The sequence below is a fragment of the Onychostoma macrolepis genome, chromosome 14 (assembly GCF_012432095.1).
Source record: "Onychostoma macrolepis isolate SWU-2019 chromosome 14, ASM1243209v1, whole genome shotgun sequence".
NCBI classification, from domain to species: domain Eukaryota; kingdom Metazoa; phylum Chordata; class Actinopteri; order Cypriniformes; family Cyprinidae; genus Onychostoma; species Onychostoma macrolepis.
The window spans coordinates 31,677,710-31,821,888 of record NC_081168.1 but is presented as its reverse complement, the minus strand read 5'-3'; the positions used below and the strand labels follow the sequence as shown (position 1 = coordinate 31,821,888).

At 38.9% G+C, this 144,179-nt stretch overlaps 6 protein-coding genes and 1 long non-coding RNA gene across 28 annotated transcripts in view; 4 read left to right on the top strand and 3 right to left on the bottom strand.

The window, feature by feature from the left end:
- The window catches only part of si:zfos-2326c3.2 (misshapen-like kinase 1), a 57,603-nt gene extending 43,998 nt beyond the window's left edge, over nucleotides 1-13,605 (top strand). For all 4 annotated transcript variants that reach the window (XM_058797385.1, XM_058797383.1, XM_058797381.1 and 1 more), the window contains 5 exons: nucleotides 438-538; nucleotides 1,951-2,100; nucleotides 7,436-7,595; nucleotides 11,047-11,186; nucleotides 11,563-13,605. In XM_058797385.1, coding sequence (XP_058653368.1) covers nucleotides 438-538; nucleotides 1,951-2,100; nucleotides 7,436-7,595; nucleotides 11,047-11,186; nucleotides 11,563-11,646 — 635 coding nt within the window. In that variant the 3' untranslated portion in view covers nucleotides 11,647-13,605. The remainder of the gene's footprint in view (nucleotides 1-437; nucleotides 539-1,950; nucleotides 2,101-7,435; nucleotides 7,596-11,046; nucleotides 11,187-11,562) is intronic.
- A 467-nt stretch (nucleotides 13,606-14,072) lies between these two features.
- tmem129 (transmembrane protein 129, E3 ubiquitin protein ligase) lies at nucleotides 14,073-21,533 on the bottom strand. Of its 2 annotated transcripts, none has more exons than XM_058797386.1 (4): nucleotides 21,195-21,533; nucleotides 19,024-19,498; nucleotides 17,368-17,527; nucleotides 14,073-15,156 (listed from the first exon to the last, which is right to left on the bottom strand). In XM_058797386.1, exons 1-4 carry the CDS (start codon nucleotides 21,394-21,396, stop codon nucleotides 14,890-14,892), a joined length of 1,104 nt encoding a protein of 367 aa, XP_058653369.1. In that variant the 5' UTR covers nucleotides 21,397-21,533; the 3' UTR covers nucleotides 14,073-14,889. The 2 variants fall into 2 exon arrangements, with proteins under 2 accessions (XP_058653369.1, XP_058653370.1); XM_058797387.1 differs by having other exon boundaries at nucleotides 14,073-15,138; nucleotides 21,195-21,531.
- A 1,561-nt stretch (nucleotides 21,534-23,094) lies between these two features.
- LOC131552855 (uncharacterized) lies at nucleotides 23,095-30,106 on the top strand. The gene is made up of 3 exons (XM_058796989.1): nucleotides 23,095-24,189; nucleotides 25,070-25,237; nucleotides 28,337-30,106. Exons 1-3 carry the CDS (start codon nucleotides 23,784-23,786, stop codon nucleotides 28,606-28,608), a joined length of 846 nt encoding a protein of 281 aa, XP_058652972.1. The 5' UTR covers nucleotides 23,095-23,783; the 3' UTR covers nucleotides 28,609-30,106.
- A 14,603-nt stretch (nucleotides 30,107-44,709) lies between these two features.
- Nucleotides 44,710-51,726, top strand: atoh8 (atonal bHLH transcription factor 8). Its single transcript, XM_058796991.1, is given in 4 exon segments — nucleotides 44,710-46,402; nucleotides 46,405-46,580; nucleotides 49,133-49,324; nucleotides 51,142-51,726. Coding segments are annotated over 4 exon segments (645 nt in total). The 5' UTR covers nucleotides 44,710-46,131; the 3' UTR covers nucleotides 51,148-51,726.
- Nucleotides 51,727-55,619: 3,893 nt separating this feature from the next.
- st3gal5 (ST3 beta-galactoside alpha-2,3-sialyltransferase 5) lies at nucleotides 55,620-97,599 on the bottom strand. 13 transcript variants are annotated; one of them, XM_058798084.1, is made up of 10 exons: nucleotides 76,771-77,215; nucleotides 76,420-76,508; nucleotides 76,251-76,328; nucleotides 73,066-73,128; nucleotides 66,254-66,371; nucleotides 66,001-66,121; nucleotides 58,456-58,793; nucleotides 58,161-58,347; nucleotides 57,916-58,074; nucleotides 55,620-56,390 (listed from the first exon to the last, which is right to left on the bottom strand). In XM_058798084.1, exons 5-10 carry the CDS (start codon nucleotides 66,355-66,357, stop codon nucleotides 56,133-56,135), a joined length of 1,167 nt encoding a protein of 388 aa, XP_058654067.1. In that variant the 5' UTR covers nucleotides 66,358-66,371; nucleotides 73,066-73,128; nucleotides 76,251-76,328; nucleotides 76,420-76,508; nucleotides 76,771-77,215; the 3' UTR covers nucleotides 55,620-56,132. The 13 variants fall into 13 exon arrangements, with proteins under 13 accessions (XP_058654067.1, XP_058654070.1, XP_058654065.1 ...); XM_058798087.1 differs by lacking the exon at nucleotides 73,066-73,128 and having other exon boundaries at nucleotides 76,771-77,217; XM_058798082.1 differs by having other exon boundaries at nucleotides 76,251-76,508.
- LOC131553420 (uncharacterized) lies at nucleotides 77,507-85,013 on the top strand. Its single transcript, XR_009274183.1, has 3 exons — nucleotides 77,507-77,634; nucleotides 80,417-80,511; nucleotides 83,921-85,013. It is a non-coding gene; the product is annotated as an uncharacterized LOC131553420 (long non-coding RNA).
- A 16,597-nt stretch (nucleotides 97,600-114,196) lies between the features above and the next one.
- rell2 (RELT like 2) lies at nucleotides 114,197-123,552 on the bottom strand. Of its 6 annotated transcripts, none has more exons than XM_058798938.1 (6): nucleotides 123,364-123,552; nucleotides 119,581-119,799; nucleotides 118,881-118,943; nucleotides 118,718-118,781; nucleotides 117,853-118,032; nucleotides 114,197-115,717 (listed from the first exon to the last, which is right to left on the bottom strand). In XM_058798938.1, the coding sequence occupies exons 2-6, from the start codon at nucleotides 119,771-119,773 to the stop codon at nucleotides 115,048-115,050; spliced, it is 1,170 nt and encodes a 389-aa protein (XP_058654921.1). In that variant the 5' UTR covers nucleotides 119,774-119,799; nucleotides 123,364-123,552; the 3' UTR covers nucleotides 114,197-115,047. The 6 variants fall into 6 exon arrangements, with proteins under 6 accessions (XP_058654921.1, XP_058654918.1, XP_058654917.1 ...); XM_058798935.1 differs by lacking the exon at nucleotides 123,364-123,552 and adding an exon at nucleotides 122,760-123,097 and having other exon boundaries at nucleotides 119,581-119,900; XM_058798934.1 differs by lacking the exon at nucleotides 123,364-123,552 and adding an exon at nucleotides 122,760-123,097.
- Between the last annotated feature and the right edge of the window lie 20,627 nt (nucleotides 123,553-144,179).

The following is a 144,179-nucleotide window of genomic DNA, read 5'->3' as shown; positions in this document are numbered from 1 at the left end:
ATCTTTGCTGTGTCATCTTTAAACAATTTAATTTATAAAAAGATAGCATTTTATTTCTGCATTGTGTCATATTTTTATAAGTAGTGTTAAAAATTGCTCTGTGCATAAAGAGCTGGTGGGTTTATGGCGTGGTGGGCCGCTCTGTGCCAGAAAGTCCAGGGCCATTTTTTTTAGCCCCAGTCTGCCACTGAGTAATATGCATTAATATGCATCAAATAGTTGTATCTCAGCCAAATATTGTCCTATACAAACCATACATGAATGGAAAGATTATTTATTCAGCTTTCAGATGATGTATACATCTCAATTTCAAAAATTGACCCTTATGACTGGTTTTGTGCTCCAGGGTCACATATGTCTTCCTTCAGCATCATCACAGTAAGTCAGTGTTTTTGATGATGTTGTGCAACATACTCACATCATGCTGATGATTTCAGTTCGCTATGAAAAAATCAAGTTCCTGGTCATCGCCTTGAGGAGCGCTGTGGAGGTCTACGCCTGGGCTCCCAAACCATATCACAAGTTCATGGCTTTCAAAGTAAGTCTTGTATATTAGTAGCAATTAATAATGTATCACGTTTACAAAAACAATGTAGCACCTGCACTACATCCTAATCCAATAAACGATAACCAATATTGTTAATAAATGCAAATGTGAGGAAAAAAGCATGTGCCGAAGCAATCGTGCCAGTTTTAGCTTGCTTCGATGAGGTTTTGAGCTCTTTCATCACGGCCTGTGTTTGACGGGACTCGAGCGCTTCACATCACTACTGCAGTGCTGTACCGGGTGCGCCACCGAGCATGTTTACTACGCCAGAAAAGCCTCACATATGGAGCTGGTTATGTGATGCAAACATCGAACTGTATTAGTTTACAAATCATGCGCTGGTAAAAGTGTTTAGAGCTCATAACAGTGTTGTGCGAGAAACCAAACAAGAATAAGTCTTCATTAATCACTGCCACTATGATCATAATTTGTGTAAAAAGGAACAAAAGCTGTTGGTGTTAACTGCCACTGGTGTTTATTTCAGCTGTGAGATGCATGTACTGGTGTGTTTCTGCAGTTTAGCAGTAATGTAGGCAGAGTCATGTATTTCTATTGAGTCCAGTGGATTGAAACATAAAGCTAATACTGCGCTTTCTGAGCTTCACTGAACCAGCTGCTTTGGATCATGGCTGAGGAGTCTGTTACAGTCACAACTAGCACACTTTCTAATGTGATATTTCTAATTGCCTGCATTCGTGTTTATATATTCCTCCATTGTAAGAAATGGGATGGTGTAATGATAGGTAATGTAAGTGGGGTGTTTTTGGAAATGGGTCATTTTTGAGTACGTGTCCTACTTCACTGCGGTCCTGAGAGACTTACTCTACTTCTGACATCAGCTTCTGCCGTTTAGACTTATAGCATTTACTCAGATCGTTGTCCTGCATATTCTTATGGAAATACAAACATTGCCAGATTGGTCAAAGCACTCAAAGGCGTTGTGTTTGATCATTATGTGAAGACTCGAGCCCTGTTTACGATCACAGGCCACTTACCCTACTGATGGGTATAAACCATGCTGAAAATGAACACTGTGTATTGATTGTATGCAGAAAGATGCATGCGTAATTATGACCTGTCATTGTTTTCTTGAAAGAGTTACTTCCAGAACTCATAACGTCTTGTGCAGTGCAGTCCATTCATTGAATCTGAACTGCAGAAGCCTCAAGTCTGTTCTCACAGCGTCAGCCGTAGTTAGTGGTTTTATTCACACATCACAAACGAACCGCACACTTCTAGAGCACGTATGGGTGTGAGCTGGGTTAAGAACGTGGCTGACAGAAAACCACCTGTCAGTGACTTTACACACCACAGAGAAAACAACTGAATAACGAATGTTTAAAAAACGCTGGTATTGATGTATTTCCCAGTAGACTAAGCGTGTTGTTGTGCATGTGTGACAGTCGTTCGGCTCGCTGCCTCAGAAGCCGCTCTCGGTTGACCTGACGGTGGAGAACGGACAGAGGTTAAAGGTCATCTACGGCTCTCACTTTGGGTTTCATGCAATCGATGTGGACTCGGGGACACCCTTCGATCTCTACCTGCCCAGTCATGTGAGTATTCTTTACATTCCCGACACATTTCACACCAATAATAAATCACGTTTAATAAGTGAAGTACAGCTGTCGTCATCGGTGTGCACATTCACATTAGCTTTCACTCTCTGCATGGGAACATTTTGGGACATGCTATTTCTAGCAGGGGGTGTGCGATAATGACATAAAATGAAATCTCCATATTTTCCGTTATTTTGTCGCTAGCGATAATTAGAGAGTATTTTGCTGAGCGTGTGATATTGTGCTGGTATTTTGGCAGGTTTAGGACTGCCGTGGACAGCTGACTCCCAAAGCTTTTGATTTTCTTCATATTCTGTCAGGTGGTTAGTTTGCAGGAGTAACAGAAATTAACTTTTCCAATAAGTTTAAATTGATTTGTTACCTTTATAAGGCCATTTTTATTAACCTAATTAAATGTATGCATCTTCTTTTATAAATTAATGTAAGTTCAATTTCATCAATAAATTCAAATAGTAAGACGCTGTTAGGGCTGTTACTAATCATATATAATCAGTATCCACAAAATTTGTGTTTGCAATGCAGAGGTGGCACAGAATCTGCATCTGAAGACTGTTTAATGCAGGACACGAATGCAGTTAACCTGCCGTTACAAATGCATACATAATGTTTTGATGTTTAAAAAAAAAAGAAAAGTTGAATACTAATATTTGAAATGATTTTGGGGGAAAAAAGGGAAAATATACTTTAAATATAAACCTTAAATCACTGCATGAGTGAGTCATTGAGTCATTCACTCAACTGATTCGGTTAGTCGGTTGACTCGTTCAGTAATGAAACACCGTCATGTGTTACTCAGATTTGTTTGGAACTATTTTTGTTGTTGAAATGCAGCAAAAACAAGAACTGTTTTGTCTAAGATGTAAGTCACTTAATATTAACTTCTAGTTTATTTTATGAAATCAATATCGCATTTGCAGTTGTGTTGATATTTGGAGAACCACGTCACTCTTCGTGTGATATTTACTATAATAGACTAAATCACACAATTATAATATTATCGTAGACTGTATGTCACATGCTAGAGTGCTGGGCAGCTGAGGAGATGCAGCAATAAGGCTGTCCAGCGTTCACATTGTGCTTTCATATCACTCAGAAACCTCAAACTTGCTGAACCGTTTGATCAAAGAACTCATTTATCATCATGAAATACCTCTGAAACATGATCTAAACACTAAATGCAGCAGTTGTTTCAGTTGATAGTCAGAGACAATAGTGTCATTGTCCAGCTAAATTCAGTTCAAGTTTGAAAAGGAGAAAAAACCTCGGGAGAAACCAGGCAACATCACAAAACCAGCACGTAGAGATATTTCACACCTTCTCTTTTCTCACAAGGAACACATTTTGATTGTGGGGTTAAAGATCAACCCTTAAACGAAAGCAGGCATCTGAAAATGCAGTGAGCAGAAAAAAACTGCACTCGTTTCTTTTCTGCCGAACACTACAATTCAGAGCTCGTGTAAATATGCACAACATGCAGAAGATAATGTTGTGATGATCTAGAGCTGCTGACGTCCCCAGACTCCCACACAGAGATCCTTCAGAGAGAGGAAGAGCGATGAGTGTGGTGTTCACCCACGGCTCCGCACCGGCCCACATACTCACGGACTAGTTCTGTGTGTGCGCTAGTTTCTCCGAACTGATCTCGAGTCCAAAAATAACTCTGCAGCCTTCACCACGTTCCCAGAGCATGAGCCCATTGAAATGACCTGTTATTTGACAGGTTTTTTCTAATAGCAGGCAGTAGATAAATTTAGAGTGAACTAGCGGTGTGAAGCAGAACTGGAGGCTGGGCGGCACTAGATCATGTAGCTTTCCATACCAACATTTTCTCATCCATTCCCTCCCATTCTCTCGTTCATTCGTTGTGTCTCTGTCACATTCTCTCACACACACGCAGTTGTTGTCTTCACTTGCACGCAGTCATTAGTAAAGTGTTTCTGCGCTGGGGTAGATCTGCCTCTCCCGCTCTCTGTCTGTGGCGGCGAGTTTGCGCTCATGAGAATCCCGCGGCAGAGGATAAAGATCGCTCTGCGGCTCTGGATGCCCGTGTTGATGCTCAGGATTGTGGTGGCTCTACAGAGGGACAGCAGCACAGTGTGTGTCAATTTATTTCTGAGTCAGGCAAGTACAGTGGGAGGTGTGCGATCGTGTTCATGAGAGAATATCTATTCTAATGCTTTATCGTCAGGAGCTTGGAGACGTGCATGTAAAAGTGGTTAAGAAAATGTTTTATATTAACTTGGTGAAAAGTTCCACATACTGTGACTTTTGACACTATTAAAATGCGTTTAAGCTCGCTCTTGTAAACACACTTGCATGGTCAGTGCTTTTACTTAATTAGCAGTGTGTGAGGAGAACTTTAATTTTATTAACACTAAAATAATAACGTATTTGACCAAACCCTTAACACTAATTATTACATTTGTCATGAATGATATGTCAAATCATGTGGCTTGTTTAAGAGAGGTATGTGAATGTTGTTCGGACTCATGATCGTCACCTGGCTGATAACACGGATGAGAAAAATCTCGTAGATTTACCTTGTTTAGAGGCCAGAAGAGATATCATATGCCTGGGGGTGGACAGTAATCACAACACAACAATGCACTAAACACCTCTTAAAACACTGAAGCAACCACCAAGTACAATATTTCTTAACTCCTGTCCTCTGCACAGTTTTGTATGTCTTGCTTATCTGATCTAGAACACTATAGCAACTGCGCAGCATTGCATTAATACCTGTCTAGAGTAACCTGTTAGGGGCCGAGGGAGATGATAAATATCTACGCACAGGTGTAGAGAAGAATAATCCTTTATAATAAGTGCTTTTATTGCTCAGAAATGCAAGGGTAGGGGTTTGAAAATAGGTGAGGAGCAGAAAAGAATAAATATATTATAAATATATATGCACACATACACACAACTCACGGACACCCTCCTCTGTCCAACATAAGATAATCCTTCATACAGTTTGAAAAGGTTGAAGCGAATTACAAGGGTGTTCATAGTGGGCTGTGTTTACATTAAAGGGGTGGTTGACTGGTTTTGTTCTAGGCTTGATTGTGTTTATGGGATGCAGTCAAACATGTGTTCATGCTTCGTTTTTTTAAAAACGCATTGTTTTTCACATAATTTACCTTTATTCCACACCGCTCTGTCCCTTCTCTGATAAACGGCCCGATTATTTCCTGCTTTTATGAAGCCCCTCCCTCAGAAATACGTGATGGGCTCTGATTGGTTAGCTGGCCCAGTGTGTTGTGATTGGCTAAACTGCCAGTGCGCGTCTGAACGTCCCGCCCCTCAGCTCAGCGGCATGTGCTCCGGTTATACTGTAAACAATGGCGTCGTCTATATTGCTTATCAATTTAAGCCCGAATGAGACGCAGAGGATATTAGTGAAGAGGATCGCGCAGAACCTGTGCAAGCACGGCTCTCAATGATATGTGTTTTTTGTTTGTTGTTGGTTCATACTTTTAGATACGCTGTTATTTGTAAATGTTAGCTTTTAATATACGGTTTTATCCTGATTAAAGCCTTAATACAGCATGGCAAGCTATGTGAAAAAATAAGTGTATAATTGGAACAGTTTGTTGGAGCTGATCTGACGATCTGAATGAGAGAGAGACATGCAGAGCATGTGCGGAGCAGGCGACGCGAGGAACATATCGGACCCGGGAAGGAACTCGTTGTAGTCCCTTACCAGTCGTTTTTGTAGGCAGAATTTTAAAAGACGATATCTCCGTTTGCATTGAACTTTCAGCGTCGTAACTTTGCAGATATTGTTTATGTTCAAACAGCAACATTACACACTAACTAACGTTAAAAAAGTGAAATTCGCAATAAACCACCCCTTTAATCTCACATCATAAAAGCATAAATGCCGAGGTGCAAATACATTAAATACAACCACTTACATGACTCAGCCGAACGCACAAGGGCTCTTCTTCATGAGCATTTGAGTGTGTGGTTAAAAACTAGCTGTAACAAGGTTCAAATTAGATGAAGGACGAGGAATGCAGGGGTGGCGAGTAACCAGTTTATTGTTCCACAAAACCATCAACAAAAAAACAAAACAAAGTGCTGTCGGGCTCTCTGCCTCAACGGTTCGTTCCGGACACAACACACACAGAGCTCCCTCGCTCTGGACAACATTCAGTCTCTCTCCCAATCACTGGAATTAAATACAGGTGTTAGTCATTATTCACTTGACCTCCTTATTACCGCTCGTCTCCGCACCCGCTCTCCCGTTGCTTTCCCACGCCCCCCTCGCCACACTAGCCTAGAGCGCCATCTGCTGTTAAAATCTAAGCTTAGAATCAATTTCAGAGAGAATCGTGATGCTTTCCGAAAATCTCAGAATCAGTCCCCGAATCGCGACGCATCTATTTACTGTCCCAGCCGTACTGATTATGTGACCCCGGGTATGCTGCCCTCTAGAGAAACACACCGCACAAACCATATTTTGCCCTACGAATGAAATTTAGAATGTGTGTAAGTACAAAAAATCTGTATTTATCAAACGTGCACACGCGGTTCTTACGCACACCAGTAAGTAGTCATTGTTGATAAATCCCACATGTTCTTAAGCACCATGCTTGTTCACGTTCATGTTCATTTGCATTCAGAAACGCCTCCAATGAACCATACATGGTGACAACCCCTCCCTTTATCACGTGAACGTACATGTCCTCACCGAAGTCATGACAACGAAAGCGCTACCGACGGAGAAGCCATTCTGAGCTCTCATTAAACAGATCAGCGTGATCTTTGAAAACGCATTCTCTGCGCAGCGCATGGTTTGCCAAATCTTCCAGCAAAGCGAGATCTGCCATGACTATACAGCTACATTTCAAATCATCTTCCCAACTGTCCTCTATAGCTTTTCACACTAATTATGAAATTATTAATTGAGTATTTGCAATTAAAGGTCACAGGACACATGCGGCGGCACTTTCTTTTTGTAGTATCTCCATTCTACCACTAGATTCTCTGCGTAAGCATGCTCAGAGTTGTGCTTTCATTTACACACGTTCCTATGGATAAGTACAAGTCGGTAGATCGCACACTGTGCGTGAAACCGTTCTTACGCACTCATTACGCACACATGTTGATAAATGAGGGCTCCGGTGACCTGCTGTGTTACGTGCTGGTACTTGAGAGGAACTATGGGTGATGTGACTCCATAGCATAAGCAGTACAGTAGAATGTTATATCTGTGAATTCTATTTGCTGACACTAACAGCAACTGCCTTGATAAATGCAGATTAACCTACAGTCAATCTCTTTATAACAGAATGCCTGTGTGTTTCAGATCCAAGGTGTGATTCGGCCGCATGCCATCATCATCCTCCCCAGCAGCAGTGGGATGGAGCTGTTGCTGTGTTACGAGGACGAGGGCGTCTATATTGACACCTATGGCCGCATCACCAGGGAGACGGTGCTGCAGTGGGGGGAGATGCCCGCCTCTGTGGGTGAGCTCCAGCACGCCACACACACACAGAGATGTACATGATGCACATAACATACAGTGATTATCTGTTCAGGGTGCAGTATGGATTTGATTGACTTGTGTATCTGAGGTTGAGAGCTATGTTACTGTAGAGCTGCAGTCATATTAAGGAAGTTTTGTAATGACTGATGTGCATGAGACTCTAAATGTGAAAAAGCAAAACAAGTCATTTGGATGGATGAGTCACCTCACTTCCTACACAGCAGCAGATGGAGTGGAGAAAAGCTGCCGCCGTTCTTCAGCTCAAAATCCACACCACAACTGGAACAATATCTTTGGCATTGCTTTCGGAGCTGAAGTCAGGATCTTTATTTTTATTTTTTGTAGTTTATATTTTAATTCACTTGTGAAAACTGTCAAAAAAGCGAAAAACTCTGGGAAAAAAACTGATCAGAGGTGCATAAGCTCAGATCAATGAGGCCTACAATCAGACCGATCTAAAACACACACAAAACCTAGGATAATACAGCATAATGAGCAAACCAGTTTAAAAGGCAGGTCGTTTCTGGAAAAGGATTTTCAGAACAGCACAAGTATTAATGGTGAAGATTTGTTTTTAAACTACATGGCTCTAATCACTGTTCCTATAGTTTATATGAATATGTAGATGTTCTGTTAAAGGGGTCATGAACTGCCTCTGCTTTTTATTTTGTACTGTTCTCTGAGGTCCACTTACAATGTTGAGATTGTTACATCAAAAAACATCATAATTTACATTTAGTCATTTAACAGATGCTTTTTTAATTTTAATTTAAATGATTTTTAAATTTAGCAGTAACGGGCTATTTTCTGTCCGTTTATTGACCCCCTCATCAGAAGGCTCTGTTTGAATAGATGTGGAGGATTGTAGACGCGGAAGTAAACGCCCACTGCTGTGATTGGCAGTCTACATTCTTCACAGATGGTGTGATTTAGGTTAAAATATCAAACGATCTGTAAGAAGAGACAAAGCAATAGTGATCACATAATGAAAACAGTTACTCACACTTGTGTTGTGACATTACTGTCGGATCCAATATAGTCACACATCATCGTCTTTTAGTTTCAATCTTTCTGAAAATCCAGTGTTGAATTGTGCCTTGTTTGTAAACGAATCCGCGGGAAAATAAAGTGACGCGGTCTGGATCGTCATTTAAAATAAAGTTCATCCACTTTTTCCTAACTTTGGGATTAGAAGGAAGGCGATGCAAACACTGTTTTTCCACAACTTGGCACTGAACAGCGTCTTGTTGTCTTCAGAGCATCTTTATCGTATGGTTTCTGCGTAAACCTGCGCCTTCACCTCTATCGTAAAACAGGCTAAACAGACTGATGTAGAATCGGTGGGCGGGGCTAAATAGGCAGTGATGTAGAATCGGTGGGTGGGGCTAAACAGGCAGCAACGTAGAATCGTTGGGCGGGGCTAAACAGACAGTGATGTAGAATCGTTGGTGACGTAGAATCGTTGGGCGGGGCTAAATAGACTGATGTAGAATCGATGGGCGGGGCTAAATAGGCAGTGATGTAGAATCGGTGGGTGGGGCTAAACAGGCAGCGACGAGAATCGTTGGGCTAAACAGACAGTGATGTAGAATCACAGACGAGAATCGCTATGGGCTAAACAGACTGATGTAGAATCGGTGGGCGGGCTAAATAGGCAGTGATGTAGAATCGGTGGGTGGGGCTAAACATACAGTGATGTAGAATCGTTGGGCGGGGCTAAACAGGCAGCGATGTAGAATCGTTGGGCGGGGCTAAACAGGCAGCGACGTAGAATCGTTGGGCGGGGCTAAACAGACTGATGTAGAATCGGTGGGCGGGGCTAAACAGGCAGCGACGTAGAATCGTTGGGCGGGGCTAAACAGACTGATGTAGAATCGGTGGGCGGGGCTAAATAGGCAGTGATGTAGAATCGGTGGGCGGGGCTAAACAGACAGTGATGTAGAATCGTTGGGCGGGGCTAAACAGGCAGCGATGTAGAATCAGTGCTTATCCACACTATTACACCATAGTATAGACCCTTTTTGCGCCGACGTCACGGTTACGTCACAGCGCTAGCTGGAGGCAAAACAAAGGGAAAACTGGAGGCGGCCCATTCAAACCAGCGCAGATTCGGCTACATAAGGAGCTTAAAATATCATCAATTTGAAGTTTTAACGCATACCTGCTGCCACTCCCAGACAAAAAACTGACGACAGCTGTGGTTAAACGAGATAAAACGAGTGGACTGGACAGAAACTATCGTCAGAAATGCTTGCGTTTGCAGCGCACACTTCTTATCAGAAAAGGTTAAATAAAGTATTGCCTTTTGTTGTTATGGATTATGGTTTGTGTTACATGTCTAAAGATTTCTTAGGCATCTCTCAACTATGAAATAATGTCTTGTGTGCATGTATATAAAACAACAAACTGACGATGTATATGCATAATCATCTGTAATATACATTGTTGTGATAGTGGCTGAACTTTCTAAGAACTTAGTAAGAAATAATAATCAGAATACAGAAAGTTCAAAATTAATTTCTGGAATTTTTATTTCTAGAAACTATTCACATCTTCCTTTAAATGTACTGTATGTAAAGTATTGTAAACTTAACTTACATAATTTACAGGATGTATATACTTTAAAATAACTATTTGGCCATGATACATACATCTTCAAATAATATATCATTACATTGAATGTTGAACTTTTTGTATTTTGGCCCAGTTCACTCTCACGTAACGTTAGCTGTAAAAATAGCCTGCTGACGTTGAAATATATGTACATCTTCATGACTAGATAGACACAGGTGAGTTTCTCTTCACTACTCGTTAGGTTTCTCTAACGTTATATGCGACTCGAGTCACTCAGTCGGAGGTAATCCTGTCAGATCATCCATCCTTGAGCAGAGGGTCGGCCAATCTGATTTTGTCCGTTAAAGTTAACTTATTTAAATAACAATCATGGTCCTGCACAGTGAGTGACCTACATATGCAGGTAAAATCGGATTTTCTCCAGCCATTGTTAAAAAAACAAGGTAAACAGACTTCATAGCTAGCGTTAGTGAAGCGGTCAGGGGATCTTTCTGCCGCCAGCTAAGCCCCGCCCACAGAAAAACCTCACATTGTTTACTAACAGAAAAAGGGTCTATAGAACGTTCCACAAGCTGTCCTTTTGGCAGACTGCATGCAATATAAGCTGTTTTTAGACTAACGAGAAAGTTTTGAATTCTGAAACTTACACAAACTTGTTTTTAAAGTACAGTGCCCTCTTATATGTCAAAAGATCAAGCGAGTGTTAGTTTCTCAGTTCATGACCCCTATAAACGACTCATTCTTGTTCAGATGTTGAACAGCAATGAAGGAAAAGCCTGTTTGCTCCAGAACATCTGAGCTTTACTGAACCGAATCAGCTGGAGCTGTTTATTCGTGACTCTGTTGTTGATCTGCAGCTTATCTTCAGTCGAATCAAGTCATGGGATGGGGAGAGAAAGCCATCGAGCTGAGGTCCGCCAAGACGGCCAGTCTAGAGGGAGTCTTCATGCACAAGAAGGCTCAGAAGCTCAAGTTCCTGTGTGAGAGAAACGATAAAGTAAGAAAACATCTCTATACGCAAAATCTCTACAGATTATTCTCACAGAACAAAGAATTATTACAGGTGTCATAAGATAATGGAAAGCATCTGTGTGTGCGTGTGTGTGTGTGTGTGTCTGTGTGTGTGTGTCTGTGTGTGTGTGTGTGTGTGTGTGTGCGTGTGTGTGCGCGTGTGCGTGTGCGTGTGTGTGTGTGTGCGTGTGTGTGCGTGTGTGTGTGCGTCTGTGTGTGTGTGTGTGTGTGTGTGTGTGTGTGTGTGTGTGTGCGTGTGCGTGTGTGTGCGCGTGTGTGTCTGTGTGTGCGTGTGTGTGCGTGTGTGTGCGTCTGTGTGTGTGTGTGTGTGTGTGTGTGTGTGTGTGTCTGTGTGTGTGCAGGTGTTTTTCGCGTCGGTGCAGTCGGGGGGAAGCAGTCAGATCTACTTCATGACGTTAGGACAGAACACTCTCTTCAGCTGGTGATGGTCTTCACTCAGGCTGCTGCTGGTAAAAACAGACTCCGTATCACAGACCGACCGTCAAGATTCAAACTGTCCACTTTCTGTATTCACATGTAAACGTTTTAATTGAAGTGATATAAATACATGTATTGTATGATTTAATAGATGTGAAATAGGTGATACATTGCATTGTGTCTGACAGTGTCAGCATTTGTCTCGGTCTGTGCTTAAAACATAAACCTTGTTTTGCATTTTAATTTGAACTTTTTATTACCATGTCATGTTGATATTTTGTCCCCAATACCTGATTATTTTACTGTATAATAATAACCATGGCTGGTACACGGTGAGCCCGATACGAACAGCTAATAGAGTGACTGTCAAACATTGAAGCATCTTTTGAGGGAAATACTGAAGAACAGAAGTGACTGAACCGTCCGATAACTGCAGACATTCAGCTTCATTTGACAGGCTTTCCCAGCAAGCACATTTAATTATAACAAATGGCAGTTATCTTAATATTTGTGTTTATTATAGCTCTCACTGTACTAAAACACAAACATAACTGGACAAATGATCATGATAAAAGTGATCTAATAAAAGTAGGGATGTCCCGAGCCGATCTCAAGTGTTTTTTAGCTGATCGGTGGATATTCGGATCGGATCGGATCGGATCGGGGGCACAGTAAACCTGATCGGGACATCCCTAAATGAAATGGTTATACGCAGGTGTTGTGCATGCAGATTAAATGATTGATCTTCGTCATCACTATTCATTCGCTTTGTTTTTCTTCTGTACATTTGAGAATTCATCTTTGATTGCCATCAGTCTTAGTTTGCGGCCTAACCCCGACCAATCAGTTTCCCAGAAGACCGAGCTTGTTTTAGCCGCTGGTTCTGTCTAATCAGTCTTCACTATCGACTCTTTCGGTACACTGACAGTTCGACAGAGCCATGCGTCTGAGCTCAAGTATAAACACAAACACATCCTTCACATCCGCTGACGCTCAGCACACTTCTGTCGTGATAGTGTTAGTTCAGTGTCAGGGGACAGTTCTGAAACATGTTCATTAGTTTTGTAAAAATAATAGTGAAGCCTGGCTGCGTGTGGAGGTCAGCGTAGCACGTGCGGCGTGTCTGTGGAGGACTGATTTGTGACGCAGGTGACTCGTTTCTCAGCTTTAAATGAGGAAAATGAATGAAGCAAAGAAAAGCAGCAGGAAGATGATCGCATGAAAGAGAGTTAAAGAAAGTCGAAATGTAGGAAGTCAGAGCTGTGGAGTTTGGGATCAACATTGAGATGTTATATTTGCACTCAAAACACCTGAGCTGGTGAAGATGCAATACTCGTGAACCACGTGCACTTTACATCGCTTGCACACAGACTAACTCGCTTCATAGTTTCACACATGATTGATTTCACTCTTTTATGAACAGTAAAACTGAAAACGGCACGCATAGGGTCGATGACACATTAGTGTTGTGATGATCAGCAGCGCAGTAGCTACGTGATGAAGACGAGCGCTGTTCTGGGTCCATCCGCTGGGAGTCTGGCGCTCAGATCGGCTCTGCAGCAAAGTCTTGTTTTCCTTTAAATCCAGTGTTTTCTCAAGCGTGCCTTAATGTGCTCTGAATGGCTTGTTGTGTGTGAGACATCATGAATGTAAAAATCTTCATTGGGTTTTGCTCCAACATTAAAATGTCTGACATAGTCACTTTCTGTACTTTCACTTTCAGTGCTGTACATTAACAAGAGAATTTTTATTTAATTCAAAGCTTTTTTTTTCTTTGTAATAGTGTAATTTGACTGTATATTTCCTGTATTGTACATATTCCTAAATACAGTTAATTATCAAGCGCTATAGGAAGCACCATATACTCAAAAGCTCCTCGTTTGGGTTTCGATTGTAACAGCATATTGCATATACAGTGTAATTTGTGTCACATGAAGGAATCGAGCCAAATAAATGCTTTAATAGACCGCTCAGTGTGTCTCTGTTCAGCTGTGCCACATTAGCACAAACCATCATCATGCACATGATTTGCAGAAATAAAAGGTCACGGTTATAAATCATGAAAGATAAACTCTTATCATATACACTGTTCATAAACTCTATGATCAGCTCAATACAACAGATCTGCTGTGCATTTATTGAGGACGAGATTCAACAAAGTTCAGAGCTCATGATGTGTACAAAACATTATAAGAAACAATCTTTTGAATGAAAATACATAAATACACAAAGAAACTGTTGTCTTGGTGTGCTTCAGATATGCTGGATTTGATTGGAAGAAAAGTGCCAATAATCAGTGCTGATGCTGTCCACACTAACACACTTTCGTTTTCCAATACATTTGCAAAGGTGTTCGGTGAATTTGTGAATATGGCTCCTGATTTTTAGGTGCTCAACCAGACCAAATGTTTAGACCAAATAGCCAGGAAAAAAATTGTTTTTGTTTTAATAGAACAGTTTATTGAACCTTCACATCCTTAAAAAAGACAGTTTGCATATGTGTTTTTGTTGAGTATCATATTTGATAATCAGACTTTTATGGTTCATGTGGTGTGATACAGTGAGAATATGGAGGAAAAAACAGCTCAATTTTATTCAGAGACTCAAATAGAGCAAAAAAATGAATTTGCTGCAGATGCTGATATTAATATGATGAAATTCTGATGCTTGTGATGTAAATCAATGAGATCTTTATAACAGACATTAAATGATCTAAACATCAGCGGTCGCTCTATATCTCCAGTAATATGTCTCAGTAAGATGAGACTGAAGTGATTCAAACATATAATGCAGTGCTGACTGAGAGATGAAGAAATAAACGCTCCTCAGAAGATCATTCCTCCGCTGAGGAACAGTGAAAGTAAAGCTCCTCAGAAGATCCTGATGATCAGATTTGAGATGCACTGATTCTTCTAGAAAATGATTGATGGAGAATCAAGTAAAGCTGAGCTGCTTCAGTCCAGCAAGTGTTCATCTGGAGACATGACTGCAGTTATTCTGACGCTTACTTGATCAGAATCAGTCGAGATGAATGATGATGATGTGTGAAACAGCAGAGTTTTAGCATTTAGGGCTTTAGAAATTCAAATCAAATATGATACAGTGGCTTCATGAAGGCAAGCAAAATATAATTTATTGTTTCTGCTGAGTTTGTGGTGAAACGTGAGCTGGACGGGCTTGATTCTCCGTCATGTTTGTAGTTTGAGAGGCACAGAGGTTTTGAAAGCACACAGAAGTTCAGAGCGATCTCCTCATTCAACGGAGCAGACGTCTAGAATGCAGAACTTGGCCCTGCAGGTGGGACACGGGACCCTGCTGCTCAGCCACGTCTCCGGCTGCTGCTGGTCCTGGCGACTGGCGAACCACTTCCCCATACAGGTGAGACACCACATGGGCCGGCAGAAGCACTCCTGACACTCTCCGTCGCCGTCAGCCTGACACAGACGCAGCAGCTTCACGCCGGCGCTGGCCTGCATACAGCCGATGCACGGCTCCAGCTCCTGCAGAGGCACAGCACACTTCAGACCGAGAGATCCAGCATCAGAGAAGATGCTGTTACTCCCCTCAAGCATCGTGAATAACACCCCGATCATTCTGTGCAGAAGCACCACTGCTGATTAGATGTCACTGGAACAGGCTCAAATGAGTTAATGCATCAGCTATCAACAATGTCTTAACAGATTAATCTTCATTTATATTTATGCATATACCATTCTTCCATCAGTTAACGTCTTGTGAAGCTGAAAGCTGTGTATGTAAGAATTAATCCGTTTTTAACTCAAATATGAGTCCATAATAATGCTTCCTCCAGTGAAGAAGTGTTCTGGTGTGAATCAGGAGAGAAATCTGCAGATCAGCGTTTAAAACAGTCCAAAACAGCTCTAAACTAATATGTGTCTGGATGTTGATGTGCACTGTTTCACTGGAGGAAGCATTATTATGGATTATGGACTATTTAATTCTGGATTAGTTTCAGCTTTTGTCTTCTCCAGATGTTAACTGATGGACTGGAGTGCTGTGGATTATTGTGATGTTTTCATCAGCTGTTTAGACTCTCATTCTGACGGCACCCATTCACTGCAGAGCATCCATTTTTTATTCCATTAAAATGTTTATGTGGAACATTAAGCAGATGAATAAATGTAAAATATAGCCTTCATTTTGGATGAAAATAGTGTTCAGGAGAAATATCAGTCAGGTTTCATAATACTGAAGCAGCCTTATTAAAGGTAGTAAATGATCCGAGATTAAATACAGACAAAGGTAACGCATCAGTTTGAATCCTCTTAGATCTAAGTGCAGCATTTGACACGGCTGATCATTGTATTCTGATTAACAGATTGGGAAAATGTATAGGTCTCTCTCTGGTAATGTTTTAAATTGATTCGAAACTGTATATTACAGAAAGGAACTTTTTGGTGAATATAGGTGATTGTACATCAAAGAACTATGACATATTATATGGTGTTCCACAAGGATCAATTCTTGGCCCAGTTTTATTTTCATTATATATGCTTTCCTCTAGGCAGCATCATTCAGAAATTCAACATGAATTATCATCTTTAATAATATTATCATCTGCTGATGACATTCAATTATATATGTCGGCTGAGCCAAGGTTGTTAAACTGTCTGTCTAGTATTGTAAAATGGATGAAAGCAAATGTTCTACAACTGAATGCAGATAAAACTGAAATTCTTATTGTGAGTAAGAAACATGAGAGTAGAAGCTGGTCTGGGTTCCTTAGCATTACAATCTAAGAAAGAGGTAAAAACCTGCGTGTCATTTTCACATTAATCAAGGGACAAAAACTTGTTTCTATCACCTGAGAAATACTGCCAAGATTCTTCCTTTTTTATCTTTTAATGATGCTAAGAACTAATCCATGCATGTATCTACTCTCGACCTGATTACTGTAACGCTGTGTATACTGGCGTACCAAAAGTTTCTATAGTTAAGCTGCACTTGATACAAAATGCAGCAGCCAGAGTATTAATGAATTTAAAGAAGCGAGAACATATTACACCGGTTTTAATTGAATTTAATTGGTTACCAGTTCATCAAAGGATTGATTTTAAGAATCTTTTATTAGACTATAAAACATTGCATAATCTGGCACCATCTTACATTTCTGACGGTTTGTCTAAATATACTCCAGACAGAATGCTACGATCCTCTAGCGCTGGTCTTCTGGCACACTACAGTCAATCTTAAGCGATCTGGTGGTACCTCTGTTAGCCGTTATGCTTCACAAATCTGGAAAAGTCTAACAAAAGAACTGAGAGAGTCCACTAGTGCTCATATTGTTAAAAGGTGGGTTAAGGCATATCTTTTTAAAGTCGCTTATGAGTATAACAGTGTGTGTGTAATTTTGCATTGTTTTATTTGATCTTTTGTGCCTTATTTTCTTTTTTTTCTACATTTGTTTATATTTGTTGAATCATTTTGTGCTTTGATTATTTCATATTGATATTGTATTTTTAATGTATTTTTTGCTTGTCAAGCACTTAAGAGTTTAATGTTATGTATGAAGAGTGCTATATATGTTATGTTCATTGATAGTCCATGATGCGTATTAATTCATCTAACCTGAAGTGTTACATCATTCACAATGCTTCGTGCCAAACAAATGAGTGGAGTCGATGTCTATGTTGCCCTGAATGTGTCTCTTTTGGCTGAAGTTTGGTGTTTGGTGTGTGGTGCTGTTTCCCGAGGGTTTCAGCGCTCACCTGTCCACTCGGACACTTGTAAACCGCGTTCATCTTCACATACGTCTTGAAGGTCTCCAGGAAGAGCTCGCTCATGGTCAGATGGATGACCACATTGGCAGCGTTTCTGATGGGCGCGTGCAGTTTCTCCTGCAGCTCCAGGTACTCCGTGGACTTCAGCCTGCAGGAGAAGCACAGCAGCACTGGCTCATCACAGAGATCGTTACAGCAGCACATGTTTCTCATGTATTACGGACAGCTCTGGGGTTGCCATGTTGAGAGTGATCAGGAGTAAGAACATGATCTTACTGTAGTTCTAGACTAAATATCAACATCTCACCTGCACAAAAACACATTCAGTGTTCCTCACAATCAATAAAAACAGTCAAACGCAAACTAAGAATATTATACAAACCTGCAATAATTAAATATATTAAATAAGAAAAATATAATTTATGTATTTAATCCCATTTTATTAACCGATGTCTTTGCTACTGCCCTTCGATGATCCAATTCACCCATACTAAGCAAAAATGACATATTTGTGTTTGATTTTAGTTATTGCTGAATAGTGTTGAACTTTCTTCTCCTGCGTCATATTCTTCATGTGATTAGTCCTCTACTGTACAGACGTGAATCTCCACCTCCTTCAGCCTGAGGCTCATTCACTTCACTTTTGCTGTGAAAGTGCTTTTACATTTGTAAAAGAAAAACTTTTTTATATTAAAAACCAAACAAGCAAGCCCTGCCCATATTTAAAAAAGTAACTCAAAAGTAACGTAATGCATTACTTTCCATAAGAAGTAACTAAGTAACGTAATTAATTTGTTTTTAGGGAGTAACGCAATACTGTAATGCATTACTTTTAAGAGTATCTTTCCCCAACACTGGTAACGCATTACTTTCCATAAAAAGTAACAAAGTAACATAATTAGTTACTTTTAGGGAGTAACGCATTATTGTAATGCATTATTTTTTTTAAGTATCTTTCCCCAACACTGGTAACGCATTACTTTCCGTAAAAAGTAACTAAGTAACATAATAAGTTACTTTTAGGGAGTAACGCATTATTGTAATGCATTATTTTTTTTAAGTATCTTTCCCCAACACTGGTAACGCATTACTTTCCGTAAAAAGTAACAAAGTAACATAATTAGTTACTTTTAGGGAGTAACGCATTATTGTAATGCATTATTTTTTAAAGTATCTTTCCCCAACACTGGTAACACATTACTTTCCGTAAAAAGTAACAAAGTAACATAATTAGTTACTTTTAGGGAGTAACGCAATATTGTAATGCATTATTTTTTTTAAAGTATCTTTCCCCAACACTGGTAACGCATTACTTTCCGTAAAAAGTAACTAAGTAACATAATAAGTTACTTTTAGGGAGTAACACAATACTGTAATGCATTACTTTTAAGAGTATCTTTCCCCAACACTGGTAACACATTACTTTCCGTAAAAAGTAACAAAGTAACATAATTAGTTACTTTTAGGGAGTAACGCAATATTGTAATGCATTATTTTTTTGAAAGTATCTTTCCCCAACACTGGTAACGCATTACTTTCCGTAAAAAGTAACTAAGTAACATAATTAGTTACTTTTTAGGGAGTAAGGCGATATTGTAATGCATTACTTTTAACAGTAAGGTTCCCCAGCACTGGAGAGGGCACCTGATGTGGAAGGGCTGGACTCTGGGGTTGAGGCTGGCCACGCTGATGGTGAGGATCTGCACCGGCGCATTGAGCTCGGGCGACAGGCTGTGCTGTCGGGAGTCCGTGACGGTCAGGTGACAGTCCTGATGCAGGGCCACGTGCAGCGAGTACGTGCTGACCTTCATCACCCAGGTGTCGGTGACGATCACCCTGGCGCTCTGGCAGCCCGAGGAGAACTTATCGATGCGGCGGAACTCGGTGTTGATGGAGGAGGCCACGGCTCTCCAGCTGGACTGTGGCTGGGCGTGAGTGCTGAGCGCCCTACAGATGGGGTGATTCTCCCAGCCGCGTCTGGACCAGTGCAGCGCCAGAACACAGCTCACCAGCAGCACGGCCAGAGAGACGCTGAAGTACAGCTGCCAGCCCGCAGGCGCCTGATGCACGTACAGCAGATTCTGCTCCGGAGACGCAAAACACATTCCTACATAATATCCTGAAACACAGACAACACACACACGTCACATAGTGAACACTGAAGCATGAGAAACACTGTGTGTTCATCTGAGCCCATGCATATTACAGATCTCACATCACAATTAGGGCTGGGACAATAAACTGATGCATCGTGATTCATGCATCGATTCAGATATTATTGGAATGCATCGCAAATCTCTCTTGAATCAATTCTGAGCTTTGTTTTTGGGATCAGTAGGATTTTTATTGTTCTTTTAAAGAAGATTCTTCTGCTCACCAAGCCTGCATTTATTTGATCAAAAATACAGAAAAATATTATTGCAATGTAAAATAACAGTTTTTTATTTTAATATACTTTAAAATATAATTTATTTCTGTGATCAAATTGTAATAATATTTCACAATAAAACTGGGATTTTGGATCAAATAAATACAGCCTTGACAAGCAGAAGAGACTTCTTTAAAAAACATAAACCTTACTGAGCCCAAACTTTTGAACGGTAGTGAATATTGATTATATGCATGTTGGAACATAACACTTAAATACATTTTAAATGAAAAAAGATGCTAACAATGTGCCCATTCAACTATGGTACTTTCATTGTCAGCTATGTTTTGAATTATTTTTTTATTTTTTATGTGTAAGGTAGATTCATGATATAAAAAGTATTTGTCTTTAGTAATTGTGCTGATAATTTTACACAAATAGCTAATTAATTAATTACAACAACACACGTCTTTTACAATAACCACTGCAGCATATGGCAGAATATACAAAGCAAATGAATGTTTAAGGCTGTATAGTGACATACAGTAACATAGTTGACAAATTCACTACCATGAAAACATATTTTCTTTGTCATACCAAAATAGTGTTTAGTGATTAAAACGGTCAACTAGCAGATAAGATACACTAATAAAATAGATATCAACTGTAACCAATAGTTCAAATAAGAGTTCAATGAATGCAGTAGCAAAATGAACAGTGGGAGTAAAAGTTCAAGCATGCACGAGTATAAATCGGTAGTATATCATTACTGGGAGAATAACCGCCATGCAATTCAATGAAGAGCACTGTTGCCTTATTTGTAACACTATGGAATCCACAGATAATATGTGACCCTGCAGCACAGAAGCAGTCATAAGCAGCACAGCTATATTTGCAGCAATAGCCAACAATACATTGTATGGGTCAAAATTAGATTTTTCTTTTATGCCAAAAATCATTAGGATATTAAGTAAAGATCATGTTCCATGAAGATATTTTGTCTTACTGTAAATATATCAAAATTAATTTTTGATTAATACTTCATTTGAACAACTTTAAAGGTGATTTTCTCAATATTTAGATTTTTTTGCACCCTCAGATTCCAGATTTTCAAATAGTTGTATCTCAGACAAATATTGTCCGATCCTAACAAACCATACATCAATGGAGAGCTGATTTATTCAGCTTTCAGATGATGCATACATCTCTATTTGAGGAAATTGACACTTAAGACTGGTTTTGTGCTCAGGGTCACACATATGACAGCATCCTGCAGCGAGTCAGCCTCAGTCATACGCGTGCTACAGTCGTGATGGCGGGAGTACGGCACTATCTCCGCTCGTATAGTATGTGTACTGCGCACAGTATGCATGTGAACGCGAGCCGGTCACGTGACAGAACTACAGCACGCTACAGTCGGGCTCGCGTCTCTGTGGCGCAGCGGTACCGAGCGGCAGGCAGCAGTGCAGCAGCAGGGTCAGGGTGCTCCTCCTGATGTGGTGCTGGATGAAGCGCAGGTCTTCGCTGCCCAGCCACTCCGAGAACAGGTGCTGCACGGTCAGCCCCGCGGAGCGCACCTCGCTCGGAGTGAACACGAAGCACAGCGAGAACGCCGCGTACGCCAGAGTGAAGCAGGCCTCTGGGTCCATCACGACCGAACACACACACAGCAGCGGACACCCGAGATCAGGCCATCCTCAGGAGAACACACGCCTTTAGAAATAAAGAAGCCCAGTTCCGCCCAGCACAGACACACAGCAGTGGACGTGGCACTGCAGCTTTCAAAATAAAAGCCTCACCGTGTAACACAGCCCTGTGCGCGCGCTGCACTAACATTAAACCAAAGCTGTGACCCTGGAGCACAAAACCAGGCTTAAGGGTCAGTCTGCTGAAATTGAGATTTATACTGAATAAATCATCTCTCCATTGATGTATGGTTTGTTATGATCGGACAATATTTGTCTGAGATGCAACTATTTGAAAATCTGGAATCTGAGGGTGCAAAAAAATCTAAATATTGAGAAAATAACCTTTAAAGTTGTTCTTAGCAATGCATATTACTAATCAGAAATGAAGTTTTGATATATTCACAGTAGGAAATGTACTAAATACCTTCATGGAACATTGATTTTTGAAATCCTAATCCAGGGGTGTCAAACCGGAGCCCTGCACAGTTTAGATGCAACCCTAATTAAACACCTGATCCAGCTGATCAAGTCTTTAAGGCTTATTTGAAAACTACATGATATGTGTGTTGAGTTTGACACCCTGCTGCTCTAATCGATAATTGTGACCCATACAGTGTATTGTTGGCTATTGCTACAAATATACCTGAGCTGCTTATGACTGCTTCTGTGCTGCAGGGACACAAGTTACAATATTTATTTGTAAATGTGCACAGAAAGAACAGTAACCAAAAGTAACGATTACTGTAGTTAAACCACGGTAACCATGAATTAACCATGATATTGCTACACTAACTATAGTTTAAGCATGCAGTAAAACTGTGGTTATATACAAATGGCAATCAATACGCCAAAAAACATGGTTGCTACACTTTTACTATAATAAAACCATAGTTAATTTTATAGCACTTACCTATTGTATTTGTTTTGTTCTAGTTTATTCTTTAAGCCAGCTGTGTGCTGTGCTACTGACTGATTCAGCTCTGCTTCGCTCCTGATGATCTCTAAGTGCTTCTAACGTTCTCCTCATTTGTAACTAAGTCACTTTTGATAAAAGCGTCTGCAAATGATTCAGTGTAAATGTTAAATGAAACAACTCACATAATAAAACATAATTAAATATCAAAGCACAATTAAATGAATTCACGGAGAGACGAGGTCAGCACGAGTTCATCATAATGACATGATCATAGATCAGAAAATGAAGAAGTCATGGGTCAGAAGAATAACTGAAACAATTACAATGTGTTATACTGTATAATATTAAAAATGGCAGGTTTCATTGAACCCAAATGAATGAACGCAAAAGTAAACAATACCAGTGAAAGCCAAACGTAATGTATTTTTCCAAAAGAACGCAGCCTTGCACTTCTCTTAGCTGTTATTAGAAGCAAGAGCAAGGCTGCATGACAGTTTTATTATGATATTAAACATAACAGTTATGAGCATTCTCCCTCTCTTTTATTATTATTATTATTGTTATTATTAATGCTTGAACAACATATGCATAACAAAATTGCCATGGGTAACCTATACACAGAAAAAAAAAAAAAAAAAAATATATATATATATATATATTAACTATACATGTACATATAAAACCAACAAATAAATAGAAATAAAATAATGAAGGCCTTGCTGAATCACAATAACTTCACTGTACCAAATAAACAGTTTTACAGCTTTTTGTTTGTACTCTCCTTAATGGTGCTTATATTTATTATTTATTATATTAATTCCTTAAATACCACAGAAGAAAAAAAAGAGGTTTCTGATTGCTGAATTTACAGCGATGAATATGAGATTTAACAAGTAGCCTATAATCAAGAGACTGATAATGTTAGCCTCATTTTCTAATTTTTGTCATAGTTCAAAGAGCCAAATATTACATGTTCATATAGAAAAAGAAAGTTGGACAACACTTGGTCATTTATAAATGTAGAAAGCTCCCACCATAAACTCTTTGTATATTGACAATGCCAGAAAATATGAGGTCATTTTTCTCCTGTTTTTGTGTGTCGGATTATAGACGCGTCACGTGAGCGCTGTAATCCGATTGCGATCAGAGGGGCGGGGCCTAGCATTGACTGACAGGCTCCTCGACCTATGAAACTGCGACCCCACAGCGTACGACCCATCAGAGCGGGGCTCTCGGCAGCCAGGGGGCGGGACGCAGGCCTGTGATTGGCTGAAGCGCGCAGCCTTTCAACCAGCTTTCCGTTCCGTCCATTCCCGGAATCCGAATCGAGCGAATGGCGTTAGTCTGAATTCAGTTTCACCAGAACACCTTATTCTGAATTCCTCGCGACTCTAACGGAGCATTCACGTGTATCTGCGGGATCCCGACAGACATGTCAAGCAGTCGCAGGAGCACGCACTTCTGGAGCGAGGACGAGACGGATTTCCTCCTGCAGACTCTGAAGGAGATGAACATCGATCGCTACAGAGACGGAAGGAAGCACCGCAACAGCCTGATCTTCCGGAAGGTGTGCGCGAGGCACCGGGAGGCCGGCTTCGCGCGCTCCTGCGACCAGGTCAAGCACCGCTGGAAGACGCTCAAGTCCATCTACTACAAAGCCAAGAAACAGAGCAGCAGCTCCAGCTTCAAACACTTCGACACGATGGAGGAGATCTTCGGACACAGGCCTCTGGTGCTCATCACGAACCCCGGCAGCGAGCAGAAGCACGGCTCCCCGCTGTCCGACAGCAAGGATGGAGAGGAGGAGGAGGAGGAGGAGGATGAAGAGGAGGATGACGGTGAGAGGAGCGTCCACATTTGAACTGGATCTAAACCTTTCTTCAAAGTTGTCCTAAAACCAAAAGCGTTCTTGTCTTGGGACAACTTTGATGAACTTTTTTGATCCGCTTCAGATGTTGACTACTGTGGCTACATGTAACGGAATTACGTCATGTAAGTGTAACTGTAATATGTTACAGTTACTGAGAAAAAAAACTTATGAAAATGTTAACGATTACAAAAGGGAGTTAACAAAAGAGATTTGATTGATTTATTTCCAAAATTGCATCGATTGCTTTAAAATATGAGACACCAATGTTTCTGGAGTTTAGGACGCATGCTTATTCCATAACTGTTTTATTTCCTATTTGGGGTTTATGTATATTATGCAACAATTTTTTAATAATCTTAATTCAAGTGAAGAAGAATGTACATGTTTAAAACGGTCGAAAACATTTGTTAGAAATTTAGAAAAGTAATTAAATGTAATTTGTTACGTTACTTTAATAAAGTAATTGAAATTTACATTACTAAAGTTACACTACTTATTACATTTTAGATAAGAGTTGGATATTACAATCAGATACCACCATCATACTGTCATACAAACATCATACACAGCTGTTTTATACTTCGTGTTTAAGAAATAAAAAATTCTAAAAATGTTAAAAGCAGTTAGAAAAACATCTTTTTATCTATTTATTTATTGGCATATAAGTCATACAATAAAGAAAGTAAATAAACATACATACATATAGTACCAATTTAAATCATTTACGATCTTAAATTCCTTTTTAAAATAGACAAATGTAGAGCATAAAGTAATGCAGTGCGATAGTATCAGTAAAGTGCAGCACAGACAGATCTTCTCTAAGCTTCCCGTGTGTTTGTCTGATACAGATAATGGACTGGATGATGTGGAAGGTGGAATTCAGGAAATCCAGTCAGTGAAGACAGAGAACGAGCCCCTGATCCTCACACAAGCATCACAGGAGAGCTCCACCATGTCCACGGAGACCTCCAGCTCCACCCAGCCCTTCACCTCCAGCTCCAGCTCCACCCAGCCAGGTCTGACAGCCCTCCGCATCCCACATCAGCCCTCAGGTCATCTGAGATCAGGAGGAGTGTGTCTTCATCAGGTTTGTAGAAATGTGTCTCTGCATCAGTGTCTCAGCAATGGATGCTCTGCAGTGAATGGGTGCCGTCAGAATGAGAGTCTGATAAAAACATCACAATAATCCACACCACTCCAGTCCATCAGTTAACATCTGGAGAAGACAAAAGCTGAAACACATCCAGCATTAAGACGTTTTTAACTCAAATACATAGAGTCCAAAGTGCATCTGCTGTCTCTCGCATCAAAATCCAGCCACATGTGTGTTTAGAGCTGGTTTGTCTTGTAAACGCTGCTTGATCTGCAGATTTCTCTCACAGCAGCTGGAATAATTAAACTTATCATTTTGATGGCGATTGTAATCAAGAAAGGATTGTGTGTTTATGAAACACATCTGACTGAAATTAGATTTTATTCCAGTTTTAAATGTGCATCTGATTATTAGATGATGATGATGATTATTATTATTATTATTATTATAATTATTATTATTATTATTATTATTAGAGAACCAGTTCGAAGGAAGAAGAATTTGCTTTTTGGGTTAAAAGAATTTCTTTATATGAAATTTGAATTGTGTGACAATTAGAGACTAGACTGTAGAGAAACTGAAATGTACATGTAACGCTAATACACACTACAGACGCGTAGTCACGCAATGCTGATGTTGTTAACATTAACAATTTGAGAACAAAGTATAATAATAATTTGCCCCGGTTTGATGTGATATGAGCTAACCGATCGTTAGATTTAATCACCATAGTAGCGTGTTTTATTGTAATGCTTTTTTCCTCAGTTGGTCAGAACAAACGTGGCAGATTTGTTACTTGTTCAGATAGCAATATACGGTGAAAGTTCTTATATATTCCAAGACGTAGGCTAGAATCTGGCGGAAAAACTAAATTTGAAATTTGTACTTGAATATTATCAATACTCGAATTGTATTCAGATTTAAAAGGCATAATTTCTGTTGGGGGAAAAAAAGCTTTTGGCTTCTCTCCTGAGGCCACAAGAGGGCGCACCGAGCAAAATATTACTAATGCACGTTTCTTACACGACTACCTTTGAAAAAAGTGCATAATGTTTAAAATAATGTTTATAAACCATATATAATTAAGTTGCTTAAACAATTAGAAACAAAACAGCATCATGCATGTATGTATAGTTTAATACAAAGTACTGAAAACCAATCACAAAGAGTACTTCTGATTTAAAAACAAGAGATGCAGGGGGATGAGGAAAAACCGGCATAAAGTCTCAAGACATGCTTTCTAAACATGCGGCTCTCTTGTGCGAGACACGAGTGCAACGCTGATATATGTCCCTCTAGAAAATGTGATAAATATGCGTTGTGTGTGAACGGCTTGGTTTCAGTTTTGACGTAACCATCATCTCTGCATTGATGTTCTCTCTTTCTGCAATATTTTGAATGAACAATGCCGCATCCAGTGGCTTCAGCTGGATAGACTAAAAAAAGCATTAAAATGCAGTGACACCTACATCGTCATCATATCTCGTGCGCCAGATAAGGCTGCCTGACGCACACCTAACATTCAAACGCAACATTTTTGCATTCAAATGTGGATTTATATTTTAAATTCAATGAACATTGTGTTTTTTGTTCTGTCGCTGTCATTCTGTTGCGCTGTGGAAGCTTCTGTCACGAAAACAAATTCCTCGTATGTGTAAACATACCTGGCAATAAAAGCTCCTTCTGATTCAAAATAAGAATTGTTTTTTGACAGCCCTAGTTTCAAACATAGATGGTGACAGAGAGGCAAAACTTATGGACTGCATCCTGAAAAGCGTCGTGATGGATGTTTCAGCTTCTGTCTTCTCCAGATGTTAACTGATGGACTGCAGTGCTGTGGATTATTGTGGTGTTTTTATCGACTCTCATTCTGACGGCACCCATTCACTGCAGAGCATCCATTGCTGAGACACTGATGCAGAGACACATTTCTACAAACCTGATGAAGAAACACTCCTCCTGATCTCTGATGATCTGATGTTGAGCACATCTTCATTTCTGACTGAACTATTCCTTTAAATATAAACAATAATGCGATGCATTAAATATGTAATGTCTAAAGGTTCATTTATAATGTTTGTGAAGTTATAAATTGTGTTGGGCGAGTTTAATATTCTGAATTAAAGCAACATTGTTCTCTGTGTTTGTTAGCCGCTGTTCTCTGTTTGTTAGCCGCTGTGTTCTCTGTGTTTGTTAGCCGCTGTTCTCTGTTTGTTAGCCGCTGTGTTCTCTGTGTTTGTTAGCCGCTGCGTTCTCTGTGTTTGTTAGCCGCTGTGTTTGTTAGCCGCTGTGTTCTCTGTGTTTGTTAGCGCTGTTCTCTGTGTTTGTTAGCTGTGTTCTCTGTTTGTTAGCCGCTGTGTTTGTTAGCCGCTGTGTTTGTTAGCCGCTGTGTTCTCTGTGTTTGTTAGCCGCTGCGTTCTCCGTGTTTGTTAGCCGCTGTTCTCCGTGTTTGTTAGCCGCTGTGTTTGTTAGCCGCTGCGTTCTCTGTGTTTGTTAGCCGCTGTTCTCTGTGTTTGTTAGCCGCTGTGTTCTCTGTGTTTGTTAGCCGCTGTTCTCTGTTTGTTAGCCGCTGTGTTCTCTGTGTTTGTTTGCCGCTGTGTTCTCTGTGTTTGTTTGCTGCTGTGTTCTCTGTTTGTTAGCCGCTGTGTTCTCCGTGTTTGTTAGCCGCTGTGTTCTCCGTGTTTGTTAGCCGCTGTGTTCTCTGTGTTTGTTTGCCGCTGTGTTCTCTGTGTTTGTTAGCTGTGTTCTCTGTGTTTGTTAGCGCTGTTCTCTGTGTTTGTTGCCGCTGTGTTCTCTGTGTTTGTTTGCCGCTGTGTTCTCAGTGTTTGTTTGCCGCTGTGTTCTCTGTGTTTGTTTGCCGCTGTGTTCTCTGTGTTTGTTTGCCGCTGTGTTCTCAGTGTTTGTTTGCCGCTGTGTTCTCTGTGTTTGTTTGCCGCTGTGTTCTCAGTGTTTGTTTGCTGCTGTGTTCTCTGTGTTTGTTTGCCGCTGTGTTCTCAGTGTTTGTTTGCTGCTGTGTTCTCAGGCGTGCTGAAGCACAGACGCTCGTGCTGCGCTGCACTGCACAGTCAGTATCAGGGCTTTCTGGAGAGACTGCAGCAGACACAGAACGCCTGGCTGGAGCAGCAGCTGGAGCAGAGTCACATCCGAGAGGAGCGTCTGGTGGCCCGAGTGCTGGCCGAACACACCCGATCCATGGAGGCTTTGGTCAACCAGCTGTTCGCAGGCTTGAGGAGCCTCCTGCCCCCGTCCTATCCCCAGACGTCAGCCCTGCAGAGCAGCAGTCCTGAATCCTGAATCACACACCAGACTCAAGGAGACCTCAACACCTCACAGCAGTCTTCATCCTGAGACTTTCTCAGAGTTCACATTCAGCAGCCCTGGACTGGTTTGTTAAAGGTAGTGATAACTAGGGATGGGCGTATCGATATTGATGTGAGTATCAGAAGTATCGATACTCTCATTAAAAATATTGATACTAAGGTGTGTTTTATTTACCAGTGATTTTGTTTAACAATAAAATTTAATGAATACCATATGCTTTGAATTGGACGAGTAACCTATGTTAGCGAATAATTGTGTAGGATAGAACTATTTTCCTGCTCATTTGAACACACGTAAATGTTGCAAGACAGAATCAATCAATCACCGAGCGTTCACTCACTTCTGACAGCGTATTCAAACAGGGCCGCATTGCCAAAAGTATCATATGAAAGCATTGATGCTGTTGGGAACGGCAGCCCAGAACATATGATGTTTGAGTTATTTCACAATAAACTAATTGAAATTGTAGCCTAGTTTGTGCAGTTACATTTATTTAAATTGAACGTTAAAAGTTCATATTGATCCGGTCCTATTCTGTAATGTTAATATAAATCATACTGTCAGAATAAAAAGGTTGCATTTTATTGTTGCAACAGCCTGTCACTGGCAGTCCCTTATGAAAATGAACCATGGTTTTATTAAAGTGTTTTAGTTTTGAGAATTTAGATGCATCAGAATACAGTATGTGGCACAGAGAGGCAAACAATTCTAATAATAAATGTACATTTTGCATGTTCGGAAGAAGTGAGCTGCCCTGTCATGCGAAAATGTAAACGGGTTAGTGTAAGTAAATTGCTCGGTGCAAAGAAAGAGAAGTAATGGGAACCTGGTATTTCTAGTATTCTAGTATCCTAGTATTTCGTGTGTCTAATAGTCATGAACAAGTTGAAAAACATCTATGACCTTTGTAACATGTCTAGTCTTCATGCTCTGTTCACTATGGTTTCAACAATAATAAACGTACATTTGCATAAAGCATCCATATTTGTTCATGCCCATATTGACTAGAGTATTAAAAACTTAAAAAGTATTAATTTAAGGTACATTTAGAACAAATAAAAATGTGCGATCCAAGTTGTGAGTCAACTCATGACAATCATGTGATTAATCGCTTTAAAATATTTTAATCGATTGACAGCCTTAAAAAAAAAATATATATATATATTGTATCAGTATATATCGTAAGTATCGTATCAAAAGCAAAATAAGTGGTATGGCCCATCCCTAGTGATAGCGAAGCATCAGTTTAACACTGCAGGTGTGTGTAGACACGTTAGCTTGTGTTTCACGGTTTGTTACTGTTTTCATTGTAGCACAAGCTTCTGTATGAAGTGTTCATCAAATGTTTAGTTGTGAATAAAGATGTGAGTCTGTGTGTAATGTGATTTATCAGGAGCCATAACATGCTGTGTTTGTAAAATATTCTCATGAGCCATATCTATTTTTTAAATAAACACTAATATTAAATACATTTTGATTGCTTATTATGAGGCTGTAAGAAAAGTGTTTTGTGTGTAATACATTTAAACATCAAAGAATATTTTAATTATTATTGTTATTATTAATAAACCCAGAGGACCGTTGTTGAGCGAGCTAATTCTAAAATGTAGTGTGCTAAGCTAACAGTTACTCTCCATTAAATGAAGCTTCACTACACTGAAGCTATCCTCCTGGGAAATGTAGCAAGCTAAGCTACAGTAACATGGTAGTTTACTATATCGATGCTATTTTTAAAAATGTCATTTTTATATTGAGTCAACTTCATTTCAAGTCAAGCAGATAAACAGGCGCAATAGTTCAGGTTAATAGTTTATTCAACAACTGTTCCAAACCTATTTGGCAACAAAAATCAGTGTCATGTACAGGGTATGGGTAGGTTTTCGTGGGGAATTCGAGCATGCTGCTGCGTCATTACGTCAGGTCTGTAAACAAAGAAGTTGTCCCGGCTAGTAGGCTGTCTCATGTGAGGATCCTGCAGGTGATGCATCGTTTATAGCCTTTTCTCACAGCAGCTGGAATGTGAGAAACAATGTATGATTCTGATGGCGGATTGTGATCCAGAAAGGATTATGTGTTTATGAAACACATGAATGAAATTAAATTATATTTCAGTTTTAAATGTGCTTCTGATTACATATAGCCTGGGATTACACAAGATTTGTATTTTAAAGAAAACCAGTTCGAAGGGAGAATAATTTGCTTTTTGGGTTAAAATAATTTCTTAATATGAAATTCGAATGGCATGACAATTGGAGATTAGACTGTACAGAAATTGAAATCTACACGCTAATACACACTATACTCATAGTCACGCAATGCTGATGTTGTTAACATTAATAATTTGAGAATAAAGTATAATAATAATAATTTGCACGGTTTGATGTGATATGAGCTAACTGATTGTTAGATTTAATCACCATTGGTAGCAGATTTATTGTAATGCCTTTTTTGGGTCATATATTCCAAGACATAGGCTAGAATCTGTGATTGCGAAGTACAGTAAACATCCACACCGGTGCGGCGACTGACTGCCACACATTCACCTCAAAACATTAGATTCATCCGCTCTGGAGCCGTGCCGGAGCACAACCCACGCAAGCGAAATAATTCTGCAAAAAGCTGCAATTCCAGGTTTTCAAACATAGATGGCGACAAAGAGGCAAAACTTACGGACTGCAGCTTTAATAATAAACACTGTGTAAAAGTCGGTATTGTGGCTTTATTGTACACATAAATGGTAACAGTTCACAATAAAGTTCATTAGCTAACAAGTGTATAGTTAACATGAACTAAGAATGAACAATACTTCTACAGCATTTATTATATTATACAGTTTTCTGTCGCTATGTGGCCGCTCAGTTTTTTGTTATTTCGCCAAAATATCATATTATAAATGATTCAGCTATTCGCACAAGCTATTTGACTTGACAACAAATGCTAGACTTAGACACTCTTCTCCGTTCCTCAAATACAAAAAACATTAGCCTTTATAAATATAGTGATTCTTGAGTAAAGAAACCGCTGAACTTATTCAGATATTTACCTTCAGACTGCAAACAAGCTGAGATGCTCCAAACTGTGCGCCTCTTCATTGACGAGAGAGGCGGGAGGAATAATGAGGTTTGTGAAATCCATGTGGGCCAGATGTGGGCCGGATCTGGGCTGCTGCTGATAAATATAGTTCAACTACTAGCGTCAGCTACTTGTAGCAATGCTACCGCCCAACACTATGGCCATGTTCACACAGCAGCAGAATACGGTTGTCTGTATTTGAGTCCTTAATACGGTTACGTTCACACACAGTTCAGTTATTTAATTACAGGTGTGACAACTGCATTCTGTAACCGAATTCACACGTACATTTTCAGGACTACATTGGAAGCCTCAGATCGCTGACAGCTTGGCATTTGTGTGTGCGTCGCGCAGGCTGCGTTCACTACGAAAGCATGAGACTGTCCCTGCTTTGCTCGCGGATCCCCTTCTTCAATGAAGGCGGCTCGCATCTCCCGCTCTCACGTTCCTGAAACAATAAACTCGTGGGATGAGTCATCACATCCTCGAATGCAAGATCCCGCATACATTCGGCAAACTTCTATTTGACTAAATGGAGCCTCTTGCCGCCTGGTTTATGGCCAGTTGGGTTCTAAATACAGGCCATCTGGTCTCAGAGGTATTATCCAGACTGTCCAGAGGTGATGCAGCTCCAGGGAAATGGACACTACATCCTCAAACGGTTCTGAAAATCCGGTCTGTCTTTGGGAAGGCAGAGGTCGACCGCTTCCCCTCAGAAGACAGCCATAAGGGCCCCAAGTCGGCCGAACTAAGCGGCTCAAAAGGGGGCCTTGCAGGGCCCTATATGCTCTTATCTCAAGGAACCGAGGTTACGTCAGTAACTGGAGCCGCTCCTGTCAGTTCTGTGTTCTGTGCACAACTCGAATGCTCCGCTCTCCGCTCCAGATACAGGTAAAAGCTGCTGTCGGTTAATGAAGAGTTGATGGATGAATTCACGGTGTTTAACTCCGTAGCACCGTGGTCCTGCGAGACACGACATTTCGTTCCACTGTATGTCCACACATTTAGCCGAATGACAATAAAGCTCGACTCGACTTCACTCTTGTCATGTCAGAAAGTGATAAGACTTTCAGTTTTATGGACGTCGCGTCTTTGATATTACTTCAGTCGCTGTTGCTATGGTTACTGTTAAGGAATAGGGGCTTGACTGGCGTTGCACGTTCATACAGACAGTATTCGAGACTCTACTGTAAGCTGCTGTGTGAACAGGACATTTCGAGACTCACACCTGTAAGTAAATGCGGTTGTCAGTCCCAAAAACTGACAGTGTGAACATAGCCTATGACTACTACTTTTTCTCTTTTCTTTTTTTGCATTTAGCAATAATACATGTGATAAAAGATCTGTTATTGCTGCTTAACAAAAGAACTTTAAAGCCTGCCATGAATGGACTAAGCTTTCTCTTTAAATATTCTAAACTAGCTAAATATTAGTTCTAATTAATTTTAAAATGAGTCAAAAGTCAAATGTTCAAAGTTATTAATTACAGCCTGATGAATGATCAACATTCATAAATGTCTTGCATAAATTAGGAGTTTACTCAACTTTACTCATCGTCACGTCATTGCAACCATGAAATGTTTTTTTTGTTTGTTTTTTTACATGCAATATATCTCATGGGTAAACGTGGTTTGGTTACCAAGCTTTTGAATGGTATAGTGTATAATGTTACAAAACATTTATTACTTTTATTTCAGATAAATGCTGATCTTTCTATTCATCAAAGAATCCTGAAAAAAATGTACTCGATTGTTTTAAATATTGCAATAAACTTACTGCTTTTAACAACAGCTTAAAAAAGCAAGATCTAATTACTGCTAGTGTTTTTTTTTTATCTCTCTCTTCTTTTTTATCATCAGGCTCTTATAATTGAATTATCATCATCATTAAAGATCATGTGGGAGCGGTAGTCATCTCCACCACTAGATGTCACTAGAGCACTGTGTGGTGCCTGCGAAGAAATATAGAGTTTAGCCTTAAAAAAAACAGCTGAAAAGTAAACAAACTGTGTAAAGCTTTTCATATACATAGGGAAGAACAGGGAGTGCTTCAGTGTCAGTGTCTAAGTGTCTCAAACATGTATCTGTGTGTCTGTAAAGAGTGTTGTTACAATTTACAATAAAATCTGTTCTTGACCTGTAAATCCTATTTATAAATCTATTGATGTAACTTATCTGTAAATATATTTGATTAATTTCTTTGACTTCATCTCACCAGCACAAGCGTGGAAGTCTACGGAAGGTTTCTAAGTGTTAAGGCCTGTGATGTTTGAGTGTGTGCGGGGACAATGGCTGATCTCAGCACTGACAGCAGCTGTGAGTGTTTACTGTGGGCTCGTGTGGAGCGCTGGCGTCAGGCTGGGCACAGGCAGAGCCAGAGGAATCTCATATCAGAGCAACAGCGGCAGGTCGCTGGATGACTGGCACTCTGCCCGGGAACAGACGGGGAAAAACACACACAACACCAGCCATGGTTAAACGTGTGTGTGTTTATAAAAACACTGGACTTTCTTTATCATCATCATCATTATGACACATTCATAGATGTATTTATATTTTAATATGCAAATGAGGCAGTATCTAATTAAATATGCACCAATTTTCATTCATTTACAGCACATTAATCTGAAGATTGGATGAAGCAAGGTTCAAAATTCTTGTTCAATTTTGTTGACATTTTAGAGTTGAAGGTTTTTCCTGAGGGAATTTTGGATTTTTCTTTTTATCACTCCATAAATCAGAAAACATTATCAACAGACAAAAAATAAATAAATAAAAAAGTAGTATAAATCAGTGTGAATGATATATGTGAACACATCCCTTAGCAAAAACCTTCAGAATCTAGAGAGGAATAAAACTAAAGTTTGGTGTAAGAGAAAATACTCTTTAAAAATATGGATTGAAATTGAAACCTGCAGACACAAATAGAACTTGTGATAAACACTTAAATATTTATTTTGGATGTTTTCTGTTCAGTAGTTCGAAACAAAACTTCATGAAAAACCAAATAGTCCTAAATCTCAAAATTGACTGATGCATGAAAAGCAGTTTTTGTGCCTAGAGTAGCATCTCCCCTTAAGCTAAATAACAGGTTCGCTCACATTAGCTCACATTTCTATGCAGTAGACTGGTTTTCTGATACAGAGTCTCATTCCCTCTCAGGGAACCATGGTTACAGTTGTAACCTGAGACGTTCCCTATCAAGGGAACTCACGCTGCGTTAAAACACTGTGGGAACAACAATACCCACTTTGCCATGCTTACAAATGCCAGTAGCACTTGAGAGCCTGGAGTAGAACCTAGGTCTAAATTGTAGGACCTAACAAATGTGAGCAGAGAGGACCAGCCTGCTGATCACAAGCATCTTGCAGGGAAAACCCTGAGAGAAAGGCTTTAGAAGCCGACCATACTTCTGGTTCAGTGAGCTTTGACCCCCAAAGGAGAAGGAAGGTCAGAGGACTTGACTATTAACCTGCTTAACATGTGCTTGGTTGCTGGACGTTCTTTCTTAAAGGGGAGGTCTAAAGCTATTTCATGCATTCTGACTTATTTACACTGTTAAAGAGTTGGATGCTAATGCTAAACATTGTCAAAGTTTCAGAAAACAAGTTGGATGTGCGACGGAGCACATCAACCCCATTCGGCAGCGCTACACAGTCATTTTGTTTTTAGACCACAAAATCAACAATGCTACCAAAGAAGAGTGTTTTTGGTTGTGAGGGAAAGATAACCTTGTGTAGCATTAAGGGAGCAGTGGATGCAGTTTGTTTCTCCGGGGCAGCAATGGAGTTGTGCAAGTGTGCTTGTTTGTTCCCGGCACTTCGGTGATAAATGTTAATAAAATTTAAGTCAATTAAGTTTTGTTCCTGTTTTGTTTATGTCGATGTCACAGCTTGCAGACCATCACTACCCAAAAGCTGTGCATGCTCATAACTCTTTAGCTCTGCCCACGGCACACCTCCAGGAGCTCGACTGTTTTTGGAGAGAAGCGGTACAGCTATATCTCTTTTATAAATCTGATAAAACTAAATACTCTTCGGAGATATGAAGGATGCAATACTACTCTATAGGTACACAAGATTAACACGAGATTGGAAGAAACTGTGTGTATGTTCTCTTTAAGCCATTGGTCTCAAACTCAATTCCTGGAGGGCCACAGCTCTGGAGAGTTGAGCTCCAACCAGCTCCAAATCACACCTGCTTGGAAGTTTCTAGTGATACTGAAGACCTTGATTAGTTGGATCAGGTGTGTTTGATTAGGGTTGCAGCTAAACTGTGCAGAGCTGCGGCCCTCCAGGAATTGAGTTTGAGACCAATGCTTTAACAACTGATCAGTTTTCCTCCACAGCACAGCTCTGGGGACATAAGCATCCAGTGCCCTCACTGCACACACCAATTTAAGCCTCTCCTGGTCTGGAGTCCTGAACAGAGGAGGACAGAAGGCCTGCAGCACTATGGGCTGTGGCACATTAGTGGGTACCTTTGGAACATAATCCGGCCTCGGGTGCAGGAAAGCTTTCACCACACCAGGTCCAAATTCTAGGCGTGACGGAGCAACCAACACTGACTGAAGATCTCATACTCTTTTAAGAGATGATATTGCCGGAAGAAACACTGTCTTCAATGTTAAGAACACTCTGAGACTTCTCAATGGTCTCAATGGAGCTTTGCATAGCCCTTCTAATACCACGGCCGAATCCCATTCTGGAACCCTAGTGTGGCTTTCAGGCCTCAGCCTCAAGGCAGCACAAAGGAAATGAGATACCAAGGAGGGAGGTTAACTGTGTCCAGCTGTCGATTTGCGCACAAAGTGAACACAGCTCACTTCAAGGCACACTGTTTCCTTGTGGAGGGAGTTCTGGAGTGTAGTGTAGTCTTAACAATCTCAGCTGGGAGATCAGAATCTATGAGTTGTGCCCCCTCAGAGGCCACACCCATAGCTTCCATAACTCTGGACAGGGGTGAAGGATTGAGCCCTCAACTGAGAGAGAAGGTCCCTCCTGACAGGAATCTCGCACAGAGAGCCGTTGAGGAGGGACACTAGGTCCGAGAACCAGACTCAGGCCAGCCAGAAGGGGGGCTAACAATAGTAGACAGACCCCATCCCTGTCCTCAGGGAGAGCAGTTTTCCTGCGGCCCTCCAGGAACTGAGTTTGATACCCCTGCTCTAAAGTCTGCAGGACCCATTGAGACACATTTTGCAGAAGTTTCCACGCTGCCAGATGGTCTACTATGGGAACCAGCCTCCTCTCAGCTTCTGATGTACTTTGAGTAGTCAGTTCAGTGCCCTGAAGCAGATGACCACAGGGAACAACCGAACTGACCACTCTAATAACATCCTTGGAGGGTGCGAGCCTGCCAGTGCTGCATGTCTCCAGGCAGACACTGAGAACGGAAGTCACTGGAGGCCGCTGTGCCCAGAAGCAACACAAAGATTGTGAGTATTCCCACCCGTAATGTAAAGCAGGCAGGGAGGAACGCACAATCTAAACTGCTGCTTGCTACCCTTATCTTTGCTTACCATTCTTATGTGTTTTTTGTGCACACTTTTGCAAATTTTTTTTGATGGATACTTTCAACACAGAGCACTTTCTGAAGACACAGAAACCACCGCAGTTTGTTCCAGATGCACTTCGAAGCTCCCTGGTCACCATGTTACTGTCTGTGATGTTCCGGCCATTGCATAAGACTGATTTCACACATGCTTCAAGATGCAATCACACAGAGGCATTCCCACAGTGTTTCGACACAGCGTGAGTTCCCTTGATAGGAAACTCCTGTTTGACACTGAACACATGTTAGAAGCACCTTCTAATGAGTTTGAAAGCATTACCTTGTGGAAAGTCCAAGACGTCACTTCATCTACCAGTAATTTTACTTTTCAACACTGGATGTACCTCAAAGATTCCCACAACCTGATCTTACAGTTCTGTAGTAATATACAGAGCTTCCGGAAAGTATTCACAGCACTACACTTTTTCCACATTTTGTTATGTTACAGCCTTATTCCAAAATTGATTAAATTCATTATTTTACTCCAAATTCTACAAACAATACCCAATAATGACAATGTGAAAGAAGTTTGTTTGAAATCTTTGCAAAATTATTAAAATGAAAAAAATAATAATAATAATTCACATGTACATAAGTATTCACAGCCTTTGCCAATTGATCTCAGGTTCATCCTGTTTCCACTGATCATCCTTGAGATGTTTCTACAACTTGATTGGAGTCCACCGGTGGTAAATTCTGTTGATTGGACATGATTTGGAAAGGCACACACCTGTCTATTTCAGAGCACAAACCAAGCCATGAAGTCCAAGGAATTGTCTGTAGACCTCCGAGACAGGATTGTATCGAGGCACAGATCTGGGGAAGGGTACAGAAAAATTTCTGCAGCATTGAAGGTTCAATGAAGCATGTCGTTTCTGTTACTTTTAATGGAAGACGTTTGAAACAACCAGGGGTGTGTTTCTCTGAAGCAGCTATGGTCGCAAGTTCCATCGTTACCAATAGAGTTCAGTAGAACTTGGAACCATAGTTAGCTAACAATGCTTTTGGGAAATGAACCCCAGGACCCTTCCTAGAGCTGGACTCCTGGCCAAACTGAGCAATTGATGGAGAAGGGCTTTGGTTTGAGTGGTGAACAAGAAGCTGATGGTCACTCTAGTTGAGCTCCATGATCATATATGCAGATGGAAGAAACCTACAGAAGGACAAACATCACTGCATCACTCCACCGATCTGGGCTTTATGGCGGTGTGGCCAGACTCAATCCTCTCCTCAGTGAAGACACATGAAAACATTTGGAATTTGCAAAACAGCACATAAAGGACTCTCAGACCCTGAGAAACAGGATTCTCTGGTCTGATGACCCTCAATGCCAAGCATCATGTTTGAAGGGAACCAGCTCCGCTCATCAGCTGCAGAGTACATCCCAGCAGTAAAGTGTGCTGGTATCAGTCTCACGTTGTCATTATTGTTTGTAGAGGACCAGTGGACCAGCGATACTATGCACTGTGGCATAATATCATGGCATGGCTTTCCATGAACTTTGCAGGTAAACTGCTTACAACTGGACGATATAAAGACAATCTTAAACCCTGTCATTTAGGTGCGTCAATTACCTGTGCCAGTGACACACCACCAAACTTGAATACTTTCAAACTTACAGATTTCCATATGACTGCATTATGAGTTAACACCATCTCGCAACTAGTATTAAATATATCCAGCTCTATACACACAGTACACTGCCATAATCACACAATGTATTGTATACTATAGCAGATCCCAGCTGTTTGATTGTTTATAACAGTCTCATGTAAACTATGCTGTCATCTGGCTCTAAACGGTTCAATGTGGACTATTAGGCTTTAGTGTATCATAAACACTAACATCATGCATTTCTGTTAAGCTGCTTTGAAACAATGTGTAATGTGATAAGTGTTATACAAATAAACTGACAACTTGACTAATGCATTCTGACAAATCCATCTCATCTTTATCTCAATTTGACACAAAACCAGACAAGCTGCTAGTGTATCAATGGACAGCTAAATGGACTAAAGTTTGCTTGCGTCTAGAAACAGACCTGATCACAGTTCAGACACAGACTCTCTACTAGTCTATAGTCACCTTTATTTTTATGGCATGTCATGCAACAAAGATGGTTTCAAAGCAGCTTCACAGTGATAAACAGATAAGTAACAGAATCAATGATGCAAACCTCATAATAAATAAATGACAAATCCTCATTCTGCTGTAAAGCAACTCTAACACAATAGAGTTATTATTCAGCTCCAGTCAGTTTATCCAGCCAGATCAACAACTGTATAAAGTTCATCCATTATGAAATGTTGTAAACCTTTTTTCCTCTTGTCGAAGCAGAGACCAGGAGACGTTGGGATATCTTTCATACAGAAGTTACTCTTTATTGAGAACTCGCTGCGCGTCGCTGTAGTCATCCAAGTCTCAACTAAAGCAGTGATACATTGTAGTTTTAAATATGATGATCTTAAACAAAGCATGCAAATGAAGTATTCAGGTATAGCATCCTGCCTGATTTAATCACTCCTAATCCAATCAGCCTAACTACCCAAAGACTGAGGCCGGGGCCCCTAGAGCCATTACAAACAAAAGGCAAGAGTCTCCGTCATCTGGCTCATTAGACTTACAATAAGAGAAGAGGAACTGGCAGGGACCTCTTGAATCGTTCATCTGATGTCATCATCTTCACCATAAATGCTAAATACAATGTATATAACTTCTTCAGTTTGTACACTATTACATTGGAATCTAAATTAAACATTTAAATAAATTTGTAATCCCACAATTCCCCCTTTGAGAGTTCTAATAACTCTCACAAAATACAAATTTAGACACTTAAAAGTTCATTCTTGTAACATGTGATCGTTACAGGCACATAGCACTTGTTCTGTGTTGATTGTCTGTAGGGACGAACTGCATGCTGACACAGAAACAAACATGCAGCTCCGTGAAGTTCTTAATAGTCTTTTCTGGTTGGAACTGTCATTTCTCGTGATGGGCGTGAGTCATTTGTTGCATGAAACACTTGATACTAACAGGTTTCCGAACCATGAAGAATTATCTTCAGTCATCTGGTGTAATTTTGCTGAAAGATCAAGAATGTCTTGATCATGTTGCTGGATGACTGAAGTTCTCGTATGTGATTCTCTGCGTTGTGTATTTTTTCTTTGTTCTGTCTTCCGTGACGGTTGGCTCGGCAGTGGGTCTCGTTGTCTTTTAGAGGTTGTTGCTTCATACGCAGGTGAGGAGGTCGGTGCGTATGGGTCTCAGGACAGCCATCATGTGGTATCTGCACAGAGGAAGAAAGAAAACAAAAGACAGAGCAGTATTTGTTCTAAAGACTGCAAACATTAGGGTTGTATCCTCTGTTCAATCTGAGTCTGCTATTGTTGTTCCTTCTTTCCCTATTTCTTAATTCACGAGACACCTAAAGAACAGTGAGTTAAGGGTGGACTAGTGGATGGGAAAGGCCTATGAGGGTGTGTTCACCACAGGGTTGGCCCCCGAAGCCTGTTGCATCCGGTTCTTCCCTGGGCTCCTCACTGGTCCATGTGTCCTGTCCTATCCCTGTAGGTGGTGTGCAAACTTTAGTGTGTGACATCTCCATCCTCTAATGGAACATCAGTCATAACAAACATCATAACCCAGAGAGGATAGGTGAGTGACTGGAGTGTGCTGCAGTATAGCTTTGAAGGCTGTGAGTGTACTTAACTAGCATTCTCTCAATGGAAGGAAGTGACAGTAACCTTCCTGTAGTTTTATTTACAAAGAATCTTTCAGCTTTGTTGTACATTACTGGGGAATTAAGCACTCACAGCCCTAACAGTTAACACCTGAGCAAACTGCTCCAACAGTTCGGTGAAGCGGGGAGAGGCTGCTTCAAAGTAGTTAGTAGACTGAGTAGAAGCTGAGTAAAGCTGTTAATTTCTCCTAATGTCTTTTTGCTTTTCCTACACTCTTTCATCCAGTGTCCAGGTTTACCACAGTAATGACAACTACTCTCCTTCTTAGGACATTTACGTTTCTGTCGGTTCTCTGTGTTGACCTTAAAGGACGCTGCTGCAATCTTTACCCTGGCTTTAACATCAGAGTCTCTTTCCCAAGTAGCTAAGCTGTCCAAGCTGTTTTGCAAGCTTCCAGTGGACCATGTTAGATCTAAGAATGGCAAAGCTGATCTGTACTCTGATAAAAGGCCATCAAACCATGTTCGAACTAGTGGTCCTTTGTCTTCAAGCACACTTTCAGAATCATCCACTATTCCACTGTACGTTACAGCTGACTGACAAAACCTTTCAGTGTATTCACTCACAGTTTCTTCTTTCCTTTGCACACAGTTAGTGATTCTGGACCAGTCTATTTTGGGTCCCATGATATTCTTTAGAATTTTCAAAACACCTTCTCTCAAATCACCTTTACTGGCATGTTGTAGTTCAGAAGTAACAGCAGACTCAAAACTGTTGAATTCAGATTCAGTTAGAATTTGTGACATCAGCTGTGTGACTTCTGCTAACGACATGTCGTAGAGACGCATTTTCTTGATCAATGCTCTTCTAAATTCAGAAAAATCTGTGCGTGCTGAGGGTAAGCTCTGGGACAGTCTCTCTATATCTTTAGGTCCTAGCGCTTTGGCCACAGTTTGTATTTGGACAACAGAAGAGTGTTGCACTTTCAATTCCCTCAATTCCCTGAGATCTAACGCCACATACCTTCACTGAATCTACAGGCACATCAATTACTGATTGGAGAGCTACATCTCTTTCAAAGAAAGCTTGTAAATCAGGATAATTGTTATCCGGTTGACTAACTTCTTCCACATCAGTTTTTTCTGAAGCTTTGTTGCGGTTCAATTTCTTAGTAAAATAGGATACTCTAGCACGGAGCTCTTTGTTCTGTTTCTCTAGCTATGAGTTACGCTGAGACTGTTGTGTAGCTAGCGCTAAACCAAATTCTCTGTGGCAGCAGATAATGCCTTTAACATTGTTCTTGCGAATACATGCTCCTAATACCTTTTTACACTCATCTACAGACCAAGTCTTGTCTGGATGGATCTCATATTTCTGCGTTAGTTCTTGTCTAACTTTCTCAGTGATTATTAGGTTCATTTGTTCCCCTAACAGTGTTTTGAATTCACTATCTGACCACAATGGAGTCGCAAGACCACCCTTTTCTGTTGTTGGAATCCGTCTAGCATTCCTTCTAACCATTTTGTACGTTTCTTCTGTACCACACAAACAAACACTAAAACTTCTCTGATCAACAGAGGGTACATTTGTTAACACAGCTTAACTATTGTTAACTTTCCAAATTACCAACACTTCACACTTAACTTCCCTGCCTACAAGAACAGAGGATAACCCAAAATTATTAGCCTGAAATGCTAACCTTCTCTGTGAAAAGAGGATAAACCAAATTTTAACTAGCACGTAAATGCCAATCTTCCCTGCCTACACAGAGGATAACCAATTTTAGCATGTGATGCTAATCTTCCCTGCCTGAAAACAGAGGATAACCAATTTTAGCACGTGATGCTAAACTTCCCTGTCTGAAAACAGAGGATAACCTTCATCTCTAAAAGGACATTTTTAGAGGATAACTTAGCTAACCAAACCCTACAGCTGTCTGTTAAGTCTTCTCTGACGGCGCAGAGGATAACAAATTTGTACTGGTCTTTAAAGGTTCTTTTGGATTAGAGACAGCACTCACCACAACCTTGGTTGAAAGAAAAATTCAGTCTGGAAATCTTTGTTCAGCTAGAAGTTTTCGCTGGATTCCAAAAGATGCAGTCTGGAAGCAGATCTTTGTTTGAGCTTGAAGTTTTCAATCTGGATTCAGGTGAGGAAGCTGGAACGCTATCCGGGTCACGGCACCATCTGTTGTGAACTTTTCTCTTCTACGAAGCAGAGACCAGGAGACGTTGGGATATCTTTCATCCAGAAGTTACTCTTTATTGAGAACTCGCTGTGCGTCGCTGTAGTCATCCAAGTCTCACTAAAGCAGTGATACATTGTAGTTTAAATACATTTAGGGGGCAGTGCTTAGGAATGGAAGCAAAGCACCTGGGTGACGACCTTAAAGCATGCAAATGAAGTATTCAGGTATAGCATCTTGCCCCATTTAACCACTCCTAATCTAATCAGCCTAACTGCCCAAAGATTGGGGCAGGGGCCCCAAGAGCCATTACAAACAAAAGGCAAGAGTCTCCGTCGTCTGGCTCATTTCACTTACAATAAGAGAACAGGAACTGGCAGGGACCTCGTGCTACAAACTTTGTTAACCAGAATCGTTCATCTGATGTCATCATCTTCACCATAAATGCTAAACACAATGTATATAACTTCTTCAGTTTGTATATTATTACATTGGAATCTAAATTAAACATTTAAATAAATTTGTAATCCCACAGAAACAAGTTCAATTCAGCCATAAGCAGCTCTACTGAAGACAGTGGTGTCATTATTCAGTTCGACTCGATTCAATGTTGATTCAACTCAGTGCCAAATTTGGCAAAATTCATGAATTTTGAACAAAAGGCAATAGTGTTATTATTCAGCTTAATTCAGTTCAGTTTTGTTCTCATCTGAAAGTGTCAGTGCCGTCATATTGGTACATTTACAGATTTAGAACTAGTGCTATTTAGTATGTGGATATCTCACATATCTTCATCTCTTGTTTGGCCAGATTCACCCACGCTGAAGTAATCTGTTCTTCAAAGAGCTTCTGGATAGAAGGACTGTTTCTACTGCTCAAAGAGTGATTAGCAACTAATTATAGTGACGTGTTTAAGCTGAAGGCTTGCTGCCGGAACGAGAGATGAGCAGCCTCGGCATGATGTGGAAGTGGCTTCAGTGAGCAGATTCACACGGATCATGCCAAGATCTCACTGCTCTCAGAGAAACGCAGGAGGTTATGAGCGTCTCGGGTAACTCTTCTTCTGGCTGGAGCGGTGAAGCCCTCACTGGTACAGTCTGGTCAACCACGGGATGTCTGGTGAGGTGATGAGCTTTCAGAATCACCCAAATGAAGGAATGCAAGTAGGGTTGCATGTTACGCAATCACACTCAGATGTGGTTTGAAAGCCACATCTTGAGGAGAATTCATCTGACACTGAAGCACCAGCCTCTTATCTCAACATGAATACAGAACCTGATTAGCTTTGAGTGTGACTCTGGCCTCTGTAAAGCACACAAGCTGCATTTATTGCAGATTTTGCTGAATTGTAATTGCTAAATCATAGGTTGAAATGCAGAAGTTCAAAGACACACACACACACAGAGTTGTGTTCATAAGTTTACATTAACCTCGCTAGATCTGCAAAATTACACATTGTTTTTTATTCAGTTATTTCACAAATGTTTACATATGCTCCAGAGTTTACATACGCTTGATTCTTAATGTTCAAGTCCGCTGCAAAGCAGCTTTTAAGTAGTACACATGAGAAAAGCAAACTTTTTCAATCAGAAATCAGTCTTTTCAGTTAAAATTACACATTCAATTTCAGCTATAAATGGTCCTGCAGAAGAGAATATAATTCAGTTATTCAGTGGCCTCATTCCTGTACAACTAAATCAGTACATTCTACTCAATATTAATTATCATTAAGCCCCACTGAGCATGACACAGGAGACAGGAGAAAAGAAAAAAAACACCAGGAGACAGAAATGGAAAAAAAAAAAAAGAAAGAAAGAAAGAAAAAACCTTTGGGCGAAATGAGGTTCAGAATATTTCTAGGAAATTTTATTAATATCTTATGTAGCTTTGACAAATACTCTTGTGCTGAGAACACAGTTCATTATATACATGTCTGTTGTAACAGTATGTGGGGTGTAGTGTACATTTTATTTTGTTGGTTAAATGTACTTGTTCAAAATAATTTCCATTCCAACTCCTTTAAAGCAACTATATAAAGATGTAGCACAGGAAGGATCTGTGAGCCGCTAGTGAAACCGCTGCTGAACCGAGGGTTAGTGAGTGTACTACAGCTACAACACCACACATTATTCCAACAAGTCTGAATAACTTTCAAGGATTACATTCAAGAAAAAAACAAATAGCAGCTTAAACTAAACATAAACACTGTGTGCAATCACTTCCATAGAAGTAAACACAGTCTTGAATTTATGATAGAAATGAAAGAAGTTTAACAGCATTTGATTTCATGACATTTTAATGCAATACTCAGATATGACCACTTGATTGTTTTATCAATAACAACTTTGCGGTTTATAGTGAACAATAAACTACCTGACTACATAAAACAAACAATCAGACTCTCTTTTTGTTATTCTGAGACAGTTGTTTGCATTTAGGTTACAGAGTTTATATTGCAAACAGTATAAACACGTCGTAGCTCCTGATATGAAGACTTTGTTATAATGTTATAAAACTCTGTAATATTATAGACATATTTACAGTTTATTGGAAAGATTACTGCAGCCGCGTCTCCTCTGGTTATTAACTACTGCCCTCAAACCTCTCCGTTAATTCGGTGCGACCTACTTTCTGACAGAGGCTCATTATATTAAGTGACAACAGCGTCATATATGTTATTTTGTCGTTTAGAAGCGCTGGCTGGAGAAGCGTGGATCCTCCTGAAGGGTTTATTCTGGGCGGTCTCTCTCTCTCTCTCTCTCTCTCTGGGCGCTGACTTATCTCACCAACAGGGGCTTCTGTGTTAACTGAGGCTAAATAAACACAGATGAACTGTCGAGCACATTCACAAAAATGTCCTGGCAATGTCTGCCTGACTTCACAAGAGTCTGGAAACCGCAGGAGCAGCGCGTCCCTCGCAAACACACACTGACATGAGCTCTTAAGCAGCAGAAGAAGGCATGTTCCTCCTAGAAGACCTGAAGACCGCGCTGCTGGACTTTTAGCGATGAAGAACCCTCATCTGAGCGAGATCCTGCCCTCGGGAGACAAGAGACTCAAGCGCAAAGCCAGGGAGCCAATGAAGCGCGTCAGCGACGAGCGCTTGCCTTACTTTAAACTGTACAAGAGCGCGCACCTCGCGGCAGAGACAGAGACGCGCGACGACAGCGCGTTCAGCGGCGCGGTGGACATGAGGATCAACGCCGTGCCTGACTCCAGACTCCGAGAGAAGCCTGTCAGCGGCAGAAGCGCTCCGGCGCAGGGCTTTCCTCTGGAGCGAGCGTTGCCTCGCGCGCCGCCTCTCAGGCGCCTGGCGAGAGCGCGGACTCGCCTCGGGAACGCGCCGGGGAGCCGTCGATCAAAGCCATCCAGCAGACGCGCCGACTGCTCGCGAACGCGCGCGAGAGGACGCGCGTGCACACCATCAGCGCAGCCTTTGAGGCGCTGCGAAAACAGGTAGAGTCTGCGCATGCGCAACAGCGCGCTCTGATCCACTGCAGTCAAAGTTAGAGTAAAACTAAGGAATGACTGTAAGCTGCAAAGACCCTTTGTTTTCAGCAAATGACTGTTGTCCTATTGTGAAAGCGGTTTCACTTTATTGCGATGGTCCCTTTAACACATTCTGACTAGTCTATAAGTAAGGTTGCACACACATCTACTGACTCTCACTAGAGTATTAGTAGAGTGTTAGTAGACTGGTAGAGTTAGAATAAGTTGACATGTACTCGCAAAGTCACTGATAGTCAGTAGAACATCTGAGATGCCATCACAGTAAAGAGTTAGTAGATGTGAAGCAGACAGTATAATACTCTACTGAGGGGTTGTTGACATGGTTACTTGGTGTTAATGTTCAGAAGGGACCATCAGAATAAAGTCTTACCATGAAAGTTTATCAAGAAGTCATTTTTACAGTTTTTGTAGCTTGTTCTATTAGCACAAAAAACTAAGTTAAAGTATGAGAAACAGCTTAATCAGTGTTGGGTGGCAGCAACTAGTTACTTCAAATAAAGTGTTACCCTTTATGAAGTTACGGTAACAATATTACATTGTGCAGTAACTAGTAGTGTAACTGATTACTAATAATATTTCAGTAATAACATTACAGTTACCATCCATAAAACGGCTTGTTACTTAATTACTTCCGATGCCTCACCCCCCGCTGATTTAAAGTCCAACAATACAATCATTTCTAGATTTATTTTCATAATTTTCATGACTCATGAACACATGAAGTCACCAGAGCTGCAGGCGAGCTTGGAATATGGAAAAGCTTACATTCAGCGTATGGAAATATTGCATTACGTTGATTTAGTGAGGAGAACAGATGATCTGAACACTGAGTCGTGGCATTACTTCACTCTGGTGTTACATGGCTTGCCCTCATTCCTCCGATCCTGATATAAACTGTATTAATAGAATTCAAAATCTTTTTAGAAAATAAAACAAACTTATGTGGCTTCTTTTGATAAAATGCATCGTGAAATATAATCGTATAATCATAACTGACTGCGATCTAGTATGGATTTTGGTCGAATGTTGAGGCAGAAATATATTGTTAGTAACATTTTAGAAGAAATTAATGTGGAGGATACATAGTTACAACTTCTGTGGGGCGTGAAAGAAAAGTAATGTAACTAATTACTGTTGCCAGAAAGTAATAAGTAGCGTAACAATATTACTTTTGAAAGGAGTAACTAGTAATGAGTAATACATTACATGTTTTGAGTAACAAGCGCAACACTGCACTTAAGGTCCTCACTGAATATAAGACATCCAGGCCACTCACTCATACTCTGTTTTGAAAGATAGCCAAGAGCGAATGACTGAACATTACCGTCCTGAATTATTGCAGCAAACACCTAAAATAACATCACATCTATTTCTATAGCACGTCATATCAGCAGGAAAACATCAGAATCAATGATGCAACCTCGATGAAATCCTATTTCATGACAATTCCTTTTTGTGAACATCGCTCCAGTCACTTCAGTGTTAGTTCAGGTCAGTGACAGTGTGAAGTTCATCCATTCAGTTCAGCTACAGAAGGCAGAAATGTGATTGTTCAGCTCGAGTCAGTGCTGATAATGCCAGTGTCGATGTGAGTCAGCTGTAAAGTTCAGTTCAGGTTATGTTCTCATCAGCTGGTGTGGGTCTGTGTGGAGTTAAAGGGATAGTTCACCCAAAAATGAAAATTAGCCCATGATTTACTCACCCTCGAGGCATCCTATGTGACTTTCTTCTTTCAGACGAATCCAATCGGAGTTCATATCAGAAATTGTTCTGGCTCTTCCAAGCGTTATAATGGGTGGTATTTTTCACAGAAGTCCAATAAAGCGCATTTATCCATAATTAAAAGTACCTCACACAGCTCCGGGGGGAGAATAAAGGCCTCCTGTAGCGAATCAATGCGTTTTTTTATAAGAAAAATATCCATATTTAAAGCTATATCAACAGTAATCTTTAGTTTCGTAGACACGGGCCGTTCCGGCAGATGACGTTGGACGTCGATGTAGCGTAAGCTTCGGTGAGAAGAGACGAACGCAGAGGAAAACGTACAAAACGAGGATTTATAAAGAAAAATGTGGGAGGATTTGGATATAAGCCAAGAGGAGACTGGTTTTCGTTTGGTAAAGTAATGAAACTTTGCTTCCTTTGCTCCTGTAAACAAACGTTGTTTCTCGTGAACGAGCATATTCATACACCGTCATAAATGCGCTTTATTGGACATCTTTGAAAAATAACAGCCATTCACTGCCGTTTTTTTAATATAACTCTGATTGGATTCGTCTGAAAGAAGAACAATGTCATATACACCTAGGATGGTTTGAGGGTGAGTATATCATGGGCTAATTTTCATTTTTGGATGAACTATCCCTTTAACAGACTAACCTGCCTGTGAGGAAGACGTCTGATGAATCATTAATACATTTTCGTTGTTTGTTTTTCTAGACCTCATAATCATCACGTTGATCATTTCCTCGCACGCTGACCCTCGTCTGCTTTCACAGGTGCCCTGCTACTCATACGGCCAGAAGCTCTCCAAGCTGGCTATATTAAGAATCGCTTGCAACTACATACTGTCGCTGGCTCAGCTGGCAGACCTGGACTACACGCCGGACCAGCGCCAGCTGAGCTTCAGGGAGTGTGTGGAGCAGTGCACGCGGACACTGCAGGCCGAGGGACGCTCCAAGAAGAGGAAGGTAACCAGTCTGTGTCCAAACTGTCATAAACGTTATTACATGAGTGTGGACAAGAAAACAATGTGTGCATTTCAACCTGTGCCTCTAGAAATGCTCTCATGTGAACCACAACACTGACCCACAAACTGAATAATTATAGACCGCTGACTGGAAGCTTAAGACTCAACTGCATTCAGTCACACTTCATTTCAAGTGTCTACTTTAGACTTTTGTTTACTGTAAGTAACTTTTCAGCAGTCTATAAATTTGCAACTACACGTCAGCTAACTCTAATTAGAGTACTAGTGAACTGTCAGGTTAGGGTTAGTAGAATAAGTTGACATTGTTATTTGCAAAGTGACTTGTAGTCAGAGCTAATTTTAGGTAATGTAATCTGACTACTTTTTTAGATTACTTTTTTTTTTATCAAACTTGTTTTAAACGTACCATATTGATATAAAAAAAAGCAAAGAGAAAGAAAACAAATTCCTTGTTTTGATGTCAACATCATAAAATGCATGAGTTGATAGAGAGTGACTAGAGAGTTGATAAAAACCTAAAAATGTATTCAATCATAAAAATGTAAACTAAAATTGGTAACACTTTATTTCGATAGTCCACTTTAGAGATTCTACTAACAGTAAGTAACTTTGCAACTACATGTCAACTAGCAGTCATTAGAGTATTAGTAGACTGTCTGATTAATAACTTCTAACACTTTATTTTGATGGGTCCACAACATACAACAAACACACTGACTATGAGAAACTTTGCAAGTATATGTCAACTTATTCTACTAACCCTAAACCTACCCTACTGAGAGTTAGCAGACATGTAGTTACGAAGTTACTTATAGTTAGTAGAATATCTAAAGTGGACTATCAAAATAAAGTGTAACCATTTTCTGCAAGTGATAACAGTAACCAAGGCAGAACATACATTATGTGCGTATATGTACCAATTAGAGGGAATTTCCCCTCGCCTAATAACTATCCCATTAAATGAAATTATCATCAGCTTTTGTCAAAGCAGGACTGGGTGTTCCGCCAGCTTTTTCCTCTGTGGCCGAATTAATGGAGTGATTGATGTGTTTTTGGGGGAGTTTTATGACACGGCCATCTATGCAGTCCTGCTTTCCTGCAGCGCTATGTCGCTCATGACTCTCACGTAGTGCGCTTTTCCTCTGATAGGAGAGTTCAGAGCGCCTGTAATGAGATTATTAGCAGCAACGGAGCAGCTGTGACAGAGCTGCACACATGAGAAGCCAGCAGGCTGTGTGTGAAGGCAGGCATGTGAGCTCATGCGCTCCCCCCGTCCCGTCAGAGCCAGACACCAGATGTTCGCAGCGCTGCTTGGGAAGTCCTGCTGGCGCCACTCAGGGCAGAGGGCAGGGGGAAGGCACGCGAGCCGAGCCCAGAGAACGCACTCCTGCAGGAACTGGCACATTCCCCAGCTCGCTCTTGGCCCGCTCCCCAGTTCTCCCTTGGCCATCTGTTCCAAAAAAACACTTTGAAATAAAAACGCAGCGCTCATCACTCTCTTAGGATACGGCTCCACGGAGCAGCTGTTACAGAGGCGAGGGGAAACGGGAGGAGGAGGGGCGCCGGCCAAGAAAGAAATCCCTTTGTCAAGTAGAGCCAGTGAGTCTGAGGGGAAAAATGTTTTGGCACAGCAGAGGCTTGAAAAGCACTGAGCGAACATGGAAATGTGCATGAATGTTGCAATGCAACAAGTCCGTTTCAGAACGAATAGCCTGCTATATCTAGTCAGAATAGCATGCTTTTGTTGTGTCTTGACAGCTAACATTGATTCTGTTGTTGTTGTTGTTGTCACAACAGGAATAAAATGAAGAAAGTGAAGGTGGAGAAAGAAGGACCTCAATCCATCAACATGAAGACACTCTCCCCGTGCGGGAAAAGCCTCGTAATGAAAGTGTAAAGCGATTTTACACTGCACTATTGACTTTACTACAGCAAAACCGCTCCAGGCTCTGAATAATATGCTATTCTACAACGTTTGCACAGCAGAAACACAGATGATGTGAAATCAGTTCATTTTCCATTGTTGCAGCAGACTGGTTATTTATTGTTGTTTGTTTTGCAGTGTTCTTATACGGTTTAAGAAATCATACAAAGCTACAAGTTCATGTGCAAATTCTGTCAAAAATGTCCTGCCATGTGCAAGAAAGCGCACATTTTCTTTCCTTTTTGTAATCCATATAATTGTTATTCTTTATTTCATCAAATACATCATAAACAATCATATAAATGAAAATGCATATAATAAATTCAGCACTCATCTCTCGTCTTCCATTTGGTTTGTATTAACAATCGTTCTTGTTCTTAAACAGTTGCTGACTGTATTTTATAAATGTATTTACTGTTGAAATACTTTGTTGTAATTAAATGTAGTCCAAGAATTTATCTTCATGACTGAAGAACTGCTTTTTCTAAGGCATTAAGAGGCAGTTGTTGGTGACCTGCCAAAACATCAGACTCCAGGAGGAACCAGATCTGAACATTCTGACCCAGGTGGGATTCACAAGCAAGCCTCTATCTATCATGTCATTAAAACAAATTAATGAATTATTTAATTATTTCAGAATCTGTTGTTGTTCTTCATACACACACAAAAATTATTTTTTTTCCACCATTCAGCAAATAGTACATAAATGAGATCATTGAGTGATACTGCTGGATAAATGTTTATATAAGCGTTTTTGATTATGATTTAGTTGATATTTTAAGGTTGTAGGTGGCAGAAGATCATCTTTTTGGACAGGTTGCGTGATGATTTTAGAGGCTGCCAGCTCAGCAGTCGTCTGTGTGCAGAGACAAGCCTCTGTATTTGCTCATCAAAGCCAAACCTACTGGTCACTTTCATTTCCTTGTTAGGCTTTGATAAATTGAACTCTTTTGTGAAAACATCAAAAATGTCCATTAAAATGATTTGAAATAGCATGGAGAAGTGGAGTCAGATTATTAGTCATGAAATCAGACATCTACTTCTATTTGAGGATGTCTGTTATCACGTGATATAACAAAGAATTAGTCGATTGAAAAAAAGAACATTTTATGAGCCATATGTTAACATTTCAAGGAAACTTAAAGTATTTCTTGTATTTTATGAATAGAACACATTTTATGTGTGAAGTAAGATTCTGGAATGTGTTCAGAATTCTATCATTTAACCTCACATGGTGTTGTATGTCTCACAAATCACCCTGTGATCATACTGTCTTACCACGGTCAGCTGATACCGCCTGGAAGAGACAGAGAGACGCTGTTTTAAGCGGTGCTGTAAACATGCCTTCAGAGTTGGCTATTTAAAATGGACGTACATGGATTCTTTCATTCCCTTCTCAGACCATCTGTCCACCACGTCAAGATCTCACATTGCAGTCTTTGAATACGTCATTGCTTCTATCTGAAGGACAGCACTCAGAGACAGGAGTATTGGTCTTCTTCACTGACCTCACCACTGATAGTCTGCTTCCATCTCACGTGAGAGAAGTCTGAAAAACCTGCACATTTCCTAAAGTGACTTTTTTAAAGATTCCAAAACAATTTGTCTTTTTCCATGTCCTATGCTGTGCAGATTTCCTTTAAAGGTGACATATCATGAAAATCTGACTTTTTGTTTAGTTTAAGTGCTATAATCGGTCCCCGGTGCATCTACCAACCCAGAAAATGTGAAATAGAACCCAGTAAATATTTTGGTAAGCCTTTCTCTGCAAGCTTGTGAAAAAACGAGCTACTCAGATTTTGCTTCCCCTGTGACATAGAAAGGAGATCTTCTTATAATATTACTGCCCCTTAATCTGCAAGTTTCCACCCATAGCCATCGTGTTTTCGCAAGCGACAATATTGTATCAGTTCTAATGCCATGACGAAAGTTTGAGCAAAGCATGCTAACCAGTGTTGCCAAGTCCTCGGGAATTGGGCTACTTTAACACTGTTGCCGCAGGTTGTTTTTCATGTCTGTGGGTTGAAGCGACCCCAATAACCTGATATTTAGCCCCTGGAACCTTGCCAAAAATGTGTATTTTACCCCTAGAATGTGATTTTTACTGGTGGACCCCCTCAAAATAAGAAAAGTTTTGGGCTGGTTTTGTTGTGAAAACCTGGCAACCCTGATCTGAACCCTGTTCTGTCTTTGGCTGAACTAATGAGCACAGAGCACTGTTTAGAGTCCCAGCCTCAGAGGAGACAAGAGAGCAGTGGATTTATTTACTGTATATTACACTGCTGCCACATAGATGTGTGTATTTAACAGTTTAAGCACAATAAGACATGGAAGACAACTTAGTTTAGTACTCACGTGCTGTGTGACAGACGCTTTCTGTGCGCATGCTTCGGATGTGTGCGCTCAGAAAACCCTATATCATGTTTAAACTGATATGGCTTTAAAACACATGCAAATAAGTTTTCAGTGCAATAGATGTGACAATGAAAACCAAACAGATGTCTTTCAGCAGATTATCTGAGGTATGAGCTGTAAAGACAGCCCTATTCTGGAAAAGGGGGCGGGGAACAGCAGCTCATTTGCATTTAAAGAGACATGCATCAAAACTCAAAATAGGCATTTTCTTTTTTTTTTTTAATTACTTTATTTATAGGATTTTCCACAAGTTACAAAATATCAAGCATTTTAGAATACTATTGTAAATAGGCATTTTCAAACTGATATTAAAAAATGATCTGTGGGGTATTTTGAACTGACACTTCACAGACACATTCTGGGGACACCCGAGACTTATATTACATCTTGTAAAAAGGGGCATAATAAAGGGGTGTTTAACCAGTGGGGTAGCACAGGGGTCGATGCTGGGCCCCCTCTCTTTCTACATGCGTAACATCACTGAGTTCATTCATACAGGGACAGACTGGAAGATGTTTTCCAAGTTGCTGTCTAGGCAAGGAGAAACAGGACAGAGATTAAATAAACCAAAGGACATTTTTTTAAAAATTATTTGTCTTATCAGCTAAAGGGAAGAAAAGCATTAAAACGCAGAAACGTAAAAGTGTGACCCCATTCAAATATGTGGCTCAGTTCCAGCACAGGGCTTTTAAGGCATAAATGAAACCAAAAGTGGTGTTCCTCAATATCATGAAAATCACATCCACCTGTCTGAATACTGTACACAGTACTTCTGCGATTTGAAGACAACTGCAATTCTTTCCAGCTACAGCACTATCTGATACTGCACATCACTGTTTCCGAGTCCAAACTCTCCATCAGATGGCAAAAACAAAAACTCACAGTGTGCTGTAATACTACTGGGGGTTCACAATTCTAACCTTTCAAGTTTCATCCTCAAATGTGAGGCAAAGGTCTGATCTTGTTGAATAAATGAGAGGAGGAGTGGAAAAGGAGGGGATCAGTCTGTATGGAATAGGCAATACACCCTTTTTATCTAAGGGGACTTTGAGAATTCAATCTAGATGAGATTTTGGTGGAAGATTCGGAAAGTCAGGAAATGAGTTTAACAACTGCAAGTATCTAAAAAAAATGAACACTAGAAAGGGAGAATGTGTGTGTTAACCAAAAAAAGCTGGGAAAAAAATATTATCAATGTAGATATCATTGACAACTGAAATCCATGCTCTCTGCCAAATATTAAATGCTTTATCAACATCAAATATGACTTTAAAAAATAGTTTATTAGTGTGTACAGCAGTAAAAAAAATCATTGATGAAGCACAAACTAACAATGTGCCTTGCGCCTTAAATAGAAAAGACATGCTAACAGATGGTTTTCTGTAAAACTGCTTTGAAACGACACACTGGGAGAGAGTGAAAATGGTTGTACTGACTACTGAAGTGTGAAAATCTGAAAATCTGAACACTGTCTTACAATTGTATCAGTGAGTAATATTTCTTCATTACTTAGGACTTGCAAGTAAAATTGAAAATGACCCAAACACTCTTGAAACTCCCGCTGTGTTCTTTTGAGAGATAAATTCTGTCCCGTGCACTCTTGAAATAAGACGGCTAACGTTTATCAGCCCAGAAGAACAACAAACAATTTAAAAGATCTACACTTACAGGAAGACTGAAGTCGACCGCTGTAGTCTTTAGCTGGAGACCATTTAGCTCATTACAGTTCCTCAAAATAGTGGCAGGAGCCAGAAAGGAAACTTTAGTATCTTGTGTATGAACACGTGTGTGTGTGTGTGTGTGTGTGTGTGTGTGTCCACATGAGAGAAAGGCAAATGGAAATAAGAAATCAATTTATCACGTGTCAAATGTAGCCTGGGACAGTTTTCTGCAATTTTGCGACCTCACATGAAGAATAAATCAAAGATGAATGTCGTTTCTCTTTACTAGACGTTTACTAGTCTGTTCAGTGTATTTACTACAACAACAGCTCCATCTATTGGAAAAGTACAGTTATTGCACTGATAACAAAATATAGATAACACAGATAACATTAACAAAAAATATGCATAATTAAAATTACAAATTATAATATTTTGCAAGTTCAGACAACTAGAATCTGCCTACATTTTATTGCTTAATATAAACATTCTCAAACAAAAAAGGGGCATTGATTTTGTACCAAACTGCTTTAAATAATATATTTTACTTTGGCAAAATAGCTTTTTAAAACAAAAGACACTAAAAATGAAAATTAAAAGTTTAATCTAAAACTTCAATATTTTTGTGATATTTGATAAAAATCAGAACAGTCAGAGCATCAGTATCACAGCTTTAAACATGGTAAAATACTCAGCAGTGTGTCAGTGATTGTTTTCAGTTATTCCCTCACTTTTGAATTCTTCCTCACACGTGCCACTGTGAGAGTCTGTCCCTCAGCAGAAGACAGTCATCTTGAACAGAAGTTGCAGTGGATTCCTCCCGTGAGGTCAGTAATACTGCCGGACGTTACCAGGCGCTTGAGGAAATCAGTCTCGGTCTGAACGTCATGCATGGCTTCCTTTAGCATGGATGTCATGAGTCTGTCATCGTAGTAATGGAGAGGAGCGTCTGTCTGGCTGAGGTTATAGCCAAAGCCTGCTAAGCTCACCTCATCACACAGGTATGTTGCCAGATTGAGCGCAGACACTCCTAAAGTAGGGACATTCTGTAGAGGGAACACAACATTTTAAGAATTGATTTTAAACACACACTTGATGCTATGAAATATTTCATATGCAAAAAATTGAAAGAATTGAATATTGAAATATTATTTGAAAAAAAGAAAAGAAAAAAAGAAATGACACTCTGTGAAAACCACTAGATGGCGGCAACTTTTCAGTCATTCATTAAACTAATTAGTTCAAACAGCTGATACATTTGGACAGTGGCGCCTGCAGGTGTACGGCTGTACTACGCACTGTGCGTACCATGAGCTCTCAGATTGACCTGAGATTTGCCCCGCAAACATTTCAGCAGTGAATTGTAGGCCCGTGTGTCCCGTATTTCTGTCGACTGAACCAGCCATGCCATTAATAATGAACGTATCAGTCTTTTGCATGCCAAAGTCAATTGCTGCTTATAAACATTACAAATAAAAAAGACAAAATCGTGCTACACGCACTTTCATGAGATCGGGTTAGACTACAACAATTAATTTGTAGCCTATTTTACAAATGGGAATACAATGAATTCATGACAATGTTTTACATTCAAGCTACCCGTAAAATTTATAGTGAAAAGTTATGCAAAATCATCTGGAATGCAATAAAGTAATTTTTAAAGCATTTGCTGCATGGATTAAAAAAATAGGCTAATAAATAATTCACATATCAGACAAACTTGTGTTGCAGAAAATCCTTTCAATTTTAAGGAATTCAGAGTACAGCAACATAAAAATCAGAAAAACTACAACCATGCCTGTTTTAGGCTTTTCCTTATTTTTATATTTTAGACGGTAATGAAAAATGACTTGCCATCTCCTCATTGGACATGCCTTTAGAGAGAAATGCATCTTTACAGATTACATAATGAAAGTTTTTGTTTTCGATTTGAATTATTTTGTTTTAAAGTAGTAATTTAAAGCTTTCTATAGGATATTTGTGACTCAATTCGTTGAGTTACGGTTCATCGTTGTGAAGCGCTCCTGTTCAAGACGAGACTGCAAGCCATCCTCAGTTTTCCTATTTATTTTATAAAAGCACAACGTTTTGTTGATATTGTGAATGCACACAAATAAAAGTAGACCCTTTACAGTTCCGAATGATGTATTACTCTTACCTTTATAAGCAAAAGTTACGATGTATTTTAAGTGACAACTCTGGCGCTTCCATGTCCTGCAAAGTGCGCTTCAGCTTCTACTCTTCACACAAACGATTAGATATGCACCTAGCGCACATTTATATAGTTCAAACATTTAAACTAACATTGTGATATGCTTGAACTGTTTATATCTATAGATTTTATTTTAGGCAAGTCGTGATGATTTGAGAAGGCTAAATTGATCAAACATAGGCTATGATCAGCTAAAAAACAAACAAAAAAAACAACTTACGTTTAACAAACAACAAGTGCTCCAAACGTGTTTTATAAATTAACTTTATAAAAAAAACTAAACGAAATATAATCACTTTACCATTACATATAAACCAAAAATAATAATCCCCTTATAAAAGCAATGAAAAGCAGCTCACCTGGTCCCAGCCCCAGAGGCGCTCTCTAACACTGGGATAGTGAAGCAGATCCAAAGCGGTCTCTCTAATAATCTCTGGATTCAGCAGACGGAACTGGGAGGCCTTGAGCGGGAGACTCACCGGCACATTCTGCCAGAAAAACAGCCAGTCCCACAGCGACTGAAAGGTGACATGTTAAATGTGACATTCAGACATACTGCACTGATCAAGACAATCATCTGCCTGATGCGCAAACAAGCACTCACAACGGACGTCTTGGTAATCATTGCACGAAGCCAGTGGAAGTCGACAGGCTTATAGATCACAGCCACAAATCTGAGATCTGAATCCATGTCTTCCCAGACCTTCGGGGAGCCTTCAGGATAACTCATCCTGATGGAGGTGCGGTTCCCAACGTCTGCACTGAAACCTCGCACAGGACCGCTGTTCAATCTGCACACAAACAAGAGTCATATATACACATATACATATACACACACACACACACACAAACCCACACACACATCCTTTAGATAAAATCTGACAATTTAAGACTCTCACCTGATGATGGGATCAAACTGGTTAAAAAGAGGTCCGAGTCCTAGTCCTTTCAGTATCCCTCCATTTCCAATCACTAGACATCGACGACAGTCCCTTCCTCCACGTCTTTCCTCAGAAGAGGCTGGTAGGAGGTCCAGGATCTCCTGAAGCTCGTTCTTCATGTCCAGGAAACCAAACGGTGAGGGATATTGGAATATTTGTTCATTCAGATGAGTGTTCTTGTCCAAGAAGGGCTCTAGCACTGGTGTGGAGATGTGATGTTCAACTTCCATTCTATGTCGGGCAAAAGAAGGTCTGCATTCTTGGGCTAGTATGTTTTGGACATAGGACTGGACAAGCTGTAAGTGAAAATACACTGCTTAATGCATATGCACATTTATTTTGTGAAATTTACGTCATGGTAAACAGGGCATCAGCAAATATAGTAAATTAATTTCATGTTTTGGCAATCGTGGACAGGCACTAGTCTGGTTTAGATCCTACCTGACACTGCTTAAATATCTGACCCCTTCAAAAAAAGTCAAGTATGTTGTGCCTCAGGGCTCAGTCCTAGGCCATTTGATATTTTCCCTGAACATGCTTATTTTAGGTCAGTGGTTCATAACTCCAGTTTTAGGGAGAAATAAAAAGTTTTTATTTTTCCCCCCATCACATCACTTGACTTCTTTTCAATTCTCTGCAACAAGCGGGTGTTAGAAACAAAAAGTTGCATAGCACTGCTATCAGGGCACTTCTACTTTTCTATAAGCGGCAGCGACTGTCAGAGAGTGAATTTAAATTTGTTCATTTAGTGGACAGTTTTATCCAAAATGACTTGCAGATAAGGAATATATTTTCATTCTAACCATATGCTGTTCTTCCCAACCATATGCTGTTCTTCCCACACTGATCTGAGCAGACAAATCACATGCAGAAGTAGGGCTGGGCGGTATATCGAGTTTTGGCGATATATCGATATCTTTGTTCAACGTGATACGGGATTAGACAATACCGTTTATATCGATATGGGTGTGTTCGACTTGAAGTGGCGCTGTGCAGAACGATTGTGTATGACATGCGCAGTGTCGCTTTAAGCTGAAAACACCTATAGTTTGATGCGAACCTCCCCAGCTCTCACTCTGCCCCGCCCACTTCATCACAAATTCGCCTGTGACATGGAGGAAAACAGCACCGGTCCACACGGCAGAAGATGACTTGTTTAGTAAAAAGAAAAACAATGGTTCAATTATTTGGAGATGGTTTGGATTTAAAAGATCTGATGAGCAGCAAAAACAAGCCATCTGTAAGGAATGCCATAAAACGATAATGACAAAAAGTGGAAGCACATCAAATCTCTTCCACCACTTACAAAATCGCCATAAAGTGCAATATGATGAGTGTTTAGAACTTCGTGCTTCATCTTCTACAACCTCAGCCACGAAGACTAAGCAGCCCGAAAAGGTTTCTGTCCGACAACAAAGCTTGTTGGAATTTTCTTTTACCCGCTGCGTGCCTTACGAAAAGAAAAGTTCCAGATGGCGTGATATAACTAAGGCGGTAGCTTACCACATCTCTAAAGATATGGATCCTGTTGCAACAGTGGAACAGGAAGGTTTTAAAACGCTGCTAAAAACCACTGACCCAAGATAAAGTACTTTGCAACAGAAGCCCTGCCAGAAATGTACACTATGTCAGACGGAAGCTTTCAGACCGGCTCGCAAAAGTGGCTCATTTCATGCTGACAACCGATATATGGTCAAGCAGAACATGTGAGCCATATGAGTTTGACAATACATTTTATTGAAGACTGGGAAGTGAAAACTGCGTGTCTCCAAACCAGCTATTTTTCCCAAGACCACACCGGGGAGCATATATAGCTGAAGCCCTACAGGATGCACTTGTGAACTGGAAGCTCGATGAGAAGGCGCTGGTTGCTATAACGACCGACAATGGCAGCAACGTTACCAAAGCGGTTGAACTGCAGAAGTGGCTGAGGATGCAGTGCTAAGTTTGTATTATGCTCAGTAAAATAATTGTTTGCAGTAATAACTGCCTACAGTTGAATGCCTAACGAGCATAAGAAAATGTATTTAATGTTAAAGCAACATTTAAACGTGTAGTTTTCATCACACATCCATATTAAACACAGCTGGTGATCTGCCTATTTAAATTTAAAAAAAGAAAGGAAAGCATATACAACTGCTGTAAGTGTTTTATAAATTATAAATAACGTTTATTAATTAATAAACTGATGTATACTGCATACTGATGTATCAATTGGTTTTACATTTCTTTTGGCCATAACAACACTATAGTTGTGATATAGATTGCTATACGTTATACTTACTTCCAATGTTTGGTTAGTTTTTATTTTATTAATTTATCTCTTTTATTTGTTTTGTTTTTTTTGTTGTTGTTGCAATTCTATTTTGTTTTTGATATGTGTAATATTAGATGCTGCTATATGAGAGTTCATTTTGAGCATTTATTATTCCTAATAAGCTTGATTCTCATTCTGATAGGGCACGCCATGGATGACAACCGCATCACCCGGGCCATTTCTCTGTGCAAGAAAGTTGTCAGCAGCTTCTCCTATAGCTGGGAGAAGAGAAGAGAGCTCGCTGAGGTCCAGATTCAGCTGGGTCTGCCAGCTCACCAGCTCATCACTGAGTCAGCCACACGCGGGGGATCACGGCAACAAATGATCGAGAGGTTCCTGGAGCAGGAGGCAGCAATCACAAAAGTCCTGTCTGCTGACAAAAAGTCCAGGTATCTTGTTCCTACCTGACAGAACATCGAGGTCCTGGAGTCAATTCAGAAGGCTCTGAAACCCCTTCAGGTGAGGAGTGTGTCACCATTTCATATGTCAGACCTGTACTACACACAGACTGTAAAAAAGATGGACGACGCGTCTCCGCTTCCTTCCATTATAGAAAAGTGAAGCGAATACATCTCAGTATGGCCGCTGCCATCTTGAGTAAATGACATCATTCGGAGCCCGAGTCTGCGCAGTAGAGTCGTGAGGTGGAGCCGCGGAATCAAACTCCCGCAGACCCAATCAACCATAACGACACGCCCCGTTTTTATAGCATCAAATTACTAGCTAAAATCAAACTTATCACAAAAACGAACAATTGAACATATATCAGCGTGATAACAACTACCTTAAATTACTAAAACCATATTTCGGAAAATTGTATTGGAAGTGTAATTTATTTTTTTATTTTGACTGAAGTCCCATTCGTTTACATGGAGAGGGCAGGGTTTATGACCTGTACTGCAGCCAGCCACCAGGGGGCGGTCAAAGAGCCCGCAGCTTCACTTTTAAGGACGAGTGAGACACACCCGGTACTACACCTTTTCAACACAAGTCTCCTGTCACATGAAGAGGGTCAATAAAGACCTGCATTGTTGATTACCTTAATTCCAAGCACACTGACCCAGCAACTAGTGATCTGTTGGACATGGCTTCACTTGTGGATCCACGGTTCAGGGACAAATACATACCAAGTGAAAAGATCAATGCAGTGAAAAACCAAGCTGTTATGGAGGCAGAATCTCTGATGGCCGATCAGGGCAGCTGTCAGCCTGATCCAGGAGTACCCAGTGTGCCTACGCCTACAGACCAAGGAGCAATAATACCACCAACAGCAAGTCGTCACTGGCAAGTTTCTTCAAGCAGAGCACCACACCCACAAGGAAGGAGGCAATTGAAACTGAACTTTCAAGATAATTTCAAGCTCAGTTAATGTAGAGAGTGACACCGATCCTCTCAAATGGTGGACGGAACACAAAACTCTCTTTCCAGCACTGAGCCACTTGGCAAGGAAATATCTGTTGGTACCAGCAACCAGTTCCCCTTCTTAAAGAGTTTCCAGTTGCAGTGGTAACATTGTAACCTGTCACAGGGCATCCCTGAAGTCTGAAGCTGTTGATAGACTAGTTTTCCTTGCACAAAACCTGTAACAGATATATACTATACAATATTTTGTGTAGTAATGAAGTTCTACCTCAAAAACAACCTACTTGTTCTGACAAATTAGTTAGGTTTTCTACTGTTGTTTACATTGTTATTTGCACATCAGAGCTGTTTATTTAGTTTAATTTTATCAGTTGTTTTTGCACATTCTCAGAGATAAATGCATATATTTTTTTTATTTTCAATTGTTTATTATTATTAGTTTGACAATTTACATTATGTTGTGCAGCTGCATATTTTCAAATAGGGAAGAAAACCCTGTTTTTGTATTTTTTATTTCTTCCACTTTGTAGAAAATACCGAGATATATATCATATATCGCCATTCATCCCAAAAATACCGAGATATGAATTTTGGTCAATATCGCCCAGCCCTATGCAGAAGTGCAGGCAGAAGTAGGGCTGCACGCTTAATAGAATGCGATAGTCATGCGCATCTTGTCAGTAAAGCTACGCAAAAAAAAAACAACGCAGACAATATAATCGCGATAATAATAATATCTTCCGCGATAATGGACCATTGACACTCCTAATTGAGATTGTAGATAGAGTGTCAATGGTCCATTTGAGAGATAGGTGGCACACTTAGAATCAACTCCAGACCTTTTACCTGCTTAACTGATGTAGAAATAATGAAGGAATAACCCACATCTGTCCATGAAACAGCTTTTGAGTCAATTGTCCAATTACTTATGGTCCCTTGAAATTGAACTTATGGACACTTGCCTGTGTCCAAATACATACTGGCCTAACTGTATATAAAAACACTAAAATTAAGCTGTTAAAACTTAAAGACCTTGGCTGCTACTATGGGCTCAGTGCTAAAAATCTTTTCTAAAGATAACCAAATTACAAGCAATAGCAGAAAATAAATACAATAGAACAAAGACACAAATTAGATAAACAGTGCTTTTCAGGTTTTTACCAGTAGGCCTAAAATAAATTTTCAGGTACATAAATTTAATAATCAAATGTAAAATAACACTGTATAACTTAAAAATAAATTAATCATTATTAATGTTACAAAAGTTATTCAGTCTCGCCTTGTGCCTTCGGGAAGTTTTCAAATTGAGTCTGGATACGTGAGATTGAATGAGAATTCACATTTGGCAATAATGCAAACATTGCATGAAAATGTGGGCAGTGCTAAAATAAATGTGCCTATTTATACTATATATATTGATATTTAACGTGTCACATCGATACATCGCATCATTAGACATCTGATCGATGTATTGATCCATATCAATGGATCGTTATACACCCCTATTATTTACATAAAAATATAGACTGGTCTAATTTGAATCCCAAAGTAAGACCGATTACCTAAGTGCTAGGTGGTCAGACTAGTTCTTAAGACCGTTATATCGTAGTAAGTTTATATAGCGCATATCTTCACCTCTGACACTGGGTTTGATACTGTAATTGTGGTTAGATATCGGACAGTCTGATTTAAACACTTCCTCGGCTGCTGGTCTGATGGACTCAGACAAACACTCATTCACTCATTTAGTGCAGCTCAACATAAACTGGCTTAAGGTAAAGACAAACAGATCTGCAATCGATCATTCAACTTCTGGCTGCCTGCTCCAAATGCACAAAAAACACCTGCATGATGAGTTCATTTTCAGAAATTCCCAATGTTATATTTTTAAAAACAGCACCGGGAAATATCCAGGAATCAAATGTTTTTCCATACTCTGTTTTCTTATTTCAGTAACACTTTACTTTTTGTAGGGGTAGGTTTAGGGTTGTGTTAGGGGTCAACAAGTGTACAGGCCAGGGGTCAGTTTGATTACTATAAGAGAACACGATTCAATCTGTTTATATTGCATTGTTTTGATAAATGAAGTGTTTTCTTAAAAATGTGTTGTTGTCCCCCCCTCCCCCCTCCTGTTGATGTATGACTCAAGGAATATTCTGTTTAATGATACACAACAGTATACTAATATAAGTGTTGAGGTGATTAAAAACATGTTTTGCACCCAAATTACAATGTGTGACATGTCTTTACCAAGCATTTAGCTAAACTTAACTAACTTCCCTTTACACAAACGTTGTTAAAGTAGCTAAAAGTACAGTGCCAATAAAGACACTAAAAAATTAGTAAATGTTTATAAACATTTACAAATGATGAATAGTCTCAACTTTAGATTGAGTACTGCAAAAACATTAACAAATAATTAATGATTTAAGATGCGCAAATAGTAGAAGTCTACACAACAAACAAACACCAAATATATGACCTTTACAGACTGATTATGAGTTAATGAATATATTAACACGAATAGTTTGTGAAGCGCTTAAAATGACTAATTAAGCTATATTTTCACAATATTTGTAAGTGTAAAAACGAGCATCAGCTAATGTGTGAACTGAAGTTTAATGACACTTGTAAGCATTCAACAGTACATTAACAAATAAACTTGTAATCATTGTATAATGTCTGTCAAAATCATTTGAAGATTTAAAAAAAAAAATGCATGATCGTATGAAATGAAAGTTTAATGACATTTGCAAGTATTTCAATTTACATTAATGATCTGTTAATCATTTGGTAATGTTTAATAAGTTTACTAACATTAACAAGCAATTTATCTCATATTTCTAGACGTGTGAATATATATTAAGTAATGATTAGTTAAACATTATGCAATGTTTGTTAATGATTTATTAATGAAAGTTATTATTTATATAATGGTTCATACAGTAGTGTACTTCTAACACTGAACCTTAACACCTTAGCCAGCACTGTTCATAAACTGACCTCAAGAATCACATGATGCTGTCAGCGTATGCTTTAGCAGAGCCACAGCATTCAGAGCAGACGGTTTACTCATGAAGTGACTCTCAGAGCAGTTCTGGAGATGTTGTTCATGTATTTATGTCCTCATTCAGTGAGGCGGCAGATGTTAATATCACAGGAAGCATCACACGGTCTTCTGTATGAGTAGTGAACAAACCCGCGCGCCAGCGCCATACATTAACACAGAGACACGCAGAAGTCATATTTAAGTAGTCGTTTTGTGGCTTAATATTTACAAAAAAAAAAGCACAAATGAAGCACAAACAAAGAAGCATGATTTTGGAGCATGTGACGTCATCGCCTATAATTCAATGTCTAATATTTTAAACACCGAAGCAGCACAAACAAAACTTTTACCAGCACAAACAAACAAGACTATTTGGGATGAATTTGGAGTGACCTCAATGACCTATAAATATTAATAAAATATATATAAAAAAACCAAAGCAGCACAAACGATCGAGACTATTTTGCCGCCGTTTTGCGTTGGGTGAGGGGCCAACTTCATGGAGGTATCAGACCTGTGTTTCTCAGAACCATCGTTCCAAATATGGTCACAAATTCTGCTGAACTCTATTAACAACGACAAAACTTGAAACTATAGTTTTCTGCGCCAGCAAACAGAGTTTGAATTTGGCAACATGAATATCACCCACATCACCAGACCTATATTTGTGAATCAGAGCCACACAGAAGCTAAATTGATTTGAGTTGATCATAGAAATGGTGCAGATACTTCCTGAATCTGATGTAAAGATGGTGTAAAAGACAGATAGACACACCTTTCTATAGACGGGATCTACTGGCACCTCCACAGGCTTTGGGTCCGAGTGAAAGACAGGCAGTTTCAAAAGAGCCAGCGAAATCAGTACCAAGCTCAGAAGAGGAATAAGCAGCTTTCTGCTGGAGTAAAAAAAATGGTCCGTTACCTAAATGCACTCAAACTTACAGCATCAGTGACATGACATTTGCAGGTGAATTCACCCTTTAAGGGTTTCCAGGTAAAGAAGCATTATTATCATGTCCTCTGTTTACCTGGGTTGACAATGCCACTGTCTGACGGCTCTCCTCATGTTAGCGGAGCAAAACATCCTCTCTTCACTTCGGCTGCCTGAAACAAGAGGCTTGCGCTTCCGCATGTGCTCAACTGCACCTTAAAAGCAGAAAAACAACCCAAGCTGGTTACTTAATATGGCACACAATGCAGTACTGAAACCACAAAGACAAAGTTGATCCAAAACCACATTCTCCTGTTTGCAAATCTGCTAAATTAAGCAATTTCTCTTTACTCAAAAGACATGTTAGTGTTCTTTAGAGCAAATCTGCTTGATCTGTTGCCAAAGCAGCATGTCAAAATTAATCAGGAAATTCAAAGTGATAAAATGTTGGGTTGCAAAAACACTAGGGGTGTGCAGCGGAGCCATTATTTGTATCTGTATCTGTGACAATCTCAAAATTATTTGTATCTGTATTGGGATAGATCCGGAAGTGGACGTGGCTTGAACCAGAAGTTTGTCGAATTACAAGAAAATACCATTTTAAATGCAAATCTGTTCAATTCGTAGTTTTCATTTAACAAATATGCCTTATATAACTAAAGAAAGTATTCTTTATTATTAAAATTATAACTTCGTAAATATCTTCTATTTAAAACTATCAAAAAAGAAAGAAAAATAACTTTATTCTTCTTATTTTCCAGTGAAACTTTGTGTACAAATTTGACAAGAGACAAGCATCCACAATCTTAAAAAAGAGCACTAGTAGAAAAAAAGATCAAACATCTCTTTTCTTCGTCTTGTATTCATGAAAAAGGCTAATGTAATGCTTTTTTACAGTCGGATTTCGAATAGGTTTGAAGTTAGGACCGTTTTTAGGATATTTTTGTTGAGTTGCTATAACTCCAGACAAAGCTCTGATTTCTGAGACGCACATAGATCACAACACAGCTATTGATTTGCGCTCATTTCATTCATATAGGCTAGTTTACACTCATTCACTTTACACATCCAGGCCCATAGCCAGCTATGAGGTCCAGACCTCCGTAAATGTTTCATGTTCAAAAATAAAATTTGAAAAGATATGAAAAATTATTTAAAATGATGTCGCTGAATAAATTCATGTGACTGACTCGCAGCAGCTGCGAAACGCAGGAGTGAAGCTTGGCGCAAGTGCAGCCTCCGCTCCGCTCCGCCATGTTGCCAGATCTGGTTATAATAAGCGTCGCTGGACTTGTTTTAATACTTCAATTTAACAGAGTTAATAATGTAATTAGGGCATTAATAAAGTGGGAAGATGAAGGTTGAGGTTAGAGATTCTGTATCCTATTTTCAAAATACAAGACTTAAACATTATTATTAGTTGTGTTTGTGGATCACATTCAGCATACAGTCACGAACTCACTGTACTTTTTATATTTATTTCAACAAATGACAAGCAAAATCAAATCCCAGGAGCTTGTGAACAGTTTTGAGGCATTTTAAAATGCTGGTTTAATGTACTAAGACAGTGATGCTAAAAGACATGCAGGTGAACCAGAATATTAACGCGACACGTTTTCCTCCCTTTAGAAAACCGCAATGTAGAAAGCGCTTATGGATTAAGACAGTGATATTTAAAGGTGCCATAGAATGGAAAACTGTATTTACCTTGGCAAAGTTGAATAATAAGAGTTCTGTACATGGAAATGACATACTATGAGCCTCAAACACCATAGTTTCCTTCTCCTTATGTAAATCTCGTGAATAAAAAAGACCACTGAAAAACAGGCGAATCAGAACACAACACCGACTGTGACGTAACAGCCGGGATCACTAATAGTTACGCTCCCAACATAACGTCTATCCGCCCATGTTCTAGCCAGCCGCCAGCCGAACCATCAGAAGTTCTGCAGGTATTGTGAAGAAACAAGCGAGGACAACAGCGAAAATCATGGAAATAAATGTTCTGTTCCAGGCTGTGCAGGGGATGTGAAGTGCAGGGATGGGTTGGTGTCTGTATTCAGAAAGGCACGGAAAACAAATAACACATTCTACTAAAATAACGCGAGCCACTAAAGGAACATGGTTAGCTGCTTGCTAGCAGTAGGCTGTTGCGTTACAGTACATAAGATTTCACTTACCACATAAACAGAGTAAGAGATGACTGAAGATGATGGCGAATGATTTACAGATCCTGAGCACCACTGACAAGCATCTGATCTTGTATAATGTGTGGTAAGTACTGCCGCTCCATAGTATAAACAGAGTTTGTGCGATCGCGAATCTCGAAAGTGAAAGTGAAACTAACACGATCGACAGATCATTCAAAAGCAGCTTCAGTGCCCAGCATATTAATAGCGGCTCCCTGATGCCCGCATTTTATATACAGTATAATTACCCGACGATATAACTGCGAGAGAAAGTATTTAAATATATATTTTCTTCCCTGTGTTTCCTTCTTGCTGTGATGAGCAGCACTGTGAAACAGCCAATCAGAGCAGAGCTCAATAGTATTATTCATGACCCTTCCAAATAAGCCAATAACAGACCATTTCATTCTAGGGAGAAATCCTAGGGTTGTAAATGGACATTTAACACAGTTTCTGGAGATTTTTTTGCCCTTACCTAAGCCACATACCTTTTATATAGATATCGGAGAACAATTTAAAATACTGTATTCTATGGCACCTTTAATGTTCATATTTTGGGCTCATCTGTTTTTCTGCACATATTATGATTTATTAGTAAGGTGTGTAAAGAATGTTTTTTTTTTTATTATCACTGTCTCAGTGGACTAAGCGTGTTCTTATGAGAGGAAAATGCTTAACGTAAATAAACGCATTGCGTTCACATTTTGAGCTTATATGCGTATCTGCACATATGCTTTACAATTATGTCTTGGTACATTAAGCCACTTTAAGCATTTTAGAAAGTCCCCTGTTCAAGTTCTGCTAATTCACAAGACTAGTGAGAGTCATACTCGCAAAGGTGGTAACGTTTATTAAACCAACAAAATCAAATCTTTCAAAAACACACAGAAATGTGATTCTTTTATTGAGTGAGAGGCAGTGGGTTTAATCGGTGACATTAACAGATTTACTATTCGGCGTCTTCTCTGCTACCTGCTTCGTTTGATGTGTTTACACATAGAAAAAAGGCGAAAAAACATACTGCATTATCCAGTTTTCTCTCAGAATGATGATCTGAGTTACTATTGCAATTCTCGGTGCAGCATGAATGACATACAATTGTGATATTTTTCACAAATCACGACCAAAAAAAAAAAAAAAAATCAAATACTGCCCTAAACTCAATAGCAGAAAGGCAGCGCTATCCTGCAAATATGGTGGATAAACAAAGCAGTTCAAAAGGGGGCCTTGCAGGGCCCTATATGCTCTTATCTCAAGGAACCGAGGTTACGTCAGTAACTGGAGCCGCTCCTGTCAGTTCTGTGTTCTGTGCACAACTCGAATGCTCCGCTCTCCGCTCTCCGCTCCAGATACAGGTAAAAGCTGCTGTCGGTTAATGAAGAGTTGATGGATGAATTCACGGTGTTTAACTCCGTAGCACCGTGGTCCTGCGAGACACGACATTTCGTTCCACTGTATGTCCACACATTTAGCCGAATGACAATAAAGCTCGACTCGACTTCACTCTTGTCATGTCAGAAAGTGATAAGACTTTCAGTTTTATGGACGTCGCGTCTTTGATATTACTTCAGTCGCTGTTGCTATGGTTACTGTTAAGGAATAGGGGCTTGACTGGCGTTGCAACTTGTGATTTTAATAACGCATTAGTAAATGCTGAAATTAACATGAACTAAGATTAACAAATGCTGTAGAAGTACTGTTCATTCTTAATTCATGTTAACTAATGTACCTTATTGTAAAGTATTACCAATTAATTGTATAATAATTGTAATTACATAATATGCTTTTCTAAAGCTGAAGTGACCTTTATTTATGTTAGAATGTGTGTAACTTAATATTTTAACTAGTTGCAAAAGCTGAATAATCAAAGTCTACTGATTAATCAGTGGAATAATTGACGATTAGTCGATTAATCGTCCAATAATCATTAGATTAATCGATTATCAAAACGATCGTTTGTTGCAGCCCTATATCTGACTACCGTGGACAGCTGCAGTTTTGATATTCTTCATATTCTGTGTGGTCAGTTCACATCAGAGATTAATTCATCTTTTCATTTAATTTTTTTTTCTAAGTGTGTACATCTTTTGAGTCAAATTGTTACATTTAATCAGTCAATTAAGATGATACAAATTTAGGCTGTAACCAAACAAATGAAACCAGTATCATCAAAATTAATCTTTGCAGAAGTTGCATCTGAAGAGGCATTTAGATGTATTTACACACCATATAATGCAGCTCAGAGGAACATGGATTGCTTTAACCAGTTACAAATGCATAATTGTTTGACATTTTAAACATAAAAAATTTAAAACTGATATTTAAAATTATATAAAAAATGAAAATAGACTTTAAATGTGAAATTAAAACCGCCAGTAGGTGGCAGAAAGTCACTGTTAATAAGTGAGTCATTGGGACTGAACCGAATCATTTAAACGGTTGATTCATTCAGGAACGAAACACCGTCATGTTGCTCAAAGACAAAACAGTGTTGTAGCTGTTTGGAATTATTTTTTGTCAGTGAAATGGAGCAAAAACAGCCAATATAGTGTCTAAAACGTAAGTCTCTTAATATTAACTTATTGTTTATTGAACTGTTGTTTCAAAAAACACACTCTAAATGTGCATGCGCACTGTTTAAGCCTCTTCATTACCACGATTACCACGTAAGTGTGCACTCCATAGGCGTTTTGAATGGTTTTTGCAAAATACTCAATGTCAAATTGTACATCGTTAAAACAACAATTACGATATTGTCGCAGACGATATATATCGCACACCCCTAGCTTGAATATACGGAAACAAAGTGCTAGGACGCATTTTGTTGTTTGGGGTGATTTTGCTTTTAGTTGTCTCCAAAACTATACAGTAAAATGACTAGAAAATAAATACAGTGATAGTCAGGGTCAGTCTGAATACTGAGCTAACCTATAAAGAAACACTTTTTATGAGTGTTGGAAAATGGGACACAGTGCAAGTGCTAGGACACATTTTGTTGTTATACACACACACATATAAAAAATGAACAATGAATAAAAAAACATTAATATTAAAATTTATAAACATTAATTAATGATTTATAATAATTAATGTACAATAAAAACATTTATGTACAAAAATAATGTATTTACAAACATTAAAATAAAAAAAAAAAAGTTAAAAGTATAAAGGAAACGCCGGTATGACAGCTTCTTTACATGCATTTAGACCGCTCTCAGCACTAGAGGTCTGCGCGGGACTGTTTTTTTGAGTCCCGCTCCCGCGAGGTTATATCCCGCACCCGCCCGCTCCCGCGATATATTAACTCTTTGTTCACCCGCTGTCCGCTTTGAATAATTTTCTTACCGTCCCGACCGTTCCCGCTAAATTTAGATCTCGTTTCCAGAATCACACATTTAAATTTCCTCTACTGAAAGAAAGACAGATAGGCTAACAAATAAAAGTGTAGTCTGCACAAAATTGTATTTGTTATTTAATTCGTCGTCAAGAGTCTTTTATTGACAGCAAAATGTTAAACGAATTTTGTGTAAGACACAAAATTCGTTTAACATTTTGCTGCCAACACAGTAGGGAAAAAAGTGTCACAGAGAAAATAAAAATGTACAAAAATTGTATTCCTTATTTTTATTCGTCTTGTCAGGATACAATTCGTTTAACCTTTACAACACAATAGAAAGTGTCGCAGAGAAAAAAAATTAAGGTTGTACAAAAATGGCCTATTATAATTTTATTCATCTTGTCAAAATACTAAATTCGTTTAAGATCTTGCTGTAAACACAGTAGCCTAGGAAAAGTGTCGCGGAAGAAAAATAAATAAATTCGACATCTGCCATTTAAAATTATAGGCTAAGCAAAATATAAACAAAACCGAGTTGAGCGTTCTTCAAGGACAGCGTATCCATACTTTGTTCCATCTTTATTCTGCTCTGTCACTCATCGACAACCTGCCTGTTCTGCCTGCGGGCCGTATATTCACTGGTAGCCTGCTCTGAGCATCGTTATACACATGCTGCGCACAGACACACGCAAATAAAATGAAGCACTGGTTCATGCGTGCAGGGTGTGCATAACAGTCGCGTGCAGGCTGTACCGGTGCTTGAATAAAGCGCAGATATGCTGTTCTGAAAAGACGTCGGGAACGGGATATTGTTAGACCGCCCGCTCCCGGTCAAATTGCAACTGCGTTTTATTCGGGAATTTAATCCCGCGTCGCAAGAAATCTGGTCGGTTCCCGCGGGACAGCTGCGGGAATGCAGACCTCTACTCAGCACCCACTCAGTACTCAGTAAGTGCACGATTAGATGTGCAAACCAAATAAAAAACACGGCTGGCTTGACCGCAGTGCTGGGCATGTGCATTTAGCTATTTTCCGAGCCGACAATATAACGTGAAACTTATTAAAATTTTTAAAAAGTACATAGTGCCATAGTTTCATCACTGTAGTAGTGTGTCACAGTGACCGTCTTTTTGCAGTAAAGGACCTGTCATAGTTTAATGAGTGGGAAGATGAGATGAAGCGTCGTGGTTAACCTGCACTGAAAACAGATGAGCGCACGTGCATATAAAGCTTCCGATCGGGGCCAAGTTCACGGGATTTTGTCCACAGAATGATAAGAGCACATGTTTTAACACATTTTATTATTTAACACTCAGTATTTAACTTCAGGGCCAGACATGGCAGATCTTCTGGTACGCAAAACAAGTACTTTAAAAGGAATACCTTAGCTCAGAGGTCCCAAACCACCGGGTCGTGGAAGAATTCCTACCGGGTCGCGAGGACGTTCTGGGGAAAATGTATATAGATATGACGCTTTGTTAGTTATTGTGCATAAAAGATTGTTCTAATTATTCTGTATTTTCATTGTATGCGATTGATATGGAGTAGCAATTTGACGATTTCATGTTAAATTAGTAAAGATTGCTCTGATCTGTCTATTAGGGCTTAAACGGGTGGCAGCTGATCCGTGGTATACCAGACCCCACTGTTCAGCATGTGATTTGCAGATTAATTTGCCAATTTACACGATCAAGCGATTTAAAACCACAAGAAGAAACAAAACAATTCAACTTCTTAACTTCTGTCACTACATTTAGTCATTTTGCAGACGCTTTTATCCAAAGCGACTTACGACTGGGGAATACATAAAGTGATTCATCTTGAAGAGGCAAACAGACAGAGGAAGTGCTCGCAACACCATTGTTCAAATAAGCACAAGCTAGCAAGGGAAGGAATAAACAACGAGAAAGATAAAGTTGTCCGTGGTATAAAAAAGGTCGGAGACCCCTGCCTTAGCTTATTGCCGTTACCGTGGCAACCAACAACAGCACAGCTTAACCCTCAGCACGATTTTATATTCAGTTATATTGAAAAAGTTTCAATTCAGTCGATCTTTTTTACCCCGTTTTAACATGGATTTCTATGGAGACAGGCCGCAGCTGTCTGATTGGTAAGATCGCCTGTCAATCAAGCTCTTTGCGATCAGCCAATTAGGCCTAAAAGTGCTATAGAAGCCACTGAATTATTCTAGACTTAACGCTGACAACAATGCAACCACTTGATAGAGAATCATCAAGAGCCTTACTTCTTTGCATAAACAGTTTGAAGTGTGAAAATATACAGCACAGAAAAAAAAAAAAACAATGTAGTTGAGATTTGATCCACTGTCAAAAAAACGAAGGTCTCCGAAATAGTCATGGGTCCGTTCTTTGTACATGGATTACTCAGTTAGCTGGATTTTGTTGTTGCCAATTTGACACGATTCTGGACTGTTGGGTTCTTCAAAGCTCATCCTGGAGTTGCTTTATATATATTTGAAATTTTAAATAATAATTTAAATGTTGCAGAATCTATAAAAATATACATGACCAATTTTATTCAATGAAAGGTTTATTCATGAATGAATAATTCTCATAACTCCTTATTTACACTGCACACGTCTGCGGCGTGTTACACCACCGGAGCTGATCGTGGCCCTGTGGAGTGAAAACCGTATCAAATCCTTATCAGAATTACCGGCCCGGCCCGGCCCGTCTATTAAGATGCAGGGCTCTATTAAGAATGTCTATAAATACGTGCTTTTGTATTTGCGGATTCTTTTGAGATTCCGCGGCCTTAACTCACAAATGCGCACAAGCCGATCCGTTCACTTTACCTACGGAGTGAATGAAGTAGGCGGTCAGACATGTGTAGTAGAACGGCGATCCACTTTAAGGACCCTGATTTCTTTTCCAACATTATTGCGACCAATATTTGGAATTTCATCATGTGATATTTAGAGGGTTTTTTTTGCTTGGATTGCGTGTGCGCGCGCGTGTGGATCTCTCACATGCATTTGTGGATTGTGTCCGTGCATGTGGATCTCGTGTGCATTTGTGGGAGATTTCATACTGTTTTCACTCCATAGCAGCCACTCTACCTTCCACTGCACACGACATTCGGACACGACGGTCGCATTTCTCCCCCTAGTGGCAGTTGCACAGTACTTTTAAACTGGTCGTGCATATTCACCATGGTAAAATTAATGATTTGAAAAATGTATTTATCGTCTCAAATGACCCCCAAAATAAAAACATATAGGTTATAATTATATGACGGCATTACGCCAGCTAATCACTGCACTGCTGATCATGGCTTCAAGGATCGATCGAACATATCAACACAAGTAATCTCAACTTCATCTCGATATTTTAATCAAATCCGGTAACTTGGTTAAAGAACCAACTTAGCAAGAGATCAGTTATCTGGCATCTGTTAAATCATCTCAGATGTAGGCTATTAAGTGTCAAGCGAGGCACGAAGAACAGACCCCAGGCCTTCACTTTAACCTTTCATTTTGTGACGAGTGATTTTTTACTACAAAAAGAACAGGAGAAGTACCAAGCAGAGCCAGCAGAAGCTGTGAAAGAGTGACCGTTTATCTCACGGAGTAAGATGCACACTGCATAACTGATCTCTAGTTTCCCCATTTAATACTGTAAAGCTGCTTTGGTACAATCTGCATGGTTAAAAGCACTATTTAAATAACAGTGACTGCAGAAGTAACAGGTATGGTTACTTATTCACCACATAAACCACCTACTGCAACCAAAGCACTTTGAACTCACTGAGACCGTTTTTAAAGGCCCATGTTTACAAAATATAGACTTGTGGCATTTCTAAAGGAGAAGTATGGTGAGACGTGTCTGGATCCCACAGCGAGGTTCAGTGCTAGTGAAGCTCTTCTACAGGGATGAATGAGAGCTGAAGGCGTGAGAAGAGGACTTCTGCTTATCAATGCTGGCATCAGTTTACACACCACTGTGTGATGAAATACAACAACTTGAAGCAGAAGATGCTCCAAATCCCTCACATTGTTGAGCACTCTGCAACATCTCAATGAATGACTATACATTCCTCCACCCATGAATTGCTTTAATAATCATTAAGAAATAATCTTTTTTTTTTTTGTGCGTGTGTTTCTCTTTAGAGGGGTTGTATTCATGCCAAATACTGTGGAGTCTTTAATTAATAGAAAAGTTTAAAAAAAAATACCACTGCATTACCATGTTTTGAATGCATACTATAATAACAACAACACCATATATATATATATAATTAAACAGCATGAAGTAACCGCCCAAGTTACACCACCCAAATACTTTAAGAAAACCTATGCACTCTACATCATTTCAAGGGCCTTTAATGTGCAAATAAATACATATAAACAACTACGAGATTGATTTGGGTAACTACGGATGCGACAAATGAAACAAAGTAACGTTCTTAACTAGCCACATTTCAATCAGCTGCTTGTTTGATACATTACTAACAAAGCCACATCATAATAAAAGTATTGTTTTTGTTTACACCTGAAGACGATTTAATAACTACAATAATAAGGAGCACTCATCATCATTCTGGCTTACCATTAGCTTTAGCTTGGTGTTGTCATAATGATCCGCAAGCTGAACAATAACTCCGCGCTGTCCAGATCCATCATGTCACTAACAGTAGCGTGCGTCAGGAAACAGGATAATAAGGTTACATCTGTATCTCTCCAGATGTTTTAACACAAAAGCCATATGAGCAGCCCACCTATCCAAGCCAGCCGAGCGTCGACGCCATTACTAAACCAGCTGAAGGAGCTGGAGGACACGAGCAAGACGCCTCGACGCGACTATAAGCTTATGGATGAAACACACACACACACACACACACACACACACACACACACACAATAATCATCACAGATGCACGCTTTCTTTCCAAATGCAAAAAAAAAACCCACGGTGACAGTTTAATAAACTCTGTAAACCCTGTTGGTCTAACCACAACGGAAGCCAAAGTGCAATATTTGACATACATTATGTAACAACAGCAACGCGTCCAGTGTAAACAGCATTACGCGGTGGACTCGACAGAAAGTCGAGACTCAGAGGTCAGTACCTGCATGTCAGAGAGAGAGAGAGCTTGATGTGTGCACGGAGCTGATGGTATGCTGCAGACCCGCAGCGCGCACTGCTGTAACCGTTCCAGAGGGTTACGGCTAGAAGGGATACAGCTCCGACCGGAAACTGACAATGAAATGGAATTTTCTACCTATTAGATTGTGTTTTATTAACGTCTACACCTACTCCAACCCTAAACCTACCCCTTACAAGAATGCAAAAATAGTAATTGCTGTTCTACAGTGTGACAAAAATTACGCTATATTGATGTGCGCATGCCCAGTGGCAGCATGCGTATCCCTTCTAGCCTTAACCGTTTCAGAGCGGGTCTTTGCGCAACTTCCGGTCTGAGCGTGCTGTCCGGTAGTGATGGGAAGTCCGGTTCTTTTCAGCGAACCGGTTCTTTCGGACAGTTCGTTTCAGTGAAGCGGTTCACCGGTTCTTTACGCTATAACGTAATGACTACCGTCCCGGGCCGTGATGAAAAAATATTCAACATATTCAGATATATAAAGTCAGTAATCATTACCTCAGTTAAAACATCACCGTGATCTGACGAGTTTCTTACAATTAAGTTTCGCAACTAGCACACAAATACAGGTACAAGCAGTGATGTGCAAACGAGGAAATAAAGTGAATAAATTACTTCTCATCATGCATCATCCATTACGATTACGTTTCGCCAGATTGGTCTCATTCGAGTCCTCGCGCTCATAGCAATCAGCGCAGAGGCTCGCGCTCTCTCTGGCAGCGGAAGGTCGCAGCGTTACTTCCGGTGCCGTTTCTGTTTGTTCGGTAAAAACTACACTGTTCTCAGTGGCGAGTGATGGGGTTTTAAAAATGTAAGGCAAAGTTCCCACAGGTGTGTTATTTATTATTATTATTATTATACATTTTTATGTATCAGCTTCCAGAGTTCATGCCAGGAGTCACGACCGTTTGTCGCCGTTTCTGCTGTAAACTACACAGTTTTATTTTTAAATAAAAGATTATGATGCATATTATATACCAGCAAGCAGAATATGAACCTAATAAGCTAAATTGCATAAGCATTTTTCCCATGAATAACATACACATAAGGGGGGTGTTCCAGAAAGCAGGGTTAACTTACCCTCTGCTAAACCCTGACCTCTCAGTTGATCAACCCAAACCTTGCTTACTCGAGGTATGTTCAGTTTATTTATAATCTATAATAACATTTATTAACAACATATTTAATATTTTCTCTAAACTGTCTTGTATATTTAGACAAGCACCTGCAATTCTGGCCAAGTTAAAGATATGTAGTGTGTGAATTTGCACATATTACTTTGCAAAAACGTTTGCAGTTAGTTTTTAATATTACATTCTTGAGGACTCTATGCTTACATTTCTTTTCAGGAGCACTAGTGTTCCTACTTAAAAAATAAAAAATAGGAACAGACCTTCTGATCAATGACAGGAGGGTCATTCCTGGGATTCGGTAACATTTCAACTTGGAATAGACATGTTTTTCAACTTCTGAATACCCCACATCATTAGGCACATATCAAACCTCCAAAAAAATATTCATCATATTTTAATATATCATATTCAAAATATAATTTTCCCACCTCAGGCATTAAAGACCTTTTATCAATTTGAGTTTTTTTCCAGCTTTTTTTTCTTCTCTCAACCCCGTAACGGACAAAATGGGATTGGTTTAAAAATGATTTTACACAGAAATTGTTATAAAACAAACATCTACCTACTGCTCTTGTGTCCCTGATAACAATTTAATGATAACATTTATCATCATTTTCACATTTTTATAGGACTGAAGCTAAAAATACACCAATTGTGTGTCTACACTTTTATTTTTGTAAAAAATATTTTTAATTTAAAATTTAACTAAAAACACAATTTTATTGTTTTAGCCCTTAACATGTCAGATGGTAATCAGCAAGAAATACTTTTGTTCTTAATTGTTTTATTTTTTTCATTAAAATTATTAATAAATGAAGCAAATAACTCAACCCTGTCACAAGTTTACCACCCTGTAACAATGAGAAATACGTATATTTGTGATGGGGTTGAGTGTGACGGGGTTGTGGCCACTGCTGCTCATGTAGCATGGGAGAGTAGACCATATATGGCAGCAATAAAATAAACACATTGTATATACTTATGAATGAAAATAAAATGTAAAAGTAATAATTTTCCATCTTAATTTTATATGACAGGATTGAGTTGTTAAGCTTGACAGTACCCTTCCTGACCATAACATGCCTCAAAAATATTAATAAAAAGTATGATACAACTAACCATTTTCTGCACCACTATTAAAGAGACCTGAATGAAGTCACATATGAGTGGAGACTGAATTATTATGGGCGAAGAATGATTAGTGTGACGGGGTTGAGTTCAGACTGAGAGACATAATTATCAAATATTTTGCCTTTTTTTTTTAGAAAAATATTTTTTATAAGAAAGGAACACAAGTAAATGCTTACATTGTTGCCAAAAATCACAGGCACTATGCACATTTTGTTATTAATTTTCTGAGTACAAACTCAGGGACATTACAAAATGCTTGTTTCAAGATAGATATAAGACATTATTTTATGCTAAAAATATAAAAATGCAATAATTATTTTTATTAATTATAATGGGCATCCCAAAATTTTGTGAAAAGCTTCTAACAATTCATTTTGGTGAACCACCACTTTAGAAACTCTGGGGGACTGAAATATTACCGAATCCCAGGAATGACCCAGAAATTAACCTTCCTATTGATATTTGACTCCGTGAAGTTTTTTTTTAATTTTTTTATTATACCTTTGTAATGCCATTTTTCTAACTTTATTAAATGTATGTCATCTTTTGTGCCAAAAAATTTAGATTTATAAACTTTTATCAAAAAATTTTAACTAAACAATAAATTCAGTTAAAATAATAAGATATAACAATAACAATCAGGAAGAATAAGTTTCAAGTCAAATGAAATCAGCATCAACAATTCATCTTTGCATGGCACAGAAGAGCACAAATGTGGCATTAAGGAATATTTACAGAATTTAAGAAATTTTTGACAAGACTCAGAGGTGGCATTAATGCATCTCATAATAACAATGTTATGAGATTAATGTTTTAAATATATACATTTCAATGAATTAAATGACTCAATTTATACTTTAAAAATGAAACAGAAACTGCCAGTACAGATTCTTTGTCACGGAATCATTCATTCAATCGATTCGTTCAAACGGCTGATTCATTTAGGAACGAAGCAAGTGACTCTCTTTATGAATGGGTCATTGAATCATTGACTCACTAGATTTGTTCAAAAGCAAAGATTCATTCATAAAAGAAACAGCGCTGTGTCAAAGACTTGCCAGAGGCTCAGCTGTGACTTTGTTTTTTAACTATATTTTTGATGACAAAATAGAGCAAAATAGACAACAGTGTTCCTAAAATGTAAGTCACTTAATATTAACTTTTGTATAAAATCAAAAACTGTTGTATTAATTCAATTTTGCATTTGCAAACTCTCTGTAATCATTAAAAAGCTAGCTGTTACCCTCCTTTAGTCACTCTTTCACAAACTTCCATTTTAATGAATGAAGCTCTCTACACTGCAAACTGAATATATTATTTACATCGTCTCTACACTTTGTTTGTTACAGTGAATGACAACAACTGCAGTCTGCTTCACGCTCTGTGCTGTGAGGAGCAGGACACACAGCGATAGAGCAGCATTTCTATTGGCTGCAGTCTGCAGGTATTAAATGGCAAAAGACAGCATCGCGCAGCGAACCATAAACACAGCGCTACGTTTATATGCAGAACTGGGATCGCTTACGTAGTCTTTTGAATGGATAAAATATAGAAATCACTTTAATTTCCAAATAGTTGGAAATGAAACGCCTTCCCCCCTCGAAATTCACTCCCCGGAGATGATAATAAAATATAACAAACATATAATAAAATAAACATTACCTTGTCATAAAAGTGTTTTATAATTTAGGCAGATAACTATTATGCCAATATATATAACAACCATATTATAATAGATTACCTTATATTTTGCTTTATAATTTACATATCATACAACTATATATATATATATATATATATATATATATATATATGGGCGTTTCTTCAACTAGGGGAAACTTTTAGCCTTGTGAAGTTGAATAAAAAAAACTTGTTCAAAAGTCACATAACAGTCTCATAAGTTTAAATAAGTTGTCTAGTTTTAAGGTCTGTAAGAGGACAAACTTAGATTACAAGAGAAATTGTTAATATTTAACATTTTTCCGACCTGCAATGAACACGTCATTTCCACCACATCTCAATATACAGCTGTTCTTTACAAATAGAATAACTTATGCCACTAAAGAATTGTCTAACTAGTTTTACCAGTTTTTCCACAATGTACAATAATTATACATTTGTCAATGAGATAAATTAACTGCCCTCAGGACCAAATGCTGCACTGTACACCTGTCACACTCTGAAATTTAATATTGGTTTGGGTAAGAGCTTATTAGAAAATAAATAACTTGAATTTTTATATTAAGTAGAGCATGATCTCATAAATTGTGGATACATTTTTAATGTGTGATGAGAACTTTTCCAATATTTAAAAAAAATGTGTGGTGATGGAAATGACGATGAATTAACGTGAATGTAGAGAAACAGCAGAGATATTTATTAGAAAAAGTCTTAAACTCATCACACTCATTAAACTCAATTCACAAAGTCATTAAACATATCAATTGTACTTTGTAACCATAAATGTCATTTCCACCACAGAGGGCAGTGTGTGAGAGACTGTGGTGGAAATGACATTTCTGTAGTTTTTTGTGAAAAAATGGAAGATGGCTTCACTGATCAGCTTTGAATAAATACTTAGCATTTCATGTATGCAAAATACTCATTTAACTTAAAATGTTTAGCTTTTTAAAAACACCCTTGAAGGTACAGCATGTTTGGAAATGACGTAGAATAAATATATTAACTGATCAAGCAATATTTACCTTGATTTTTCTTCCATTTGTTGTTGATGAAAATGTAAATTCCTTCCATGTCCATCATGTGCTCTGATGTCACTCTACACTTCCACAGAAACCACCGAGACATTCTTTCACACAGACTTCTTAAAGGGACAGTACAGTGTTGTGGTGGAAATTACACCAATACTGTGCGACAGCTATATTTTGTATAAAAAGTAATATTGATAGTGGTCTCACATTAAATACTATAATGTATTTTAATTATTTTACTAGTGCTTAATTCAGTTACATTAATAGTTACCAGATACGTCATATTTTTAAATTGTATTTTCATTGTTGAAGTTTAAAAGTCTGGGTGTGCGACAAGGAGAAAACAGTGATTTTGACACCTATAAGGAGGTTGAAAAGTATGAAAAAAATCATAATAGAAAGGTAGTAAAAAAAATGTAAAGGTGGTTTTATTGTTAGTTTGACAAAGAAAGAGGAATTTGTCCAAAATGATATGTATTTTTAAAAATATGACCAAAGAACATAAAAGTGCCCATAGTCTAAGAATCACCCACATATATATTAGTGCTGTCAATCAATTAAAAAATTTAATCGCGTTAATCACAGTCATGGACTGCAAATTTAAAATACTAGGATTTACCTGTAAATGTGTTGAAATAAAGAAATGCATGACAAACTAGTTTAAGGAAACAGAACCTTTCACACTTCCGCCAGGTATGAGACATAATCCTTATTATTCTTTTATCATTATTCTTTTGTTTTTATTCAGCCATTATCAGCTTTTAAACTGGCAATACAACGTTTACCAAGCCACATCGCTTCAATCCCAGGATACATTTACACAACTATTATCAAAAGTATTTCTAAATAAATACAACAAAACATTCTTGCGACCTTACGTGAAGTATTATGACAAAATGCATTATGAAGAAGAACTGGACCTGTTCTGCAGCTGCATTAGAGCTAATATTAGCATAATGCTTCATAAGACAATTCATGAGATTAATAGTACACTTTTACTCAGAACTCAGTTCAAACCACCATCGAGTGTTTGTAATAACTTCCTTTTGCGATCACATGTGGAATTTGGTCGTTTACTGTTGTTAAAATATGCTATTTATAGCCTTTTAAATAGCTGCACAAAATAACATTTCAGATATAACGTACACATTCACCTCAAGAAAATCACGTACAGACCATATCTATCGTAATCATGTGTTTATTATCTTCTATCTATAGTGGCTGTTGTCATGTTTATTTCTGCTGTGTAAAAGCCTTAACATGTGCTCTGCTGAAACTCACGTTGTTTGTGATGTTCTTAAGTTGCCAGGGATACATTCCAAGTATAATACACATTAGTAAAAGGATCTATTTTAATATTTATTTGTCTATTTACACTTTGGATGGCCGCGGTACATTATAAAAGTAGCCCAAAAAACCGCAACCCAGGGCTCCATAATTTTTTCCCACAACTGTATTTTCAAAATAGCCCACTTGTGCCGTTACCCTGGCAACACTGGTGCTGTACCCTCATCACACAATGATAGATGACCTTCCGCGTTGCGATGAGAAGTTGGGGTCAAACCTTATCAAACGATTAATTTGCCAGTAGGGGTTCAATCTTCAACTGGCAGGCAGGAGCTGACCTGCCAGTGGCTGGCTGGCTGGCAGTATGCCTTAAGTTTCAGCAACCATACATTTTTGCCAGATTTTGTGTTTTGTGCTTGATTTCTTATTGTGAACCTGTTCAGTTCTTTACTTTTACATGGTCGATGTTTTAGACTAGGATTTTAGCCGATTAAAGTGTTTAAATGGCCGTGATCCCAACTGGCAGCTGATTGTCGCTTCCACTGGCTGCTCAGTCAGACAGCTGCAAGAGCGCTCCGTGTTATAACGCATTCCCTTATTCCAAGGAATTCTAATAATTTTATTCCCCTAGCTACAGTGGAAGGAGAGCAAAACACATAAATCTGCCATAAATCAATGGTTCCCGATAGTGTACTGCCAGCTGCCAGGCAGCCACTGGCAGGTCACGTGACCTGTCAGTGGCAGCTCCTGCCAGCCGCTGCGGCGCTGCGAGTATAACGCGTTCACTCTTGCTGCAAGGACATACATTATTTTGTTATTATGAATATATTCATATGACTCTATTCTTGGTTTTAGGTGGGTTTATCCCAATTAAAGTGCCCAAATGACCTTGGTCACGACTGGTTGCTTACTGGCTCATCTTGACGCTCAACCAGCCGCAAATGAGATGGTCTGACGTGTCATCTCCCTCTCATTCCAAGGAATTATTTTTCGCCGCTCATGTTTTACGCCTTTAATAAAATATGCCAAGCCGCAAACTTTAACGAATTTGTGCTGAGTCTTTCATGTTTTATCTGTAATAATTTTCTCTCTTTTTTTTTTTTTTTTTGGATTTAATTGAATAAAGATTGTTTGTACTTTTGTGTGGGTATGTCTAGAGAAAGTCTCATGTAATGTATTACTTTTTGTGGCTTTATTATAATTGAATAAATATATAATTTTTGTACTTTTGTAAAATAAAATTTTGTCAAGTGCATTTGTACTGATATTTTTCGCACGCTATTCGTCACAATTTATTTCTGTCTTAAAACAAGGCTGTTATATTTTATTTGTAAACAGTTTTTTTCTTGATTTTATTTGTAAATAGTCATTTTTGTAAAATACTGATAATGTCTGTGCTCCGTGATTTTACAATTTTAAGTTGTCTTTCTTTTATTTAATTATTAAAAAGCATTGCAGTTTGTCCTGTTGTCACTGAAATTACTTTATGAGAAAGATTAATGTTATTGCCAATATAGACACACGTCCTCTTCCAGGCAGTTTCCTAACATTTTATGTTGATTGGAAATTCTTAATTATTGCCCTGATGAAGAAAATGGGAATTTTCACTGCTCCAGCTCTTTTCTTAAAGCCACTTCACTAATTTGTGAAGCTCAATTATCTTTTGCTGCACATCAGAAGTATATTCTTTGGTTTTCTCATTGTGATGATGATTAAGGGAATTTGGGCTTTGTTTTCCCTCCTATTTTTATTTCTGTGAAACAGGAAGCCATGGCTGGATAATTTGATGTTCATAATCACCATGGAGTGCTCAAAATTGTTAATATGAATGGGAATATAAATCTGTGTTGCAAAGCCAAGGCACTTAAACATTAAAAATAAGTCACAGGTGACCGCATGCGTTGCGGCTAATATGCTAATATGCCTTCATCAGGGTGTGGAAAGCAAACACACTCAGAGTCTGTTATACAACAATCACCTGATCACATGACAGTCACATGACTTCACAATCACCACATGGAGCAAGAAGAATGGAAAAAAATACTTTCACAACATATTACAAAGTACATCATAAATCATAAATTAAAATCACCAATTCAACTCACTGTCATGCATTGTGTGCAACACATTTCTTCTCCCTCTTCATGTTTCGTCCATTTTGTCCACTGCTAAAGACACTCTTAAGCCTCTTAAAAGTCCTCGTCCGTACTCCTAACAATTTTGGACCTTAAGACCTCTTTTAAGGGTTAAGATGCTTTCTGAATTACGTTTTTCTTTACTAGGATCTAGGGGTGTCGCGATATACCGGTATTGACGATAACCGTGATATTCAAAGCAACAATTATCGATATCGTGTTAATTTAGTGTGTGACAATATACCTGTATTGGCGATAACCGCAATATTTAAAATGAACAGGATTGATAACACCATATGTAAATACTCCAGCGCCAGTACCTGGTTGACCTCCAGGTGGCAGTATTGTGCCTTAACCCTGACACCTGTCAAACACGAAGAAGACGCAGCGCTCGCAGCTACTCCGAGAAGAGTCATGTTCAGTTACAGAGTAACGTTAAGTTGCCATTATTTTACTAGTTATTAGAATGGTAAATGTTACATTAACCTGTTAACAGTAGTGGTGGGCAGAGCGAGTCTTCGTGAAACACTGAAGCAAATGTGTCGAGGCTTCGAAACATTTCGACACCCGTCTCTACGGTGACACCTAGTGGTCATTTTCAAGTATTGCTCTGAAACAGCGTCGACAAAGAAACAGTTAAGCGAATTGACGATTTAACGTATGTTAAGTCAAGTGATCTGGGGGAGTGGTTAGTGTGCTCGACTGGAATGCTGTCACCTTGGGTCCGAATCCTGGGTGACGCAGTCATCTTGACAAAATTATAAAAAACAATTAAAATGTGTGTTTTTATTGTTCTGTTCTTGTAATGTGTTGAAACATCAGTCTGAGGTCTGAATGAACTCTTTGTGAATAAGTGTTATTTTGGTAATGAAAAATATACAATAAACTACATCAAGTAGTCTATGTGTATCAAGTAGTCGTGGCTTAATGGTTAGGGAGTCAGGCTTGTAACCTGCAGGTTTGATTCTCTTGCCGGCAGGAATTGAAGGTGGGGGTTGTGAATGAACAGCACTCTGACTCCATGACTAAGGTGCCCTTGAGCAAGGCACCGAACCCCTAATTGCTCCCCGGGCGCTGGAGCAATGGCTGCCCACTGCTCCGGGTGTGTGTTCACTGTGTGTGTGCGCATTTGTTCACTACTCACTGCTGTGTGTGTGCACTTGGATGGGTTAAATGCAGAGCACAATTTCGAGTATGGGTCACCATACTTGACAATACGTCACGACTTAACTTAAGCCACTTTTTTTACATATAAAGATTTTTATTTAAAAATATTAATTGTTCTGCTGTTGATGGACTTAGCCTACTTCTTTTTTTACATATAATTTCTCCAGCCTTTGAAAAAATCCTCTCACAAAAACTCACGAAGTGAAGATGCGTTAACTCCACTTTTCTACTTTGAGACAGACGTGCGATTGTGTGATTTGTTACCGACCCTGTCAATCAAACACAGATTCGGCAGGTATGCCAAGTCTCGAAACACTTGTGACACGCCCTGATGCTTCGATCACCTTAGTCACGTGACATGAGTGTTTCGAATCGCCTTAGTCACGTGACATGAGTGTTTCGAATCGCCTTAGTCACGTGACATGGGTGTTTCGAATCACGCTTCGGAGCAGTGTTTCGAAACATCTGCGCTTCGGGATCTCGACACCGTGTCAAATGTTAGTTTCGCGTCAGCCATCCCTAGTTAACAGAGGTTTTCTGTGTTCATATATTTAAGTAAAGGGTGATTATTTTAATAAGTACCGTGTTTTCTTTACTCGTCTTATTTTTGTATTTGCAATCAATAAGGCCTGTGCGTAGTAACACTTCATTTCTTTGTTCAAATCTGTTAACAGTTACACGATTAAAGCTGATCTTGAAAAACTGAGCGACTACATTGCTATATTAAACTCTGTAAAATGTTCAGCTGGTCGCAGTTCTATGCACTTAATGCCTCATCTGCAGCCATTCTAGATGCACATTAAAACTGAATTAGCAGCGCTCTTACTGCGTGACTTCTAATATCATGACAGCCCTACTAGGATCTTTTCTTTAATTTTAAGGGGAAACACCCACATTTCTAAGAATTTTCTTAGAATGTTGTTACTAGGAGCAACTCTAAGATTTTTCATGAATACGGGCCCTGGTCTTTAATTTCCTTTTAGTCGTCCCTATGTAAAAACAACCAAAAGGACACTCCAATCGATACACAACAAATGAGGTATTGCAATTAATAAATGATCTAATCTTAAACTCACTACCTGATGTTATATTTATGAACATACTTGTCTTAACCATATTATCACAACGATTGCAATTACCACATTTGTAATTTCCAACCTTTGGACCTAACCAAGTTTTTGATGAAGGTGACTTTTAACCAATCTGTCTGTAATTGTAGGTGCTCTTTTAAACACAACGGAAGGAGTTTTTGGTAAAACATCTCTAAGATGTGAGTCACTCATCAAAATTTCCCAGTTACTTTTTTAAAATTCTCTTGATTTGCTTCTGTACTATATTCTGTCACAAAATAAACTGACTTTGCAGACTGTTGTGATTTTCCTTTTTTCACCAGCAACTCTTCCCTATTAATACCTTTGGCCTTATTATATGCTTTATTAATCACACTATTCTTATAACCTCGTGCCTGAAACCTCTGAATCATCTCTTGGCCCTAATGTCAAACTCTTCTTCCTTGTCACAAGGGGTGGAAGCTCTCTGCTCTCAAAATAGTGTTTCTGTCAGTTTCCTGTCCAAAAATAGTAGCGTGCGATTCACCCATATTATCTTTAGATATATTTAAATCTAGAAAATTAATCTGAGTACATGAAAACTCAAGACTAAGCTTCACATTACTGTTAGTATTATTTAAATAGGAATGGGGAAAAAAAATATCATCTATGTATCTGCCCCACCGCTAAATATGGGTTAGAATCAGAGAACACAAAATTATTTTCCCAAAACCCCAAAAACAAATTTGCATAGTTAGGGGCAAAACATGCACCCATTGCTGTGCCACTAATTTGTTTGTAAAGTTGATCTTGAAACAAAAACACATTATTGTTCAGAGTCCATTCTGCTAACTGTAAAATAAAACATGCAGGTGGCATTTCAGCCCATGATCTCATATCAAGAGATCGTGAAATCCATCCCTCACTCATAGCATGTGACAGTATGTCAGTCAACTCAGCTTTAATTCTTTCCAGTGGGTTCAAGTTCAGCAGTTGATAGTACTCACAGTTCTGCATGTCGCATGGCTTCTTCAGCATATTGCTCTCTGCCCCATACTACGACTGCACCACCTTTATGTATATGGATTTAAAAAAAAATTTGAATTGAATTGAATTGGATGATTTTAATTTATGATTTATGATGTATTTTGTAATATGTTGTGAAAGTATTTTTTTCCATTCTTCTTGCTCCATGTGGTGATTGTGAAGTCATGTGACTGTCATGTGATCAGGTGATTGTTGTATAACAGACTCTGAGTGTGTTTGCTTTCCACACCCTGATGAAGGCATATTAGCCGCAATGCATGCGGTCACCTGTGACTTATTTTTAATGTTTAAGCCATGAGATAATAAAGGCTTTTTAATATAAGTTCTCGAGTGCCTTGGCTTTGCAACACAGATTTATAGACAAGTTTTCCCTTGTCCAGAGAGCACAGAGATATTAGAGAGTTTTGCATCCCAGTAGCCCTCTTTTTTTGCATATTTGTGACCAATGAATGGGAATATACTTCAGAGATATTTTACTTATAAGAATTTCTAGGGGTGCCAATAATTGTGTCCAACGTGTATTTGAGAAAAACATTTATTTCATAATGATATTTCCCCCCATATTCAATTCTTATTATCCAATGAAAGGTTAGATTTTTTTGTGATTTTTTACAAATAAAAGATCAAAAGGATTAACAATGCAGATTCATTTTCACAGCCTTCTTTGATCATATTTACCAAGGGTGCTGATATTTTTGGCCATGACTGTGTATATATATATATATATAACTTATTGTAATAATATTGTGCGTCACACCCACTGGAGTCTCGTTAGTAAGTCACGCACACATGCTCTGATAGCTCTGAAGTAAGCTAACCGTGAAACAGAACCTACTCCGGAGCAGGTTATCTTCAGAGAGCAAGTTGCTATACTTACATACCCTGAAAGTTATCTTTGTTTTTGGAACCGAAAGTTGAGGTTATCTGCTTACTTACCCTCAGACATACCCGGGTATGTCACATAACCTGCTTTCTGGAACACCCCCAAGGAGTGCTTAGCTGTATAGGCAGTATATACGCACGTGTATCCTATATATATATATACGCACAGTGCCCTGCGAAAGTATTCATAGCACTTCATATATAGATATTGTATATAAATTTTCTCTTATTTCTTTCTTTTAATTGGCTTAGAAATCAGATACACTGTTGGACAATAACAAATAAATTATTTGTTAATGTACTACAAACACTTTATTTATTAATTTATTTTTTTTATTTTTTATTTTTTATCACATATAAGGCAGAATAGTTTCTGTACTGTAATAAATGCTATGTCAAGTAGCACTTAATTGTTCATATACTTTATTTATTACCTGGAGATGATAAAAAAAAAAAAAAAAAAGCACAAATAAACCATATATTGTGGCAATCGTGTGTTTAATATCTTCACGTTTCCAAAGGTCTGTGACTTTTATTCAGATAACACAGTGATAGCTGGACGCTTTTGTCCATATTAGGGATTTCCTGGTAAGTTGTAAGTTATTACTTCTATATGAGTCCTTCTTGCACTTTCTGCACCGTCCGGCTTCATGTATGACTAATATATATACATACACACATATCTAACCTTACTGTTGTCACATTTCCCTGGTTAAATAAATATTACATTAAAAAGGCCAAACACAATTATATTTTGTATTTTTACAGTGTAATATTCTGTTTATCAAAACCAATAAATCTCATTAACTTAGTGTTTTTAAGTATTTTTACATTTACTCCAAAATAATAACAAAAGGCAGTAACAAAACAAACATATTTTATTAGTCACCCAATGTTCAGCTGTTCTTTTTAACTTTACCAGCGGGTGTTGCTGTCAGACAGAATTACTTTATAAAAACGAGTGATTTTTTAGATAGTGAAAAACTAGTTTTTAAAGTCACATTTTGTAATACTTGCGTTGATTTATTTTTTGTAATATCGATAATTTTCTCATCCAGTTGTTGTTTTTTTTTTCTCTAAAGAGACTGCCTTGCTTGCCTTGACTGATGGCAGAAGCCATACAACACACAAACTTCAGAAAAATCTTAAATTATGATCCTTGCGGCTTTGAGGTTATGTAAATTTTGGCAGGTAAAATGATGAATGGAAATTGGGCAGTTCAATTAAGTATAGAATTTTTGTAATAGCTACAAAAATGAAAATGGGCATAATGTGGGATCACAGAGAAATTAAATGTTTATTTTTATTACAATTTGTATAGCCACGGTTTTACTACAAATAGCATGCTTAAACTATGGTGAGTGTAGCAAAATGTTTTAACTGTAATAACCTTTTTTATTTGTTGCAAAACCATGTGTAAATTTCATACGTTTTGTTGCAAACAATTTCTACTGTTATTTTATAATGAAAAACAATAGTAATATATTTATAATATTTATATAAAGCATTCATTGTTAGAAAAGATCATTTATGTCATGTACTGTAAATGCTCTAGTCTAGGCCTACAAGTTTAAGGCATTAATTGTAACATTATTACACCAAATATTTTGACCATACTTTCTTCTTTCACAGCAGGAACACATTTTTTGAGAGACACCAGGACTGCAGCTGACTGGTGCTGTAACAGAAATTGAAATGGAATTTTTATTTTTTTTTAATTGCACATGTGGCATTATTGATGATAAGACTGTACATTCTGGGCAGAGTCTGAATGTGATCTGTAAGCCATATTTTATCATCCATATGTCTACACAGGGAAAAAAAAAAAGAGGACGATGAAGGCTGCTAAGCAGGCCGTGGCAACAGGTTTGACGAACCTCCTCATGTCTAGCTGTCATGACTACGCTAACCAAGCTCTGATGCTTTCAGAAGAGGAATTCCCCTCATATCCAGCGACACCATGCAAGCCTCCTGCATCTAAACAAGCTCTCCTTAAAGATGAATGTGCAGTTTCCCCATACAATTCAGACATTGTTGATATTCTCTCGTAACTGATCAACACGAGATCAGATGCCATCGAAAAGATGGTAGCTGAAAACTCCATGAAAATAGAGGGCTTAAAGCTTACAATTGATTTTGCATGTAAAGAAATAAAGGATGCGAAGAAACGGATTGGGAAAGTTGAAGAATGTTTGAAGAAAGAAGAGGAGGTGGTTGCTCAGCTGGAAAATTACTCTCAAGAAGGTGGAACTTGAAATTACACGGGTTACCAAAGTCAGTCGAAGATCTTAAAATGGAGACCATCAAGATCTGCCAGACCATTTTGCCCCAAGAACAGAGCAAGCTGACTGAGGTGATTGACATCGTACACCGTCTGGGAAAGAGGAAGCCAGGGGACGTGAGACCAAGAGGGATCATACTTCGCTTTCTGTCGAGAACACACCGGGATGCTATCTGGGCTGCAGCGAAGAACAACTCGTTCCTAATTGAAAAGGGCCTAAGGTTTGCTGAAGATCTCCCTCAAGATTTGGCCTACAGTTCAAAAGGCACGTAGTGAGGGGAAATCAGCCTACTTCATCAGGGGCGTGAGCTTTGCCTCCAGCAGATTGAGGATGATCAGCGGGATGTTAGAGGTGACAGAGATGAAATGACTTACATTCTAGACCATTAGCGGTCTATTTGGTTTTTTTCATGCCATGCATAGGCTACAGCTAGAAAGACTCCTTTGCTCAGGATTTCTTTTTGACTCTGCTTACCTTTACTAACGATATGGTGCTGCGTTCAGTCCTTCAATGGATACATCTTTGCACAAGTGACATTTGGTTCCTTTTTTTTGGGGGGGGGGGGTGTCAAGTTGACTGTATATGTCTTTATCTGATTTGTCTTTAAACGCCAGGGGATTACGGCTTAATTTAAAACATAAAGCAATTTTTTTGTTTGTTAATGTTAAACAATTTAAAACTGATTTTTGCTTTTTTCAAGAATCGCACTCTGTACCTGAAGACTCCAAGTTTTGGAGATCCCAATGGGGGAATGAAATTTGGTTTTCCAATTGTTCTGAGTGTTCTGCTGGTGTTATTACTTTGTTAAATCGTTTTAATGGCAATGTCTTACACTCAGAAGATGATAGTAATGCCCACTTTCTCATTCACGTGATATCTATTATTAACATAACATTTTTGATTATCAGTATTTACGGGTACAACTCCAATGCACAGAATGCCTGGCTGCTTGATTTGATAGAACATAGAATCAAACACTGGTTGACTAAATTTCCTAGTGCACACATTTTAATTGGAGGAGATTTTAATATTTCTCTTAATAGTCAAATTGATCGCTGGCCCCCTGGTAGAAATTCCTCGGTAACTACAAAGATAAAATCATTAATGAATAGGTATGGACTAGTAGATACTTGGAGGCAAACATTTCCCGATGATCCAGGATTTACTTGGTCTACCAAGAATCTTAGTAACTATTCACGCATCGATTACTGGTTATTATCAAAAGATTTAAACCAAGAGGACATTTCTATTTCTACTCATCCCACCCCGTTGACCGATCATAAAGCAATTTTAATACAAATTAATATATGTGCACTTGAGAGAGAAATAGCCAGAATCTAAAAAACGAACATGTTAAAACAGAAATTAACCATTTACTTGAATATTTTTTTAAAGAAAGCAACTGTAGAACAGTCTTTTTGTAAAAAAAACTGAGTTATTTAAATACAAATGCGCAAAATTCCTGAGATCTTATGGTAGTATGGATATGTCCCCTCCACCCCCAAAACGTGATCGATTTTAACCCTTTGACGCGCCGCGCTTTGGCTGGCTAGCACTGAGTCAGAGAAAGACGAGCTCAGAAAAAATAAACATGAGCACAGTGCTTTTGATATTTCATAACTGTTCAGTGTTTTGTAGTTCGTCAACAATGGTTAAAATTTATGTTTGATTATGTTCCTGACAATTACAATCCTAATTTAGCTCTCTGTGCTGCGCATTTTACGGAAGACAGCTTCCAGAATCAAGAGAGTTCAGAGTTCAATGCCGGATTCACACAGAAACTATTACTAAAACATGGAGCGGTTCCAACTTTAAAACCAGAGACAGCAGTTGTTGGGCTACAACCTGTAAGTAAGATTTAATAATTTTAAATGTATTTGCATGTATAAATTCAGACCTAATGTTTTAGTTTTATCAAGGACGTAAACAAATGCCAACGCTGGCTTTAGCAGCCAGTTAGTTAAATGCTATTTCATGTGTCTATGACAAACGCGTACAAACATTTTGGACCCGAATTTGTAGTTATGTACTAATTTTGTAAATGTATTTTCCATGTATACTTTATGACGTAATTTTTCGATTTGATCAAGACTGTAAACACAAGCCAAAGCTGTTTGGTTATAGTGGCCAGTTAGTTCGATGCTATTTTGTGTGTATAAGACAAACGTGTACAAACTTCAAAAAATTATATGTAATCACAACAGCAAACTTCCATTCAGAAACGTTTGTAAGAGCCGTGCTTTCAGAAGTTCTGCTTGACTCTCTTCATTACCGCTTTCTGGGTCTGATTCTGGCTCAAACTGATACGGCAATATTGACACCATTATTTACATTTGACCGGAGCACGTGCAGCTGTCGCCGTGAAGGTAATGGGCGTGAAGTTTCCGGACAATGTGCATGTGGCGAGTGGGGCGGGGCCGAGAGCCGTGGGAACGGAGCGAGGCCGGTGGAGTGAATGATAATGAGCGACACCTGCGCCACTCACCGGTCTCGAGTCCCACGGAGGAGCTCCGGAAGGATAAAAGAAGGAGTGACGACAGTGGAAGACGAGAGAGGACCAGGCCTGGACTTTTATTTGTATTTTATGTGTGGCAGTCGTCCGTGAGGGGCTGCCGCTTTACTTTTATGTTTGTTTATTTTATTAAAACTTTGTTTAAATGTTCGCCGGTTCCCGCCTCCTTCTTCCCGATCTACGAACTGTGTTACAGTGCAGTACGCAGTTTAGCCAATCACAACACACCGGCCCAACTAACCAATCTGAGCCCATCGCCTGTTTCTGAGGGCGTGGTTTCATAGAATCAGGAAGTCAACCGGTCGTTCAAATGACAGAGGAGAAAGCGGCTTACAATAAAGGTGAAATATATGAAAAATAAGGCGTTTTTTAACAAACAAAACACGAAGACATGTTATATTGCACCCCATAAACACAATCAAGCAAAGAAAAAAAGCAGTAAACCATCCCTTTAAGTCTAGCACTCTTTGCAAGTTCGTAAATTCACCTGAGGAAGATCACAAGTGAAGTTATCAACGTAATTTCTGGAGGAGTACGCCCATCTAATCTTCCAGTTAATATCCGAGTATAAAAACAGCCTCTTACCATTTCCGTTTTTAGTTCTTTCGGCATCCCTCCACCTCCCTATCTCCTCCTTTATGCATATTTATTTCATTTATCCTTCTGTCTATAGGGGGGCTTTCGGAGCTTGAGTAGAGTAGCCTCTCTGAGCCCTCCATTGCAGACATCAAGCCAAATCCGTTTACCACTAAAGCTAAGATTATATGGGCACACGAACTCGTGAAGCAGGGATTTGGCTGCATTCAGTTTCCAGCAAAATGGAGATTTGTTTGTTTACTTGCATTCAAGTTGAGTTGACAGCTGGCTCGTTCCCTGGATGGCTGCTTGAAGGAACCCAGAAGCAGCTGATTGGCTGCTGATGCGGTTGTTGCGTGACGTCACTCTGGGAAATCCATCTGGTAATTGGCTGTTGCCCGGTTCCTTGAGAGAGAGGACGCACTTGAAGTTCTTTAGAGTTTCTTTACACGGCTTTAGGTTTCTAAAAGTTTCTTCAGTCAGAAGTTTGATGGAGTGTTTGAGTTCTTGGATGATCAGCCTGATGTTTAAGGCTGTGAGTGCTTTGGAGCGCAATCAATGAGACTAAGAAGCCAAAGTTTGAGAGAGAGAGAGAGAGCAAGCAGCGAGCGCAGAGCACTGTGTGTCCGTAGTTTTAAGCAGGCTGAATTTTTGTCCATCCCACGGCGATTGATCCAATCAAATTGTCCCTGCAGGGCGGAGCCCCACCCTGTACCGTTTCTCTTTGGACACAAAAGTTATTTTAATCTGTGATCCCCCATGTGGGGAACATCTCTGGAGTTTTAATAACTTCTTATAAAAGTATTATCATCATTCATATGATGCTGAAAATCAACATACAATTCACACCGAATTATTGCTAATAACACAAGCTTTAATACGACACTAAACAATGGTTATCTGCTTAAAAGGGGAAAAGTTATAAAGGCAAAGATTACAATAAAACACAATGCATAAAAGGGCATAGAACATAATTATTAGTAAGCATATTGCTCCAATACTTTAAATGATTTTAAATGATTGTCCTTTTGAAATCGTTTATTTGAAACTCGTTCTGATCGTTGTTGAAGACTGAGCAGAACATGCAGGAGTCATGTACAGATCCTGTGTTTGCAGGCCTGAGGGCAGTCAGTTAATTTAATCACTGATTGCTGTTGGATAAATACAGCAATTTATGATCCATACATCACGATCACGAGAATTTCTCGGGTTGCAAAACAGATCCTTTCAGTTCCTGATACAAAGATCTTTGTCTTTTGTTGATTGAGTTAATCATTATCACCATTCTCAGTAGAGAGAATAAGGCGTTGACAGGAAACCATTCAGAATATTGACGTCAGTGTTAGTAGATGATTAACTTGGACCTCATGACGAGTTTTACTTTAGTTCTCCAGGAATATGTTCAATATCTCACGTGGTGGCCTGCTCAAACAACAGAGATCCTACAGAAGCATGACACAAACAGCATGAAACAAACTACAAAATAAAAGACATGAATACATGAACATGACAAAACCCAAAACAGACCTTACAAAAACATTCTACAAATGTGCAAATCTCACTGCAAGTATTCACATACTGATTTGTGGATGTACAAAATTTGTCTGTGACTTTTGATGCAGGTGTGTGAGTGTGTTTTGCACCATATTCACTGCAGCAATAGTAGCAAAACATGTGAGCATATACGTTTCTTAATTTGTGATTCATAGAATAGGATTTGTGCACCTGCAAAGAAGATTTGAGAAGGTGTAACTATTGTGTTGTGTTTGTGGGAGAGAGAATAAAATCTACAAGTTTGCAACTTTTGTCTGTGACTTCAAATTTACTGATACGCATGTGTGGCTATTCTCTACTAGGGCTGTCACGATATTAGATTTTTCATATCACGGTTATTGTGGCCATAAGAATTCATAATATCGATATATCACGGTATCTATAGAAACCTTGGGGGGGAAAGATATCAGTCAAATTATTTTTTACTTTGTTTGAGTTTTTCTTTTTCACCCAACGAACATAAGGATACTGATAAACGCAGGTCACAAGACTCTAGCTTTCTCTGTCTTCTTTGGAGCTCCTATGAAATAACAAGAGAAAAAATACTGTCAATTTCAACAGTATGATGAATAAATATTAATGGTAACACATTACAATAAGATGTCATTTGATAACATTAATGTATTAACTAACAATATATTTATTACACAATTTATTATTCTTTGTTAATGTTAATAAAAATACAGTCGTTCATTGTTCATGTTAGTTCACAGTGCATTAAAGTTTACAAACACAACTGTTTTAATAATGCATTAGTAAATGCTGAAATTAACATTAACTAAGATTAATAAATGCTGTGGAAGTATTGTTCATTCTCATTTCATGTTAACTAATGTAATGAACTAATGTTAACTAATGAACCTTATTGTAAAGTGTTGCCATATTAACATCTAAACTGATACTTTAACCTATAGTTGCGCCGGCGCTACTGAAGTCACGCAGTAAGAGCGCTGCTAATTCAGTTTTAATGTGCATCTAGAACGGCTGCAGATGAGGCATTAAGTGCATAGAACTGCAACCAGCTGAACATTTTACAGAGTTTAATATAGCAATGTAGTCGGTCAGTTTGTCAAGATCAGCTTTAATCGTGTAACTGTTAACAGATTTGAACAAAGAAATGAAGTGTTACTACGCACAGGCCTTATTGATTGCAAATACAAAAATAAGACGAGTAAAGAAAACACAGAACTTATTAAATTAATCACCCTTTACTTAAATATATGAACACAGAAAACCTCTGTTAACAAGTTAATGTAACATTTCCCATTCTAATGACTAGTAAAATAATCGCAACTTACTCTGATGAACACGGCTCTTCTTGGAGTAGCTGAACCTGGTGAGCTGCGTCTTCTTCGTGTTTGACAGGTGTCAGGGTTAAGGTGCAATACTGCCACCTGGAGGTCAACCAGGTACTGGCACTGGAGTATTTATATGTGGTGTTATCAATCCTGTTCATTTTAAATAATGCGGTTATCGCCAATACCGGTATATCGTCACACACTAAATTAACACGATATCCATAATTGTTGCTTTGAATATCACGGTTATCGTCAATACCGGTATATCGCGACACCCCTATTCTCTACAACTACAAATTCTGCTGTCACGGACACTCAGTTGTTTTGCACCAAAAATACCTTCATAAATAGTTCTCGGTTGAGTGTACCAGTGATCTGAAAACCGTTGCAACCAGTTCTTGACTCGAGAACGAGAACCGCTCTAGCAGTGGGTGTGTACGTTCGCTGCACTCACGCTCAGTCTATCAGCTGCTCTACTCGAGCTCATCATCAGTTCTCTTTTCACAGCAGTTCAGTCAATGCACTGTAGTAACTGAATAACTCGGGATATTTGTTTATTTCGACTCAGAGGGAGTGTCAGGCACGTTTAAGAACCGAATAACTAAGTAATGTGTGGATTCGTGCATATTGGAGACGCGAACCGTTTCAAACGATTCAGTTCGACTGGTTCACTAAGAAGATCCGGTTAAATAGAACGATTTGTTTGCGAACCGGACATTACTACTGTCCGGAAACAGACGTGTCCAGCTGCAGACCAGCAGACCCTCCAGCACTGGAATAGAGCAATACCGAGTTAAAGGGTTACTCCACCCCAAAATGAAAATTTTGTCATTCACCCTAAAACAGGCAATGTGTAACATAAGATACATACTGGTTGGCGTTCCCCATTGGTGGTTATGGGGGGTGGGAGGGGTGTAGAAAATACACAGAAGTCACAGAAATCACATACAATACAAGGGGAGCCCCTTGATAAAAAATTATCTCAGAGAAGTGGGGTATAAATCACATCAAGGAGAGCAGATCCCCCTAATTCTTCCCCTTAGGGAAGAGCCATATAGGCCTTCCTGGCCTCTAGGCCCCCTGTACACAGTCCCATTTCTATTTATTTTGAGTTTAAAAAATATGCAAATGTTAACCCTCGGGTGGGTCGCGAGACTTAAAAAATGGGTCGCCAGGATGATTTAAGGAAAACTTATGTAACCAAGTTCAAGACTCAGGAAAGAAGCAATTAAATAACATAAACAACCAAACGAAAGTAACCGGCAGCCGCCTCAGGTCAGAATCAAATGTGTATTTGTGTTTGCTCTCTGTTTTTGGAGCGTTGTACATTGTAGCAAATCAGAGACATATCTGTTGATTTCTATAACGCAATGGCCAATCAGAGGAGCTTTAGTGAGTCAGAATCATAGGTCAGAATCCACTCACCGCTCAGAACGCAAGTGTTCTTGTTCAGTCCAGTCCTGAAAGCTCGCGACGCGAATCCTCTGATTATAATGAACAAAGTGTAGGTGATGTAAATGAGAGATTAATTGTGCTGTGTTGACAGATTCATTGATTATAGCGGAATTAGAGATTGCGATAAACTGAAATGAGTGACAGCTTTTTAAAGAAGCACACTTTGCGTTCTTTCTTTGCTGTATAGCCTCCATTCAGAATTTCAATAAAAGTTTCATTTTTCATGCTGATAAGAGGACCAATGTGGCGTACTAAGTTGCAACAAACTTTCGGAAGTGACATCTACATATTCTTTCGAAATCACAATGACATTGTGATAATCATAACTATGGACTGGACAAAATATCTGAAAAAAGTTTTCAGGATTAAATAAAAAATTATATTTTGTCACATAAATTACATTATATTATTGTTTAGGGATGGCGCTAGACTGTGCAGGACAGTGGACCTCAAGGGTTGGAATTGCCCATCCCTGAGGATAAAGATGAGACATAAATACAAAAAATGTCTATGCCTCAATATTAGGACACTTAGACATGTCATACATGCAGCATATTTTGAATAATCCATATTTGTTTGCATTAAATAAATCATAGAATTATTGATGAGATACAACTCATAAAATCCAAAATATATCAAATATTACAAAAATTCTTTTGATTATGTTTTACTTAAGTCCAGATGATATAAAAACTGACATGAAATGATTTTTGGCTGATCATTTTCCACTCTTGCCTGTTTTAAGGTTAATCACTTACCCACATGTCTTTCCAAACCCGTAAAAACTTAGTTCGTCTTCGGAACACAATTTAAGATATTTTGGATGAAAACTGGGAGGTTTATTCCTGCATATAAATAGTTGTAAATTTTCTTTATATATAGTTTTTATATTTTTGATTTGTATAAATAAATGTTCTATACAATGACCAAAGGTTTTGGTGTGTTACTTTATGCACAACATAAATCATAATTTATATTTGTTACATAAAAATAAAGACTAGAATACTTATGGCAAACATTTGTACATTCATTCTAATTATATCCTATTGCAAATACACTCACAATAGTATAGTAAAAATAGTTATTTGTGATTGGACCAGTGTTGTGGTATAGTGTAATGAGAATGCAGCAACGAGACAGGGATTCCTTTTGGAGGTTGGCTCCATTTATCATTTGAAAACAAGAAAACTATAACAATCTAAACTTGGAACAAAAAATGATTGAAAAATGATGGAAGATTTACAAGAGTTAAGGATGAAAAAAGATAGCAATATTTATATTTAATTTATTTAGAGGTTGAAAAGATGTGATTATTTACAATATATAAAGGGTGTAAATCAAAAGAAAAGACAAAAGGATGGGAGTATTTTCAAGAGCTAAACATAAAGGACATAAACAGCACAGGATATAATAAACAAAAACTATTCAGTCGGTTACCACGGGACTGCTCCATCGGCTGAAAAGTGAGCCATGAAGCTGTCCCTGACCCGGATGGCCTCTCTGGCAGAAGTGTTGGCTGCAACCCGACCGAGACTCTGCAGCGAGTCCTCTGCACCTTGCACCACCCCCCTCACAGCAGGTTACGATATGGCGTGAACGCAGAAAAAGACTAAATTAAAAATGGCTGTCAAATTTAAAACAAGTTACAGTCAAGACAGAGAGTAGATACTTCCTCAGAGATGAGTGATTATTCAGAATTGCAAGGAGTGACTGCACCCAAGCTCACCAACACCTCCCCCGAGTATGGAACAATGCAGCCAAGGCAGCCGCTGATAGAGTGAAGTCCCAGTAGAAAGTATGAACAACAGCGAGCACATACTTCACCCTTTCCTGAGCTGTCGTCAGAAGTTCTAGCAGAGTTCCAGCAGTTGCATAAAGAGACTGAGGAACTGCGACGTCATTCCTGTGAGCAGATAATGAGACTGAAGGAGAAGAATGAGGCCCTGTAAACTCAGTTGAGCCTACTTACAGTGAGTGATCCGTCCAGTCATCATCCACAGATTACATCTTCTCCTGTTCCTCAACCCAGTGTAAATACTCCACCTACCACTACAGATGCCAGGCCCATCCCTCTGCCTAGATCCAAGCTACCCCAGAGACCGACTGAAAGTGCAGCAGAGTCATTCAGACAAGATCGCCTGCATGATTTAGAACAGAGGCTTTGGCAGCTGGAGATGATATCACCGCCATCTCATGCCCCACCTTCACAGCATCAGTCCTTCCCGCATAGATCTTATGACAGAGTGGATGATCGTAGAAGTGGCTACAGCTCGACCCAGTTATGTGTTCCTCCCAGTCAAGAGAGTACATATAGGGGACCAGGTTCCACCATCCCGAACTTTGTGAAGCCAGATCCAAGAGAGTTCTCCCGTCTGCGCATCGCTTTGGAGAACATTCTGCCAGCAGATGCTACAGAGAGATTTAAGTACCAGATTCTTGTCGATCACCTGAAGTTGGATGAAGCCCTGAAGCCCCAAGAGGAGACAACAGAGAGACACGAGACAGCCAACGAAGGCCACGAGTATCTTCCTCGGTACAGAGAAAGACAGCAGTGACATACCAGGTAAAGCGCCCGACCCTAAGCCCAGAGAAGGAAGATGTTCTGTCCATATTGTGATGCTCAAGACCACTACTTGAATGAGTGTTCCAATTTCCAGAGTTTTAATAGAGATCAGAAAGTGCATTGGATACAATCACACAAGAGATCGCCGCCACTTGTACATCCTCCACGACGTTAACGATCGATCCATTGTGAAGACGCCCGAGACACCTAATATTGGCTGTGGTTGGAATTGAACTGCGGGTTTCGTCTGGCCAGAGGAGAACTGGCCCCGCGACTGAGCCTGGTTTCTCCCAAGGTTTGTTTCTCCATTCTGTCACAGAGGGAGTTTTGGTTCCTTGCCACTGACGCCTCTGGCTTGCTCAGTTGGGGACGCTTAATTTCTAGCGATTATCGCCGATTTGATTGCACAGATACTATTTAAACTAAACTGAGCTAGACAATGACATCTCTGAATTCAATAATGAAATGCCTTTAACTGAAAATTTAGAAAATTGAGCGTATAATCTTATCATTATACATTACTGACACTCTATCCTCCAATTTGATACTGTTAAGTGCTTTGACACAATCTGTATTGTTAAAAGCGCTATATAAATAAAGGTGACTTACTTGACCTAAGGTCGGACCTTCAGAGAGTTGTTTGGTGAACACGACCACAGAGACACTGTATCTAGATCGGCCCACTGACAGTCGGCGTGTCTTACTAAAGATCTGCAAAGTACTCCTGAGAAATGGCAGTCAGTGCTTAGAGACGTACGCCCTCTCGGACGACGCATCAGAACGCACCATCCTCCTTCATTCAGTGGCCCAGCAGCTCGGATTGACTGGTTGACCCGAAGAACTTGTTCTACGTACAGTCAGACAAGACCTTCACATCCTGCATGGTGCTTCCGTAACCTTCACAGTGTCACCAGCATCCCAACCCAAGTCTTCATTCAGGATTCGTCACGCCTTTACAGCAGAGACACTGGGATTAGCTGAGCATATGTATCCAGTAGATGAGTTACAACGCAAGTATAGCCATCTGCAAGGTCTACAGTTGCCACCTGTTGAATCCGTCCAACCACTCCTCCTTATAGGGTCAGATTACCCTCACCTCATTACCCCAGTAGAGCCTGTTCGTCTAGGCCTGCCTAACGGTCCTACTGCCATCAAGACCAGACTCGGTTGGACCCTGCAAGGTCCCACTCAAGAGATCAAGCATTGCCTTCCCAGCCAGCAGTGTCTATTTACAGCTACTTTAAGCTCGTATACCGACCTGTACAGACAAGTTGAGAAATTGTGGCAACTAGACGTGCTCCCGTACTGCAGTGAGAAGCTCATTACATGCTCAAAGCAAGATCAAGATGCCCTTTCACTGCTCGAATCCAAGACTACTAGAGTTACAGTCGACGGAGTAGCCAGATATGCCACACCCTTATTATGAGTGAAAGATATGCCTCTCCTGCGAGCTTCCCCAGATACCACTCTGCCTTGTCTCAGAGGAATTGAGAGGCGATTAGCCAGAGATCCAGCACAAGCAGCAGCCTACCAGGTGGAGATGAACAAGTTGAAGGAGGCAGGATACGCACAAGTGATACCTCAAACTTAGGAGTCGTGGTACATTCCCCACCATATGACACAATATAACGGCAAGAACAGAGCTGTCTTCTGTTGGAACTGTTCATTCCAACATGGAGGGAAAAATCTCAACCAGTTGCTTCTCCCTGGTCCCACACTGGGTCCTTCTCTGATGTCTGTCCTCCTGAGATTCCGTGAACAAGTTGCCTTGAGTAGTGATATTCGAGGCATGTTCCATCAGGTGCGACTGCTACCAGAGGACCGCCCACTGCTAAGATTCCTCTGGCGGGACCTCAACAGAGATCAGTCTTCCCAAGTTTACGAGTGGCAAGTTCTCCCGTTTGGGACAACATGCAGCCCTTGCTGTGAAACTTTTGCCCTCCAAAAGCATGTCATTGACCATAGTCAGCCAGGCGAAGATGTCAGAGAAAGTATAGAGAAGTACGTCTATGTGGACAACTTCCTCCAGAGTTTCTGTTCCCAAGAAGAAGCCAGGGCACGGGCGTCTAAGTTATGAGACCTCCTAGACACAGCCTACATCCAAACACTCAGTCCTCAAGGAGACATAGAGATAGCTTTCTTGACTGCCCGTTCCAGAGTTTCTCAGAAGAAACAACAGTCCATACCTCGTCTCGAGTTGTGTGCCACTCTGACAGGAGCACAACTAGCCAAGGTACTGAAGTCAGAGCTCAGTGTTCCCATACATTAGGTTACACTCTGGTCAGATTCCACCACTGTGCTGGCATGGATTCAAGCTGACTCATCTCGATTTAAAGTCTTTGTCGGAACAAGAGTTGCAGAGATACAGGAGTTAACAGACCCCAAGGATTGGCATTATGTTGATTCCATGCCTAATCCTGCTGATGACATCACTAGGGGCAAGACGTTGGCCGAGTTAGCCGAGGCAAGCAGATGGAGTCAAGGGCCATCATTCCTTCACCTACCCACAGATCAGTGGCCTCAGAGTCCTCTCTTACAGCTACCTACTGAAGATGCAGAGCTGAAACAGGTCACATTCTGTGGACTTACAGTTCCTGTCACCAACCCAGCCTTGCCTGATTGCAATCAACTTGGGTCTTATAAGGAACTACTCGCAGCTACAGCTAGAGCCTTGCATGGGGCGGCTACCCCTACGGAAGTGCTAACAGCTGAGCATTATAGAGAAGCCGAACTAGCCCTCCTTCATCAAGCACAAATCCAATGTTTCCCAGTCGAGATGGCTCATTTTAAGTCTGGTAAACCTCTACCGATGAGTAGTCGTCGCTTGTGCCTTGCCCCAGAGTATGACTACCCACCTCATCAGAGTTGGTGGTCGTCTCAGACGAACAGAGCAGCTAGACGAATCCGCCATTCACCCTATAGCTCTCAAACCTAAGCATCCCCTAAGCAGACTCATCATCCAGGACTAAGATGAAATTCTATACCATCCAGGAGCAGAGAGGGTGTTTGCTGAAGTACGGCGTAAGTACTGGATATTGAGAGGCCGACAAGCTATTCGGCAGCACCACAGAACCTGCTTAGGCTGTAAACAGTGGAGAGGCCAGCCCAGTATTCCCAGGATGGCCGACTTACCTCCTTGAAGACTGCGATTACTTCAACCAGCCTTCTACTCCACTGGAGTGGACTGCTTCGGCCCTTACCTCATCAAGATTGGGCGCAGACATGAGAAACAATGGGGTATCATATTTAAGTGTCTGACAACGAGAGCTGTATACCCAGACCTGCTCTATCAGATGGACACAGATTCATTCTTAATGGCCCTCCGAAGATTCATCTCCCACAGAGGCAAGCCATTCGAGATCATCTCTGACCAAGGTACAAACTTCAGAGGTGGTGAGAGAGCACTACAAGAAGATTTTGCTATGCTCCATCCTTCCCTCCAGAAGCAATTAGCCAGTCACCAGATTAGCTTTAAGTTCAACCCTCCAGGCGCTTCGCACTTTGGAGACTGTTGGGAAAGAGAGATAAGATCGCTAAAATCAGTTCTCTGTTCTACTATAGGGGATCAAATTGTGACAGAGGAAATGTTGCGTACTGTGCTTGTTGAGATTGAAGGCATTCTCAATTTGAGAATTACGCATTTACACAACAAATGTGGGGGCGGCTGTAGAAAAGGCCAGCTATGTATAGAGACATTAGTGCCGCCTTGTGACTTTAACAGGTATTGCGCTAATGACTCAGCATTTCCCTTTTAACAATCCCTTTAACAGTAATAACAGGACGCAGTTCAGAGCATGGACATTCTTCGCTGTTGTTGTTTTTCTGCTGAGTGCGTTCATATACAAGTGACTGATTGTGTTCATGTTATTCATTATCTTTAAATTGCTGTATTTTGAAGGCATAAGTTTGTGTTATTGATAGTTGCTAATTATAATCGTGTATGTGCGCCACTCGCATTGTGTATTGCATCATCATCAAGTTACGCTTGACCTTTCCAACATCAGCTAATAAGTTAAGTTAAGTTAAGTTAAGTTAAGTTAAGTCGTGATGTATTGTCAAGTATGGTGACCCATACTCGAAATGGTGCTCTGCATTTAACCCATCCAAGTGCACACACACACAGCAGTGAGTAGTGAACAAGTGCACACACACACAGTGAACACACACCAGGAGCAGTGGGCAGCCTTGCTCCAGCGCCCAGGGAGCAATTAGGGGTTCGGTGCCTTGCTCAAGGGCACCTAAGTCATGGTATCAAAGGTGGAGAGAGTGCTGTTCATTCACAATCCTCACCTTCAATTCCTGCCGGCGCGAGAATCGAATTGAAGGTGGGGATTGTGAATAAAGACACGCATGTGCATCGCAAAGCTAATGCTAGCTGAGTATTTGTGGTTACAATCTGTATGAAAACTGAAAATGACCCAAACACATTCCTCTTGAAACTGATTCTGCTGAGCTCTTTTGAGATATGCAGTGCCGGCCCGTCCAACAGGTGGAAAAAGGGTCACCTAAGGCCCCTTACGGGGAGGGCCCCGTGAACGCGAGGTTGTCTATTCAATTTCTAGGTGTGTTCGACTTGAAGAAGCGCTGTGCAGACAGATCAGTGTTTGACATCGAAGTACCGCGAGAGCTACAGTATATACTAATGGACAGCTCTGCATGCTTTCCTATCTTATTGCAGTACTTTGATGTCAAACAATGATCGATCTGCAGCGCCCCTGTAAGTCGAACAGATGATGCAAAAGGGCTGTACAGTGCGTTTAAAAACATTTTATAATATACAGTAATAAAGGCAATGTTGATTAGCATTGCATTATAAGTATACATAATGCATATAAAAAATAAATAAATACCCGAGATGGCTAGAAGAACAGAGATACACCATTTAGTAACAACCGTATGTTTATTGTCTTCATTCTTCATCAGTTGAAACATCCTATCTGTGTTTTATTCAGCTACTGCAGCAATAGCATATGCCATTCTCCATATTAAGGATTCCTCCTAGGTGATTTTTGTGAGTATTTCATTTTATTTTATTTTTTTCACTTTTTGTTTTACTGCACAAGGGCACCCTCCGGCTACTAGTATGAATGAAACAGCTACAGCTACTCAGGACACCTTATTTTGGGTAAAAAATAGGGAAAATAATGCTTCTAGTTTTTCTCCAGTGTAGATTAGTTTTTTTTTCTCTCTACCTCTCTCAGTGGATGCATAAAATTTCCTGACAAAAACTGAGAAATTACTGTTAATGATTTTTAATCATAATCATTATAATAAATCCGACCTTCCAAAACAATTAGTTATAGGCATCCTGCATGTTAACAGGTCAAGCTGCAGCTTTCTGTAAAATATATTAATAATAATCATTATCAATAATTATTACTTTGTTTAATGTTTTATTTAATTAACAATTAGTTCAACTGTAACTGAAACTTTTCTAGTTACAGTTCAGATTTTGTTGGTTCAGATTTTGGAATTGAAATGGAAGAATGAGAGACAGATTAAAGTGAAATTGTGGTAGAAATGGAATCCAAACGGTATCTTTATGGAGCTGAGAAAAAAAAAAGGATGTTCTGACTGCTATACAAAATATGTATTGCTGTAGTATTAGTATTTGTTTTATAAATGCAATGATGCCCACGATCACAGACAGACTTGTTGTATGAGGGAAAATTGAGCCATTTCAGTGTGTTACCTTAAATAATTACAGACCTGGATTTTGAATCAAATCACTGAGGTTGCTTCTGCTTCATTGCTATGGTGCAAAGAGCATTACTCAATCACTAAAAAGCTGTCACTCACTTTAGTTCATCATGACCTCACAAAGTTACGTTATATTCAGTGAGTATCATTCAGTCAGCACTGATGTTTATTTTGTTTATACTCTGTTTATTTGATTTAGTTTTTGTGTATAATTCATTTATATTTTATTTTATTTGTGTTTCATGTGTATCTATTTACTTTCATTTGTCAAGCTCACTTGCACTTCAATTTTTTTTATATTTTTACATCTGTATGTTGGATGAGTTACACTTATTACACATTTTTTAATTATTGAAATTGCCATTTTATGTGCTTTCTCTTTACTCGTGAAATTGCTATGACAATTTTCAAACTAGTGAGGCCTATTTTCATTATCTTGCCTAGGGCCCCACAACCCTACAGTCTGGCACTGGAGATATGAATTCTGTTCCATGCACTTTTGAAATAAGACAGCTAATGTTAATCAGCCCAGACATACAACAAACAATTAAAGTTTTTCTACACTTGCAGGAAAACTAAAGACGACTGCAGAAATAAAATAGTGGCGGGAGCCAGAAAGGACACTTAAGTATCCTGTGTGTGTGTGTCCACATGAGAGAAAGGCAAATGGAAATAACATGTCTAATGTAGTCTGGGACAGTTTGCAGCAATTTTGCAACCTCATGTGAAGAATAAAGCAAAGATGAATGTAGTTTCTCTTTCTAGACGTTTACTAGTCTGTTCAGTGTATTTTCTACAACAACGGCTCCATCTGTTGGTAGAGTACAGTTGTTGCACTGATAAATCTTTAAAAAATATTACAGATATAACATTAAAGGGATAGTTCACCCAATAAAGAAAATTACCCCATGTTTTACTCACCCTCAAGCCATCCTAGGTATATATAACTTTCTTCTTTCAGATGAATACAATTGGAGGGCTCTTCCAAACTTTATAATGGCAGTAGGTAGTGGTCAAGATTTTGAAGCAAAACAAAGTGTGTCCATCCATTATAAAAAGTGCTCCACGTGGCTCCGGGAGGTGATAAAGGCCTTCTAAAGTGAGTCGATGTATTTTTGTAAAAATAATATCCATATTTAAAACTTTATAAACTGTAAACTCTAGCTTCCACTAACTGATATACGTGTGTTCATCAGAGGTGTAAAATACTTGAGTAATTTTAATTGATTACTTTACTTAAGTATTATTTTGGTGGATTTTTACTTTGTTCAAGTACAATTTAAACTGACTACTTGTACTTTTACTTGATTACATTTCTGAAGAAAAAAAACAGTACTTTTTACTCCTTACGATTTTATTTCAACTTAAAAAGTACATTACATTTTTATGTTATCTTATACACATTAAATATGGTAAACGGAAGCTCAAACGTGCGTGGTTGACGTGAGAACCAATGATCATTGTTTTCACGCATCAAACACACAGTTATGACTTTCATCAGGTAAATGTCTGGCTTCAAAAGTTCACCATCAAATCTGAGGAAGCATGTTGAGGTAGCAAAGTTGCTTTTTCCCCCAAAAAATGTTTATTCATTATTCTTTGTTTTGATAGAGCCATTAGCTGTGTAATACATTGGCTGAATGCACAAGATTGAGTGCAAATAAAATCATTGATAATTTAAAAAAAATATAATTAATATTTTTGTGGGAATTCTTGTTTTAATTAAATGTTACAAATCTCCAAAAAAGTGTTTAAATGAACATTGTACGTTTACTTAATTGTAATTCATGTTTAGTGACATTCTTACCAGGTAGTGAATAAGTTGTATTAATAATATATCATTATATGACGCATTGAGTAGGAATTTGGACTCTCAACGTATATTTTCTTAATCTTAATAATTACACGATTTGCTCATTAATTCATATAATTAGCTGCAAATTATTATGTAGCAATATTTCCTGAGACAAAGCCCCCACAAAAAAATTCCCCAAATAAACAATTAATAGATTAATTATCCTTTTAGACAGTGACGTAGACAACATAAAAAAGTGGCCTTTCAAAACGTTAATATTGTATGTTTTAATTCTATGACTCTCTTCATTAATTCAACTAATTCTTGCATTCTGTCTGGAATATGTTTCTAACCTCTGCATCACATTGTTATTAAAAGTGATATTTCACCCAAAAATTAAGATTCTCATGTCACCCCAGATGCATATGACTTTCTTTCTTCAGATGAACACAAGAAAAGATTTTTAGTCCGTATAATGCAAGGGGACAGGACCACTTCAGAAACCACACAAAGTGAACACGAGGGTCAAGTTAAAAATATTAGTATTTATAATTTTCATTGTTTCACTTAAGAAGACACTGATTCCTTTACAGGGGTTGTATGAGTTACTGTCATATTCACTTTGTGTAGTTTTTGAAGTGTCATTTTTGGACGTCCCATACTTGTTATATGAAAAACAATGATTTAGTTTAGATGATTTAGATCTTAGTTTGTGTTCATCTGATAAATGAAAGTCATATATATATATATATATATATATATATGTGTGTGTGTGCTGTCAATCGATTAAAAAATGTAATCGCATTAATCACAGTCATGGACTGTGATTAATCATGATTAATCGCAAATTTAAAATACTAGGATTTACCTGTAAATGTGTTGAAAAAGAAATGCATAACAAACTAGTTTAAGGAAACAGAACCTTTCACATTTCCGTCAGGTATGAGGCATAATCCTTATTATTCTTTTATCATTATTCTTTTTTTTTTTATTCAGCCATTATCAGCCTTTAAACTGGCAATAAAATGTTTACCAAGCCACATCGCTTCAATCCCAGTATACATTTACCCAACTATTATCAAAAGTATTTCTAAATAAATACAACAAAACTTTCTTGCATCCTTACGTGAAGTATTATGACAAAATGCATTATGAAGAAGAATTGGACCTGTTCTGCAGGTGCATTAGAGTTAATATTAGCATCATGCTACATAAAACAATTTATGAGATTAATAGTACACTTTTACTCAGAACTCAGTTCAAACCACCAGTGTAATAACTTCCTCTATATGTGATCTATAACGATCACATGTGGAATTTTGTCGTTTACTGTTGTTAAAATATGCTATTTATATCCTTTTCCGCTGCACAAAATAACATTTCAGATATAACGTACACATTCACCTCAAGAAAATCACGTACAGACCATATCTATCGTAATCATGTGTTTATTATCTTCTATAATCTATAGTGGCTGTTGTCATGTTTATTTCTGCTGTGTAAAAGCCTTAACATGTGCTCTGCTGAAACTCACGTTGTTTGTGATGTTCTTAAGTTGCCAGGGATACATTCCAAGTACATGTGCATCTCAATAAATTAGAATGTCGTGGAAAAGTTCAATGCACACAGACTGAAGTAGTTTAAGTCTTTGGTTCTTTAATTGTGATGATTTTGGCTCACATTTAACAAAAACCCACCAATTCTCAACAAATTAGAATACTTCATAAGACCAATAATAAAAAATAAAAAAAACATTTTTAGTGAATTGTTGGCCTTCTGGAAAGTATGTTCATTTACTGTATATGTACTCAATACTTGGTAGATGCTCCTTTTGCTTTAATTACTGCCTCAATTCGGCGTGGCATGAAGGTGATCGGTTTGTGGCACTGCTGAGGTGGTATGGAAGCCCAGGTTTCTTTGACAGTGGCCTTCAGCTCATTTGCATTTTTTGGTCTCTTGTTTCTCATTTTCCTCTTGACAATACCCCATAGATTCTCTACGGGTTCAGGTCTGGTGAGTTTGCAGGCCAGTCAAGCACACCAACACCATGGTCATTTAACCAACTTTTGGTGCTTTTGGCAGTGTGGGCAGGTGCCAAATCCTGCTGGAAAATGAAATCAGCATCTTTAAAAAGCTGGTCAGCAGAAGGAAGCATGAAGTGCTCCAAAATTTCTTGGTAAACGGGTGCAGTGACTTTGGTTTTCAAAAAACACGATGGACCAACACCAGCAGATGACATTGCACCCCAAATCATCACAGACTGTGGAAACTTAACACTGGACTTCAAGCAACTTGATCTATGAGCTTCTCCACCCTTCCTCCAGACTCTAGGACCTTGGTTTCCAAACGAAATACAAAACTTGCTCTCATCTGAAAAGAGGACTTTGGACCACTGGGCAACAGTCCAGTTCTTCTTCTCCTTAGCCCAGGTAAGACACCTCTGACGTTGTCTATGGTTCAGGAGTGGCTTAACAAGAGGAACACGACAACTGTAGCCAAATTCCTTGACACGTCTGTGTGTGGTGGCTCTTGATGCCTTGACCCCAGCCTCAGTCCATTCCTTGTGAAGTTCACCCAAATTCTTGAATCGATTTTGCTTGACAATCCTTAAGACTGCGGTTCTCTCGGTTGGTTGTGCATCTTTTTCTTCCACACTTTTTCCTTCCACTCAACTTTCTGTTAACATGCTTGGATACAGCACTCTGTGAACAGCCAGCTTCTTTGGCATTGAATGTTTGTGGCTTACCCTCCTTGTGAAGGGTGTCAATGATTGTCTTCTGGACAACTGTCAGATCAGCAGTCTTCCCCATGATTGTGTAGCCTAGTGAACCAAACTGAGAGACCATTTTGAAGGCTCATGAAACCTTTGCAGGTGTTTTGAGTTGATTAGCTGATTGGCATGTCACCATGTTCTAATTTGTTAAATGTGAGCCAAAATCATCACAATTAAAATTGAATTCCGATTGAATTCGTCTTAAAGAATTACTGTAAGTCATATACACCCAGGAAGGTTTAAAGGTGCCATGGAATGCATTGATACAATATTTTAAATTGTTCTCTGATATCTACATAGAAGGTATGTGGCTTAGGTAAGGGCAAAACATCTCCAGAAATGGTTTTACATGACCATTTAAAATCCTAGGATTTCTCCCTAGAAAGAAATGGTCTGTTATTACCTTATTTGGAAGGGTCATGAATAATACTATTGAGCTCTGCTCTGATTGGCTGTTTCACAGTGCTAGGTCACACAGCAGAAAGGAAACACAGGGAGGAAAATATATATCTCAATACTTTCTCTCGCAGTTATATCATTGGTTAATTATCCTGTAAAAAAAATGCGGGCATCAGAGAGCCGCTATTAATATGAAGGGAACTGAAACTGCTCTCAAATGCACGATCACTTTTTAGTTTCACTTTTGGGATTCGAGATAGCAAGAACTCTGTTTATACTATGGAGCGGCAGTACTTACCACACATTTAACAAGATCAGATGCTTGTCAGTGGTGCTCAGGATCTGTAAATCATTCACCATCATCCTCAGTCATCTCTCCTTACTCTGTTTATGTGGTAAGTGAAATCTTATGTACTGTAATGCAACAGCCTACTGCTAGCAAGAAGCTAACCATGTTCCTTTAGTGGCTTGCGTTATTTTATTAGAACGCATTATTTGCTTTCCGTGCCTTTCTGAATACAGACACCAACCCATCCCTGCACTTCACATCCCCTACACAGCCTGAAACATAACATTTATTTCCATGGTCTGCCATTTTCGCTGTTGTCCTCGCTTGTTTCTTGAACAAAGATAGAACATGGGTGGGTATATGCAAATGTTGGGGGCGTACATATTAGTGATCCTGACTGTAACGTCACAGTCGGTGTTATGTTCTGATTCGCCTATTTTTCAGTGGTCTTTTGCATTCACGTATTTACATATTTTGAAGTGTGCAGTGCTCACATTTATTCAATGAAATAATAGCCTTTTGAAGTTTGATCATCACATTAAGCCATATCTCAATTCTTGTCTTTCCACCCCCAAATTTAAGACTTCTTGAAATCATAATTAAGACTTTCTTTCTTTCTGTGATTTAGCTACTGGAATGCCTCAGGGCTCAGTGCTTGGACCACTTCTCTTCTCTGTCTACAAGGCATCACTAGGTTCTGTCATTCAGAAATATGGCTTTTCATATCACTGCTATGCTGATGACACTCAGCTCTTTCTCTCATTCCATTCTGATGATCCATTCATAGCTGCTCACATCTCAGCATGTCTAACATACATTTCTTGCTGGATGAAGGATCATCATCATCAACTTCAACTCTACCTTGTCAAGACAGAACTGCTTGTGGTTTCAACAAACCCATCACTTCATCACAATTTCTCCATTTCTATAGGCACAACAACCATAACTCCTTCCAGAACAGGCAGGGGCCAATTTAGTGATTTAGGGGCAACAGACAACATATAGAAATGGGGCCCTATACAATTGCACACATTTACCTGGATCAAGCTTGAGGTTCCATTATCTGTTGTGATGCTTGCTGCTGCACAACGGTGCCCCATAGTTGAAAGTTTCTACAGTTTCTACATGTATGTTATAATAGCTTTCTTTCATGTTGTAGACCACAAAGGTGAAAGCACACATGAAAATGTCAGAGCAATGTGGTGTGGCTTAGACTTGCCATGTCATCATTTTTATCCCATCCAGTGTGGTATTCACGTTTAAACAGGTTATGTATTAGAGTAGATTGGACACTAGCCGCTAGGTGGTGCTTTGGGGTAATTTTTTTATGGCACAGTTGCCTACACTCTCCAAAGGCTGTCTAATTCTAAACTTTAAAATACATTTATTTTTAGTTATTTTATCTACAAATTTAAATGAAACTGAAAAACATTTAAAAAGCTTAATATGCTTCTCATATATGAAAAGTATCTTAGGGGGTCCATGACTTTTGGGGGCCCAAGGAAGTTGCCTACCTTTGCCTAATGGGTAAGTCCACCTCTGCAGCCAGGAACCTTGGAGTTGTGATTGACGATCAGCTGAATTTCTCAGACCACATTGTTAGAACTGCCCAGTCCTGCAGATTTGCTTTATACAACATTAGGAAGATCAGGCCCTTTTTATTGGAACATGCTACACAACTCCTTGTCCGACAAAACTCCACAACCCCAGACACAGTAATATATGGAAGTGGAACAATTGTCACTGCAAAACTGCTAATAAATGTAACAAATTACAAAGAAATTGCAAATAACATTGAATTAAACATGACATTGTAAAGTACCAAGACTAATATACTTTCTTGTAAAAGTAATATTTGTTTATTTACATCTTTAAAAAATATATGTTTTACAGTGCTCAAGCATCAAGGATCTGGATTATTATTTTATTAGACTGTATATACACTTCCAACACACTAGGATCCTTTAGGGCTGCTTTAGGGGGTGGTGCAATGGACTCTTTACATTAACAGCTCTTTAATGGACTCTTTTACTTTAATTTTTTCCTGTCTTTACTATGTTGTTTTAAAGTTGCATGAGGATATTGTAAATACATAATTTGTATCTTTATCTCTGTTGTTTGTCTCATTCTTTTAACAGCCACAACCTCACATAGTACGATCTGACCCTGTTTCAGCATGGGTATCATCAGCCGGTTTGGAGAGACCTGACCTGTGTGGAGGGAGCCGCTGTACTCACTGTACTCAGTTGTGTTGAAGCTGCTTTGTAAAGATGTGAACAGAAAACCACCAAATTGTCAATATAGGCTATTTGAATATATTGCTTTATCAATTGGGCCCTTCATATATAGATTTAATATGCAATTAATTCACATATAAAGTGTACTACTGGTAAAAGCAGTGTTGTGGCAAATGATAAGTTTTCCATCTGAGTCTCATTCTCAAAATACACCAATTTGATCATCTTATGATGTTATGTTTGTGGGTCTATTGCTGATTGTCTATACTCTACTGACTAACTTGTCCAGTCTTAGGTTCATCATGTGTTGGTGTATCATCTCTTTTGTCAGTGTTAGCTGCGGGTGTGATGATAGTCTCTTCAACAGTCCGTACCACAGAAAACCTAGAGCAACCATTAGAACCATCACCAACAATCCCTGTTGTGTTTGCACTTATTTTGTCCTGTGGTTTCTCATTTAAAGTGGCTTCATCAATCTTCTGGTTCTCTGGGCTGCTCTCTCTCAAAGTCTCCTGTAATTGACTCCCGGAGGCTTTATTTGAGTTTTCATCTAAAGCGGTTTTGGTGGGATCTGTGGGAGACACCGCGCCGGAGCTCCAGCATTCAGATAACTGATCGGCAGTGCTCGACTCATCCTTGTCCTCCACAAACACCTCCTGTCCTGCTTTAGTCTCCACAGCATTACTAGCCTTATAGAAGCCCAGCAGTGTCACACTTTTCTTGCGTTTGCTGAGGTTCGGGACTTTGCCGTTCACTGCTCCAGGTTCTTTGAACATGTTGCGGATGTTGTATTCCTCCTGAGGTTTTTTGGAAGTGTCTTTAAAGTCCGTCCTGCTGTCTGAGAGTGTCGTGTCATTCGATGTGTTTCCAGGCTTTGGTGTAGGAATATTCATCGAACCCTGCAGGCTGTTTCTCTTCTCCATGTGAGTGACACGAAATCTGTCAATTTAGGCAAGTATAAAGATGGTATTCAGCTTGGCTATATTTGATAAACTTGCATGCACATAATGCACATCTTAATTATAGTCTATTATTATTATTATTATTATTATTATTATTATTATTATAAGTCAAAAGTCTGGACACAATTGATTAAATTTATGTTTCTTATTATCCTAAACGGCTCTTGACCATGAAGCATAATGCTTAAATGCTTGAAGTTAACTTTTAGACTAATATAAATTATGATTTCCTATGAATTTATTTACAAAAAACCTGTCAGTTTTAGTGTATATTAAAGGGGTCATGAATTGCCTTTTTTATTATTATTTTGTACTGTCCTCTGAAGTCCACTTATAATGTTATCAAGATTTTTACATAAAAATATCATAATTTAGAAGTAATGAGCTATTTTCTGTCCTGTTTTTGACCCCCTCATCAGAACGGTCTGTTTGAATAGGCATGGAGGATTGTAGACTCGTAGCCATTCAAATGATCTGCAATAACAGAATCCGCAGTAAAAAGGTGAATAAAGGACTAAGTTCTTACTGACACTATCTGGATCTTTATTAAAAGTAATGTTCATCCACTCTTTTCTAACGTTGGGTACAGAAGGAAGGCTTCTCTCGTTATTGAAGTTTGCTGCTCTCCATATTTACACTACAGATGCGAATCGGTGGGCGGGGCTAAACAGGCATTGATGTAGAAGCAGGCGTTGATCTTTATGTGGAGGCGGTGTTTAACCAGACTATTACATCATAAACTGGCACATTCCACAGCCTGTTGTTTTGGCAAATTGGTTTCAATATAAGCTGTTTTTAGACTAACAAGAAAGTTTTGAACTCTGAAACTTACAGGATGTTTTTATAGTACAGTCTCAAGATCAAATGAATTTTGATTTCTCAGTTCATGACCCCTTTAAACAAAAATGTTAATGTATCCTGTCCTAATATTAAAATGAAGTAAAATAAAAAAAATAAAATAAAAAAAGCCTCATAAAAGGAACAAATTCTTTAAAAGAAGTGGTATAGCATTAAAAAAAAAAAAAAAAACCTGCCTATAAATATGAGACTTTTGAGAGAAGCCCTGCTGGACCTCGTGATAGTATATCATGATTTTGTCTCTTAAAATATAACATCAATTGGACTTTTTATGAGAAAATTATGTTTATAAATTTAGAAAAAATCATGATATTTATACATTTAAAGTCACATTTATTTACATTAAGTTTTCTACATCTGAGCTGCTTCAAAACAGTTTCATAGAACAGGAAAATAGTGTTAATGTTGTGATATTTATCATATATATAGTCTTCAAACTACTTCAAAGTCAGCTTTACCTCTACAGAAAACTAGTGTCATTATTAAGAGCAATTAAGTTTTGATAGTGCAGTCAAATCGAGAATATTCCTGAAGATGAATCTTTTTTTCACACCTTTTTATTTGTCATCCGACTCATATTTAAATTGCTGAAGCGTCAAGCTTACATGGGAAGTCCTGTGCTGTTACAGGGCTCATTTACATGATACCATTTTCAACTAAAAGATGAAAACTTTTTCCTTGTTTTGGTCGTTCAATTACATGACAACAGCATTTTTAGGGCCAGAAAACACAAACTTTTGAAAACGGGTTTCAGGGTGCAAGTTTATGAAAACAATACCATTATTCTCCTCAGTGTAAACTACAAAAACCTAAATTTGTGAAAATAGTGAGGTCATGCGCGTGTGTATTACGTGTTCTGCGTATGTGCGCAGGCAAAGTGTCATCGCCAACTATTGGCCTGGCATAAATAATACGGCTCTTTTAGCTGTTTGACAGCACTGTCATCTGTATGTGAATCTTTTCAAAAACACAAAGGAATAATAACTTTTCTATTTTTAGAACAATCTTTGTTGTGTAAACTTACCCTAAAAAGCATCCTGGGTTCACGTCTCTGCTGGCAGTGTGGTTAGTGTTTAGGTTTTCTACTGAATGTATTTCTCGTCTATTAAATACTTCATCTTTGTTTTCTATGTGTTGTGTTTGACACATGACAATTTGATGTTTTTGATGACTTTAGTGCTGTTCTAAAGTGCAGGGCAGTGATGAAGAAAGAGTGTGACTGGTAGTGCTGTTGAATCAGATGAAGAATCTCACCTGCCCACAGAAAGCACGGTCTGCTCTCCCGGCCGGGCTCTGCTTCGAGACATGCGGCTCCTGCGGCGCGATTTTAACACGCGATTCTGCATACAGTGAACACACGAGCTGATCTCGCCTCCCAGATGAACGGTGTGATGGTGAAGGGGAAGACCACCGACGCTATCTTTGTGACGCAAGCTTTGTGAGAAGGAAGAGCATTAGAGAAATATCTTCAGCCTGTACTCCTTCAGAGATCAGTGTTTACAGTAATTCACACATTTACATGCCTTTGCTTGTCCTACATCGCTGTGGGGGTATACAGGACCAATGCTGAACTCAGTACTCATTAAAAACATTGATTTTTATACTATGTTCTACTTCAATATATTACAACTAAAATATTTGCAAACAAACAGGAAGATTGTAAATAATCTCAGCTTGTGTCATATCAAACAACATATGTGACCCTGGACCACAAAACCAGTCTTAATAGCCAAAAATACATCGTATGGGTCAAAATGATCAAATTTTCTTTTATGCCAAAAATCATTAGGATATTAAGTAAAGACCATGTTCCATGAAGATATTTTGTAAATTTATTAATTTTTCATTAGTAATATGCATTGCTAAGAACTTCATTTGGACAACTTTAAATGCGATTTTCTCAATATTTTTTTGCACCCTCAGATTCCAGATTTTCATCTCATTTATTCAGCTTTCAGATGATGTATAAATCTCAATTTCGAAAAATTGACACTTAAGACTGGTTTTGTGGTCCAGGGTCACAGATATGCAGACCTAACAAAACATGTTTATGAATTGGTGTTTCTCCATTTATCAAACAAAATACATATTTAAAGAGTCACAAAAATAACGATCATACCGTGGATCGTGATGTTCACAAACATTTTGGCCAACCACCATGTCTTTGAAAGCCTCCATATTGGCTGTAACACGAAAATAACAGCATTTTTCAACCCCTAAAATCATTTAAATGCAGTGCAAAGGTAAATACCGCAGAACAGAACAGAGTGAATGATCAGTACCTTCATTCTCAATGATGCATTTCAGGATTTGTTCCACGGTGTCTTGACTGTCTTCTGATGCATCTGAGGGGAAAAAAGAGCAGTTTTCTCATTTGATATTTAAATTATGGTAATGATGATCTTGCAAACAGTTTTTTCCACTATTTATGTAAATAGCATTATAATTACAGTCACTGCCATGTTTTAAGTCAAATAAATGTTGCAGATGTTCTGTGAATCATTACTTGTGAGAGTGAACCTCATTTTGCACACTGCAAGGTCAAAGTCTAACTGTTGTTCTAATATCCCAGTTATCTATAAATGTCTGCTCAGCAGTATGGTGGGAAAAAACTTGAAAGGTCAATGGAAAAACAGTGCTTATTTTTGGATCCTATGACTATATTATACAAGCATATAAGAAAAAAAAGTGATTCTGAGGGATTTCTTGGTATTACGCCAAGGAATCTGAAGACAAATAAAAACCTCCAAGGGATACATGCAGAATATGCTTTCTTCAATCTCTCAATATTAGAGACGTGTGTGCCTCAGTAGTTTTAGGGACCCTTGAAAAAATGTCACAACGTTCCCTTCAAATTTAACCTGCTGGGCATTAAGTGCATGTGCAAATTGTAAACTACTGTAAACTTGGACTTTATTGTAATTCTCTTTAAACACGTATGGATTTCTTTTTTTTTTTTAAACAAAGGTTGAAAAGACTTGCCATCTTGCTCTGCCCCCAGTTTGTCTTCACAGTCTTCTTCATCCTCCTCCAGCTTGCAGCGGTAGCCCTTCTTCTTCAGACAGTGACAGATCAGGAATCCCAGAAGGCCCGTGATGAAGAAGAGGAACACCAGGAGGAAGATGATGTATGCTGGAGGTGGATCGTCCACGCTGAGCGTCTCCTGGTCTGTCATCACGGTCTTCTTCACACAGCCGGCTGCTGCAAACGGGGCAGAAGGGTAATGAGCACACGACCTAAAGCTGCTTTCTCTCCAGCGCTCAGCAGCTCGTCTCTGTCACGCCATCAGACTCTCTTGGCTCCTGTAGATAATCAGTCGCTGAGCTCCATCAGGGTTTATTTCATGTAAACGAGCAGCGTTATCTTTCTGTGCAGGCACGTGTTAAGAGGATCTCGACCCACACCCTCTGACGGACGCACGCACACACACACACACACACACACACACACACACACTGCACAGCACTTCAAATGATTCACGATTCATCAACAACTGCCAACTTACAGTACAGTGCTTTTTTGGAAATATAAAAACTAAGTTCAAGATTGAAGTCAGGTTTACCTGCATAGCGTTTTTAAAAAAAATTTTTTTTTTACAATGTATTGTTGTAATAATCAGATGAAGTCTTCATGCCTTCAATAATAAGCTGCAGGCGACAAAACCAGCTCGAGGAGAGTAAGCAGACTCAGACCTCATGTAATAAGCTGGTCAAGATCTCTGTAAAGAAACTATTACATATACTTTAATGAACTGTTTGAAATGTATAAGAGAAACAAACCTCACATAGCAGCTGTGGTTTGATACAGATGAATGCAAATCAATTGGATCTGTACAAATGAATGATTCTGTTATAGAGGTTATAGGCACTTCGTCACTGATGAAAAGCTAATTAAATCTCCACCCAGTCACATGTCCATTCAGCAAAACAGCAGTTTAAGTAAGGCAGATGACTGATATATTTTTTTATACTTTTTATACATTTTTTACCACTATTGCAGTTTCAGTTTGTCTCCCTGTCACTTCATACCTCATCAAGCCTCCAGTACCGCTGGTTTATTTGTGGGCATTTAAGGCCTGTTTCTCAGCACACAGCAACACTGTCAGCATTTCTGCTGTTTTATTTCCATTAATAATGGCTATTGTTATTCCTTGCTTGGTCGTTGATAGCTGTCACAAATAAATCAATGTGAAATCTAGCATAATCCAAGCAATAAATTCATTATGTTGACTGAAACCAGGTATACCGTTCATAAGCTGCTTATATGGTCCAATTTACTGAACAAGTGTGTGTGTGCGTGCACGTTTTTGTGACATATGAGGACACAAATTAGTATAATGACATGGGTATGGCAGCTATTACAAGGAGAAGGTGATTTATGAGGACATTACCCCATGTCCCTATATTTCAAAAGGCTTATAAATCATACAGAATTAGTTTTTTTGAGAAAGTAAAAATGCCTGCAGTCTCCTGTAAGGGGTAGGTTTAGGTGTAGGGTTGGTGTAGAGCAATAGCACATACAGTAAGTACAGTATAAAAACCATTACGCCTATGGGATGTGTGTGTGTGTGTGTGTGTGTGTGGCAGATGGAGTGAGTTGTTTACTCCATTATGTTTCTCCATAAAGGCAACATTGAAAAAGCTTGTTAATAAGAATGGAGATGATATGGGAGAAAAGAAACTGACACAGCATTTAAACAAAGTCAATTAAACAGTTTAGTGCTCATTAATCAGATATTCAAAAGTGATATTCAAATATCAGATAGTCAAAGATATTTGACTGTAGAATTCTGCCATCAACCAATCACAATCAGGTATCCCAGAGAGCTAATGACATGTGAGCGCTTATTCAGCTTTCTGTATTCTAATTATCATTAGTCAAATGATGACATTTGGTGGTTTGCAGTTTGTTTTCCCATAGCCAGCTTCTCAAGGTCTTCCTATGGAAATTGCTGAATTAGTTATGATACTGGATCATCTTACAGAGTGTCTCACCTACTGAAAGCTGGAGAGCGTGAGAGAGATCCTCTGCAGAATGACTCAGCATTCTCATGACCTCCAGAAGAGAACACACTGATGAGGCTGCAGGAATCATTCTCATCCTCCACCACTGAAACCCCATCTGCCCTCATCATCACTGTGTTTTTGTTAGTCTGTGCTCTTAACTCCAACTCATCATTCAGACGCAATGCATTCAGTGTTTTCACATGGGTCATGAACAAAATAATAAACACAATCTAATATGTACATATCCTGCCTACAGGAATCTAATTTCCCAACATGTTTATTAAAAATGTCTCTTATTGTCGGCGCAGATAGCCTCGTGGTTAGTGCGTCGACATACAGCTCAACTGCGCTTACAGCGACCCGAGTTCGAGTCCCGCCTCGAGGTCCTTTGCTGATCCAGCCCCCCTCTCTCCACCCAATACTTTCCTGTCCTCTCAAATTAAAAAAGCCCATAAATGTAACTTTAAAAAAATGAGTCTCTTATGGCAGGACAACTACTCAGCTGATGGTGAAATGTTCAAAAACCTCTATTGGTCTACTTGCAGAATTCAATTTTGTGATCACCTAGGCTACAGAATGAACTTGAATGAAAACCTTGATAAATTACAGACAGGTATGCGTGTCAAATACAGCCCTGCTGAAAACAACAACAACAAAACAATCACAGAAATTCTAATGGTTTCCACTACATATGCCATAACAAACATTACAAACCATCAACTTTTAAATATTAAAACCATTAAAAATTGTTTTTCTGTAGTGTGTTTTGGGACATATTCAGCTAAGATTTAGTGGTTTTCACAAGCCATCAATAGAAGATGACAAATTACCAGTAGAGACCAACATCACAGTTTCCAATAAAACCAACACAAGTCCCATTATAACCAGTTAAACCATTACAAATGCTGTGATGTGTCTGTTGTTTTTGTTTTTTTGTTTTGTTTTGTTCTTTTCAGCAGGGAGTTTGAACTAAAGGTATTACTGTGCAGCCAAAAATATGCAGATACATCTTCTCATGCATTTTATTTTAAACTTTCCATTAAATTATCCATACTGCATAAGAGACAAATACACCGCACACACACACAAAAAAAGAGAATATTGTTAGTGCACTCAGCCAATACTTCACAGAGCAAGGAACGTGACATATCTTACCTTGGGTTGCACCTTGAGCTCTTTGTTGATGTTTTTGTGACGCTCAGATGAGGACATCACATTTCATATTTTCATCACATTTCAGACTTTTAAGAAACGGCGAAACTATATTTATTTTGAGAACAAAACCAAAGAGCTGCTCTATTCACTGCAACTCGAGGACTACTGTATATACCGGCGTTATCACAAGCGTCCTGTGTGATTATTGTCATTAATAGTTCCCACGTACGAGCGCTTATTCCCCTCTCTGTGTGACTCGTGCCCGGATAAAGTCAGCTCGAGCACGCGTTCCGCTGTGTTCCGTCCAGCTGTTGTTAACGCACGCACGCACACACACACACACACACGCGCGCGCGTGCGCTCGGTTAAACACGGTGATAAAATCAGCGGAATGTTATTGCTTTGTTTCATGATGATTTTAAGCAGATTATTGTGGCATGAATTCGCGTGCTATTTACATGTCTTTATTATAACGCTACATTTCTCAGGCCTAATAACCTTTAAAACAGAGAAAGTCAGAGACCACAAAACATAGCGTAAAACAGTTATTATTTTTCGCAACAAGAGCGTTAATGATGCGATTATTCTCAGGCAGGCTACTCACCAGAGCTTCTGACCAGGAGACGAGTTTATGATGCTCTCAGAATGACATTGAGTGTGAAACAGCAGCAGCTGGACTCATGATGCAGTCCGATACATATTTAAAGCAAGATGACACGAGAAATGCTCAGCTCTCTGGAGCAGCTCCTTCACTTCTGCAAAAGATGAAAACATTCACCAAACACAAGAGTTTTCTCATCATATACACAACCTCGTGTCGTCACAGATTTCAGATGAAGACAAACGAAGATTTTTAGAAACAAATATTCCGTCTCCATATAATGTAGCCTATAATCCATATGATGTCTATACAGTGCACAAACAAACAAATTTAAGCAAAATAACTAACTGAATGAATGAATTAATGAATGAGCACAACAGTAGGCTATGTATCAATCTATTGGAGTTATGACAACTACCAACAAACTAAGGTTTTTTTTATTTTTATTTTTTTTTGCGCAGCGCTGTAAAAAACGCGTCTGTCTCCGTTTCAGCGCCAGTCAGCGAACGCAGATTTGGATTTAGAAGCTGGTGTGATCGAATCAAATATAAAAAATATTATTATTATTTATTTATTTATTTATTTAGTCTTTTGAAAGCTACATTCAAAATCCACTTGGCTCAAAAATCGGTATGAATGGGCTTGACGCCTCTGACTGCATGGTAGCCTATTTTGTATATTATTTTATAGTTTCTACAATATTTATTAAACGCTGTAATTGCTTCCAATTTCTCAGTAAGTGTGTGTTATGTTTTCAACCAGCAGGTGGCAGTAACCTCAATAGTACATGTTTTAAGAGCCTTGTTGCTTCAGAAAGCTTCAATAAAATTTTAATATTTCATGATCTTGCCATACCAAAGGCTGTATTTTTTGAACCACAGTCCTAGACTTTGGCTTAGGCTTTACTAATAGAGGAGACCTGATTCAAAATGGAAACAAACAACATAAATTACACACACTCTATAGATTAACAGATAATCAGCTAAATAGCTGACATTATAACCAAAAATGCCACAAATAAATAAATAAATAATGCATGACATGGTAAATGCATCTCAGGTGACAAACTATATAACTGAGAACAAAATATATTACCCCGGAAATAGGGGTTCTATCTCGCTCACTTGATTTCCAGAGTACTGTATATAATTTGCAGTCATCAGGGAAATGCACACAAAGTGCAGGACACTTCCAGGAGAGGCGGGATGTCTGCTTTATAAATAAATTAAAACTGAGATTTGAGATCTGTGTTGAGTTCTGAGATTTGATTTATTTATAAAGCACCTTTAGAAACAACCTTGGCAGGCCAAAGTACTCTACATAAAATAATATACAAAACCGATTTACCAAAGATTAAAAGCACAAGAGAAAATAAGAGTTTTATACATGGATCTGAACTCAGATAACATCCATCCGCGACCATCCATCCCGTAGAAGTTGGATGCAGGGGCTTCGTGGGAAAGTCCGCAATCCAGCTTCTCCGAGCTGCTGGGACAACGGGGATAAGCCTGAGGAGAGCCATCAAGGAGCTGGCGGAGGAGGCAGAGAAGGTAAGCTACTGGTTGTGGCTACGGAGGAGGAACAGGAATTGGGGCTCGGGCAGCTGCGGGGGTGGCGAGGAGACGTCCCCACAAGCCACTGGGAAGATGGGCCTACTTTGACGGATCATACGGTAACGAACGGAATGGATAATGGCAATGAGAAGCTCCTTTGGAAGTGCACATAAGGGTGGCAGAAGGTGACTTCGCTCAGAGGCCTGCGGATCCATCAAGGGAGGATGAAGTGTGGGAGGATGCCCAACCAGCACAATCGCACTGCTTCGGCAGGTCAGAAGGAAGGGACCCAAACCCTGGTAGCAAACCATAGCGCAGCAGGTCCCGACAGTAATGAGAGGGGAAACTCAGCATATGAAGGAGAAGAGAAGGAGGCAACCCTCGAGAGCGAGAGGCGCACTGTCCCCTCACAAATCACACAACCAGGAATCCAATGCAAGCTTCCAGAAAGTGGCCAAAGGCGAATATGCAAGAGGATTGGTGCAGGCTCGACGAACACCTCAGTGGAGTGCTGCAGCATTCTTTGCGAGAGACGGTTCAGCACAAGCTAACCTTGATGGGAAACATCATATATGAGGAGTGCAGAGAGAGGTTTGGAGAGTGTACAACCAAACAAACCATAGCCCCAAGACAGAAAAGGCAGAATTCCATGACCATTAATCAGTTCAGGAGCATCGCCTTACTGAACGTTGAAGGGAAACTGTTCTTCTCAGTTTGGCAAGAAGGATGTCCAGCTAACTCAGCAGCAACCACTACATCGACATGGGTTGTCAAAAGGCTGGGCTCTCAGGTTTTCCAGGATGCATTGAACACACATCCGTGATCTGGGAGCAGCTGCAACGTGCCAAAAGTGAGAAGAGCGAATTTCATGTGGTGTGGCTTGACTTGGTGAATGCTTATGGCTCAGTACCACATAAGTTGGTTGAGTTTGCGTTGGAATTCTTCCACATTCCAGCGAATGTAATTCCAGTGTTTGACTTCCAGTGTTTGAAGTCATTCTCATCGGAGCAAGACAGATGGCCAGAGGGCTGAGATCACCATCAGGAGGAAGACTCCCGGCGCTGAGAGGGTACATGGATGATGTGACAACCATCTTATAGACAGCTCCATACAGATACAATGGGCTAGGATGAAGATTAAGCCCTCAAAGTCTAGGGAGCCTTTCAATCAGGAAAGGGGTGAGGGATGACAGGACGGTGTTCACAGCAGGAGGGGAGAAGATACCATTTCTGAAAGAGCAATCCGTCCGAAGCCTTGGAAGGGAGTATACTTCAGAGCTCTCCGACAGACAGATGGGGAAGTTGGTGCAGAAGCAGCTGAGTGACGGGCTCACAAAAATCGACAGCAGCCAGCTTCTTGGGAAACTGAAGGTATGGTGTTACCAATTCAGACTTTTCCAGTGTGTGATGTGGCCTCTGAAGGTGTCCGAAATACCATCATCCCTGGCTAGCAGGATTGACACCATCTCCAACGCCTACATCAGGAAGTGGTTGGGCCTCCCGCGCTGCTCCCGCTGCCGAGCAGGGTTGGGCTGGGGAGAGCCAGTCCAGTTCTGGTCCAAAGCCACAAGGGAGCAGAGGAAGTCCATGATGGTGGAAGAGGTCTCACAAGTGGAACAGGACCGTTACCTCATCAAGGCTGTTTCCCAGGGCAAACAAGGAGCATGGACCCGCTGGGAGGACATCACTAACAGGGTCATAACCTGGGCAGATATCTGGCGAACTCCGGAGTCGCGGCTCAGCTTCCTCTTGAGGGCAGTGTATGACACCCTCCCTTGTCCCCTAAATCTTTCCCAGTGGTTCGAAAGTGAGGACAAGTGTCCCCTGTGCAATGTAGCCAACGCAGGCCTTCGACATATCCTGTCGGGGTATAACGTTGCATTGACGCAGGGCCGCTTTAGATGGCGGCATAATCTGGTGCTGAGGAAGTTGGCGGAGCAGTTGGAAAGATATAGAGTCCAAGCAAATAGCTCTTCAGATCCCCTTCGGCCAAACATCCCGTTCCTCAGACCAGAAGAAGGCAGACAGAAGACAGTGGCGGAAGGACAACATGTCTGCTCACTCCTGGAAAGGGATGGGAGACGCACGTTGACATGAGCACCCAGCTTATCTTTCCAACAGAGATCACCCAGACAACATTAAGGCCAGATGCTGTGGTGTGGGCTGCAGCGGCCAAGAAGGGCCTCATTATTGAGCTGACTGTGCCATGGGAAGAGGATGGACCGCCATCATCCATCCCGTAGAAGTTGGATGCAGGGGCTTAGTGGGAAAGTCCGCAATCCAGCTTCTCCGAGCTGCTGGGACAACGGGGATAAGTCTAAGGAGAGCCATCAAGGAGCTGGCGGAGGAGGCAGAGAAGGCAAGCTACTGGTTGTGGCTACGGAGGAGGTCAAGCAGGAAACACCACCTGTATATTGAAATGGAGCAGTTCTAACAGGTAATGACAGGTTGTTCCACTGTTTAGGGCCAGTGTCGTGCCGAATTCTGCACCCTGCCAGAGTGTCCATCCCCTAGTATTGGTAGGTTTAGTAGTAGGTGTGTGGGAGGGGTTTGGATTAGGGTGGGGTTGGGATTAGGCCAATCAGGTAGCGATTTCAACGAGGGAATGCATAATCTGGCAGGGGTGCAGATTTTTGGTTTTGTGGATTGTAGATAGAGATTAAGTTGGAGAGACATTGGGGGGCTAGATTATTGATAGTTTTAGAAACAAATAGTGAAATTTTATAATCTATATGATATCAGACAGGTAGTCAATGCACAGAGTGTAGAATGGGTGTGATATGATCTCGTTTGCAGCTAACGGGAAGTAAATGAGCAGCCACATGTTTGGAGCATTTGATGGTGGGAGATGGAAAAGAAAAGCAACCCAACAAACAATGAATTGCAGTAGCCGAACCGTGCTGAAAATAAAGCATGAATAACAATTTCAAAACTTCTCTATTTAAAAAGAGTTTAACTTTGGCTAATCGATGAAGGTGATAAGAGCTAAAACTAACAGTAGTATTAATTTGCTTGTCTTGTTTAAGACTACTATCAAGATTCAAGATACTATCAGTAGCCTTAGCCTACATATCAAACGATCTGTTTAACAGACAAAGCAATAGTGATCACGTAATAAAAACAGTTACTTACACTTGTGTGTTGGAACATTACTGTCGGTTCCAATATAGTTGACAAAGCATCGTCTTTTAGTTTCAATCTTTCTGAAAATCTGAAGGAATAACAAAATGATTGCAAATGACATTGCCTATCAGCATTGTTGAAGGTGATGGTTTATGAGAGATGAACAGTTTCATTCAACCAGACTACAACATACCATCAAGAGGCATGACAACTAGACAGTCAGAAAATCATTATAGAACAAAGAAGAGCTAAACGATGATACAGAGTTCAGAAGATTTCTCTCACAGCTGAGTGCTGGATGGCACTAACAAGGGAACGCTACATAACCATTACTTGCCATTAGACTCTGAATAGCAGATGACGTCAGCGGTCCTGCTCACAGAGAGCTTGTCTGATAAACACAACTTTGGTAAACTTGCTGAAAAGCTAAATGAGGCCATAGCAACATGGAACATTACAGGGAAAATTATAGCCTGTGTTCATGACATCACCAAAAATATAGTGACCGCAAACGATCAAACTTGTGTCAACTGGGATTCTGTGCCGTGCTTTGCTCACACATTAAACCTCACCATACATGATGGTTTCAACATATATTTAAATAGGATCATTGCGTATGCTGGAAGACTTATTCAGCACTTCAGTCCCAGTACCGTAGCTACCTAAGCACTTCAGGACAAACAGGTACAGATGAAACATCCACATCATCTGATACAGTCCTGCAAGAAAAGGTGGAACACGGTCAGTGACATGTTCACCGAGTTTGTGGAACAAAGGTGGGCAGTGGCTGCTGTTCTGCCTGACCCACCATCACCAAGTTCAGAATTCTTGAGCTCAAAGATGAATACAGGCATCTGTGTTAAAGCATTAACAGCTTTAAAGTGTGACACGTCCACCAAATCTTAAGTGTCCAGCATTATGCACAGCAGAGAATGTTCTGAAAGAAGTTAAGGGTCAAGCACTCTACTAATCACTTATAACTATAATAGTAACTCTAGATGTTCTAACTTTACACTTTCAATAAAACATCAACATTGACAAGAGCTAAACCTCTGTTAATCCTCAATAAGAAATTGTATAGACATATGAAAGCAATAATAAAGTCAAACTGTGTGCAATGTCACTTTTATCATCATACCAGCACATTAAAATCAAAGTCAGACAAATCATTTGTGTTGTTCAAGTGACTGGACCGACAAAATGTCAGTCATTTGTGTTTTTGTGTTTAGTTATATATTTTATCTTGTAATTGCCATGAAGTGTGTATATGTGATTGAATATTGTATTTACCTGTGAATAGTACATCTTTAGAAGAGGCAGAGTGTAGCCTATACAGAGGGAGGCCAGACTCACATTCTGTGCTTGTTTACCAAGTCGATGCAAGCTTGCAACTGTGGTGCCATGAGCAAACCCTTGCAAAGTGTGTAGATTGAGGACACCCTTTGTGTTGATAGTGTGTATACTGCACGTATTCCATCTTTATTTTCTAGTTTGCCGTTGCTTTGCTGCTTTGATATTTGTTTGTTAAGTGTTTTGTGTATAATTTCACATCATCACTCATGAAACAACAGTGCTATTGTGGGTAGAGCCATCTTTTTTCTCTTCCCACAAATGAACCGGTCACACTACTCAAAGCTGGTCTTCAAGGTTCATTTTGTGACATCAGGAAATTACATTTTTCTTTGGTCCTTGAACAAAGCACACTTGGCACATTCCAACTTCCTTTAGAATTCCCATCAAAGAGTTCAACTTCTTGTTTGCACCTCTTTTCACTAGACTGGTCCATTATCATGACATATCAGATACCAAACATTTAAATTATATCTCAGCCAAAATGAATTTTAACAGCTTTAATCATGTTTTAAGATAAAATTTTAGTCAAAGAGATGCTTTAACTGATATTAATGCTTTCACTAACCCTGTGCACTGACTGAGTAAAAGACAAAGATATATAAAATAATTATGGTTTAGTATCTTTATTTAATTTATTTCCAGTGCAAAAATTAGTGTATAAATGATGTGTGGCCTAAATCATGTCCATCACACGCTTAGATGAATGTTATGGTGTGTTTCCTAGTGCATTTCACTTTGTGTCTACTATTACGTTCCACCCTCTAGTCTAGGGGTTTCAGAGCAGAAGCAATAAAATCAAAAGCTGTGATTAAATAAGTGAACGTTGAGAAGTCTCCTTTTCCTCTATCCCAGCTCTTATCACGTTCACCATTAACACTTCCAATAAAGGTTCACACAAAACCCTCTATTTAACACCATAATACAAAAGAACACCAAAAGTCAAAAATATACTTAATTATTTTATTAAGGGGTTAACAATCTAAAAGAATAACTATTGAAAATGTACAATATCAGGGCAGTTAATCAACTTAAATAACCAAAGCGTCAGGAAAGAACAAATGCCAAAATAACAAACAAAACAGTCTTTCTAAAGGTTATAAAGAAAATAACTTCCCTGGCAAAAGAAAACAATATAAAAGAAAATAATCTTACCTCTCTCCCTGAATAAAGAAAAAGAGGTGAAAAATTTAGAAGGGGATAAACCCAAATAAATCGGCGCCCAACTCCCTACACGGTTTCACACTACTAGATTCACACAGAATCTCAACAGTAACATCGTTGTAACCACACTTTAGGTTTACATATCACAAATTGCTCAAGCACAAATAAAACAACAACATCTCTGGGATAGCAGATAAGGGACTCCTCTTGAGCAGTATCTCTCTGCTCCTTTATATCTGTTGCACACTGCATAATAGGGAATCCATGCTACCGCTAATTGAAATCAGCTGCAGATGGTTTGGATCGCTGCTTAGCAGAGAGAGAAAAAGAGAGAAAACAACATGTGACCATCTCCCAATATACACAACAATTACGTCAGGGGACATAACACTACGGTTCCATTGGAGAAATTTCTCATTCCTGTCTAACATCATCAGAAATTTAAATGTATTTTACCGATTAATATACATTTTAAGAAATGTGACCCTGGACCACAAAACCAGTCTTAAGTCGCTGGGGTATATTTGTAGCAATAGCCAAAAATACATTGTATGGGTCAAAATTATAAATTTTTCTTTTATGCCAAAAATCATTAGGGTATTAAGTAAAGATCATGTTCCATGAAGATATTTTGTACATTTCCTACCGTAAATATATCAAAACCTCATTTTTGATTAGTAATATGCTTTGCTAAGAACTTCATTTGGACAACTTTTCAAATAGCTGTATCTCAGCCAAATATTGTCTGATCCTAACAAACCATACATCAATGGAAAGCTTATTCAGTTTTGTGGTACAGGGTCACATATGGTCTCCTGATGCAATCAAGATGTTAATGGACTGCTTACAGAACATTGATTGCTCTGTTTTTGAGGAGTTATGCCATGATTTGGATGAGTACAGGGATGTGGACGCCTCCATATGCATTTCTCTGAGATGTGTATTCCTTCCAAGACTGTTACCATATACAACAACAACAAGGCATGCTTTAACAAAAAGATACAAAGTTTACAGAGAGAGAAGCACAAGGCTTTTATTACTGGGGATAAAGGGCTGTAAATGTGACTTTGTAGAAGCAGTCAAAAAACCAAAAGGTGATTGTAAGTGTAAGCTAGAAAATAAATTAGGGGCCAAAAAACACTTCTGGCTTATGGTGTTCAGAAACATCCTCAGCAGACCACAGGCTATAAGATAACAGCTTCAGTCATCTCATTGTCTGATGAAAGCCAATTTAACACAACTGAGGGACAGGTAGGTCTGTTAACACTGCTAGTCCCATGACTCACCTCTATGAAGAATATCAAGTTAGGAACCTGCTACGTATGCAGAAAAAAAGCAGGGCCAGACTTCAAATCAGCTGCATTTCTAAAGTGAGATGCTAACACTCTTGCACCAGTATGATATTTTCAGCTGGCTCTTAAACATATGCAGAGTTCCAGCATGTTTCAAAGCAGCTGTTATTATTCCAGTGCCAAAAAAGTCGAATTTAGATTGTCAGGAAAGCTGTTGAGCGATTGGTACTCAGACACTTAAATTCCATACTACTATACCTCTGCTTTTAATACAATTGTTCCAGTTAAACTTTCTGGTAAGTTAGAGCGACTGGGAAATGACTGCAACATTTCCTTGCTCGGTGGATTCTTAATTGTCTGCTAAATAGATTGCAAGTAGTCAAAATCAATAAGTTCTCAAATTCAGGGTTAATAAGTGTGGAAGCTGTGCATTGTCACCACTTGTAACGTGGCTGACGAGACGTGAGACGTGTGGATCCATGTGCAAGCTTTTATTTAAAGGCATGGTCATAAATACAGGCAGGGTTGAAACAATGGCAAACAGGTATGGCAGGGACAAGACAGAGTAAACCTAAGGCAAGCGTGGGGTCGTCGATCGGCGAACAGTATCCAATGGGGCAAGGCAGAGAGATAATCCAGGTACACGAGCTATAATCCAGGCAAGGGAAATAATCAGAGTCCGAACAGGGAGACAGGGGTAAACACTAGGAACACAGACTAGAAAGCAACAAAAGTTCCGTATCACAGCTAACACTAGGGGAATGAAATACGCAGAACAATACAGGAACTGAAAAGAAACATGGAATGGCACAGAAAGGGTTAATCCAGGAAACATGGGTTAGAAACAAACACAGGTGAACAGGTAAACCAAGACTATGATACTGACAAGGGCTCTGTAGAGTAGCTACGGCTAGGGGAGCGGTAAACGCATACAATACTCAGCAGTGAGGCAGAGAAAGTCCAAGGCTTAAATAGAGTGTGTGATTGCGTGTGCGTAGGATCAGGTGTGCGTGTGATTAGTGCAATTAGTGATTGGTGACAGCTGTGATATCTGTGCGATGGATGATGGGAAATGTAGTTAGATGGTGAAGTGCAAGAGTCCATGTGATGAGCAGGTGACCTCTGGTGGTGAGGGAGCGGAAGTGCATGGACCAGATTCGTGACATCACTATTGAATTCTAAACTCTCAGAAAAAATGTGCAAAAGTTGTACTTTTAGGGGTACAACAGCTTGTAACTGGGGCAGGACCCTCAAAATGACACCTCTGTAGCTTATTTACACCTAAAGGTACAGCATATTAGTATATACCTTACAGTAGTAATATGAACCCTTAAGACAGTAATATGTAGGCTACTCTTATGGTACTATTATGGGTAGTGCCCCAGTGACAAAGGTTTGACATATTTTTATGACAGTGATATGTACACTAACAAGTGTATCTCACACTCTGAGCCTGTAATTTATTTTATTTTTTTAAGTTAACAGATGACAAATTGAGCAGCCTGATAAAAAAAAAAAAAAACAGACAATAATGAATCAGAAGGGAAGTGTTTACATTGTTTGAATGTCTTTAAGGGGACATAACACAGAGTTTTGCTCAATCTCGTGTTAATCTTGAGTAGCCTACCTAGAGTAGTATTGCATTGCAGTCTTTAGTTTTATCAAATTTCTAAGAGAAAGTTACAGCTTTACGATTCTCTCAAAAAACAGCCGAGCTCCTGGAGGCTGTGGGCGGAGCTAAAGAGTGACGAGCACTTGAGCGCCGACTGTCAACAAAACACAGACATTTGATGCAGAAATTTGACAGAAATTTTACTTGCCGCCTGCTGTTGCGAATCATGACCGGGATCTTTATCACTGGGACAGCTCCATCTTTCAGTATCAAATGATGTGCAAATCCAGTGCCGAACTGGGCCTTGTTTATAAAACTTTCTTCACCGAAATGCCGAGAACTAAAAAACACACAGGTTACTGCCCCGGAAAAACAAACTGCATCCACTGTTGATGTAACGGTGGGTGCTTTGGGGAGCTGAACATGGTTATATTTCCCTTACAAACAAAAACACACTCCTTCAGAGTCCTGTGCAGTGCTGCCGATGACGCTGATGGGCTGCTCTTGCTCGAGCTCCGGTCGATGTGTGTGCGTTCTTCCGGGATAAATGCCCATACAAGGATTTCCACCCTTCATGATGTCATACAGGGCCATGCTTGAAAAAAACTTTCCCTAACTTATAGACCAGGGAGGCGGAGCCAAGATGGCGCCTGTGTAAGCCGTGTTGTTAGCAGCTCTTACAAATTTTATGTGCAGCTCTTGACCTAACTTATCCTCATGTGAGTATACAGTATTAATCGCTGTCGATTTGACATTTTCAAAAACCCTCACATCTGGACTTTGTTTTGAGGATGAATTTTTTGTCCTATACATACTTTTTTGGACATTAGCATGTTAGCTGCTAATTGAGAAGAGGCTGGGCTCGCTCTTAATTATAACTATTTGATTTCGCCATAAAAGTCATCTCTTTTAAACATTTAGCGACAAATGGAAGACGCTTTGGCAGTGAAACAAGTACATGATTACGCAAAGAAACCTACAGAGAAGGACAAAAATGCCTTAACATCAATACCTGATACACCCACGAAGAGTCCTCAATCGAAGATGCGACGTCACGCCACTGAGCCATCAAATGCAGTTCTCTTGGAAGCAATCGAGAAGCTGGGGAAAAAACAAGACGATTTCTTAGAGAAATTAATGACACTTGAAAAATCTGTGTCATGTAACTCAAGCCGCATCGCCGAACTTGGATCTAAAATGGACACGATTTCTGACAAAGCTGGCCTCGCCATCACAGAATCCAGTGCGATGAAGGACCAACTTACATCTTTAAAGACTGAAAACAAACAACTCTGGGAAAAACTGGACGACTTGGAGGCTTATAAAAGGCGCTGGAACCTTAGGATCGCTGGTATCCCCGAAGAGGAAGGTGAAAATGTAAAAATGGCGGTAATGGAAATATTGAGGGTTGTTTCACCAGGTCTGGCAGATGTTCTCCAGTCTTCCATCGATGTTGCTCACAGGCTCGGCAAGAAAGGATTTGCTCAACCTCGTCGCATCATCGTGCAATTTACATCTCGCACATACCGTGATCGCATCTGGGCCGACGCGAGGCGTTCTGAAATCCTCAAACAAAAAAATATTAGGATAACGGAGGACTTAACACAGCGTGCAAGGGAAGCTCGAAACAAACTGTGGCCACTCGTCAATCAAGCTAGACTGGAAGGTAAACGCGCAGGGTTTCAGAGTTCAATTGCTATCATTGATGGGAAGAAAATCACAGTGGACAATATTTAAGTGACTCTTTAGTGGTCATTGGGTTTTTCATCCTTTTGGATTTTGCTATTTGTTAGGGTTTCATTCTGGCCTGGAAAGATGGTTCATTTTACCGTGAGGAGGTCTGGACAAGTGTTGCACTCATACTCTTTTTCTTTTCAATTGGTAAAGGTTGTTCTAGTTTTACTACTAATTCAATTTTTGGTTATATCGTTCTCTTCGTTATTTCATGTCATTTAAGTTCTCATGTCTTTCACTCAATGTTAGGGGAATTCGAGATTTAACCAAACGTAAAGCAGTGTTTCTTTTTTGTAAATCAAAAAACCGAGATGTCTATTTTTTGCAGGAATCACATTCAAACTCGAAAGATGAGTCTTTCTGGTCAAATCAGTGGGGGAGCAAAATTATGTATTGTCATGGTTCTAATAATTCTGCTGGGGTTATGACTTTATTTAATCCTCACTTTAATTGCACTGTAATTGAATCACATTGTTCGAATGAAGGCAGATGGTTAATAATTGTTATTCAGTTTGGGGAAAACATTATTATTCTTACAAATGTCTATGGCTTTAATAGATCCAGTCTTAATACTTGTCTCTTTTCAGATTTAACTTCTAAATTAACATCTTTAAAGGTAAAATATCCATCATCATCATTTATTTTGGGTGGGGACTTTAATGAGGCTCCTGATTTATGTTATGATAGATTTCCTCCTAAATATGGTCGTACTACTTCTAATAAAATAATTAGCGAAATTTGTTCCAAATTATCATTGGTAGATATCTACAGATACTTGCATAATGACATTTCCTCTTTTACTTGGTTTAACTCTGACTTGTCGCAAAAATCACGTATAGATTTTTGGTTAATATCTGATCATTTGATTTCTTTTGTTAAATATTGTAATATTTCCACTGCACCACTAACTGATCATGCAGGTATTGAATTAGAATTTTCGAATGTTACTTGTAGTTCCCTAAGGAAGCCAGGGTATTGGAAATTAAATATCTCTTTGTTACAAAATTCTGATTATTGTTTGGGGATTAAAGGTATAATTGATTCTTTTAAAAATAATAATGCTAATTCTCATACCTTAAATTGGGAATTGTTTAAATATAAGTGTCGTAATTTTTCTATTAAATTTAGTAAAGAATTGTCAAAATCAAAGGGATTACAATATGAATCTTTATTAAAGGAAATTAACTACATTATGTGTATTTCCTCTCCAAGTGATGCAGAGAAAGAATATTTTTACTTATTAAGAGAAAAATTAAACACTTTTTATATGGATAAGGCTAAAGGGGCCTTTGTTAGGTCTAGAGCCAAATGGCTAGAAGCCGGGGAAAAAAACTCTGCGTACTTTTAATTTGGAAAAAAAGCAGGCGAATCTAAAAATTTCCTCTTTGAACATTGATAACAATGTTGTAACGGATAAGAAAAGGATTTCAAAATTTGTTTCAGATTTCTATCAAAATTTATATACATCAAGTTTTAACCCTGACTCAAGTGATCTTTTTTTTAATAAGATACAGCCCTTTATTCCTTGTGTAAGTACAATACTGTCTTTGAGAGAATTGGATGATATCATTAAAAAAACTCCTTTTAACAAAAGCCCAGGACCTGATGGTTTGCCTTTCGAGTTTTACAGAGTGTTTTGGGAAGATATAAGAGATTTCATTTTAAATGTGTTTAAGGAATGTGCTGTAAATGGAGAACTTACTGAATCAATGAAACAGGGAGTAATTACATTGCTTCCAAAACCTAATAAAGATATTTTGCACTTAGATAACTGGCGCCCAATCACACTGCTTAACTCGGACTACAAATTATTAGCATCATTATATGCCAATAGATTAAAACCATGTTTGGAGGAAATCATATCTATAACCCAGTCTGGATTTATGAAGGGGAGAAATATCTCAAATAATATCAGACTGGTGTTAGACCTTTTAGATTATTCCGATTTAGTAAACGAGGAAGCTCTAATTTTGTTTTTAGACTTTTACAAGGCTTTTGACACCGTTGAGCACAAGTTCATGTATCAGACCCTTGATCATTTTGGTTTTGGCCCATCCTTTAAAAATATGATGCATACGTTTTATAATAATATTTCAAGCAGTGTTTCTATCAGTACATCTTCTCGTTTTATTGTCCAAAGAGGGATTAGACAGGGGTGCCCTATTTCCCCGTTTTTATTTTTATTAGTTGCAGAAACTTTAAATCTTTATACTGTACATTGCTCCCAAATTAAAGGTATCGAGATGGAAGACGTTACTTTAACTATTAGTCAACTTGCCGATGACACTTGTTTATTTTTGAAGAATAAAGATCAGGTCCCTGTTATTTTGGAGGCTCTTAAATTGTTCTCTGATGCCTCAGGTTTATCAGTGAATCACTCTAAAAGTGAAATTATGGCAGTACATCAATGACTCCTATATATCTGGGATACAGGTTAAACAGGTAGTTAGATACTTGGGTATTGTAATTAGTAAACCAGCTTCAGAGAGAATTAAAGAGAATTTTTCACAAAGATTACAAAAGACAAGAAATATTTTCAATTGTTGGCTTCAAAGAAAGTCAGTTATTGGTTCTCTTCCAGATCTTACTGTTGGGGGCCTTTCTATTAGAGATAAAAAATTCAATAACTTTTATATTAGGAAAATTTTAACGAAAGAAAAAAGTATTTTTCCTAAGGCAATTGTGAAATGGAAACAGGATTATCCCTCGCTTTTATTTCAGAATCTGTGGTCAGATATGAATAAATATGTAATTCCTAAAAAGTCAAAGAAATTCATTTTAAAACACTGCACAGATATTATCCATGTAATGATTTCATCAGTAAGTTTAAAGAGGGGTTCTCGCCTTTATGCTGTTTTTGTAAAGAAGAGTCAGAAACCATGTTTCACTTATTTTTCAGTTGTGATTATACCAAACTATTTTGGTCCCAAGTTTCTTTGTTTCTTTTTGAAGTGTTTTACAAGTTTGTCACTATAACTGATATAACGGTCTTTTTTTTGGATTGTGATACAGGTCTATTGGAAATGGACAATATAATTAAAATTATTGTTTTATTGGGGAAATATCACATACACAAAGCAAAATGTATGTTAACTGTACCAAATGGTAGACTGTTTTCCATTGATTTAAAGGTTTTTTATGATTCTCTAACTTCAGTACAGAACAATCGTAAAGCTGTTAAGACATCTCAACTATTAAAGAGGATTATTGATGTATTAGATATATAGTTTTTGAAAAATGTATGGAAATTTCAAAAATTGTCTGTTTTTATAGACTTATATTTTTGTATGACTTTGTATTCCCCTATTGTTATTTCAAATAAAAAAATTAAAAAAAAAAGGGGAAAAAAAAAACAACTTATAGACCAATTCGGTGTTTGCAAACAGTGATGACGGTTTTTGTCGGCGGAGCCTATCTGGTGGCAGAAAATTACCGTTTTCAAGTGGCGGTCTATGGAAACCATGGAATAAAAGAATAAAAAAGGTGGTAAATTTGAGTTTATATTTAAAAATTCTGACTTTATTCTCGCAATTCCAAGAATATATCTCACAGTTCTGATAAGAAAATTCAACTCCTCAATCTCTCTTTTCAGTTTATATCCCACACTTCTGCCCCCAGAATGGACAAACTCGCTATTGTTGAGTTAAATTGAGTTATAAAGTCCGAAATATGAGATATAAAGTTGCATTTGCGAGAAAAAAAGTATCAAAAAAGAATTGTGAGACAAAATAGGTAACGTTAAATGTAAAATGATGTAGGTTTAAAATAGTATTTCATGCTGTAACTGTAGGGCTAATATAATATGTTCCATATGAACTGCATATGTGAATATTATGTAGACCAATTGTTTAAATCAAATTTATTCTTTAAAAGTAGAGTAATCATGGCAGGTTTCATTCATTAGCTTCAAGATTCATTAGTTTTGACGACAGTATTCTATAAAAATGATTTGCATGCCGATTCTGACATCCAAAGGCACAACAGTACATTTGATCTCTTATTCCGTGGATTTTCCCCGTTTCACTCCACTTGTTACCGTGTGTTTCTGACACCACAAAGCGCGCGCAGCTGCGAGTGACGTAACTGTGACGTCTACACGAAATTGGTCTATATACGAACGCGGAAAGAATTTATTTGGCACAGAAATACGTTCAAATCGTTGGCCGTATTTAGCATAAGAATCCAACTCTTAAGCAGTGTGTAAATAACTTAGAATGCATGAATTCAACTTCCCATTTAAAAACAAATGAAATGGTGTTTGATTTCCAGCAGAGACAAAATGTTGTTCTGCCTTTAACCATCAATGATCAGGATATTGAAATGTACATCGCTTCAAGTTTCTTGGGAGTATTATTGCTTCATCACTGAAACTGGATGATAAACCTAAGACACCTTATCAAAAAAAAACAAAAAAAAAACAAAACAAAAAAAAAAACAGAAAAATAAAAATGCCAACAATACTTTTCAAAAGACAGCTTAAGCTTTTAACCCATTTGTGCCCAATTTTTTTTTGAATGGTTTCATGGGTAATATTTTACAATTTGGGTGCACAAATATGCATTAAATAATGCTTAACTAATGCACAGATGACCATGACTTAATGTATAACTCATGATGAACTAAACCATTTATTAATGATTACTGCATCAGCAACTAATGCACATTCTATATGATTCAAAGATTAAGTAATCAATAAATTGTTATTAGTTAAATGTGTCATAATGTATTAATTACCTAATAACTTATTTTATTAAGTAATGAAGTAAATTCATATGTTAATTATCACAGTGGGTCAAAGCTATGTACTCTAACTTCCAGTTGTCTGCTTTAATTAATCATTAGCTAATGATTTGCAAAAGTATCATTATGTTATGACTTTACTTGTTGAGGCACATAACTATTAACTAATTGTTAATTAATATACCATTGTGGTTATGGATTTTGAATTAGTTAGTTAGTCATATGCCTCAACAAGTAAGGTCATAACATAATGATAACCATGCAAGTCATTAGCTAATGATTAATTAAAGCAGACGACTTAATCTATGAATCATATAGAATGTTCATTTGTTGCTGATGCAGTAATTGTTAATAAATGGTTTAGTTCTTCATGAGTTATACATTAACTCATGATTATCTGTGCATTTGTTAAGCATGAATTAATACATATAGTGTCACAGTATTGTAAAGTGTTACCGTTTCATGCATATAGTTGTGTTAATAGTGTCCTATGTGAACAAGCTCTGCATTTATTTTCCCCAGGTTTTTTTTCCCGGTGGGCAAATATGTTGTATGCACCCCTTCAGTGTCAAATTTGCATAGGAGGAGAACATTTGGCATCTAACTCAAAAATAACTGCTTTCAACAGTTCAATCTTTATTCATGAATAAATTTATGATGTATAGAAGTCGAAGAACATTCGATGTGAACCCATAAAAGCTGCATTTAGCTTATAATCTCTTGAATATGAATACACAACCAACAACAAATCCATTTGTCTTAAAGTGGTGGAACATAGTGCAGAACAAAGTGCAGCCATTAAGTTGACCCAACAGGGCATTGTGTATCGAAAAGTTAAATGAAAATGAAAATAAATAAATAAAAGTAAAAATAAAAATGTACAGTGCCTTCCAATAATATTGGCACCCTTGGGAAATATAATATATAAAATAAATCTGCATTGTTTATCCTTTTGATGTTTCATTAAAAAAATCACAAAATTCTAACCTATCACTGAAGTAAAACAACTGAAAATGCGGGGAAATCTCATCGTGAAATAAATGCTTTCTCTAGTTCATGCTGGCCGCAATTATTTCAATGTCCCTTTGGAGAACACCTGATAAGAGATCAGAGACCATTCCTTCATCCAGAATCTCTCCAGATCATTCAGATTCACAGATTCATGTTGCTGCTTCTTCTCTTCAGGTCACTCATGTTCTACAGGGTTCAGGTCAGAGGACAGGGACGGCCAGCAGAAGCTTCATTTTGTGCTCAGTGACACATTTTTGTGTTCATTTTGATGTTTGTTTTGGATTATTGTCCTGATGGAAGATCCAAACACAGTCCATTATAAGATTTCTAAGAGAGGCAGTCAGGTTTAGATTTTTTTATCAGTTGGCATTTATAATCCTGTGGAACAGGAAGTCATGGCTGTACAATTTCATGCTCCTAGTAACCCTGGTGTGCTAAACAATATAAATATGAATGGGAATATACTTCAGAGAAATTTTACTCACAATAATTTCTAGGGGTGCCAATAATTGTGGCCAACATGCATTGGAGAAAAAAACATTTACTTCATCATGAGATTTTCTCCCCACTTTCAATTGTTTATGTGAATGTTTTTGAATGAAAGATCAAAAGCATAAACAATGCAGATTTATTTTCACAGCCACCTTTGCTCATATTTACCAGTGGTGCCAATATTAGTGGAGGGCACTGTACATTTTCTGAAGAAAATGTGAGTTGTGCTTGCCGTGGGAAAACTCGGCACTAAGCACTAATAATAACTCTAATCGAGTTAGCATCATGGTAACAGCATGCTGACAACATGTTAATTGTGTTAGCATTATGCTAACAACATGTTAACAAGTAAAATGTTAAAACAAAATTAGCATGATTAGCATGTTGCTAGCACGATGTTATACCCCCATTTCCCCATGATATATGTTATATGTACTTAAGTCATTTGCCCACCGACTTTTGGACTGGACTTTTGACTAAGTATACAAAAAACTGTAGATCTCTTGTAAGATTTGTTTTGTCTGGATGATTCTAGAGACCTTCATGATTAAGTAGATGTATATATGTCAACAAAAAATACTTATTAGTAACATGAAAATGACCTTTCATTGGGAAGGTTTACCTTTGCCATGCTTCCTGAAAATAGGAGCAGGAAGTTGACAGCCTCATGCGACAGGAAGGAAGTGAATACCTTTTTTTCTCCTTGAAATCCTTTATTTGGTTGTTAGCTTGCATGTCATTGAGACATAAATCATGGATAACATCTAGAAAAATACTTAAAAAAGGAAAATTACAACTATAAACTGCTGCCGGTGGGCTTAAATGGGTTTTAAAGGAGCCATGATAGAAGGTCTTATTTATGTACTTGGTCAGTGTTTATGTCTCACATAAGTAATATGAAGACATATGGAAGTGTAATGCAGTCCAGACCTGCTGGAACTAGCTGTGTAGAAACTGGACAATGAACATCAGGTAATTTAACATATATCAGATAAAACCGGCTCTTGTTATGGCATTAAAAGAGATTCATATCCTTGTTTAACTTGCAGTCTTTACTGCGTTCAGCTCCATTAATTAAACAATATACAATTATTATTAAACAGTCTGTCACACTTTGAACATCCGATTTTAGATTTACTATTATTTTATTCCATTATCGTCACTTTTGTTTTTGGATAGGCTATGTCTATTCTTTTGACACTTTGCACACATTTTGCCTGTTGGTGATGTTGAAATGCAGAAATATTTGAAACAGTAGTGCTATATTACAGTAGTGTTAATGCTGGCTGTTGATGTCCCGATGCTCCATTCTCTCTGCTTCTTCTTCAAATGCAAGGTTCTCATAGATGTGTTGTGTCTGAATCTCCGGCTCACTGTAATCACAGTATAATGGACGTCCAAGAGCTGCGGTCATAAAGACAAATCATTAACCACCAGCCATCAGTAAACAGCAGATACTCATCAGTCCAGCACGCCACTGATAACGGCAAAGACTGATCAGCTCACTGCTGGAGCTCTTGTTGTTTTATTCAATTAGATTTTCTTATTTATACATCATCCTTTCTCTACAGCAGAAATACATTTTAATTTCAGAATCAGAAAGAGCTCTATTGTCAAGTGTGATGCACACAAAAGGATGTATCTATTTATTCATTCATTCATTCATTTGTTTGTTTGATAATGAAGCTTCCAGTCCACATTATTAACGCTTTAGTTTAGGGACCAATTCTCACTATTAACTAGTTGCTTATGACTGACGCATGCCTGTTATTAACATATTGGCTATTTGTTAGTGCTTATAAAGCACATATTCTGTATGAGCATCATATTCTATATCCCTTGACTGAACCCAATACCTAAACTTAACTACCTTACTAACTATTAATAAGCAGCAAATTAGGAGTTTACTGAGACAAAATTCATAGTTAATGGTGAGAATTGGCCCTTAAAATAAAGTGATATGTTTTTTTTTGTTAACACATTTATGTAGATATGTATTACTTTTATGTATTTATATACTGTGTTTAGTGAGTCTCCAGCCGAGTAGGAAAAAATGCATTCATGCAAACTGTCTTTTTAACCAGCAAGCCTTGAAAGACTATGCACGAAAATGTTATTATTTAATTTCCAGTCAACAGACCAATGAAACGCCATAATCTGTTGCCATTTAAATGTGTGTTTTGTTATAAAATCTAAATATTATAAAAAAAAGTATCCAATTAATTAATTAAATAATTGACCTAGTAATCACTTTCATACTCATTTAAATATGGTTTAATTAATAATAATTAATATTAATTAACAATTAATAATGGTTTAATAATAATAATAATAAAATAAAAGTATAAATGTCCACATACTGAACTTCCAGAAAGTTTATTAGTAAAATAGTGCAATATTTACTACACTGTGTCTGATGAAGAGATGACTGGTTGAAAAGTTGTGCTGTTTTACGGTAACACTTTAGAATAATGGTCTGTTTTTAACAAGTAACTATGCAGGAAGGAATAGGTAGTGCTACATTAACACTTACCTTAATACTGTTAACTCATTGTCACGCCCCTGGACTGTCTTGTGTGTGTTTTGCTCCCCATGTGTGCCCTGTGACCCAGTTTCAGCGACAGTGCCCATCGCGAGGGAGCCAGCCGTGGACGGTGTGAGCGCGGAGTGGAGCTCCACCCCTGCACCGTGGCTGAAGGTGAGCTGATTATCCATCTGGGGCTGCTGGACATGGAGGAGGATTTGATAG

What these genes read in the sequence shown, in the direction of transcription:
- tmem129 (XM_058797386.1), bottom strand. Translation starts at nt 21,396, where the DNA reads ATGGACCCAGAGGCCTGCTTCACTCTGGCGTACGCGGCGTTCTCGCTG. An exon ending in GTCCAGCCCTTCCACATCAG is followed by an intron (nt 17,528 to 19,023) that starts GTGCCCTCTCCA and finishes CTTCTCCTGCAG; the next exon opens with GCTGAAGTCCACGGAGTACC. An exon ending in ACAAGTGTCCGAGTGGACAG is followed by an intron (nt 15,157 to 17,367) that starts GTGAGCGCTGAA and finishes CTCGGTCTGAAG; the next exon opens with TGTGCTGTGCCTCTGCAGGA.
- LOC131552855 (XM_058796989.1), top strand. Translation starts at nt 23,784, where the DNA reads ATGTCAAGCAGTCGCAGGAGCACGCACTTCTGGAGCGAGGACGAGACG. An exon ending in GGATGAAGAGGAGGATGACG is followed by an intron (nt 24,190 to 25,069) that starts GTGAGAGGAGCG and finishes TGTCTGATACAG; the next exon opens with ATAATGGACTGGATGATGTG. An exon ending in CTCCAGCTCCACCCAGCCAG is followed by an intron (nt 25,238 to 28,336) that starts GTCTGACAGCCC and finishes CTGTGTTCTCAG; the next exon opens with GCGTGCTGAAGCACAGACGC.
- st3gal5 (XM_058798077.1), bottom strand. An exon ending in TAGATCCCGTCTATAGAAAG is followed by an intron (nt 58,794 to 66,000) that starts GTGTGTCTATCT and finishes TTTCACTTACAG; the next exon opens with CTTGTCCAGTCCTATGTCCA. An exon ending in GCCTCTGGGGCTGGGACCAG is followed by an intron (nt 56,391 to 57,915) that starts GTGAGCTGCTTT and finishes TTCCCTCTACAG; the next exon opens with AATGTCCCTACTTTAGGAGT.
- rell2 (XM_058798938.1), bottom strand. Translation starts at nt 119,773, where the DNA reads ATGACAGACCAGGAGACGCTCAGCGTGGACGATCCACCTCCAGCATAC. An exon ending in ACTGGGGGCAGAGCAAGATG is followed by an intron (nt 118,944 to 119,580) that starts GCAAGTCTTTTC and finishes TTTTCCCCTCAG; the next exon opens with ATGCATCAGAAGACAGTCAA. An exon ending in TGTGAACATCACGATCCACG is followed by an intron (nt 118,033 to 118,717) that starts GTATGATCGTTA and finishes CTTCTCACAAAG; the next exon opens with CTTGCGTCACAAAGATAGCG.